The sequence below is a fragment of the Callorhinus ursinus genome, unplaced genomic scaffold (genome assembly GCF_003265705.2).
Source record: "Callorhinus ursinus isolate GAN/ISIS: 27379988/994484 unplaced genomic scaffold, GSC_fseal_2.0 scaffold13, whole genome shotgun sequence".
Taxonomy (NCBI): Eukaryota; Metazoa; Chordata; class Mammalia; order Carnivora; family Otariidae; genus Callorhinus; species Callorhinus ursinus.
The window spans coordinates 35,907,377-36,051,555 of NW_027397075.1; the positions used below are offsets into that span (position 1 = coordinate 35,907,377).

General features: G+C 41.8%; 2 protein-coding genes across 8 annotated transcripts in view; one reads left to right on the forward strand and one right to left on the reverse strand.

Moving 5' to 3' along the window:
- Positions 1 to 2,100: 2,100 nt before the first annotated feature.
- On the reverse strand, positions 2,101 to 40,643 carry LOC112828458 (quinone oxidoreductase-like protein 2). 4 transcript variants are annotated; one of them, XM_025877501.2, is made up of 11 exons: positions 40,440 to 40,640; positions 40,249 to 40,357; positions 37,426 to 37,522; positions 35,871 to 35,929; positions 35,272 to 35,337; positions 34,405 to 34,514; positions 32,837 to 32,918; positions 28,789 to 28,970; positions 26,361 to 26,589; positions 13,687 to 13,734; positions 2,101 to 5,974 (listed from the first exon to the last, which is right to left on the reverse strand). In XM_025877501.2, exons 1-11 carry the CDS (start codon positions 40,487 to 40,489, stop codon positions 5,894 to 5,896), a joined length of 1,113 nt encoding a protein of 370 aa, XP_025733286.1. In that variant the 5' UTR covers positions 40,490 to 40,640; the 3' UTR covers positions 2,101 to 5,893. The 4 variants fall into 4 exon arrangements, with proteins under 4 accessions (XP_025733286.1, XP_025733287.1, XP_025733290.1 ...); XM_025877502.2 differs by lacking the exon at positions 13,687 to 13,734; XM_025877505.2 differs by lacking the exons at positions 2,101 to 5,974; positions 13,687 to 13,734 and adding an exon at positions 23,958 to 24,324 and having other exon boundaries at positions 40,440 to 40,569.
- A 44,118-nt stretch (positions 40,644 to 84,761) lies between these two features.
- The window catches only part of RASAL2 (RAS protein activator like 2), a 356,954-nt gene continuing 297,536 nt past the window's right edge, over positions 84,762 to 144,179 (forward strand). For 2 of the 4 annotated variants that reach the window (XM_025877489.2, XM_025877491.2), the window contains exon 1: positions 84,764 to 85,633. In XM_025877489.2, the coding sequence (XP_025733274.1) occupies positions 85,432 to 85,633 (202 nt within the window). In that variant the 5' untranslated portion in view covers positions 84,764 to 85,431. Of the gene's footprint in view, positions 85,634 to 144,179 lie in introns of all 4 variants that reach the window. The other 2 variants (XM_073900062.1, XM_073900061.1) reach the window with 2 other exon arrangements.

The window sequence follows — 144,179 nt, forward strand, 5'->3', positions numbered from 1 at the left end:
GGGAACTGCCTTTATAAAGCTTGTATGCTTGTGAGGGAGACAGATAAGCAAACAAAAATAAACCCATCATGGGCGCCTGGGTGGCTCAGTTGGTTGAGCGACTGCCTTCGGCTCAGGTCATGATCCTGGAGTCCCGGGATCGAGTCCCGCATCGGGCTCCCTGCTTGGCGGGGAGTCTGCTTCTCCCTCTGATCTCCCCCCTCTCATGCTCTCTCTCTATCTCATTCTATCTCTCAAATAAATAAAATCATTAAAATAAATAAATAAAATCTTTAAAATAAATAAATAAATAAACCCATCATATCCTATCAGACGATGGTAAGTGCTATAAAGAAAATGAGAACAAGTCAGAGGATGGAGTGTCAGGATCGAGGTGGGAGGCTTATTTTAGGTAGAAGAATCAGGGAATACTTCCCTGAGAAGGTGAGATAAAACCAATGAGGGGTGTTCTATGGCAAGATCCGGGGAAAAATGTGGAAGGTAGAGTGAACTCGAAGTGCAAATATCTTGAGACAGGAACAAGGTTGGCCTAGCGGAGGAGTGAGAAGTTTGGATTCTGGAGGGAGCTGGTTTGGAGAGAGAAGGTGTAAAAGAGCCTCTTGAATAATAGGGAAGCAAATTAATGGGGGAAATAAGACAGTGTTGCCAGGCACCGCTGAGAATCCACTCGAGCTCTGAGTTCATAAAATTAAGACCAGCAAGCCTGCTTCGTATTTTTAATCCAGCCACATTTGGAGATTTGGTGCTTGGATGCAGACCTGAGTAGGTGAGTAGAGTGTTACCAGATCTGGGGGTTTGGCAGGTAAAGGCAGTAGAGGGGAGAGAGGCAAGGGCATTGAGCCTGTTCCATGGACTCAGGTGAGTGTCTGAGGGCAAGGCCTGAGGGCCATGATGGACGGTGACAAGGTCTAGGGATGATGGCCTGGTGGACGGAGTGAGACCCAACAATGGCTGGAGTGGGGTTCCAGAGGGAGCAAGCTGGAAGTGAGAAGGTAGTAGCTGGAGAGGGGTGCCAGAAATCCACAAGTACTAGTACTAGTACAAGTCCTACTAATGAGCAACACAGAGCGTTACTGTAAGACTATTTGGCTGAGAAGTCATTGTTGATCACCCATACCAGGGGTCGCAAACCTGGCCACATACTAGAATGACCTGGGGAGCTCCTAAAATATACACGGGCCTCCGATTCTCTAATTCCAGCTCAATTGGTTCAGAGGAGGGGGTGGCAGTGCCCGAGGTTTTTTAAAAGTTTCCCAAATAATTCTGAAGTGCAGCCAGGGCTGGAGTTGATTGGTCTAAGCAGGCCAACCAGCGGGCCTGAGGAGAGGAGTGGTAAAGAGTATGGACGTGAGGGCGCCTGGGTGGCTCAGTCGTTGAGCGTCTGCCTTCGGCTCAGGTCATGATCCCAGGGTCCTGGGATCGAGCCCCGCATCGGGCTCCTTGCTCGGCGGAAAGCCTGCTTCTCCCTCTCCCACTCCCCCTGCTTGTGTTCCCTTTCTCGCTGTCTCTCTCTCTCTCTGTCAAATAAATAAAAATCTTTAAAAAAAAAAAAAAAAAAAAGTATGGACGTGAGCCAGCAGGGCTCCAGGTTGCACTGGAGGAGTGACCTCGAGTTGGTGACTGGCCCAGCATGGGAGGTTTATGGAGATTGGACGGCCTGTCCTTCAGAGCCAGTGGGGAAGGGGCAGCGAGGAGCAGTGGTCCAGGAGTGACCATGAGGAGCAAAGCAGACACCGGCCGCTCCATCAGGCCCTGGGACTCTTGAGGGGTAGCTCCATGTCCTCAGGAGTGAGTTGGGTATCAGTCAGAGCAGAACAGTGAGAGGGACATTCAGAGAAGAGGCTGAGGACCTAGTGGGAGGGGGTGGGAGATAAAGTCAAATAAGGATATGTACTGAGCTGTGTGGGGAAGGAGACCCAGGAGCGCTGGATTGAGGGAATCACAAAGGTAATCACAAGGCATGATGGGATTAGTAGCAAGGCCTTTTAGCGGAAGATGGGTAACTGACTTCAATTAAAACCTCCCTTTTGTATTATATTTAGACTCTTGGGCGGTATATTAGTTTCCTAAGGCTGCTGTAACAAATTATCACAAACTTGGTGGCTTAAAATAGTAGGAATTTATTTCCTCATAGGTCTGAAGGCTAAAGTCTAAAATCAGGGTATCAGCAGGGCCATGCTCCCTCTGAAGACTTTAGGGGAGAATACTTCCTTCCCTTTTCATAGGTTCTGGTGGCTCCCATCAATCCCTGGCATCCTTTGGCTCATGGCTGCATCACTCCATTTTCTGTGCCTGTTTTCACATGGCCATCTTCCTGTGTCCAAATCTCTCTCTACCTATAAGGGTAACTGTCATGGGGTTAAGGGCCATCCGAATTCAGTGTGACCTCCTCTTGATTACAATTACAAAGACCCTATCTCCAAATAAAGTCACAGTCATGGGGTACTGAGGGCTAGGATTTCAACATACCTTTTTTGGGGGGGGAACACAACTGAACCCACAACCATTCATGGGGCAATTCATGGAGGGGATGTGACAGCCAGGGCACTGTTCTTACCCAAAGAATACAGGCTCCTGGGGCTGCTCTTAAATCCACGGAGAGGGCACCGGGGTGGCTCAGTTGGTTAAGCAGCCGATTCTTGATTTTGGCTCAGGTAGTGATCTCAGGGTCCTGGGATGGAGCCAAGGCAGGCTCTGTGCTCAGCAGGGAGTCTGCTTCAGGATTCTCTCTCCCTCTGTCCCTACCTCCACTTGCTCATGCTCTCTCTCTCTCTCTCAAATAAATAAATAAATCTCTAATTCCCCTGAGAGCCTGTCACCACAGAAGAGGGCAACTATAGGCCTGCTTTAGAGACCTCAGTTCCAGGGCAGCGAAAGCTGGAGGTCTCACCAGGACCTCAACCCTGCCTGAGTGAGAAAACAAAGCTGATTCAGTGGAAAACCCATCCTTATAGTGGGTAAGCAATTCAAACAAACTTTGTGTTCATGGCAGGTCAGCAGTATCCTGAACAAATGAATAGCACATATTTGTTGAGAAGCTAAAATTGACAAGATAATGAAAGCCTAAAAGATTTCTTATGATCTCAGGCACCTGCGTGGCTCAGTCATTAAGCGTCTGCCTTCGGCTCGGGTCATGATCCCAGGGTCCTGGGATCGTGTCCCGCATTGGGCTCCCTGCTCCTTGGGAGCCTGCTTCTCCCTCTGCTTCTCTCTCTCTCTCTCTCTCTCTCTCTCTCCCTCTGTCTCTCATGAATAAATAAATAAAATCTTTAAAAAAAAAAAAAAAGATTTCCTACGATCCCACCACTAGGATCAGGCGGTGAAATTAGAGATAAAGACAATGAAAATAACCTCTCTTGTGCTACAGAACCCAAATTTAGTAAGATGGGTGATGTACTTAATCAATTATCAAGGATTAAGTGCCTATTACTGCAACACTGACACGAGAAAAATAAAACACATGGCACCATCCTGCAAAGGAACCTATCCAGCAGTTGAGGATGTGAAAACACTAGAGCCACAGATGAAAGACAAGATCTAGTTAACTGTTGGGTGCCTGGGTGGCTCAGATGGTTAAGCAATTGCCTTCGGCTCAGGTCATGATCCTGGAGTCCCAGGATCGAGTCCCGCATCGGGCTCCCTGCTCGGCAGGGAGTCTGCTTCTCCCTCTGACCCTCCCCCCCATGTGCTTTCTCTCTCTCTCATTCTCTCCCTCTCAAATAAATAAATAAAATGTTAAAAAAAAAAAAAAGATCTAGTTAACTGTTAAATTCATGGTGTAGACAGACTCAGTAATACAGAAATCCCCAAATAGGAGAGATTAATGATCCCAGGATTACTCAAATCGGGCTTCCTGGAGTTTGATAAGTATTTCCTTAGAATCTGTTTTGGGGACCCCAGGCACTAGGCTGGACCCAAAGCCTTCAACCTTAACTCTGTGAGATAATTAGCATCCTGGTTTTCCAGGGGAAGAAACCAATGTCCACACACATAAAGTGACTTGCCCAAGGTCAGACAGCTTGCAGGTTTCCAAGTTAGGGACCAAGCCCAAGTTTTTTATCCTCAAGTCCATGGCTTTTTGTACAATGCATTGAAGGGTGAGTAGGGTTTGGATCGGCAAGGGAAAAACAAGGAGTGTTTTATGTGTGGGAAATAGGATTAATATTTTATTATCACATTTAGCTAATTGGCTCCCGAGAGCCAGCCTGTATCCCCAGATGTGGAGCTGCTGTCTTAAACTCTTAAAATATCTGGGTCAGTGAGAAGAGGATCACAAGGTCTCCTTATGGTTATTTTTAACTTTAAAATAACCTTTAAAGAAAAGGAGAGGATAAAAATGAAAATATATATATATGTATGTATATATATATATACATATATATATATCAGAAATTTTACAAGCTGAAGTGAAAAGGGAATTGTTCAATGGGAATAGCTAGGTGATTGACCTTGACTTGCAAGCTGCAGGGAGGGGTCCCCAGTGGGTCACAGTGGTTCCCGGCTTCATCAGAACCGAGAAAGGTGGCCTGGAATCCACATCAGAAAGTAAGCCTGAGACAGGAGCAGAAACCAAAGGCAGGAGACATGCAGGTGCTGGTACCACTTCCCCAGACCTGCCTTCAAAAAAGACATTGCCCTTGATTCTTTCCTCAGAAAGTAATGGAGAAAGAGAGTCAGGTGGGCCTCGTCCAGCTTCTACCACTGGTGTTTTGCATGTTTCAGAACAAAAGGAAAGGAAGAGGAATCTTTTAAGCAATTGCCCTGGGTAATGTGAGAATGACACCATTTGACATGGGAATGATGCTCTTATGAAAAAAAAGTATTGAGTATTGCTTTCTGTCTTTTGAGACAAATGAGCCATAATACAAACCCCCTGCACAGCTTTCCCATCAGGAAAGATACCAGGAATGAAGACGCAGTAAGTGCCAGAACATATGTCTCCCAGGACCTCAAAGGGAGAAGTTCCTGCAAAGCATCCCACTGTGTCACGTGTCCAAAGCAGCATGTAAGAACAGCAAGATGGGCACTTTGCTACACTGGGTCCCATGTAGGGGGAAATTGTCCTCAGATAAAGGTCCTGAGACGAAGGAACTTCTCCCTGGTTGCATCTGTAAGCCAAGGCCCTGATCATAGCAAATGTTCACTAAATGCTGAACGTCGTTGAAGGCTAAGACTAACATATACGATGCAAAAAGACAACTACGCAAATCCATGTCTCTCTAAGGGCTGAATTGAGTGCTACGGGAGTTCCTAAGCGAGCAAGATTAATATGAGCTGCTTTCCCGGAGGAAATGAGCCTTCAGCGGGGCCTTGAATGGATATAACTTGCACAGAAAAGGAATGAGAGGGGCTTGGTGCAGAGAAATTCATTTCTTTAGGCTCTGTGTATGTACACCACAGACACATAGTGAGCAAAGCACATCTTGGTCCCCGCACTCACGGAGCTCATTATCTAGCAGTCCATCTCCTTAGAATAGAGGGTACTGATGGGTCATGACAAAGGCTGACATTTATTTAGGGCCTATGATGTGCCAGGCACTATGCTAAGTGCTTCACAAATATAACCTCATCTGACCTCACTGCAACTCAAGGATAAGGGGGTTACTATTACCACCATTTTATGGACTCGAAGCTGAACTCACACAGCTAATGAGTGCTGAGGCCAACATTCAAATCGAGGGCTGTCTTGGCTTCTGGGCCATTTTCCTTCCATTCTACCCCATGGGAAATGAGGTCAGGGGAGATGGTACGGTGGGTGGAGTGCTTGGAAGCCAGGCAAAGCAGTTCATATTTGCTATGGTGGAAATAAGAAGTTATTTGTTATCAGTTCTCTCTTCCTGCTGTTCCTGGATCTCCTCTGCCAAAGTCGGATTCCTTAGGGTACACAGGAGATTCAGAGGACCCTCCAGGCAAGACACAGTCTCTCCCTCCAGATCTCCATCGGCTTTCCGGCATAGTGAACTGCAGTGGTCGTCTTGAAAGGAAATTTCAGAGTCATTATTTTTCTCTCTCCCTTAAATTCTAAACCTATAGATGCCATTAAGAAACCAGTCCCCATGGTTTTTCTCATCCAGCCCTGTACTCACCATTTTTAGTTTTCCTAAGATCTGTAAGAACCCTCAAAGTCGCCCCAAAACTGGAACACCCAAGGGTTTTTGTTTGGTTTTAATTTTGTTTAAGATTTCTTTTTTGGGGGGGCGGGCAATGCCTGGGTGGCTCAGTTGGTTAAGCATCTGCCTTCAGCTCGGGTCATGATATCAAGGTCCTGGGATTGAGCTCCACATTGGGCTCCCTGCTCAGCGGAGAGCCTGCTTCTCCTTCTCCCTCTGCTGCTCCCCCTGCTTGTGCTCTCTGTCTCTCTCTCTCCATCTCTCTTTCTGTCAAATAAATAGGTGAAATCTTTAAAAACATTTTTTTTCATTTTTTTAAGCAATCTCTACACCCAACATGGGGCTCAAACTTATAATCCCAAGATCAAGAGTCGCATGCCCTACTGACTGAGCCAGCCAGGAGCACCCCAGTCTTTAGGTGGCATCTTACCACCCAAAACAGCCAAAGTGGAAAGAGAGATGCTTAAAGTTCTCCTTACATTTATTTCTCCACCTTCACAGGGAGGAAAAGAGGGTGTGAAAGAAGAAAGATCTGCATTCTCTCCACCTCCCTTGAGGACAAGGGATTGTCCCTGCCCTCAGTGCTCTCCTTCATTTCTGAGTTGGGAAACACTGCTTCCTAATGAGGCCAGGATCAGGAAGCACAGGGTGAAGGTCAACCCACCTGAAGGAAATAGATTTAGAAATGCAACAATAAAAGTGGAAATTCTCACACTCATACGGGTATGTTTATCAACTATAAAACACTTCCACAGACATCCCTTCAGTTGAATTTTTCACAAAATTAGGCAGGTTTTAATGTTGATATTACCTTTTTTTTTCTTTTTGAAGATTAGGAAACTGAGGTACAAAAAAAAAAGAAGTGACTCCCTAGGGTCAGAGAGGTAATACTTGCAGCCAGGCCCACTGAGCTCTAATTCTGTGCTCTGTCCTCTCCGGCATATCCACTCAGGAACCTTGAACTGGCCAAGGACACCAGTTGGGAAGAGGGAAGCTTCATGGCCACTCTCTATGGTGCCATCCTCCAAGATCAGGGAGATTTACCCAAATTGGTTTTTTTTTAAGATTTTATTTTTTTATTTGAGAAAGCACACAAGAGGGGGTTGGCGGAGGGGCAGAGGGAGAGGGAGAAGCAGACTCCCCGCTGAGCAGGGAGTCTTAGGCGGGGCTTGATCCCAGGACTCTGGGATCATGACCTGAGTTGAAGGCAGACGCTTAACCAACTGAGCTACCCTGGCGCCCCCCCAAATTGTTTTAATTTCATTTTATAATCTCCTATGAAACTATCCTCCAGAAACACACATATTTCTCTTATAATATTTGATTTTGGTCCTAGCAATCTTTGAGAGTAGTAAGTTCCATATGTGTGCTATTCCTATGTAAAAACCTGCTATTTTTACCTTGCCCTGAAACTATTTCTTTAAAATGATAAAGTTGTCCCTACCTCTGGGATTTAATAGATTCATATTTTTATTCTATGATTTTCATTATTTTATAAATTTCAATCATATTCTCCTCTCAGACTGTGTCTTTCCAGAATGAAGAGCCATAATTCTTTTATCATCCCTCACAAAAGAACCCTCTCTACCCTCTGGATCAATTTAGGCATCCTTCCCTAGACCTTGTCAGGTTCTGTATGTCTTTGAGGTACATCAGATCATCGGGTGCCCGTCACTTTGTCCATTACTCTGTATAAAAGAGTACAATGACTTCAGCTAAAATAAAGTGTAGAAATATTTGAGAGACACTTTTAAAAATCAAACCATTCCTTTGCTCCATGTCAGCCCAACATATGCTGAAAAAAGATACGTTCTGCTTCAACTCTGAATTGAATTTCAACACGCTGGTACTAGACAACCTCATAATCTATCATGAAAATGACAATTTACAAAGTGCTTTCACATACAGGATCTCAGTTGACCATCACATGAACCATGCAAGGTAGAAAAAAACGCATTATGATCTTCATTTTTTACATGAGAAAATTGGAAAGATGAGTCTAGCCCAAGGTCAAACAGCTAGAAGTACAGCCTGAGTTGCTGATCATCCACTGAGAGAATCGTGCTTTATCCACTGTGCAATACAATACAGCCTTCCTGATAACCTCTTGTGATTTCTGTTAAAGCACCAAACTAGCCCTCTCCAGGGCCCTTTCGGTGGTCCACAGCGCAGTCACAAAACACTCTCTAGCCCGCTTGAGAGGAAGGATGTTTACGGTTGGTCTAGACCCTTGTCCCTCCTCTCTCCGTGCTGTCTCTACAATCTTATCACAGGCACTGATGGTACCCTCCATGCACATGACACCCAAATTTGTTATCTCTAGGCCACACCTCTCTTCCGAGCACTGGACAAGTACACAAAACTACAGTTAACATCTGGATGTCTCAGTATGTACAAAGACTCATCCTCTGACCCCATCATATCCCCTGCCACTGCCAAGACCCAATTCTCTTCTGATGCTCCTCCTCTCAAATACCTCCCCGGGAAGCTAGGAATCATCTTGACATTTCGTTCCCTCTCCCCAACGCTGCTCGTATCCAATCTAACACCAAGTCCTTCCACTTTTGCCTCCTGCAGTGCTCTCTAGCCTGTCCATTTCTTTCCGCATCCTCAGCCTCATCAGCCTGCCTGCAGCCTCATCTCACGACACCTGTTTCCATTGCTCCCACTCCAGCCCCACTGCCCTTCTTTTAGCCTGTCTCCCTCACATGCTTTCATTTGCCAAAGGGCCCTAGAACATTCCTCCCTTTCTTCCCTGCCTCCTTAAATTCCTAGAATTAAATGTTCCAGAAGCCTCCATCTTCAGACAGAGTTTGAAGGGTCTTTCCTCAGGGAAACCTCTCTTGACCTCCCTGAGTTACGTTCCCCCATTATATTTTGCAGGGCACTAATTTGACATGGTTTTGTGATTTTAATTAATGTCCATCTCCCCTACTAGATTTGTAAGCTTCTGCTCACCGTCATATATTTCCTGTGTTGCTCTGAGCTTGGCACACAGAGGCACAGCCTTACATCAAGGTGAATAAATGAATAAGCCCACTAACAAGGAAGTGGTTGCATATGATACACATCCTCATTATGGAACAGAAATAAGCAGCTGTTAAAAAATGAGACATCTATATTTACTAATATGGAATGGTGTTCATGACATATTATTGATTAAAAGCTGTACATTACACAATAGTATGCGTACTATGATCAGTTATTTTTAAAACCTATGTATGTCTTTAAAAAACAAAACAAAACAAAACTCTAGAGGTGCCTGAGTGGTGCAGTTGATTAAGCAACCGACTCTTGTTTTCGGCTCGGGTCATGCTCTCAGGGTCATGAGACTGAGCCCCATGTCAGGCTCCATGCTCAGCACAGAGACTGCTTGGGATTCTCTCTCCTTCTCCCTCTGCCCTGCCCCACCTAGTGCATGCACTCTCTCTCTCTCTCTCAAATATATAAACAAATCTGAAAACAAAAACCCTCTGTGTATGCATACATATGTGTGTGTTTAAAGGGCCTGCAAGACCAGCACCAAAATGCCTCCACGCTTTCCGCGGAGAATGGGAATAAGATAGGTTAGAGAAAAATAGGCTAACAATTTCTACTCACAAACTGCTTGCTGCTTTGACTTTTTTCAATGGCCACGTGGTATTGTTGTAATGATTTTAACAAAATCCATTTTTAAAAATAATGAGGCGATTCACTGAAGTTTAGGAAATGCTTTCTAAATACAGCAAAAAATAAAAACAACTATCACTTTGTATGGGGTTCCTCAACAATAGCAAGTTCCAGAAGCCAGCACACTTGCAGCTCAGAGCTTCAGTGGAGCATAGGCTGTGACAGAGAGGCCAAAGGAAGAGAATAATGAGGCAGGCCAGCATTTGTTTCCTTCATCTGGGTCTTCCCTTCACGTGACTTCTATAAACAATAAATATTTTGAAAAATCACTGCTCTTGGATTCACTTGAACAATCTGAGAAAGAAGGTAAGTGAAAGAACAGCGTACATTTTTCTGAGTTTTGTTGTTGTTGTTGTTGAATACAAGTAGTTATGCGAGGACACCTTTATTTCTCTTCGCCTGCTAAGTAACAAATCTTTTGTGGTCTTCACCAGAGCTCCAAGGGACAAGACAGCTTCCTGAAGCCACAGACTGTAGAAGGAGCGGGGCCAGATACGCTGGTGATGTGGAGACAGGATGACTCCACAGCTACCAGCACGAAACATCCCTCGGGCTGCTGAGAGAAGTGTGTGCAGGTGGACAGGCCCACGGTCAGGAAAAAGGAAGAGGTAGGTGTGTGGGGGTGATTTCTCCAGCAGCCAGCCTGCAAGGAAGAGCTGGGAAAAGTCTGTGAACGTGGAATAAATGGCTGTCACTTGGAGCTGCACTGATTCTTTTTTCAGACTAATGGCTCAGATGGTGGAACAACCAAACAGTGACTAAAATATGAGTCAAATGTTTCCAAATCATGCCAATGAAGCAGGGACATGGCAAGCAGAGAGCGGGTCATTAGGGGTTCTGATCAGTACTCGTTAAACCCGGAGAAATTCACTCTCCTTAATGACTGCCTCTTTCAATCTAAGTCATTTTGACATTAGTGAGCTGAGGACAATAAATCTTTATGGCTAGTACACCTACTGATCAGCTCTGAACAGAGGGAAAGGGGGCTCCCAGCTGGGCTTGTGCACCTTTCCCAATCTCTCCTGGGATCTGCCCAGCTTGTCTTCAGTTATCCCACAGGGTGTCAGGAAATTCTTAAAATAGCCTCAGAGTTGGTGTCTTGATATTTTTGAAAACCAACTTTCATTTAAATACACAATAGCTCATTTTAAGAAGTAATTTGGGGGGGGGGGGGGAGCAGGTAAGGAGAGGCAGACCATTAAATGGAACCTCAGGGCAGGCAGCTCCCAGAAGGCGTGGAAGAGGCGCAGCGTGGGCTCTGAGCCTCACGGAAGCACCACGTGGGCCCACAACAGTCACAAGGGTGGTTTCCCCTCCCCCTCCTTCTGCTACTTTCTCGGTTTCAAATTCTTTCCCCAAATGTTCACTTCCTATTTTACAATTCAATTTTTCCAAAAGCTTTTTTGGTGAGGAGATCCTGAGAAGATTGGTGTTTCCAAATGGCCTGAGGTACTTAGCAGAAAACAAAGCCTCTTACCACATTTATTGTTAGACGACTTCGTCAAGAATAAGGTACCGCCAATCCCTGTGGAGTCAGCTGTCTGTTTTCTTACCGCCCACCACTCTCCTTTCGGGGGATTATCACTCCTGGAGCAGGAGGAGTAGAGAACAGAGCTCAGCACTAAGAAATATAGAAGGCTTTGCCCCGCAGACCGGAGACTGTAGGCGGAGACTGGAGCTTATTTCAACCTGCACTGGGCACTCTGCTCACACTCTCTGTTCTCTTCTCCTAATGGATTCACTTAGATGTGAGGGTAATATGTTGTGCTTTTTTTTAACATTTTTTATTGTGGTAAAATATATGTAACATAAAAAATGACCACTTTAGGGGCACCTGGGTGGCTCAGTTGGTTAAGCATGTGCCTTCGGCTCAGACCATGATCCTGGGGTCCTGGGATCGAGCCCCGCATCGGGCTCCCTGCTCAGCAGAGAGCCTGCTTCATCCTCTCCCCCTGCCTCTCTCCCTAGCTTGTACTCTCTCTCTCTCTCTCTCTCAAATAAATAAAATCTTTTTTTATGACCATTTTAACCATTTTTAAATGGACAGTTCAGGGACATTAAGTACATTCGCATTGTCATGCAACCATCATCACCATCCACCTCAAAAACTTTTTCATTGGGGCGCCTGGTGGCTCAGTCATTAAGTGTCTGCCTTCGGCTCAGGTCACGATCCCAGGGTCCTGGGAGAGAGCCCCGCATCCGGCTCCCTGCTCCACGGGAAGCCTGCTTCTCCCTCTCCCACTCCCCCTGCTTGTATTCCCCTTCTCGCTGTCTCTCTGTCAAATAAATAAATAATCTTTAAAAAAAAAAAAAACTTTTTCATCTTCCCAAACTAAAACTCTGTTCTCACTAAACAATAACTCCCCACTGTGTCCTCCCCCAGTCCCTGGCAACCACCATTCTACTTTCTACCTCTATGAATTTGACCCCTCTCAGTAGCTCTTGTAAGTGGAATCATATCATCTTTGTCTTTTTGTGATTGGCTTATGTCACTTTGCATAGTGTCTTCAGGGTTCACCCATGTTGTTGCACGTGTCGGAACGTCCTTCCTTTTTAAGACCAGATAATATTCCATTGTTTGGATATACCACATTCTGTATACCTATTCATCTGTTGATGGACATCTGGGTGGTTACCAAGGTAACATATTCTTAACTTACTCCCACAATTTAGGCTTGCAGATAATTTAAAATCAATTCCATTTGTTGAGTATTTAATAAGGGTAACTCACTGTGCTAGGTATTGTGGGAGGTACAAAGGTGAATCAGACATGGCACCTGCTCTCGAGGAACTTACGCTATACTGGGAGAGGAGGAAAAAAAGTGACTAGCATTTGCTAATAGCTTACCATGCACCAGGTACTTTGCCCAATCACTGCACGTATTGCTCACGGCAACATTAGAGGAAGATATTGTAATATCCACCTTACAGGAGAAAAGGAAGTCTCAAGGACCTTCAGTAACCACCTCCAAAGTGAGGTGAGACTGGGATTCAAACCCACATCGTAGATGCAGAATCTTGTGTTCATTCTAGGGACCAGCTGCTCCCTTTGGTGCAAGGCAGAATGTGACAAATCCTGGGGGGAAAGCTATAGGAAGGTGGAAGGGAAGAAATGACCGCCCTCCTCAGGCCACAGGCTCACGGCAGAGGTCAGTCTTGGAGGTTAGGAGGGCTTATGTTTGACAGAGATAAGGGAGTAGAGGAAACTGTTTGCGCAGAGCAGAGGAGGGTTGGCCGAAAATGTAAGTGCATACAGAGGGGCTCCGGCATGTAACATAAGGTTGCAAAGCAGAGCGGGGCAAAATCAAGGACATAAAGAAATGCTAGCTCGAAGAGTCTGAACTCCACCAACTAGACAATGGGCAGCCATTGTGGGTTTTGAGTCAAACACAGTTACAGCTGTGCTTTGGGAAGGTCACCATGGGAACAGTGCATCACAAGGATGGAGGGGTGGGGGTAGTTTAAAGGTGGGAAAGCCAGTTAGGAAAGTATTGGAATTAGCAGATGAGACATAATTAGGCAGAACGGAAAAGAGGGTATGGAGGTCAGAGATATCTTAGAGGTGGGGATGACAGAACCTGGGCACTAATGCATTATGAACAGGATGACCATACACCCCGCTTTGCCTGGGACACCTGCCTTCCTGGTTCAACTACTAACAGCATCCGTTCACTCTCAAAGACATCCAAGTTAGGGCAATAAAGAATATGTCACACTAATTATGAGGAGTAAGAAAACAGAATCAAAGGTGACTTTTAAAAGACTTTGAACCTGGATTAATAAGGAAAGTGGTAACACCTTTAGAAACACAGGAGGAAAATGAGGTTTTTTGGAAAGACGATGAGTTTGGATTTGGACAAGCTGAGTTGGCTGCTGAGGTGAGGGTTTATTTAAGGGAGATAAGCACCTTGCCCGTGGATTTGCGCTGTATCACATGAAGGAAGGCATCATTGACCTAAAAAAATTCCAAAAAAAAAAAAAATGTGGTCACACTTGTGTATTTCAACAGTTGTTGGTAGTTGGAGTCTTAAAATAGCTAAAATATTAAGATGTGTCTCCAATGAACTATACGCAGCTAACTATGCCATACTAACTAAATAATTAATCACCACAAACTCAAAGGAAAAAAAATAATATTTAAGAATAATCCAACCTTGGAATTTTTCTGTCTAAGGTATAGTTTTCAATGTTGTCAGATAAATGACAGCAGGGAAGAAGTCCTCAGGCCTGTCCATACTCTATCATAATATTCCTCTGTGTTCTAGTTTTTGAAGGGATATAGCCACTGCCAGAAGAATCAATAGTTTAATAATTTACAATTTTTATCTTTTTATTAAAATTGTCCTGTTTCCAGCATAACCAAAATTGCAATCTATCTCAAATCCTACTTTTTTAGAAGTACAAGGTTATAAAACATAAATTAAGAAGCAGCCACAGTAATCAAGACAGTGTGACACCAGCAAAAGAATAGATAAACAGATCAATGGAACAGATTAGAGACCAAAAATAGACCCACACAAGTAGAGGCAGCTGATCCTTAACAAAGGAGCAAAGGGAATTCAATGGAGAAAGGACAGTCTTTTCAAGAAATGGTGCTAGAACTACTGGACATCCACATGCAAAAGAAATGAATCAACACATTGTCCCTGTATCTTTCACAAAAGTTAACTCAAAATCAATCTTATACCTATAAGTAAAAGGCAAAACTATAAAACTTTCAGAAGAAAACAGGAAAAAAAAATCCACATCACCTTGGATCTGGCAGTGAGCACCAAAGCATGATCCATAAAAGAAAAAACTGGTAAGTCGGACATCATAAAATTATAAACCTCTGCTCTGCAAAAAACACTCAGGAGAATGAAAAGACAAGCCACAGCCTGGGAAAAAAATCTTTGTAACGATGCATGTCTCATAAAGAACTTGTATCTAGGGGCATGTGGGTGGCTCAGTCGTTAAGCGTCTGCCTTCGGCTCAGGTCACAGTCTCAGGGTCCTGGGATCAAGTCCCTCATCGGGCTCCCTGCTCCGCAGGGAGCCTGCTTCTCCCTCTCCCTCTCCCCCTGCTCTCTCACTGTGTCTCTCTCTGTCAAATAAATAAATAAAATTTAAAACAAAAAAGAACTTGTATCTAAAATATATAAGGAATTCTTAAAATTCAACAATAAGGGGCACCTGGATGGCTCAGCCAGTTAAGCGTCCGCCTTCAGCTCAGGTCATGATCCCGGGGTCCTGGGATCGAGCCCCATGTCGGGCTCCACGCTCAGTGGAGAGCCTGCTTCTCCCTCTCCCTCTGCCTGTTGCTCTGGCTACTTGTGCTCTCTCTGTCAAATAAATAAAATCTTAAAAAACAAAACAAAACAAAAAAAAACTCAACAATAAGATCAGGTGCCTGACTAGCTCAGTCAGTGGAGTGTGCAACTCTTGATCTCGGGGTTGTAAGTTCAAGCCCCATGTTGGGTGTGGAGATGACTTAAAAATAAAATCTTTATTTAAAAAAAAAACTCAACAATAAGAAAACAAACAACCCAATTAAAAAAGCAGCAAAAAATCTGAACAGACACCTCATCCATAAAGACAGACAGATGGCAAAAAAGCACACGAAAAGATGTTCAACATCATACGTCATTAAAGCAATGCACACAAAAACAAGATACCACCACACACCTCTCAGAATAGCTAAAATTCAGAACATGGACAACAGTGGATGCTGGCAAGGATACAGAGCAACAGGAACTTTTTATTCATTGCTGGTGGGAATACAAAACGGTACAACCACTTCAGAGGACAATTTGGTAGTTTCCCACAAGGCTAAACATAATCTTACCATGTGATGCAGCAATTACATTCCTAGGTAATACACTGAAAACTTAGGTCCACACAAATGTTTATAGCGCCTTTATTCACAATTGTCAAGACTCGGAAGCAACAGAGATGTCCTTCAGTAGGTGAATGAGTAAACAAACTGTGGTACCTCCGGGCAATGGAATATTATTCCGTGATAAGAAGAAATGAGCTATCAAGCCACGAAAAGACATGGGACAATCTTAAGTGCAGACTGTTAAGTAAAAAAGCCAGTCAGAAAAGGGTCCATACTATATGATTCCAACTATATGACATTCTGGAAAAGTCACAACTATAGAGACAGTAAGAAGATCAGTGGCTGTCAGGGGTTGGGGTAGGGAGCAGGGGTGAATACATGGAGCCCAGGGAATACTTTAGAGCAATAAAGCTATTCTGTATGACACTATAATGATGGACACATGACATTATACATCTGTCTTGGCAAAACTTATAGAACTGTACAGCACAAAGAGTGAGCCCTAATGTAAACTATGGACTTCAGTTAATAATAATGTATCAATATTGGTTTATCAATTGTAGCATATGTACCACACCAAAGCAAGATGTTAACACCAGTGGAGGGACTCTTGGGTGGCTCAGTCAGTTAAGCATCTGCCTTCAGCTCAGGTCATGATCCCAGGGTCCCGGGATCAAGTCCCGCATCAGGCTCCCTGCTCCGCGACGAGCCTCTTCTCCCTCTCCCTCTCCCTCTGTACTCTCCTTCTCCCTTTCTCTCTCAAATAAATAAATAAAATCTTAAAAAAAAAAGATATTTAACTAGTGGAAACTGGAGGTGGGAGAAGGAATATAGGTAGGAGAATGCTCTATACTTTCTGTTGAATTTTTCTGTAAACCTAAAACTGCTGAAAAAGCAAAGTCTCCTGATATTTAATAAAATAAATAATAAATGCAAAAAATTAAAATTGAAAAAAGCAAAGAATGGAAGAAAACAGAAGTGTCATTATTTGCATATAATAATCTACATAGAAAAACTAACCAAAGCAACGGACAAGCAAATAAGAAAGGTCTGCAAGATTGTGAGGAACGAGATCAGCTAACAAAAATTACTGACATCTCTCTGTATCAAAATAATCCACCAGGAAATATAACAGAAATAAAATAGTGCTTTCAAAGGCAACAGAAACAGTAAAGTACTTATAATTAACATAACTAAGAATGATCCCCAAGACTTTATGGAGAAAAACTTTAAAATCTATTTAAAAACGTGAAAGAGCTGAATAAACGGCAATATAACCCTATTCACAAATAAGACAACTTAACATTGTAAAAATATCAATAGCAATACTTCCCCAAATTAATCTAAAAAGTCAATGCAATTCCATTCCAAATTTCAGCCAGATATTTTTTAGGGACTAAACAAATCTATTCCAAAATTTACTAAAAGTGCCTGGGTGGTTCTGTCGGTTAAGCATCTGCCTTCGGCCCAGGTCATGATCCCAGGGTCCTGGGATCGATCCCTGCATCCCACTCATGTTCTCTCTCTCGCTATCTCTCTCTCTCTCTCAAATAAATAAAATCTTAAAAAAAAAACCAAATAATTTACCTAAAAGGATAAAGATTCACAAAGAGCTAAGTCAAATTTTAAAAACTAAGGTGGGGGGGTGGGGGGATGGGTTAGCCTGGTGATGGGTATTAAAGAGGGCACGTTCTGCCTGGAGCACTGGGTGTTATGCACAAACAACGAATCATGGAACACTACATCAAAAACTAATGATGTAATGTATGGTGATTAACATAACAATAAAAAATAAACACACAAAAAAATAAAATAAAATAAAATAAAAAATAAAAACTAAGGTAGAAGAGTGACACTTCCAGATATTAAAACATACTTCAAAGCTATAAAGATAAAAACAGTATGATACTATTATAGGAACAGAAATCTGAACCAAAGGAATAGAAGAGAAAGCAGATTGTATCTGGGAACTTGAAATAAGATGAAGGTAGCACCACAAATCAATGGAGAAACAATGAACTATTTGGTCTCGGAAAACTAGCTCACTACAAGGGGAAAAATAAAAATTGGTTACCTGATTTATACCCAATACAGAGGTGACTTAAGATGGATTAAATCCTTAAGTGTGAAATAAAAGTATAAAGTTAGTAGAGAGGGGCACCTGGATGGCTCAGTCAGTTAAGCAGCCGACTCTGGACTTCAGTTCAAGTCATGATCCGGGTCCTGGAATCGAGCCCTGCATCAGGGTCCATGCTCAGTTGAGAGAGTCTGCTTGAGATTTTCTCTCTCCCTCTCCTTCTGCCCTCCCCCTGCTCACACACACTCTCTCTCTCAAATAAATAAATCTTTAAAAAAAAAAAGTTAGTAGAGAAAAAGAGAAAAGATCACTGTGGCCCAGACATGACAAAGGACTTTTTAAACATGTCCCAAATAGCACTAACCCATAAGGCAATTTGCTTGATTATATTAAATCGAGACAAAGGTGATAGAGAAATGACAAATTTGGAAGGACAGACCTTTGCAAAGTCTCAAACTAACATCTAGAACCTTGCTACTCACAGGGTGGTTCAAGGACCATAGGCTTCTGCATGATCTGGGAGCTTATTAGAAATGCACAATCTTGAGCCCCCTCCCACCTGTACTGAATCATAATCTGCATCTTAACAAGATCTCCAGGTGATTCATATGCACATTAAAACTTGTGAACTAGAGATTACACAAGGAACTTTTGCAAATTGGTAAGAAAGAGGCAGGGAGCCCTGTAGAAAACTGCATGAAGGGCTTAAATTGCTAAACCCAAATGTTTACCAGATCTATAAAGAGATGATTAGAAATCAGGGAAATGCAATTTAAAATAATAAGATGCCACTTTATGCCTCTCAGTTTGGCAAAAATCAGAAAGTAGGACAATGCTACATAGCAACAGGGTGGCGAATAAAGAATTCGCATGCACTGCTGGCAGGGGCATAAACTGGTCAAGCCATCCTGGACAGCAGTTTGCTGTCAAATTAAGTATGCATATATCCTGTGACCCAACAACCCTACTCCCGGGAAAATACTCCCAAAGCAACTTTGCACAAGTCCTGACTGTGAGACTGTGGATGACAGTGCTGATAACGGTGGCAGGGAATCAGGTCACCCCCAGAGTGCATCACTAGGAAGCTGATGTGTAAAATATGGCAGGTGCACACCACGGTGTCCTCTGCAGCAGTGGGAAGCGATGAACTGGAAACAGCACCAGCAACATAGATGGATCTTAAAAAGACTGCACTGAGTGAAAAATGAAGAAACAGAACAAGGTCTACAGCACAACCCTATGATGTTATTTGTGTGACTTGAAAATAAATTAGCACACAAAAAAATGTATGTTTTAAAAGGAAATATAAATCCAAGGACATGTACCAAACACACTACGGAGAGTGAGTCTGAGGAGAGGAAAAAGAGTGGAGGATAGTAGCGGGCAGTGAGGATAAAGGGAGTAAGTAAATACCGACATCCAGAAATACACAGACGTAAAAACAAAAGATGGTCCAACCGTGCAAATGTGCTTTGAAATGAGGCATATGAATAACCAACCCTTCCCACTTGAAATCCTTCCCCAAAAGCATAGAAAAAATTAATAAAGATAAGGAGAGAAACCAACCAATCAATCAAACGAATCAATTCTCTGCAGCACAAAATCCCCGGTTTCAAAAACATCTGTCTTGAGGGTCTTTGTGCCTCACGGAGACCTTTCCAATCCATGCAAATTTAGACGTACTCAAAAGAGGTGGAAGAGGTCTAAGACACGTGTTTTGAAACATGCACCCCTGCCCTGCCGATCACGATCACTTGGAGGCACAGCTCAGGTGACTCACAGCTGCATCTCTCCCTCTCAGTTAGAAGCCGCGTGTTCCCAGAGATCTGTCACAGCCCAACGAAAGAAAATACTCGGGAAAGCACGCACGATTCAAGATAGTGATACTTCTTTTACCTGGCATCCTGGAGAAATAAGGAATCTCCTAACAAGTAAACCTTAACTTAAAAAGAATATTGTTCCTTTAAATGCTAGAGCTTCTTTTTAATCATTTTGCATATAAATACTTATAAAAATGGAGTACACATTTACCTCACTTCTCTGAAAGATAATCTTGGTGGGAAGCATACACTTTTTGTTCCATGATTTGGGAACCTCATGACTTTGAAGATCCGTGATTTTCCCTTCTGTTTTTCAGATGTTCTGTTACTTCTATGTCCAGTTGCCACTTCCCTGTGATTGTAGATACTTCTAAAAATAACCCAACTCTGTCCCCTTTCTACCCTGTGGTTTCCATCTGGGCTGGGGAAACAGACAACCAGTGGCCTTAAGAACTGGATGCCTAATAAGTGTGATGTGAGGCTCTGAGTGAGAAACTAGGAAGGAAAGTGCAGGGCATTAGACCAGAGTCTATTGATAGCTAATTCAGATGCCTGGGGACATTTTCTTCCTTCTGCATTCTACCAGCTGTGGAAAGGGAAGGTGCTCCATACTGCTCCCCAGAGAGATCCACAGGCTGTCCCCAGAACCCTCCCTCACAGTGGGTGAAGCCATAATTCAATTTGTCTCTGGAGATATGTAGAAACCACCCCTTCCCCCAATAATAACCCTGTCCTGAGAGCTTCCCGACAAAACAAAGAAATTCCTTAAGTCTTAGTTTTTTATTGACTGGCATACAGAATACCCCATGAAAGTTGATGAATAAAATGAACTCATGAATGAATGAATATACCTGGGACTGAGTGGGATTGTTTTTAAATGGTAAAAAATGTTTAGTTAGTGATACACAGTCCCAGTTTAATTATATTTATTATCTCATTTTCTCTAATACAAGTTGATCTGAATCTTCTTTTAAAAGTCAGTCAACCCATTTTACCAAAAAAGAGATACAGATGACAAGTAAGCATATGAAAAGATACTCAAGATCATTTTTCAATAGAGAAATGCAAATTAAACCCACAACTAGATACCACCAGGTACCTACTAGAATGGCTAACGTGAAGGAAAATGACCCGACAGTATAGAGTTCTGGCAGGCGCCCAACAATTAGACTCTCATAAATTGTCGGTGGGAATGCAAAATAATACCACCACTCTGATAAGCAGTAAGTTAACCGTATAGTAGCAAATCAGTACAAACAAAATCCCGAAGTGTACAAACAGATAATGCATACTGGAACATCAGTGTCTCACCTAGAATATACCAAAAAATAGAAAACCCAACATGCTATGTATGGGCTTTGGTAGGAATGCAATAATAGTGGTCGTGGGGCGCCTGGGTGGCTCAGTTGGTTAAGCGACTGCCTTCGGCTCAGGTCATGATCCTGGAGTCCCGGGATCAAGTCCCGCATTGGGCTCCCTGCTCAGCAGGGAGTCTGCTTCTCCCTCTGACCCTCTTCCCTCTCGTGCTCTCTATCTCTCATTCTCTCTCTCAAATAAATAAATAAAATCTTAAAAAAAAAATAATAGTGGTCGTGTCTTCAAAACCTGGGCGGTAGAGACAGGAAGGCAAAGCGAAAGAGCAGTGGACACAGTCAAGCGTGTCTCTTCCTGAGGAGCATCGATAACTGGCATTTGTAGGATTCTGCATAGATTTCTTTTAAATGGACATTCTCATCTAATGATGTTAACTAGGCACCATTGGAGACTGGGGGGAATAAACCTGCTCTGTAAATAAAGCCAACTAAATGTCTGCACAAATTTATAAGAGTTAAACATATGCTTAGCACGTGACGCAGAAATCCCTGTCCTAAAATTAAAAACAAAAAAAGTCTACACAAAACTTGTATGTGAATGTTTATAGAAGGCTTATTCATAATCACCAAAAACTAAAAATAATCAAACAACTATTGATTGATAAATGAAAAAATAAGTTGTGGAACACCCGCACAAAGAAACACTCTTCAGCAGTAAAAAAAAAAAAGAAAAAAAAAGAACAAATTACTGACATATGCAAAACTATGGGTGGGACACCTGGGTGGCTCAGTAGGTGAGGTATCTGCCTTCAGCTCAGGTCATGATTCTGGGGTCCAGGGATCGAGTCCCATGTGGGGCTCCCTGCTCAGGGGATGTCTGTTTGTCCCTCTCCCTCTGCCTCTCCATCCCTCATGCTTGCTCTCTAATAAATAAAATCTTGAAAAAAAAAATCTATGGGTGAGCCTCAGAAGTATTACACAAGGTTTGTAAGAAGCCAGACTGAAAAGACTACCTCCTGGGTATGACTCCATTTATATGACATTCTGGAAAAGGCAAAACTATGAGGAGAGAAAACAGACCAGTGGTTGCCAGGGGCTGTGGGGAGGAGAAGGGGATTGATGACAAAGGGGCACAGGGGCACTTTTCAGAGTGACGAACCGTTCTATATCTTGGTGGCTGTGGGGTGGTTACATGACTATGTGTTTGTCAAAGCTCGGAGTGAGTTTTACTAACTGTAGATGACAGGTCAATAAACCTAACTTAAAAAAAAAAGTCAAGCCATGTATTATGAAACACAAATATAAATAAATCTTCAAAACTAAGTGTCAGCCTGGGTTCCTTAGAAAATAGAGCCTGGTCAAAACGTATGCCATAGGGGCACTTGTGTGGCTCAGTAGGTTAAGCATCTGACTCTTGATTTCAGCTCAAGTCATGATCTGAGTTATGGAATCGAGCCCCGGGTCAGGCTCCGCACTCAGCAGGGAGTCTCCTTGGGATTCTCTCTCTCCCTCTCTCTCTCTTTCTTTCTCAAATAAATAAATCTTTAGAAAAAAATCTATGCCCTAACACTTCACTGTAATCCCAGGGAGGCAAAGGTGAGGGAAAAGGTGAAGTGAATCAAGGAAGGAGGTGTGTGTTACTGATCCTGAACCAGTCATAGCTCCAGGGGGACCTCTCCAGAGAGGCCATATAGAGCCCACTGCTTGTTGACATACTCCATCAGGAGGAACAAAGGCAGCAATCTGTCTCATCTTTCATTTGTCAAATCTTGCCCCATGCAGTAAACTCCTCCCCAACTTCCCGGTTGCATTACCCAGACCCCCGCATCCAATTTCTGGGGAAGTCGGCGCTTCAACAGGTCCTTCAGATCAGCACCGTGCACCAGGGCTGCAGCAGCTCCCACCCTAAAGAGCATGGTGGAGGCCCTGCCTAGGATCGGCTCTCCTGCCAGGGAAAGCATGTGACCGCAAGTGTTAGGAGATGGGCTGTAGGGACAGGGTCTGGCTGTATGAAAGCAGGGATCAGTGGTGTGAGCCATCACTAGAGAAGGGTGACAAGGGGCCAGGGCCTGAACTGGGTCTGGAATAGTAGACTCAAACTAATGTATTCTCTAAACTTAGAGAGTAACTTAATTTTTAAGAATATTCCAAAGATATACTCAGGAAACTCCAAGTAAACAATTTCCATCTATCAAATCTATTCATGTGGCGACCTCCCTGACCTTTATATGACAAACAAATTCAGATCTCTGAGGTGTAAGTCCTATGTCTGGTTGAGACGTGTGTGAGCATCTCCCTATAGAAAGCAGACTTGGCACCTCTGAATAAGGCCATCCCCCGGACAGATCACAGGGCTCGTGCATGGCCCACCTGTCAGGGCAAGGATGCTACACTTCAGAAAATAATAAATTCTAGTTAAAATTCAAAATCTAAAGACTATCTCTCTAATCCTGCCCATGAAATGTCCACGCAAATGTGTTACAGTTCATGGAACCCAAAAGAGCTCAACTCTGTATTTTATAACGGGCTGGTATTTTGCTTTACACAATACAGTGAGTGTCTATGTGCTTTTACATGTGTTATCTTATTTAATCTTCACAACGACCTTAGTGCGTAGAGTATATTACTGCCCCCGTTACAGATGAGGATACTCAAGCATATAGACGTGAGCAATTTGCCCATAGCCAGTTAAATGGTAGGGCCAGGATCTGAACTCAGGTGGTCTGACCTGATAGCCTCCTACTCTCAGTCAGTCATTCGACAGATAGATGAGTACCTGCCAGGAGCTGGAGAGAAGGAGATGCATGGCCCCCTGCCCACATGGAGTTTACGGTCTATGGGAATGACAAGCATTGAACAATTACAAATAGACAAAGAAGACGCACGGAGTGCTATGAGAGCCCATACCTCGTGCCCCATACCGGCTAGGGTACAAAGTATGTAGTCATTAATATCAACTATCACGGTAAAATCTGTAAGCCCACATATTCAGGAGAAAAGCAAACTAGGAAGCACTGGTGTCTCTGGTTATTATATGTACATACTTGTATATATTCGTACAGTGGTCATTTTCCGAGCCCAGGCAGGTTCTGATAAATAATTTTTTCTAAAACATTAACAGATTTACACGAAAAATATTACCCACATTAAGTGAAGTTAACTATATACATTCATTTAATCATCTTCATTGAAAAAAAAACAAAATATATAAATTCTGGTAGCGCCTATACAGTGACTAATGGATGAACTACAGCCCTAATACGGGGGTGTGATTTAGTGTTTTGTTCAAGATTCCTGGTTGTTTTAACGGCAAGATAGCTCTTTCATATAGATAATTCTCCAATGGATGGACAAACTTCATACTCTGAAATAAGGCTTCTAGGAAGCAACTTCCTGGCTTGCTTGAGGAGAGAGTCCAACATAGCCGTGAGGAGCCCAATTCTGGCATCGGACCAACCTGGACTGGATTCCAGGTCTGTCACTTACTACATACTACCGAGCAGTCTTGATTTCTTCATCTGTAAAATGTGATAAAAATGGTTCATAGCTCAAGGGAGCATTATGAAGACGAAATGAGAAAATGCACGTCAAAGTGCTCAGCACAGTTCTTGACCCACAGTATGCACCTAATACATGGGAGCTGCCAATTCTATTACTAGCCCTCTAAGTAGTTGACAGATGGGAAAAAAGACAGAGAGAAGAAATCATAAATGGAGGGTGTGTTAATGAGATGAAATGGTTAGGGAGAATGGCCTCATCAGAGGGCCCCGGGATAGCAGGAAGGTCAGCAGAGTGGGAAGAACCAGGTTAACCCTGCATGCAGAGCCCTCATTGGAAAGGAGCTGGGCAAATGGAAGCCAACAGGAGGTTAGTAATTAGATAGTTAATTCGTGTTTAAGAGAAGAGAACTTTAATGTGAGTGATTAAAACAATAATTCTGGGACGCCTGGGTGGCTCAGTCAGTTACGCGGCTGCCTTCAGCTCAGGTCATGATCCCAGGGTCCTGGGATCGAGCGCCGCATCGGGCTCCCTGCTCCGCAGGAAGCCTGCTTCTCCCTCTGCTTGTGCTTTCTCTCTCTCTCTGACAAATAAATAAATAAAATCTTTAAAAAAATAAATAAATAATTTAAAAAAATAAATAAAACAACAATCCCAATCTGGCTTTGTCTCCTGCCTGAGCAGCACCTGGAACATAGGTCAGTGGGGAGAAGAGGTGATTCAAACTAGCCAGCGTTTGCGGGCCCGTCCTAATTGCCCTCATCAACAGGTATACGTGAGCCTCGGGTGAAGCAAACCTCGGCTCACAAGACATATGATAAAAGCCACAAGATGGAAGGGGACTCAGAAATTCTTCAAACTGGTGGTCTTCAAGTTTTTAAGCTGCAAAACCTTTTCACAAAAGAAAAAGGTGAATGCAAAGGTAAAGATGCGCAGCTACTCAAGAGCCCTGCAGCGGAGGGGTCCCCAGAACCCAGGCTGCTCAGGTCTCCTTCCACCTGCCCACATCCTGGCTGTGGCCCCTGAAGCATCACCCCCTGTCAAGGCGTGGAGACCGCAGGTCAGAAAGGAGAGGAGACTTCCACAGGGTTGCCACCGGAGAAGGCAAAGCCAGGAGTAGAATCCGACCAGTCTTCCGACGGCCAGTCCGGTTCTCTTTTTCCCACCCAACGCGACCCTCTGGACTAACATACGAAAAGGAAGAGGAAGAAAGTAAACCACTTTCTTGGGAAAAACATCCAAATGGAAGGCTGGCGGGCGACAAAGTCTGGCACTGACAGCTGGGCCTCGCTAATCTGCATATGAACAAAATGGCGCGGCCAACGATGGCTGGCTGGAGTCACCAAAACAGTCTTTTGAACGTTAAAGCAAATTAAACCAAAAAAAAAGAAAAAAAGGACTTCACAGCGAATGTCTAACAGATTCACATTTACAATTATACTGCCTATGCATGCCCACAATTACACTCTGGAGCAAGTTTAAGCCACATTAATGGGACTGAGGGGGAATGAAAAAAGGGAATGAAGACCCAACAAAGTTCAGTACGGTGACTAATGGATGAATTACAGCCCGATGACGCAGGGAGTGATTTAGTGTTTTGTTCAGAGAACCTCAGCTTAGATCATCTGGTTGTACTTTAAAGCGGCTGTTTTCTAAAATCAAAGGTCAAGTTAAATGCTTCCTTCTCAGACCGGTATGTTATGGAGTTCAGGGTTCATATAAACACGGGTAAATGATTTTCTAAAGTACCATCACTTCCCTCTGCTTAAGAAACCAGTGACGTAGGGAGAGCCCTCGAAATCCAGCTCCTTTGTGGCCCGCACAAATTCAGCCTCCCCGGTGGCTCACTGGGCCTGGGGCGACCACCACACAAGCCTGAAGGCTCGGAGAAATCCCGTCACCCGGCAGCCTGTGAGACCCCATTATTCTGCACTGCGTTTGTACCTTTTCATTCCATAAAAGGAGGATTTATGGAACCCAGAGAGAAACCACCCAGTCGTTTGACACCGATTAGGTCCTGGCGTTCAGCCACATCACCCCCTCCAGAGCATCTCACCTCCTCCAGCTTAAAAACCGCTCCGATGTGTGGCTGGATGCGCCCTTGCTGGCAGTACTGAAGAGCCGAGGACAGGGTTCTGGAGAAGACGGGAAAGTTCTGCTCTTTGTATCGGCCCCAGTACAGCCCCACGGCAGAGACATTCTTCAAGAGCAAAAGGTTGGCCGGCACAGAAGCAATGGTTCCTCCAGCAAAACCCACCACCACGATCCTGCCCTCCCATGCCAGGCTGGGAAGAAAGGACAAGGAAAAGAATTTATTTTAAAAAGCAACATATATATATTCACACTCACTGGAATAGCTACTATAAACAACAACCACCACAACAGGAAATAACAAGTGTTAGCAAGGATATAGGGAAACCCTCATGTACTATTGGTGGGACTATAAAATGGTGCAACTGGAAAACAGTATGCAGGTTCCTCAGAAAATTAAAAATAGAACTACCGTATGATCGAGCAATGCCACTCTGGGTCTTAATCCAAAATCACTGAAAACAGGGTCTTGGAGAGATAGTTGCACTCTTGAGCCCACAGCAGCACTATCTACCACAGCCAAGAGGGAGAAGCAACCCAAATGTCCATCAGCCAATAGATGGATAAACAAAATGTGTTATATACATACAAGAGGATATTGTTCAGCCTTAAGCAGGAAGGAAATGCTGTCACATGCTATGACATGGATGAACCTTGAGGACATCAGGCTAAATGAAATAAGCAAGTCACAAAAAGACAAATACTGTATGATTTACTTATATGAGATATCTAAAGTATTCAAATTCATAGAAACAGAAAGTAAAATGGCGGTGACCAGGGGCTGGGGGGAGGGAGAAATAGGAATTATTATTTGATGGGTAAAGAATTTTAGATTTGCAAGATGAGAAAGTGATGGACATCTGTCTCACAACAATGTAAATATGCTTTACACTACAGAACTATATACTTAAAAATGGTTAATGTAAAAAAATGGTTAATATAGCAAATTTGACGTTATGTATTTTTTTAATCACAAAAAGGGTAGAATGAAAAAAGCAATCTACATGAATTTACAGAGATAAAAAAATAGAAGCTATCAGGGAGGTGGGGGAGGAGAGGAACAGTTACTATTTAACAGGTGTAGAGTCTTTGCTGGGGACAGGGACACAACATTGTGAGCATACTTAATGCCACTGAATTTTACATTAACAAATGTTTATAATGTTACGTGTATTTTACCACAACTTTAAAAAAAAAAAGCAATATGCATTAAACCCCCAGCTGGGAATTCCTCTTGACCTGACAAACTGGCAGAGGTGAACCATTCTATGGCACTTTGGATTCTTCAGTAGGAAAACATAAAAATAAGCCATAAGCAGGGCACCTGGGTGGCTCAGTTGGCTAAGCAACTGCCTTCAACTCCTGGGATCGAGTCCCTCATCAGGCTCCCCGCTCAGCAGGGAGTTTGCTTCTCCCTCTCCCTCTGCTGCTCCCCCTGATTGTGCTCTCTCCTTCTATCAAATAAATAAATAAAAATCTTCTTTAAAAATTTGTAAACATCTTTGATACACAATATGTGTATCTTTGTTTGGTTTTTGCTTTTTGCTTTTTTTTCTTTAGAGGGAAATGAGAAGTGCTTGTGCTAACACTGTTAGCCGTTACCCAGAAGGCAAGAGGGATGTGAGAACTAGCAGCTGTCTGTCCTGGCTCTCTGTGGAGTCAACACCTTCCTGTCTTTGCTTCTCTGAGCATAGCAGCACCCAGGACGGTGCACTGATGCTCAGGGGCCACAGAACCAACTGCGTCCCTTCCGTGGGTACGCTGTTCTGTCCGCTTCTGTTTCTTCAACTTTAAACTGACATAAACCACAAAACTGTGCTTGCCGGGATGACGGGAGAAATGAAACCAGTATTAACAGAACACTCCAGAGTCCCTGGTTAAAAACAGAATGAGAACTGGTGTGGATACAACAGTCCCACTAAAACTCACTGGCTGCTTCTGAAACCAGTGAGATCAAGAGTCTGTACTTTGGTGCATGGTGAGCTAGGGACCTGCCACCACCCCCGCCCCCCAGGGTCATGCTAACATCTGCATGATGATCCCAAGAATTACCCACACTACGTATATAAAGTAGTTAATGGGGCCCAGCATAGCTGAATTTAACACATGCATAATTTCTAAAGCATCCAATATTGCCAACAAGAGAGTCTGCAGTCACTTTTTGGATATTTTCCAGTTGGATATCTTGTTTTTCTATATTTAAGCATTTCCTGATTTCCCTCTGCTTCTATTCCTTTTCACCCTCCCACTCAGCTGTTCTCGTTGACACCAAAGCCTACAGGAAAAGTGAGCAGCAAAAAGGGAAGAGAAGGAAGGCCAGAAGGCAGGCAGGTCTGGAAAGGTTTCAGCAGACGCCCAGGTCCAGCCCCCTCTGGAAAGACCACCACACGCACCTGCGGAGCGCCTCCAGGAAGACATCTCCTCCCACAGTGTCAATGGCCACGTTCACCCCCCCACTGCCCACCAGCTTCCTCACTGCCTCCTTCAGGCCGCCCTGACCATAGTTCACAGTGGACTGTGCGCCCTTCTGCATCGCCAGCTTGCACTTCTCGTCACTTCCGGCTGCAGCTATCACCTGCACAGAGAACACAAAGCTTCTGATGACCCAGAATGTGTACCAAGAGGGGCTCACCCTACCCACCCAGCTTCCCACCAAAGGGTACTAACCGAGGAAACCAACGTGACCTTGCTGCCCTAGCATCAGCCTCAATCCCACACGTCAAGGCCAACACTCAGCACCATCACACTGGCCCCTCCACACCCACTGGCCATGGGATTGACATTGCCAGGAATCCTGGAACCCCAATGAGTCTAGCTAGGAGATGATTCAGGAGACACTCAGAAAGTCTTCTCCAAATATGGATGAAACCATCATTTCCTGAGCACCTACTATGAGTCAAGTAATAAAGATACCCAAGCCTAGAGTCAAGAGAGCAAGATACAGCAGTGTGAAGGTGGGGAAGAACAGAGGGCTGCAGAAGTGCAAACGAGAGGTAGTCAATCTAGACCGAGATCTCGAAAGGCTTCTCAGAGGGTAAAACATGATTCAGTAAAAAGATCTTCAAGTTGGAAAGACCTGAGTTCAAATCCTGGCTCTGCTACTAACTAGCAGTGTTACCTAAGACAAATGTAATACTTACATAATGCTCACTATGTGCCAGGTACTCTTGTAAATGCTTTACATAGATTCATAACTCACTTGGTCTTAATAACCCAATGATTCACACACTATGAGCATTCCCATATTAGAGATGAAGAAACTGAAGCAAAAGAAGTTAAGTAACTTGCTCAAGGTCACACAGCTAATGGGAGGCAGAACTGGGATCAAGCCCAGGTTGTCCATCTCCAGAGTTCATGCTTTTAACCTCTATGCTGCCCACCAGCTTCCCTAAGCTTCAGTTACCTCATCCGTAAAACAAGATTTATTTTAAAAATCAAATCGAATACTGTACATAAGACACTTGAAAAATAAAGTGCTAGATAAATGGAATTTATTGTTACACATACACAATCATGTATTCTATTTAAACCTCATAAGAACATTATGGGGGCAGTATAATTACGCCCATTCTATAGATGGTGCCACAGACATAGAGGTTAAGTAATTAACCCGGGCCCAGCACCCACCAGCCCAAGCGGTTGGGCCCCAAGGTGACATTCAGAACTTGCATTCAAACACACAAGATCATCAGTGCCCTCAGAAGATTTCAAACTCACCCAGAACTATTTGAACCAGAAAGCTACCCTAAGTACCTTCACACAACACCAGAGGGCAGACACTGGCCTAGGGTCAGGGAGTTGCAACAATCTCGATTCTCAAAAGGGTGCCAGTGAGACCTGCCACGAACCCGTCTCCCCTGGTGCCTTACTTTATCTGTGAAATAAGGATAATAAACACATTACCCATCTCCAGGGGTTTGTTAGGATCGGGGGTAAGATAATTGGTGTGGAGGCACTTTGAAAGCAATATGAAATGCTGTGAATGGAGGTTGTTCTCAAAATAACCTGTTCCAAGTAGGTGGCATGATGACATTTTTGAGTTATTTTTATTATTTTCTTGTTGTTCACTTTTGCTGAAAACCATTATGGTTACGAAAGAATATACAGCTTGGGTTAATTTTAATATCGGAGTTGAAGTGGATTTTTCTCTCTACTTAACCTACTATCACTAATCAAAACAAATGGTGCAATTTTATCATCCTAGAAATGGTAAACAGCCAGTGGTTCTAGACAAGGAGACTAATTTTGGTCTCCCCACTGAGAGGTGCTAAAAGTCCTTGCTTTGACATGAAATGTGTTAATATTCCATGGAGAGCCTCCTGGTAGCTAAGATTGCTTTCAGAACTCACATGTCCTTCCCAAAGAAAATTTAATGCGAGAAAGGAGAGACGCCACCTGAAGAAATTCCAGAGCAATCCAATTATCTCCAAACTTGGGTATCTCGGTGCCTTCTGGATATCCCAACTGCACACGCCACAAAAACCTCACACTTAATGCTTCCAAAACTGAGCTCACCATTCCCTCCTGTGTTCTCAACTGCAATAAACGGCAAATCCACAAGTTAACCTAGTTTGCTCCTTCCCACTCAATGTCTAATAATAACAGGTTCCCTTTTTAAGAGATTCTTACCAACATGCCATGCCCTCTAGCAGGCATACTGCACGTGTAATTTCAATATTCCCACAACGACTCCATATGAGGAAAGCTTTATTTTACCAATGAGGAAACTGAAGCAATTAAGCTAGAGGCAGCATTGGAATCTGAACCTAGGTCAGACTGATTTCAAAGCCCTTGTTCTTTCAACTGTATGAGGATCAAACTCTCTATTTTCTTCTACTTTAGTAACTCCCGATTCATTGCTTCCAGTGCCTTGGTTCAAGTATCATCACCACCGGCCTGGATTGCTCTCAGAGGCTCTCTACTTCCTCCAGACTACCCCTGACCTTGCCCCATCTCACATCCCCACCGCTACCAGAATGAACTTGGCAAAATGCAAATATGATCATGGCACTTCCCTATTGAAAGTCCTTAGTGGCTCCTGAGAGCTTCCAATAAGGGTTCAAATTCTTCAGCGTCTCATGATCATGTCTCTCTCTTCCTCCCTAGAGTCATCTCCCTCCATTCCCCTCCCCATCCCCCCTCCCCAGATCCTTTGCTCCACAGATGCTACTTGCTTGCAATTCCCTGAATGCATCCTGGGAGATCTCATGTCTCTGTCTTCTGACATGCCCTCCCACCACTAAAATGGCCTTCACCTCCCTTCTTCCTCTATTCAACTGCTACCAGTCCTTCAGAAGTCGCCTTAAATGCCTCCTGTCTCCAAGAAATCCTCTCCTTATCTGAACATCCACAGCCTCAAAGCAATGCCCCTGCAGAGAATTGGGTCTTTCTTTCCTTTGTTTATTCTTTCATTCAAGAAATAGTTATTGAGGAGCATCTGAGTGACTCAGTTGGTTAAGTGTCTGCCTTCGGCTCAGGTCATGGTCCCAGAGTCCTGGGATCGAGTCCTCCTGGGATCGAGTCCCGCATCGGGTTCCTCACTCGGCGGGGAGCCTGCTTCTCCCTCTGCCTCTGCCTGCCGCTCCCCCTGCTTGTGCTCTCTCTCTCTCTGTCAAATAAGTAAATAAAATCTTTAAAAAACAATAGTTACTGAGTGCCTACTATGGTCTAGGTACATGCCAACTGCTGGGATTACAGTAATGAGCCAAACAGACACTGTCCCTGCCTTCATGGGGATTCCAGTCAAGTAGGAGGGCAACAGTAATCCAGTCATGACCCAAGAAAAGGATTAACCACACACTGGGGTATGTACCATGAAAGAGAAGTATAGGATGTGAGGAGACCATCTACAAACAGCTGGGTGTGGAGGGGGCAGAGGAGAGATTAACATCTCCTGAGGGACAAAGTTTAAATTTGAAGTGCAGAGGGGCGCCTGGGTGGCTCCGTCGGTTAAGCGGTTAAACATCTGCCTTCGGCTCAGGTCATGATCCCAAGGTCCTGGGATCAAGTCCCGTATCAGGCTCCCTGCTCAGCGGGAGCCTGCTTCTCCCTCTGCCCCTCCCCCTGCTTGTGCTGTCTTTCTCTCTCTGTCAAATGAATAAATTAAAAATATATATATATTTTAAAATAAATAAATAAATAATAAATTTTAAGTGCAGAGGGAGACAGTTCAGAAGAGCATTACAGGTCGAGGGAACAGAATCTGCGGAGGCCACGAAGCAAGTCAGCTCTCGCCAGGTTCCAGTAACTGGAAGGAGGAGTAATCTCTTCCCATGTCCCCTCACCGGTCTGCAGGCAAATAGATGGCAAGATCCTACCCTGGGTTACTTTATATCCCCAGGGCCCTGCCCACGATATTTATGAACGAGTGAATGAATATACTCTATGTTCGAAAACCAGAGGTATGATTTTTTGTAAACAGAGACTCTAACATGCAAATACCTGAGCCTGAAGAACATTCGTTGCCACATCTACCACCGCCAGGCCTGTGGCCCCAGCTGCTGCCGTCACTAAAACAGTTTCTCTGCCAGAGAAAGATGAACGTTACCTCAGAAACCCTCAAAAATCAACCAATCATATGATTTCATGAACATTTTAAAGCAAGAAGAGGACTTAAAGCCCAGTTCATTCAGCCCTTCATGGACACCCATTCTCCGGGCTTTGGGGCTGGCTTATATATGTGACTGCCTGATCGGTGCAAATTTGGTCCACTTGAAGACTTCCCAGGAAAAATATCCCTTAATCTCTCTAGGGAGCCTCTTCCTCACGACAAGGGCAACTCTTCCTTTGGCCTACCACTCCAATTTCTGCTTCAGAAATTCTGTCCTAAGATCACACTCATACTAAACATTGCTGAAGTTTAGAAGGTGGGATCAAGGAATGGCCACTATTCAGTTAAAGTCACCTCTCTGGAGAAATTCTGATCTCTCTGAAAAGGGCAAGAGGCAAATATTGCAGGTAAAGTGGGAAACTTCTGCACCTTTGAATTTGAAATACCCTAGTTAGGCACACCCAACCACGCCTCACAGAAACAAATACCACAGGACTCCATTAAAACCAGACTAAAACAAGTTTACATAAACCAACTCTCTAAAATGTAAGGTTTGAGGCACCTGGGTGGCTCAGTTGGTTAAGCGTCTCCCTTTGGCTCAGGTCATGATCCTGGAGTCCCAGGATCAAGTCCCACATCAGGCTCTCTGCTCAGCGGGGAGTCTGCTTCTCCCTCTGACCCTACCCCCCCCTTGCTTTCCCTCTTTCACTCTCTCTCTCTCTCAAATGAATAGACAAAATCTTTTTTAAAAATGTAAGGTTTTCAGGGTACCTGGGTGGCTCAGTTGATTAAGCACCTGCCTTAAGGGTCCTGGGACTGAGCCCCATGTCGGGCTCCCTGCTGAGCAGGGAGCCTGCTTCTCCCTCTCCCTCTGCTTGTCTCTCCCGCTGTTTGTGTGCTCTCTCTCTCTGTGTCAAATAAATAAATAAAATCTTTTAAAAAATAATTAAAAGAAATGAAGTAGAAGAAAATGTAAGGTTTGGGGCGCCTGGGTGGCTCAGTCCTTAAGCGTCTGCCTTCGGCTCAGGTCATGGTCCCAGGGTCCTGGGATCAAGCCCCGCATCAGGCTCCCTGCTCCACGGGAAGCCTGCTTCTCCCTCTCCCACTCCCCCTGCTTGTATTCCCTCTCACTGTGTCTCTCTCTGTCAAATAAATAAATAAAATCTTTAAAAAAAAAAAAAGAAAGAAAGAAAATGTAAGGTTTTCTAGGAGGTGATCTCTAGAGTGGCCAGGTTCAAAAGAGCTATTTCCCCAAATTCATATTGGACAAGTTCACAGTCTATCATTCCATCTCAGACACCGACCCCTATCTCAGGTCACTACCTTCCTTTGGCCTTTCCTGACACCAACTGAACAAGAGCTAAAGGTTAGGGAGGGGAGGGGAAGGGGCAAGGTCTTGCTGGGCACTTCTGATCTCAGAAGGAGATATTAGCCCTGGGTTGTCTACAGAGCGTCTTACCCAGGCCGAGTGCATGCCCTATGCTCCAAGGCCAAAATAGCAGTGCCATAAGATACAGGCAGGGTAGCAGCTTCTCGGAGGGGGACCCTTTCTGGAATCTGCCACAGTGTCTGTAAAAAGAGATAACAGTAACTTAGGGATTAAGCACATGTACCTGTTCATAAAGGCTGCTCAGTAAACATTATGATCCGATTGAGTGACTGATTTGTAAAAGGAACCAAGCCTGTCAGGAACCAAAACCCACCAGAAGTCAAAACCAAGCAAGCTGTGACAGAGTTCAAAACCTGGGTATATGGGTCTTCACAAATCCCAAGGCTGGCATCTAGCTCGGGATGGAACCACGTTTCAGAGAATGGAACTGTACTGTAATAGATGAATCGGATGGTTGTTAGGTCCTTTTTACCTCAATAAAGCTGTGGGAAAAAAATGTGTACTCTTCACCACTAGGGGCCGCCATTCACATCCTATACATGCCTACCCCACCACCCTGGCTGGCGCCATTCCCAAGACTAGCTCTTTCACAAACGTGATGTGGGGGAGAAACCTATTATATCCAGCTCAATGCCCCAAACCAGTTTTTCTACCAAAACTACCTATGGTCCAATTGGACAGCCAGCCAGTTGCCCCAGGACTCGCAAAACAAAATGTCCTTCTTCATCTCACCACTCCACACAAACAAAGCTCTGTGCAGGGTTGTCACTCCAACATAGAAAAGGCTTTAGCATTTGAAAGAAAGAAGTGCTTGGCTGGAAAACAAATACAAAGAAGGAAGAGAAAAGAGTAACAAGGAATGAGAGCTAGGTGGAGATTAAAGAAAAGAAAGGAGAAAAAAAATCTCCAAGCAGACAGACTGAGAGCTAGGGATACCTTTGGGTCAATGATGCATTCTTCAGCCATACCATTAAAGCCACTCACGCCAATAACTCGGTCTCCCTGAAGAGAAAACATTAAGGGCTTCTTCAAATGCATGGCCTTGCTGTTTACCTCTTACAAATTAACCAAAAAAAGAAAGAAAATCTTTCTTCCTGACCCATAAGACACAGGTTTGCCAAAATCATCTATTCAGAGTTAACGTTTAGTAAATAATTCAACCATCTTCTCAATACCCCCACCAGGATGCCAAGACGATATGAGCACATTTTGGACAGGACAGAGTAAGGAAAAAGTTGAAATAAATTAGAATCCCAGAATCTTTTTCACAAGAGACTGAAACTTGAGAATGTTCTATCCTCCCAGTAACTGAAGACTGAGGTGCTGGCTTCTTTAGTAATACAAGGTTTTACGAAGCCAGGAACTTCCACCGGCTTCCTTCCTCCAATTCAGAATTAGTTTCTTCCCCCTTCATCTCGGTTTCCCTCTGGTGTCTGTTGGCAAAGGCCAAGAGAAGCAAGACGCTTTGGCTGCAAATGAGGTTAGCACATTTCTCAGGGCTACACACACAATTCCCTAGATTTCAACTCATTTACCTCTTTCACTGTGCTGACATCTGTGCCTGTCTCCAGGACAGTCCCAGAAAACTCCATTCCTAAAACAAATTGTTTAAACACTAAGTTATCTATAAAGCCCAGCACCATGGAGACGAGAAAAGCCTGATCAACAGGCCATTCCATCCACTCTTTAGAGCTGAGAGGGCTTAAGTGTCCCCCCCACGACCCCCCAGGAGAAGAGCATTGTACCCAAAGCACAGGAAAGTGAACTTAAGATTTCATGATCACAACCTGAAAGGTGATAGCAGTCCTATTCTTACCAATTTACAAATGAAAATTTCAAGAATGGGCAAAAACACAGAATCACAGATACACCAGTACTTTTGATCCTGCTCACGGGGGCCTTGGGGGGCTCTTTACAGTACCCCAATTACAATGTTCATCATAGTGTATTTATCTGTTTCTGTATCTCCTCTTGTAGACTGTGAGGCCCTCAAGGACATGAACTGTATTTATTCATACAGTACGTGGCTCAATTTGGATGAACTGATGTCGTCTGCTCTTTCCTCTTCCACCTCCAAAATTTCTGAATTTAATGATCATACATTTCCCACTTAGGCTGCCAAAGGAATAACTCAATTGACTATGACATTTTCCCCCCCACCCAGCACGTCAGCAAATACGAACAGAGGGAAATGGTTCCAAATGTTGAAACACAACAAAACACAGCAACTATTTTACAATCACTGTATCCTTCATAGTGTATGTCTGTATACAATATGCATGTACTATCCTATCTCTTTAAATTTCAACAACAAAAAGCAGTCATTTGTCCACATATTCACTATCTAAATGTAATCAGATTGGGCATAATTAAAATCAGACAGTGGACTGCTAGAAATGTATAAACTTTTTCTTCTTTCTGATCCTCTGATATTAGGTTTCTTTGGGAATATGTGTTTGTGAGAACTGACAGTTTTAGCTGCAAACATGTTTATGATCCTTCAGTGAAAAAACAATACTGGGCGCCTGGGTGGCTCAGTTGGTTGGGCGACTGCCTTCGGCTCGGGTCATGGTCCTGGAGTCCCGGGATCGAGTCCCACATCGGGCTCCCTGCTCAGCAGGGAGTCTGCTTCTCCCTCTGACCCTCTTCCCTCTCGTGCTCTCTATCTCTCATTCTCTCTCTCTCAAATAAATAAATAAAATCTTTAAAAAAAAAAAAGAAAAAGAAAAAACAATACTGAGGCACTCACAAGGAATGAGAGTGACGAGGACCAATGAGGATTCCGATCAGAATTCTGCCGGACATGATACGTAAAAATTCATTTGTTCATTTATGTGTTGTTAACGTCTTTATTGAGCATCTACTATGAGCCAGGCACAATACTAAGATGGGGGATGAAACTAGGGGCCAGACAGTCATAGAACCTTCCCACAAGAGGCTCACTAGTGCTTCTAATCAGTGGTGAGGCTGACGTATCTGAAGCATCGCTGTGGGCAGGCAAGCAACACCAGCGTCGTGCCTGAGAAGCACACAGTTCTGAAAGCTCTGTAGCTTCTCTCCTGAGCTGTCACTTGGCCCCTTCATACTCACCAGGTGTGAAGGGAAGTTGGGGCTTTTCCTGATACTGACCACGGCAGACCAAAATATCAGCAAAATTAACTCCACAGAAATGGACATCAACTCTGACCTGCAAAGGAAACATAGCAGCAGGACTCTCCTGGGTGGCTCAGTTGGTTCATCGACGGCTGTTAATCAGCTCAGGTCCTGATCCCGGGGTCCTTGGATTGAGCTCCGTGTCGGGCTCCCTGCTCCACAGGAAGCCTGCTTCTCCCTCTCCCACTCCCCCTCTGCTCCTGCTCTCTCTCAATCGCGCTCACCCTCTCACTTTCTCCCAAATAAATAAAATCTTTAGGGAAGGGGTGCCTGGGTGGTTCAGTCGGTTAAGCGGCTGCCTTCGGCTCAGGTCATGGTCCCAACGTCCTGGGATCGAGCCCCACATCGGGCTCCCTGCTCAGTGGAAAGCCTGCTTCTCCCTCTCCCACTCCCCCTGCTTGTGTTCCTGCTCTCGCTATCTCTCTCTCTGTCAAATAAATAAATAAAATCTTAAAAAAAAAAAATCTTTAGGGAAAAAAAAAGCAGGGGGTGGAGCGGAAGAGCAGCAAAGCAGAGTGGTGCATGTCCATGGAGACAAAGTTCATTCAATTACACCAAAATAGTTCCTGAATATCTACTATATGTCGAGTACTGAACTAAGTGCCTGTGTGCAATCGTGAGGCAAAATGGACAGGTTCTTGCCTTCATGGAGCTAAGAGTATGGCAGATATCTGATATCTGTCTACAGCCATCCCACCTGAATGCGCCCCATCTAGTCTGATCTCGAAAGCTAAGCACGGCGGACCTGGTTAGTACTTGGATGGGAGAAGACAGACATCAGCCAAGTAATTGTGATGATTTATGTTTTAAATTACAACTCCTACACAGAATGTTAAGGAGAAAAATATATGGTGCTAACACAAGCAAACCTGATGGCATGTGCAAAGGCCCTGTGATGGGAACAAAAGAAAAACGAGTGAGCTCAGAGCACAAAGAGGAGAAAGAGATGGGGCTACAGAGCAGGGCCCACACCATCCAAGGGTGTGTAGTCTTTACTGAGGCTCTGAGCCTTCACAGTACGAACAGTGGGAAGCCATTAAAGGATTTTAAGCAGAAGGGTAACATGACCAGCTGTTCTGGGGATCAGCAATCATCTTGGAGGCCAGTTCTAGATCCCCAGTTTCTGTGCTTCATGCCCAGGCTAGAGCAGAGGCAGGCCTGCAGCATTGTAGCCAGCACTTTTTCCAGACCCTGTAGGCCAGTGGTTCTCCAAGTCTGGTTCCCAGACCACCAGCTTCAGTGTCACCTGGGACCTTACTTAGACTTTCAAATTCTCAGGCCTCACCCCGACATAAGGAATCAGACACTCTGAGGACAAAGTCCAGCAATCTGTTTTACCAAGCCCCAGGTGATTCTGACACAGGTTGAGAACAGAGCCAAGAAACAGGAGAAAATGAAGGCTGAGAGAATCGCTGACATTCATTTCCTTGTTTGCTTACATTTCCCATTTAGGACAGAGGAAGCCATGTTGGTGAGGAGACATTTCTATGGACAAAATGCATCCAGTCAAGAATGTTTTGAGTGTCTCCCGTGTGCCAGGCACCATTCCAGAGTATGAGGATTTGATGGTGAGTAAACTCACAGAGACCCAACTCCCATGAGCTAATTCCTTACGAGGCAGTGTCTGGGCAAAGAACGGAACCAAGGAGCCCAGGCTTCAGGCTGCGCACACTGTGTGCATGATGCACCAGCTGTTGACATGTATGGCGCTCATAGGTCCTCAAGCCACTCCACTTTGCCTCAAGGATGATTCAAGAATAAACGTCTTGGGCGCCTGGGTGGCTCAGTCCTTAAGCGTCTGTCTGCCTTTGGCTCAGGTTGTGATCCCAGGGTCCTGGGATCGAGCCCTGCATCGGGCTCCCTGCTCGGCAGGAAGCCTGCTTCTCCCTCTCCCACTCCCCCTGCTTATGTTCCCTCTCTCACTGTGTCTCTCTCTCTGTCAAATAAATAAATAAAATCTTTAAAAAAAAAAAAATAAACATCTTTCAGCACATGAATCCCAGGAAGCAGACCAGCTGCCATCATATGCTCACTCAAACAATCCATTTCACAACAGGGTCCCTGCTAGGGAAGTGACACTTTAGGGCTGCAGCTGCCTTGCTCCCTCTCACCAGGGGTCCCTGACGCTGAGGCTCCCTGCTTTGCTTCACCTGTCAGAGGTTCTCATTCTCCATTCGAGATGACATCGTGTCACCAGAGAGGTCACCCGGCAGAGCCAAAGTGACTTCCACATTTCACTGGAAATGCCCACAATCCTAAACCAATCCCACCCCACATCAGGGCACTCCCCAGAGGAGGGCACAAGATACACACTAAGAATTATAGGACAGACGTTACCGGACTGGTCTGGGGGAGGAGGGAGGACAGAACACTAAATGCTGACACTGAAGAGGAAGCCAAAGATGGGGTCCATTTCTGTGTATTAAACCAATAACCTGCAAGGGGCTATGCAAAGTCGTGTGCAAATCAGAATTGTCTGTTTCTAAGGCAACAGCTCTGGGGCCTTCATCAAGAGGTCTACATTTGAGTTTGGGGGCGCAATCTTCCTTCAGCCCTTGTGGCCTTTTTGTGAACCCCGAAAGGGCCCTTCCGGCCCAGGACGGAGCTGCGCTCCAGGCTCCCGGTCGCCCCCTAGGTGAGCACTTGGGAACTCCACTTAGGACCGAAGGCCGCGGGGGGGAGGGGGGGAAGGGGTGGTGGCGGAGGGGAGAGTGAAAGGGAGCGTCGGGGGTCCCGGGGATAGGCCAGTCACCACCCTACCTCGTGAGGCCGGACTGGGCGGGAGGCGACCTCCTTGATGGCCAGGGGCTGCTTCAGCTCTGTGCAGAGCGCGGCGCGGTAGTGGCGGCCGCTACCCGGCCCCGCCCTCCTGCAACACAGAGCAAGCGGCGGATTACAGGGCCCCCCCCGCCGGCTACCTCTCGGGGCCCAGGGGAGAGTCGGGGCCCCACCTGCAGAGCCACGCCCGAGGGAGGCCCCGGCCCCGAGCCACCGCCGCCATGGCCCGGGGCAGAGCGGCGCGCGAGGGGTGGCCCAAGGTGGCAGGAAGCGCGGGACACAGCGCCGGCCCCGCCCCGGCCCCGGGGACCGCGGAAGAGCGTCCGGCGAGGGGCCCACGGGCCGCAACCCGACCCGGGCGGGCGGTGGCGGCCGGTACCGCGCCCGGGTCACCCCACCCGCAGGGCGCCCTGCTTCCCCGGGGGTCTGAACCCTTTGGGCCCCCGGCCTCCCCGGTCTCCCCGGTCTCCCCGGTCTCCCCGGTCTCCCCGGTGGTGGAGCTCGCTGGAGAGGAAAGAAAACAAATAAAAGGAATAGATCGGCGGGGATTAAGCTCTGTTGACATTTTACTAGCAAATTTGGGAGACTTTTAAAGCCACACCTGATGATATGTAAATAGCGGTTCTTGGGTCCCTCTGCACTGCGAAATCCTAAATGCACAGGTAAAGGCCTTAATGTCTGCATCAAAACCTTGCTGGAGTTCAATTCTTGTTACTAATTTTCTCACATTTGCGGGACTATTTACACTAAAATTATACAGTTACTAGTAATCCACCGTTGAATGATCTTACGCAGATCCAAAGAATACTTTTTTTTTTTAAGATTTATTTATTTACTGGGGCGCCTGGGTGGCTCAGATGGTTAAGCATCTGCCTTCGGCTCAGGTCATGATCCCAGGGTCCTGGGATCGAGTCCCACATCGGGCTCCCTGCTCCTTGGGAGCCTGCTTCTCCCTCTGCCTCTCTCTCTCTCTCTCTCTCTCTCTCTCTCGCGTCTTTCATGAATAAATAAATTAAAAAAATCTTTAAAAGATTTATTTATTTACTTTGAGAGAGTGAGAGCAGATGAGAGGGGGTAGGGGCTAGAGGGAGAAGCAGGCTCCTCGCTGAGCAGGGAGCCTGATGCGGGACTCGATTCCAGGACCCTGAGATCACGACCTGAGCCGAAGGCAGTCGCTTAACCAAATGAGCCACCCAGGCGCCCCAAAGAATACTTTCAATTAAAGGCAGGCCCAAAGCTGGTGGTTTTTATATTCCTGATGCCTCTATTATGCCTGGCACATACCAGACGGTCAATAATTGACTCAATGACTACTTAGTTCCTTGGTGAACAGGTATACTCTGGAAAAACATAACAATATAATCTGTGAAATATTATGAAACTGGGTAGATTTCTGTTGCACCAGTAACCAAATATTTATGTATATTAGCAAGATAAGAGAAGCACATAATCCTGGGAAGAATATTTCATTTGACAGATGGCTTTTAATCACACCCTGGTGTCTTCAAAAGACATCCGGTCAAAGAACATAGCCTCTCAGGTTCAAGCCCAGCTCTACCACCTATCTGTGTGGCTTTGGCATTACAACTGATGTCTGTGGGCCCCAGTTTCCTCCTCTATAAAGTGAAAGTATCAGACAGGATCATTCCCGAATTGCTAAATTCTTTCATTTTTTTGGTGGAAAATAGTCCAAGATAGCAAATGACCTAGAAGGAATGATCAGGGGTGGAACAAAGGGAAAACAGAGAGCAAAAATGAAGGAGCAATGAACTTCTGAGATTATGGCCTAGAAGCTTGGGTAGGAGAGGAATCCAAGAACCAGGCCCCCACCACAGGTGCTAAGTAGAGGTCACTGCCAGAGAATCTAAAAAGTCATTTTAGCCCTTGACTCCATCAGGAGGGAACTCAGGCTTAAAAGGAACAAGGACTAGAAAGTGAGAAGATGAAAAAAGTTTATTTCCAGTGAACTGCTCTGTGAACTCTTAGTCATTGGGCACATAAAATCAAGCCAGGAATCAAAATGAACCTTCTGGTTGCCAAATAACAACAGTGAGCAACAAGAAATCTCACGTTTATGAAGTGTGAAACAAGGATTGATTGTCCTGAGGATGAAATGAGTTGTTACATATGGAAAATGTTTTGTAAAATATTAGGTATTTATACAAGATATAATTTTCAATGGAACTCCTTGAAAGTAACAACCATTTCTTAATCTCCTTTATGTTTGAAGTACTTTGCACATGCAACACTTTTAGGCATTTAATACATGTTTATCTAACAAATTGTTAAATGAGCACTCAATTATCTAGCATCAATTTTCCAGATAATTGGAAATATCTTTAAGCATCAAGTCTTCTATTTTTGATTAAGTATTTTTATGGAAATTTTTTCTATTGTGGTTTTTATAATAGCCTTGTCATTCTCAGAGAATATGAAAATCAGTGAGTTTTGGGGAAATCTATCAATGCGGCATTCTACATGTCTAACAGTATCTGAAGAAAATAGTAAAAGTCCCTTTAAGAAGAATCTTGGAGGGAGATGAAAGTATCTTAACTAAATGAGGTGATTTTAAGCATTTATATGCAAAATAACTTTCACATTTCCGAAGAGCTTCAAAGGTAAGTGACAAGGCATTCAATGGTAGTTGCTATAGTAGCAAAAGAAATATTTAGCCTATCCATAGAGGAGCTGCCACCACACCATACTGTCTAGTTTTTGTTATCATTTCTGATTACTTTGATTTAACTGAGGGTAAGATGGGAAGAGTGGACAGGAAGAATACAACTGGAGCCCTGGGGAGGGCTGAGACCAAGCAGCGATATCTGAACGGGTCAGTCCTCTGAGAAGAAAAAGAAAGAACCCAGAGCTGCTCTGCAAACCAGTCTGAGGGGCTCCCTAGGAAGTAGAAGAGTAACAGATGACTCTTCCTTCTGGTACAACTCACATGAAGAGATAATACTGAACATCCAGCGGCTGCTAGAGGGCTGAAGGTGGAGAAGCAAGTCAGAGCTGAATACACAAGCAGCTATATTTCCACAGAATAATGGACAAATAATATACAAACAATATTACCACTGTACAGGACTATGCTGAAAAGGTAAAAGTATCCTCCACAGTTAGAATGCTTTATCCAACAGTTTGTCAGCTCCCCGAGAATAGACACTGGGTCTCAGTGGCCCAGAGCTTACCACCATATCTGTGGCTAGCCTGTAGCAGGTGCTTGGTACATTACGAACCTGGGAAGCAAGGAGCCCTACAAGCTGAGTGGAGGAGGTCCCAGCACATTACTATCCCAAGGCACAAAACCAAAACATTTTAAGAGTTTGGACTCATTTCCCTGCCTAAATATGCAGCTGCTGGGTATGATCTGACCTTTCTTCTGACTGGTTTGTATTGCCATTGTAGATATAAATTATTACCTTCCGTCACAGGGATGTCCTCCAAGATTCCTGAGGTGTGGCGGAGTAGTTTGCCTTTTCACTGAATTCCCCCAAATGGCTCTTTCTGATTGTTGCAGTTGGGGTTAACCTTTCAGCCTCAGAGATGAACTTTGGCTCTCTACACACATAGTACATATGGACCTTCCACTCTATTCCAAGAACACTGTAAGCTATGCTGTGTCACTTATTTTGCGCCAACATTCATGGAATCCTAGAATTTCAGAGCTGGGATTGCTCTTCAAGATAATCTAATCAAAGTGCTTCATTTACAAGCCAGAAAGCTGAGGCTCAGGGAGAGACTGGCCCGAGGTCACAGAGCGGAGTTAGTGGCAAGAATAGCATTAGAATCTGCCTTTCCTGGGGCGCCTGGGTGGCTCAGTCGGTTAAGCACCAGCCTTCAACTCGGGTCATGATCCCAGGGTCCTTGAATTAGGTTCCCCGCTCAGCAGGGATTCTGCTTCTCCTTCTCCTCTGCCCCTCCCCCCACCACCACCGCTCATGCGCAGCTCTTTCTCTCTCTCAAATAAATAAATAAGATCTTTAAAAAAAGAAAAAAAGGATCTGGCTTTCCTGATTTCCTGTTTGCTTCTCTTTCTACCGAGCTCTTTGGCATTCGCTCAACACTAGACACCATAATAATAATATTTTGCATTTTCATAGCACTTGGTAAGTTGCAAATCACTGTCACCCAAGTTGGTTCATCCTGCCATCGGTAAGAATAATAATAATTATCATTACAACTAGCACTTATTGGTAACGTTACAAACCAGTCACTAGGTGCTTTTGCATTATTTCATTAGTCCTCACGATTGTCCTGCTCCTGGTATACTATTATTTTCACTCGTTTATGGATTAGGAATGTAGGCTTAAGGTGAAGTAAGTAACTTGCCCAAGGCCACACGGTTAGGAAATGGAGCTATTGAGAAGCCTCCAGAAGCCTGAGTGGCGACATCAGTATCCGGGCACCCAGCCGCCCACTGTACCCCCCCTCACACCCCCCTCCAGAGCAGACAGAGAAGCTTTTGTACGATACATTTTAAAGCCATGCTTTGCTTGTGCGCTTAAGCTTAATTTTATAGGAATTTTACAGTAGTTCTAGCCTAGAAAAGAGGAATTCCCTGAAGGAGGGAATACAGAGACAGCAGCCTCCAGGGGATGCCTGCGGTTGAGACAGAAGAGGAGGAGAACACAGCAGTAGGAGTTACTACCCTAATCCATGTAGCCGGAAGCTTGAAAATGTATCAATTTCATTTAAAGTATCATATGTGAGATTAAAAGTGTGATTACAGGGGCGCCTGGGTGGCTCAGTCGGTTAAGCGTCTGCCTTCGGCTCAGGGCATGATCCCGGGGTCCTGGGATGGAGCCCCGTGTCAGGCTCTCAGCCCCACAGGAGCTCACATACACACACAGATTTTAATGAAACAATGTGCTGACCGGGTTGCCTGGTGACCAGCCATTACTTCCAGCAGGTACCAGCAGGCATTTGGTCAAAATTCCTGGCACCCCGACGGGCCAATTTGGAACCAGTGGTGGCCCAGGAGCAGGCTGTCGTGGACCCCAAAACTAATCACCAGTCTTTGAAGCCGGGATATATTTTCCACCTTAAACCATAATTATGGAACCAGTTGACAAGTTCCCAAGCATTCTGGCAACTTTATGAAGCTTTTCCAACCCCTCCTCCCCCAGAGAGAACAAATTCTTCCCTTCCATATGTTTTCCCCAGAGAACTTTGTTATAACCTGTATTCGCTCACTAATCTCATTGCTCAGGTAGTATTTATCTTTCTATCCCAGCAGCTGAGCTGTGAGCATCGTGGATGGTTCTGATGCTAGCATAGCAAAGTGAAAAGAATTGGGGCCTTGAAATCACCTGCACCTGTGTGTGATTCTGGACTTAGCTCCTTACTTATTGGGACCATGGGAAACTATTTAACCTCTCTGGGCTGCCATATCCTCATATGGAAGGCAAGCATAGTAATCCCCACCTGGGGTGGTGGTTGAGAATTTAGCAAGTAAGAGGGTACATGGCAGCACTCAATAAACGGCAGCTCCTATTATGAAGACATTCCCTGCCCTTGAACCCCTCGCCGTCTAATGGAGGGAGGCACACTTAATTAGGCATCAAAGGTGCCTGTGATAAGTCCTATGACAGAGGGCCGCAAAGGGGGCTGGGATAGTGCAAGGGAAGGTCAAGCTACCCCAGCTGGAGAGCCTCATTTCAAGAGAGCCTCCCAGAGGAAAGAGGAGGAAGAATTCGGCAGACAGAAGGCACAGCTAAGTGAGTCCCAGGCAAAGGAGTGCAGGAGAGAGAATGTGGCATGTTCAAGAAATTTTAAGTGGTCAGCTATGACTAAAATGATGGCTTTGAGCTGGAGAATGGGTTGAGAGACGAGGCTGGAGAAGCAGGTAGTGTGTAGAAAGGGCATAGGTTTGGGAGTGAGGCAGTCAGGAATCCCAACTTCATCACTTCCCTGCCATATACCCTCATCCAAGGGTCTTCTTTCCGAGTCTCAGTGTCCCCATTTGAAAAGGGATTGTGATTACATGAACTATTATATGTAAAGCGCCTGGCATGGAATATACATTTTTTTAAATGGTAGCAAGTGTTACTTTGTCTGTTCCTCTAGGATGGGCTTGGTGGGTTGGCCCACAGGACATACTCATTTGACTGAGTCAATGAAAGGATGGATGAATGGGTGAATTCATTCGCTTTACACATACTCATTAGATACCACCCATGTGCCAGGCACTGTTCTAGTCACTGGGGATACAGCAGCGAGCATAACAGACAAAAATCTCTGCCCTAGTAGGACTTGCAGCTCATCAATGAAGAAGAAAAAGGAGGCCACTGGTGTCCGTGAGGGGACAGTCTACTTCAGAGCCCAGATAACCCATGTAGCTCCAGGGTTATCTGATGAAAAGCTGATCGACTGACAAAGCAAGTTTCCAAGAGGTCTGGACAGGAGCCCCACCTCCTAGCAATAAGAAGGCTCGTGCCCTTCCCTTAATGCTTCTCACTTATCAGCCCCCAGCTTCCTGTTGTGATCCAGGGGAACTGGCAAGTTGTGTTGTTGGCAGGAAGAAATGTCAAGGAGGGCTCAATTCATTCTTGGGCTCTGGGTCTAAAGTGGTGGCAAGAGGAAATAGGAAAGCAGCATGCACACAAAAAGGCTATGGAGAGAGAGATTGGCCTATCAGAGCCACCAAGTGATAAGGGAGATAAGGGAGATTTGCCCAACTTAGCAGCCTTGTGCTGCGTGGAGGTTTTATTTCAATAGCAGGATAATCATATTTCACATGTGTATATCTCTTTACGGAAAGGGCTGGCCTAGGGGGATCTCATTTAATCCTCAGGACTACAAGGTAGGAATTAACCCTATTTAATCCCATCTCTCTCCACTGCCTCCTGCCCTGGGGTAGAGAACCATACCCGAGTTTCAATTACAGACCAAAACAACCAAGACCTTCATTCATTCCTCAGCCCTCTCCAGCCAACACCCTATTCATCTCCTCCCCCCACCCCCAGCAGGGCCAAGAAGGCAGCTCCGTTGCTCTCCTTCCATGCATTCTCCTCGGGATCTTCCCCTAAGTGCCCTGAAGTTGTTCTTGTTACGGTCACCACCGATGTCCCATCTGCCGAGTCCAATCAGTCCAATGGAGGCCAGTCAGTCTGTCTGCATCATCATGAGCCTCCAACAGCATTTGGAGCCAGTCTCTCCCGTTCCCTCCCACTTAGCCCACTCCTCAGTCGCCCTTCCTACCAAGGGTTCTTTCTACCACCCTTCTCTCTCTACGTGAACTCTCTTTTCATCTTCAAAATCCTGCTCCAGCTCCTGATCTGTGGGGCCTCCCTCACCGCAGTGTCCCCACCTCTCACCTTCTTGCTCTTCTCCCCCACCTCAGGAACATGTACAGTCCCCTCTTCTTGCCTTCTTGGCCACTCTTCCGTAGCTTCAGCAAAGCACAGATCACATTGTGCTGAGACTGTGCGTCCATGTTCCCCAGGAGATTACGAACAAGTTCAGGATGGAGTCATTGACTTCTCCGTGTTTGCATTCTCAGTGCCTGGCACAGGGCCCGGCACATGATAGACGCTTCAGTTTAAAGGTGTTTTAAAAATTCTCACGAGTCAAACTTCTAGGGGGCACCTGGCTGGCTCAGTCGATAGAGCTTGCCACTCTCGATCTCAGGGTCGTGAGTTCAATCCCCACACTGCGAGTGGAGCCTACTTAAAAAAAATAAAAGAGAATAAAAAATTAGAAAGAGCCAAACAGCGAGTATGGGATGGACCCTCATCTTCTGACTTTAAAGGAGTCAGTCTCTCCACCTCGGCACAGAAAAGAGCCACGTTGCAAGTATTTCATTGTCAACTCTTCAACCCCAGCAAATTCTAGAACTCAGCGGACAAGGTGCCAGGAAGGATTTCCTTTTCCCCACAAACAGTGCGTTGCTACCAGGTGTGGAAGAATTGTTTGGTGTTTGTCACCTTCCTTTTGCAAACTCCAGGATAAGAGAAGAAGAAGAAAAAAAAAAAAACAAAAACAAGCCACCTCCCATTTCTTCCTCCCAGCGGACAGTCACTGCCCTCACTTCCTTTCAAGCCAGGAGGCAGGAAGTCTATCCTCATTCGAGAAACTCCTGATCTGAGAAGGGTAGGGAGGGACTTAATGAGACCCTTTGCAGCTGGGCCAGCCCTGAATGTGACCACTACCACCCCGAAATAATCCTCCTGAGGAAACCTGCATAGATACACCTGGAGGGAAGGAAACATCCCCCTTCAGCAGGAATAAACAAGCTTTCTAGGGAGAGGCTCGGAAATCAGGCAATGTGTGCATCGCCAATTACAAGCTCAAGTTCCACCCAAATACACACTATCAAAAGCTTTACCAAGGCCATCGTTACATGCACGGGGCCCTCCTGCTGTTTGGGCAACATTTTAGTGCTGCAATGAAGCAACAAGGTAAAGACCGACCCATTCGGCAGCGCTTTGTTCTGACCTGATGACTCACTTCGCCTTGTCATTTCTAACCCCAGGAAGGAGGGAGAAGGAAATGAGGAGGAAAGAGGGGACTGTGTTGTGCATGTAATTTGTTTCCCCATTTCAGACAGCTTTCTAATGAGCTTTCTCATTAAGGGCTCGGTGAGCCTCTGCTTAAAGTTTTCCAGACAAGCAAATGAGCAGGACTGAAATCAGATGGCGTCAGGCCGCGAGCACCTCATGTTTTGTTTTAAAGATTATAATAATGGGGCTAGGGGTGTGAAAGAAAACACGGCTATTTGTGAGAAGAAAGATTTGATAACTCTTTTGTCCAAGATAATTTTGAAAATGAATGTCATGGTTTTACCCAATCCCTCATGAAAAATACTAATGTTCATTAATTATTAAAATATTAGAGTGGATCTGTGATAGCATTTCTTTCTATCAACTGGTTCCCATGGAGAGACGTAATTGTCCGGTGCTATCCCAGCCCTGGGTTCGTATTTCCAGTAGGGTACTCATTACACCGCATCAGAGGTAGTATCCCCTCTAAGCTCTGAGCCCGGTGGGGTCGGCACTCGGCCTTACCTCCTTTATATTTCCACAGCCCAACACGGTGTCCAGACACATAGTAGACACTCAATAAATGTGGTTTTACCATTTAACTGAATTCATTAGGTGCTATTAGTACATGAAAACTCACATAACATAATTAGACTTGAGTATTAGGCTGCAAATCAGGGTAATTTATCACCTTTCAAGGTTCAACAAACATTTTGATCCTTATGGCATAAGGAATGCCTCACTTGGGATGATTCCAGGGAGTTCTACAGACAATATGCGGTAACATTCTAACATAGTGTTGGCCGTGGAAAGTGTGCTCAATAGAAACCAGGTGCCCATTGCCAGGAAGCGCACAAAAAGAGAAGAGGGCTTTCACTCCATTCGATTGGAGAATAGGCATCAAGAGAAGGTAACACAGGGGCACCTGGGTAGCTCAGTTGGTTAGGTGACTGCCTTCAGCTCAGGTCATGATCCCAGGATTCCAAGATCGAGCCCCACATTGGGCTCCCTGCCCAGCGGGGAGCCTGCTTCTTCCTCTCCCTCTGCTGCTCCCCCTGCTTGTGCTTTCTCTCTCTCTCTCTCTCTCTCTCTCTCTCTCTCTGTCAAATAAATAAAATATTAAAAGAGAGAGAGAGAGAAGGTAACACAATCCTTTCTAAAATATTTGCTCAATGGTCCAGCTAAAAATGCTGCTTCCTGCTCGTGTGTCCCAGACTGTACTTTATACTAGAGACCTAGGCGCTTCTGTGTCTCTCTGTTTCTCACTGAGGTCCACACTTAAGCTGTGAGCAAGGAGTCGGTGATCCATCCCTATAAGCAGAGGGATGACCTCGGGTATCCTCAGACTATATATCTGGAACATTTTCTCTGATGGGCATCATCTAGTTTCACTGTGTGACCTGAAGACCGTGCATCCAATCCCTGAAGATGCTGATTAGAAGGACTGGTCTCCCCGCTGGCTTGGCATCCTGGCGTCTCTAGTTTTATCAGATCCCACCATGATTCTGCTTCCTGCTAACGTTCAAGAGCCTCTGGCCCTGGCTTTCTGACCTAGTGGTGCCTTGGATCACTAGAGGGCACCCTGGAACAACATTTCTCCCAGGCTGTGGGCTCTCTTGCTCCTGCCAACCGACCAGGGCTACACATAGTTCTGGGCTGCAATTTCCAAGCCCAACCTGGAAACACAGTTTCCTTTAAGAAACTTCGTCCAATTGCCACATCGCCAAATACATCTAGCATGCACTTCCACCGTGGGGCTGTAATAAACCCAACTTGTAAGGAAAAATGAAACTTCCAAGTCATCCTATGATTACTCATTAAATATTTACAGCTACCTCAACATGAGGTATTAAAGAAAGGATTGATAAAAGAAGACATTCTTCCTACTCTCGAGAAAAACGGGGGGAAGATAAGGCATAAATATGAACTCGCTGAAAAATATTTCTAATTAATATTAAATTAATTTTCCAATTAAGAAAAAATAGAACTAATCAGTAACTGAGGCCGGTGCCAGTATAGACACAAACCAGGAGCTCCATGAGGGGCCCTAAGCTGGCTGGGAGAACTTGGAAAGACCAAGGATCCTTGGGAAGGCATCATGGAGAAGGTGGGACAGGAGGGGGAAGGAAGAGGGGAGGTCAGGGCCGCCCAACTGCAGCATGCCTTTCTAATTTGGGGCCCTTCCTTGTGTCTCAGCAGGGACTTAAATAAACATGGCAAATGCAAACATGGGAAGGACCACTGGGCCTTCTGTTGTCAGACTGGCACAATGCCCACATAGTCAACAAACACTCGCGGGCCACCAGCGTGTGCCGGGGGGGACAGGGAGTGCAGGTGGGGTGGGGCACAGGGCAAGCAGGGGCCAGCTCACGCAAAGGAGCCTCGTCACTCCTCTTGAAGACATCCAGGGTTACCCTAAGGGCACTGGGGAGCCATGGAAGGGTTCTGAGCTGGGTTAGTGCTGTGACCAGATCTGCCTTTTAGGGGGCTCTGTCTGTGCCAGCCAGGGTCAGGGCTACCTCAGCATATTAATAAGCCAGTGAAGCCAGAGGCATCGGTCTCTTTCTTTAATTGGAACTTTTCTCATTTCCTTCCTCCATCCTTAATCACCAGCTTCCCAGGAAAACCCTTTAAACATGGAGGTCACTTTTTTTTAAAAGATTTTATTTATTTTTACTTGACAGAGAGAGACACAGCGAGAGAGGGAACACAAGCAGGGGGAGTGGGAGAGGAAGAAGCAGACTTCCCACCGAGTAGGGAGCCTGATGAGGGGCTCGATCCCAGGACCCTGGGACCGTGACCCGAGCCGAAGGCAGACGCCCAACGACTGAGCCACCCAGGTGCCAGATAACAGAGGAGGCAGAAATAGCCCAAGAGATGTGACTGTCACACATTGGACGGTCCTTCTGGACTGTCACACATTATAGGGTCCTCACAAAAGGCCATCTCTGGCGAAGTGGCGGGGGCGGGCAGGGCCTCCCTGGGCTGAGAGGAGTGGGCTGAACCCCGTTTCCTAGGTTGGACGCCCTAAGCACCACCACCGAACTGGTTCAAGGTAATCCAGAGGGAAAACAACAACCCTGCGAATCGATGCACAAAACTGATGTGAACTGAACAAAGAGAGGCCATATCTACCTTCATAACTGCTGTTTTATTGCTCTTATTACTGACTTAGTACTTTCACTTGGCCCACACATCAAACCGTAGACCTCTTAATCGGGCCTCCCATCCTTATCTACCTGGTAGCCCAGAGACAGGTGAAGGCAGTAAACCCACAGGACACCCACAAGAAGCGGAATACTAATGCAGCTGACTGAACTTTCCAATTAAAGTCTAGCTCCATGGTTGTTTGCCTAGAGAATCACCAGAGAGGCACTTTTTGCTTTCCTACCAATTCCGCCCTCATGCCTGTCCCAGGCATCCTGCGCCCTCTCCTCATTTCCTAAAATGGAGGCCTTGTGGAGAACAGGCCTTCGAGTAACACAGTTCCTCAGTTCCGGCCTCCGTGGAGACAGCAGGCCTCACGCCCAGTTTCCTTTCCTTCAGAGTAAGGAAGGGTCTGTGTGCAGGGCCGGGAGCCTTGGGCACAAAAATAGAATATTTGAGCATTTGGATTTTCCTTTCCTGACAGTGGACTTACTCAGGAAGAGGCACTTCAACGAGGTTTTTTTTTTTTTTTTTTTCTGTGTTTTTCAAAAAGCACATTGAATGGGGAGAGCAAAGCTGTGGAGAGACTTCTCAGCCCTATGTTTTTCTTCCCCAGACAGGCTCAGGTGAGGCACACCTTCCCCCTTAACTGCCTTCTCTGCGGGCACCTAGTTCCTCTCCCACCCCCAGCTTCTAGACTCTTTGCATGCCCCCCAAGTCCCACAAGCACCCCCTCTCTTCAATTGTCGGGCTCATAACCGAGACTTCCCACACAGTGATATGAAGAGACATATGATTCAAGCATCCCCATTCCAGAAATATTATTATAGTCTCAGGAAAAAATAGGGGCCTGCTCAATGTCTGTCACCTGAAATAAACTCCCTGTTCCTTCCCTACTGCTCCTGCAGATGCTCAGTTCTAAAGATTATTCCCATTTATTTTGCCACCGCAGAGGTTCCTAACCCCAGCTAGTGGCTGAGGGAGAGGGAGGAGGGAAGGGGCCCTCTGAAGTTGGCCACCTCGGGGTATGTGAAGCACATGCTTGTCACGTGGAAATAAAATGTGCCCCTAACCTCTGCGACTCCCTAGAGAATCCACAGTTTGTGTCTCTTTGCAGAGCTCAGAACAGCCTGTATGTTCTCCTCTCCCTATTGTGGGCCTGGCGCTTCCCCAATGAGATATCTCCTGGAAAAGCTTTTCCGGTGAGGGGTGGGGACCTTTTGTTCTCTGGGAAATGTGGTGCGGCTAATTAAGAGCATTGTCCTGGGATGGGGGAGGTTCTAGAGACTGTGCTTCCACCGTGCTAGGGAGGCTGCCTCTGACCACTTTTGGAATGTTCTTGATCTCTCTGCCCCTCAGGGCTAACTGTTTTGGGGGAGATTGTGATACAGCCCAATAAAATAAAAATAGATATGTGAAGTGAGATCTCTCTCTTTTTTCTTAACATTTTCTCTGCGATACATTGAGTTTTTATTACTAACTCATTTCAGAGAAGCACCCACCAACAGTTTGGCTTTTGACCCCTACCCACCTGGTAGGAGCTGGAGGTCACAGGACTAATGCCATATTCTGTTTCACCCCATTTCTCACATAATAACATGCAGGCCTGAAGCTAAAGTGAAATTTCTAGCAGCTTTTAATTTTTTTTTAATTGAAGTATAGTTAACTCTAGCAACTATTTTGATTTAGCTCTTGATTGTCAACATAGAAGTAGTTCAACAACTCTGGGTTGTTGGTATCCTATCCTGCACTGCAAAGTTCTTAAAATATCATATAAGCTCTGCTTGTCCCCACAGTGGCAAATACAGTTAGGAACCAACTTTGTTGAGGCAGTATTCTGCAAGGTTGATCACATTCCTGGTTTGCTCTCTCGGGATTTGAGAATCTTCATGCATTAAATGTTACAAATATTTATTAAGCATTTATTATGTGCTAGGTAGTGTCCTGGGTGCTTGGGCTATATCAGGGAACAAACACAGATTCCTGCCCTTGCGGGGCTTATTTCTATTCTAGCTAGGGAATAATATACAAATAATAAACAAAATACAATAAATAGTTTATGTAATATATTAACAGGCAATAAGTGCTTTGGGAAAAGAGAAAAAGTAGAGCAAAGAGCATTCAAGAGAGTAGGGGTGGAGGAAGTGGGCTGTGATCGGGTGGTCAAGGTAGTCAGGAGGTGGTCATTGAGAAGTTGACCGTTGGACAACTCAAGGGAGGTGATGGAGTTAGCCATGTAGATGTCTATGGAAGACAGTGTTTCTGGAAGAGAGGAGAACCAGTGCAAAAGACCTGAGGTGAGACCATGCCTAGAACAGCAAGGAGGCCAAAGTGGCTGAAGTAGGAGAGTATGGGAGGAGAGGGCAGACAGGTGGCAGGTTCTAGGTCCAAAGAGCCCCGAATGCCATGCTAAGGATTTTGCCTTTTATTCTGAGTGAAAGAAGGCTTGAACCACAGGAGGTTTTTGAGCCTAGGAATGAAATGGTTATGATGAGGGAGCAGAAGTTTGGCTGAAGACAAAGCTTAAGCTGACACCCTGCAACCTCCCCCAGCAGACTCCTGGGTGGGACATGTGTGCCATTTTCCCTGGAATCTCCCAACTATCTTAATGTTAATGCCTTGCTAGATGGGGGGGAAATGACCTTAACCTGACAACAGCAAGGCCTCTGGTATCTTGTAGGTTCTCCTTAGCATATGAAAGTTCTTTTGAAACCTCCCTTTTTCCTTACCTCCCCCAACCCCACAGAATATAATCCGCTACCCCTCAGAACCCCAGTGCAGCAGCTCTTTCTGCCCACAGGTCTCTGTCCCTGTGCTTTAATAAAATCACCTTTTTGCACCAAAGATGTCTCAAGAATTCTTTCTTGGCCGTTGGCTTCGAACCCTAATAACGTCTTTCCTACATCAATTATACTTAAATTTTAACGGAATCACCCTGGCTGCTAGGTAGGAATAAAAGACTATTAGAGTATCAGCAAAAGTCATGAACCCTAAATATATAAACATTTATTTTTTTTCTCTCTGGATATATTTTGAAAGTAGAGAGAACCAACTAGTTTTGCTGATAGATCGGATGTGGGGTGTGAGAATAAACGTTAAGTCAAGGACGATGGGGAGGCCTTTGGCCTGAGGACCTGGCAGAGGAAATAAGCATTACCTGACACAGGGAAGACTGCACCAGGCTCAGCTGGGGCCCATTTCATCTAAGTCATGTTTTCTGTGGTTCTCATCCACGTGCGCTCATTGTGGTCATGCGGTGGCAACTTGGCCAATTACACTTGCCCAAGAACGCCAGAGGTTCTGCTTTAGTGGATTCGGAGTGGGGGCCCAAAGTATGTATTCAATGTCCACTTTGAGAATCACAGAACTGTAAAATACTATTTGGTACCCTTGTGTGTTTAAAATTCGGAACTCGGTAAAAAAACAAGTGAAAAGGTTTATAGACAACCCTCTCACTGGGATGAACTAGGTACCCCAGGTCCTCCTTTTAGAATGTATTCAGAATGAACTACACAGAGCTTATGAAACAGTTAAAGCTTCAGCACAGAAATGAGAAGTGATAGGGGATAAAGCTACAAGGTTCAGTTCCAATCTCTCTTGCTAGAAAATTGGTTTGGGGACAGTTGTGTCCTGAGTAGGTTCCTTTGATGCTCACCTCGTGGGGGCTATATAAACATGAAGCCAAGCACCATCCCTCTTGCGGTGACCACGAGAGAGGAGAGATGGAAAGGTAAGCCTTCGGTGTAAAACAAGCCAGAAGACGGGACACCTGCATGGCTCAGTCGGTTAAGCATCTGTCTTGGGCTCAGGTCATGATCTCAGGGTCCTGGGATCAGGTCTCGCATTGGGCTCCCTGCTCAGTAGAGAGCCTGCTTCTCCCTCTGCCTGCTGCTCCCCCTGCTTGTGCTCTCTCTCTTTGGCAAATAAATAAATGAATAATCTTAAAATAAAGTAAAATAAACCGGAAGACAAAAGTATCTCCAGGGAGGTTTGGGGCATGATTAAAAAGGGGCACATTGATACTGTCACCTCAGGCACTATTTATAAATGTTAATGGTAAAGGGTACGGATCCCAGTCTCTAGATTGAAAAACTGAGACTCAGGCAGGCCAAGTTCACATGCTTGTACTCAAATAACAATTTGGTGATAAAACTGGGCCTCAAAGTGACAAATCAAAGGCCAGTTTGCTGGTTCCCAGAGCGGTCAGCAGTTCCTCGTCATAATCAGTTCCACCAAGATTTGGAATCCCTCAATGAAAGGAAAAGTGGCATAATGAAGCAGCATTCAACGGGGACCTTCTATTCAGCCTGACTCCCAGCCATCCTGGATCATTTTCTTAAACCATTTGTTTCCGTGTGGTGGGGGTGGGAACATGGAGGACAAAATGGCACCTACTTACTCCATTTTGCTGCTCCCTGTGTGTCTGACTCACACCTGCTGACAGGAATGAGCCCCGGCGTCGTCATTCCCTGTGGAGCTGGAGGTGGATTTTAACTTGCCCTTGCCCTCCCCGCCGTCAGAAAGACTGTCAGCTTAGTTCTGATTTAAAAACAAAAAAGAAAAGAAAAAAGAAAGAAAGAAAGAAAGAAAGGAACAAAGCAACTCCACAAACCTTTATTACTCAGCAGGTCACTAGAGGCGGAAGGAGAGCAGCTCAATTCTTCCTCTCACGTGGAGGGACCAGGGCTGGCAATTGAAAGGCCACCTTTTGACTTGTAAAACAGCAGCTAAATTGGCCATAGAGGCGCTTTCTTATGCAACAAGGAGTAAGGGGCTCCCCTTTCTGTGTTCAACCTTCACGCTGTAAATATTCTTTTCACTGGGGAGAATGTCCGTTTGATGACATTTATTGTGGGGACATGTAGAGTACTGCTCATGGTTGGTTGACATGGAGCATTCATTTGACCTGAAAAATAATGTTCACGTCCAATGGGAGTATAAAACAAATGAATGTAATGTGCTGTTCTTACTGCCAATAGGCTCCGATTGGGAATTGCTACTTTGTTTTCCCATTAATGCCAATAGGCTGGTACTTATGCTTAGCCAGTCTCCCGGCCCCAGACATTCTGGAGGACAGCCATTTCTAAGCGTTGTGCCAGTCACTCTTGCAGAGAGCAAAGGTGACTCGTTATGTGTGGCTTAAACTCCTAACCTTGTTTTCCTTCGTACCTTGCTCTAGGAAGCTAAGACCATTTGGCAAAGGGGCACTGCCTGTGGGATCTATTCAGATTTAGTCGATCCTGGGAAAAACTTTCTCGGGAGACAGGATTCAAGTAATTTCCCCACTGTGTTGGAATATTTGACCTTTACTTGCACACTCATTAAGTGGCTAGTGATTGTGCTTTTTTGCCTCTCTCCTAGAGTTGCTTTGGGATATTGAGAAAGGGGGCACAATTCAAGAGCAAATTGCTCTGATTAATAGTATATTTATAGTTCAGTCTATCAAGGTCATTTCCCTAGATGCTAGCCTTTCTTTAGGAAGACAGAAATACTGTGTCAGTGTCTTTCCCTAGAAGAGGTGGGAGGCCAATGAGGAAGGCAAGCAGTTAATGGGTGGGATGCATATTTATTTATGTATGTGTGTATATTTGGCAGCTTGGTACCACACATATAACTGGTCCAGCTTTTTCTTACCCTGAAACTTCTCTTAGGTCACCTCAGTTCCCACTTAGACTATTTTTTGGGGAAACAAATCCATCCCATTAAAGAATTTTATTCTGTTTCTGTCTCACCACTGACCAAGCTAAGCATTTGGTGGGACTACTTTTTAAAAATGGACTTTTAGGGGCGCCTGAGTGGCTCAGTCGTTGGGTGTCTGCCTTCGGCTCAGGTCGTGATCCCAGGGTCCTGGGAAGGAGTCCTGCATCGGGCTCCCTGCTCGGTGGAGAGTCTGCTTCTCCCTCTCCCTCTGCCCCCACCCCGCCCTGGCTAGTGCTCTCTCTCTCTCTCAAATAAATAAATCAAATCTTTAAAAAATAAATAAAAATAAAAATTGACTTCTAAATCACACAAATTTGTGAAGCTTGAGAACTAAAGCCTACTTCTATGACTCAATGGAAAGGCGCCCGCACAACACAGCCCTCTCCTTGAGCAGGATGAGGGAGATTACAGGTGTCTGTGACAATGGGAGAACAGAGTGCCTAGGAGTCTTAAGTTACTGGAAAACAAGTTAAAACAGTTACCTTCATGTTTCCTTGCTGTTAACAGTCACATTTATGTAAAGAAGACATTATCTCAGAGTCAGTCATGCTGCCTTCAGGAACCTTGAGGTGTCCTGTTCGATTCCAACATTCCTTCTCAAGGGAGTATAATTCCCTGAATGCTTGGCTAGAAATAGAATGACCTCATTTCCAAAAAGCTCCAAGAGACCAGCAACCATATTGGTGTAATTTTTATGCATAACGCTTAGAGTAATGTATTTAATATTCACTTTTGGGTTTACCTTAAGAATTTTGGTGACAAATTTAGATACAATCATTTCCTTCATGTATTCATTTCATACATGTTTAGTAGCTCTATAGAGATAAATGATACAGTGCCTGCCTTCAAAAGTAATAGCAGTTTTTGAATGATTACTATGTGCCAGACACCATTTGAAATATTTTAGTAGCTTTTCTCATTCAGTCTTTACAACAGTTCCATAAGATAGATACTGTTATGACCTCTACTTTGCAGATGGCAAAACTGAGGCACAGGTGAGCAGTTGTCTAATGTCATAGAACTAGGATGTTGCAGAGTCTAAATTGGAATCCAGGTAATCTTGCTCCAGAGCCTGAATTCTTAACCATTGTACTTGATTGGCATGGTCTCAAGTGCCTTGGGTCTAAAGAGAGAAAACAAACAAATGTACTAGGATTGAAAGAATGTAAGAAATCAGAGAGTATTTTTTTTTAAGATTTTATTTATGTATTCATTTGAGAGAGTGAGAATGAGAAAGAGAGAGGGCACATGAGAGGGGGGAGGGTCAGAGGGAGAAGCAGACTCTACTGAGCAGGGAGTCCGATGTGGGACTCGATCCCGGGACTCCAGGATCATGACCTGAGCTGAAGGCAGTCGCTTAACCAACTGAGCCACCCAGGCGCCCCAATCAGAGAGTATTTATCTGTTGATCCATGCTACTTGGGACCATGACATACATTTTTAACCAAATTCTCAGCTTTGTATGAGACTAAAAACCATGCCTGGAAAGTACTTCAGCCTAATCCACATTAGGTAGAAACATGCAGACATAAAGGTTGTTGAAGGAGAGATGTTCCAGAGGAGGAGTTAGATTGAGACCAGGGACAGAGTTCTAACAGAGGATCCAGTATCAGTTCATCAAGGCCAGATACAAGACGGTGTGGGAGACGTGGAAGCAAGGGGAATTGGTGACAGGTGGCCAGGTCACAAGAGGCCATGCATGCCATGCCAAGAAGTTAGGGTTTTATCTTGAAGGATTTGCACTTTAGAGGGATCACTCTTGGCTGCACGATGGAGAGTAGTTTAGAGAAAGACAAAATGGAGGCAGACAGACTGATCAGGAGACACTTGCAGTCATCCTGGTCAGAGGAGGCAGGGGCTTGGAAATGGAAATAAGTGAATGGATTTCAGAGATATTTGAAGGTGTAATTGTCAGACTTGATTGGAAATGGGGTACAAATAAGGGAGAAGTTGAGAATGACGCCCACATTTCTGCTTTTGGCAACTGGTTGAATGGTTGGACCATTTGCTGGCACAGGGAACCTGGCAGGAAGGACAAGTTGGGAGGGAAAAGCAGGTGAGTTTGGAGCAGTTGAGTTTGAAGAGCATGAAGTGCCTATAGATCGTCTAAATGGAAATGTTTGGAAGACAGATTGATATGGATTTAAGTATGAAGCTCAGAAGGGAGCTCGAGGCCAGAATTATAGATCTGGGAGTCACAGGCAAATAGATGGTAAGTAAAGCCAAGGGAGAGGATGGGGCCACCCAGGACAAGTGCGTAGATTGAGAAAGGTAGAGGACCCAGTACGGAACCCCAAGAGAAAGGGACAGCCAGTGGAAGAGGAGCTTAAAAAGAAAAAGGTACAGCCAGAGAGGTAAAAAGAAAATCCAGCTAAGTAAAGAGAACAACTCAAGAGATAGTGACCAATAGTGTCAAATACTGAGAGGTGAAGAAATGAATGGAGTGAGCAGTGTCCCTGGGATTTTACAATTCGGAGGTCTTTGGTATCCTTGGTGTCAGCACTGAAAGAAGTGTTGGTGGTATAAACTGAGATGTGGTGGGGTGAAGAATGGGAGGTAACAAAGTCATGACACCAAGTGTAGACAATTCCTTAAGACTTCTGGCTGAGAAGGGGAAGAGGAAGAATGGGCAGGGGCCATGGGAGAGTGTTTTTCGTTTTTTTTTTTAAGATTTTATTTATTTATTTGACAGAGACATAGAGAGTGAGCACAGATAGGCAGAGAGGCAGGCAGAGGGAGATGGAGAAGCAGGCTCTCCACTGAGCAGGGAGCCTGATACGGGCTCGATCCCAGGACCCCGGGATCATGACCTGAGCTGAAGGCAGACGCTTAACCGACTGAGCCACCCATGCACCCCGGTTTTTTTGTTTTTATTCATTAAGCAGAGACTGGAGCATTTCAATATTGATGAATGTATTTAGTAGGTGAGGGGAAAGCAGACAATGAAGAGGGAGGAGCAATCAATAGTGCAAGATTCCTGAGAAAGTGGGAGGGTTTGGAATCCGAACCCTGGGTTCTACCCAGGAGGATGGGATATGCCTGGTGGGGGCCAGGGTTTAGAAATGGTGGTGGGGGGGCATCTGGGTGGCTCAGTTGGTTAAGCGTCTGCCTTCGGCTCAGGTCATGATCCCAGGGTCCTGGGATTGAGCCCCACATCGGGCTCCCTGCTCAGCGGGAAGCCTGCTTCTCCCTCTCCCACTCCCCCTGCTTGTGTTCCCTTTCTCACTATCTCTCTGTCAAATAAATAAATTAATTAATTAATAAGAAATGGTGGTGGGAAGTTGAGTTGGTTATCATTGGGTGGCTTATACTTTCCCTATCAGCAAATGTTGAGTCATTTGCTAGGAGTGAAGGGGAAGTGACACATGTGGGTGGGAGGGATGGTGGCAGAGGACATGTGAGAAAGCTGATTTGGAGAATGGAAAAGAACATGTTACAAGGGTCCCAACTGGGTCTAGAGTAAAGTCGGAGAGCCTCCCCGACTGAGATGTACACTTTCAGCCAAATTCCCTGCTTTGAATGAGACTCAGGAGCTTGCCCGGGAAAGTACCTTATCCTGCTCCATAAATACGTTTGAAACATGCATAGACATGTCAGGAACTTGACCGGTCTTGGAACAAATAAATATTTCTTAGAGTTAATATTTATTAATGATTCATTAATGATTCATTCTAAGTGTTGTGTTTATAGTGGATATGCAGATTCCACAAATCTCATCTTTTCATTAGATTTTAATATCATGACATTGGAATAACTGATATAAGGAGGTGATACTGCCTGATAGTTAAGAGCACAGACTTGGGAGACAATCAAACTTGGGATTCAATCCTGATTAGGCTACCAATCAGCCATGTGCCCTAAAGCAAGACAATCTCTTGTCTGTAAAATGAGGATGATAAGAAAACTTAGCTCATAAGGTTGTTAACGGAGACAATGTATTTGGTGGGATAATATACTGATATGTTAACTTTTAAGTTATTAACAAATTTCCTTCCTGGAACTGTTCCTTGTGATCTATTCCATGAAGTAGAGATGGGGCCGGAGGGTAAGGAGGACCAGAGAGAAAAAAAAGGAGAAAAGGGATGTTTTCCTAATTTGGAAATCCCTTAAACCATTAATAGGATTATTCGAGGCAGGCATGCCTGGGTGGTTCAGTCAGTTAGGCATCTGCCTTCGGCTCAGGTCGTGATCCCAGGGTCCTGGGATTGAGCCCCGCATCGGGCTCCCTGCTCAGCGGGGAGCCTGCTTCTCCCTCTGCCTGCCTCTCTCCCTGCTTGTGCTCTGTCTCTCTCTCTGACAAAAAATAAATAAAATCTTTTAAGGAAAAAAAAAAGATTATTCCAGGCAATATTTCTGAAGCCAGTAGCAAGAGAAAGATTATCTCTGAGGCAAATGATTTTTTTCTGAGGAGTAGAAAAAATTGCCTCTTTCATGGACAAAAGGAGAAGAATGTAGGGGAAGAGGGAAGGTTGTCACTGGACAGACGTCCAGACTTATCAGAACCAAGCCTACAGGAATGGGGGCTAACTCAGCTGAGAGGACACTCTACTAATGATCTATGCTCTGTAGCAATTTACCCCCAAAATTTGCAGTTGAAGGAAGCAAACAGTTATTTCATAGTTTCTGAGTGCCAGGAACTTAGAGTGGCTTAGCTGAGTGATTTTAGCTAAGGTCTCTCATGAAATTGCAGTGAAGCTGTTGGCTTGGCTGCCATCATCTGAAGACTTGAACGGAGCTGGAGAATCTACTCCCGAGCTCACTTAACGTGGCTGTTAGCACGAAGCCTGGTTCTCAGCATGTGCATCTCTCCATGTAGGTACTCAAGAAATGGCAGCTGGCTTCCCCCAGAGTAAGGAATCTGAAACAGAGAAGAGGAGAGAAACCAAGACAGAAGTCACAGGGTCTTTTATTACTTAATCTTGTTGTGTCATATCATCACTTCTGCCCGATTCTTCTGCTGTATTATGTCCCTGGTACAACGTGGGCAGAGACTGTACAAGAACATGACTACCAGATGAGGATCAGTGAGGGTTATTTTGGAGCCTGGCTATCAGAGACACAGTGAGGGGTTTGCTGGAGCAGCCAGACATGAGTGGGAGCAAACCACCCTGACTTTCCTGGAATTTTGTTCCACATCTATGGCTCTGCCAGTTCAACTTCCCCTTGGCATCATTTGAGGACTTCTCTTTTTTTTTTTTAAAGATTTTATTTATTTATTTGACAGAGAGAGAGAGAGCACAAGCGGGGGGAGCGGCAGGCAGAGGGAGAAGGAGAAGCAGACTCCCCGCCGAGTAGGGAGCCCAATGTGGGGCTCGATCCCAGGACCCTGGGATCATGACGATCATGACCGAGCCGAAGGTAGGCGCTTAACGACTGAGCCACCCAGGTGCCCTGTGGACTTCTCTTTAACAGCAGACTTCCCCTCATCACACAGGGCTTTCCAGCAGAAGTGACGGCCACAAAGCTCTGTGACTTCACTTGTTCTTGCTTAACCTTGTGTACATGACCCCCATCTTGCAATGAGCCCCAAGAAGGAAGCCTGGATTTATCCACAGGCAGGTGTACTCAGGAAACTCCCTTCCTCTCTGGGATTATACTTAAACTTACTCTAACTTGGGGGCGCCTGGGTGGTGCAGTCGGTTGAGCATCCAACTCTTGGTTTCGGCTCAGGTTGTGGTCTCAGGGTCTCAGGGTCGGCTCAGGTTGTGGTCTCAGGATCGATCCCCATGTGGGGTTCCGTGTTCAGCACAGAGTCTGCTTGGGATTCTCCCTCCCTCTTCCTCTGTCCCTCCTGCTCATGCTCTCTCTCTTTCTCTATCTCAAATAAATAAATTAAAAAAACCCCAGCATACTCCAATTTCATAATAATAGCTAATTTTAACAGGTGTGTATTTATCAGAAACTATGAAGTAGACTTGCCTTTCAGATGAGGAGATTAAGGTCCAGAGAAGTTAAGTGACTTGGTGAAGGTAATAAATAATAGATGGTGAAACCAAGATTTGAAACCTATCAGCCTGGTTCTAAATTCATGATCTCAGCTTCTATTCTATATATTCAGCGCAGAGCCCCGCACTAGTAAGTATTCAGTAAATGTTGGTCATTATTATCAATTTTCTCAGTGGAAGAAAAGGTACCTTCTAGATTCAAGAAGCTGAAGAATTGGTGTATTCTATATTCTAAAAGGTAAAGGTTATGTTTTTCTTACTTTTTTTGTCACTCTCATTGACAACCCAACAAAGCCTATAAAAAGTTGTATTTACCAAATAGCCATTTTGATCCATGTGCTCACTGACTTGCTCAGTGGTGGATCTAAATTGGCTATGATTGCCATTTGTTTTACCTTCTGTTTATATGGCTTTAATAACCCGAAGTCATTCTTTCAAGCGTTAGTGTCAAGAGCTGCCAATTCTCTTGCCTCAACTGTAACCCACCCTGCTGCCTTCCTTGAGGGCTCTGAAATGAGTAGGGAGTCTGCCAGGTTTGAAGTTGGCCTCCACACCAAATCGGAGCTGTGTGACCTTGGGCAAGGTACTTCAGGTTGCTGACCGCTGTTTTCTCTTTGGAAAATGGGACTTTTGGGAGAATTCAATGAGATAAGACATGTAAAACATTTAGCACAGTGCTTATCACAGAGGAGAGGATTTTAGTTAAAGGCCATTCTCTCTTTCTTTCTCCCAGTAGGGTTTAATTGCTCCACTCATTGTGGTCCCAAATTATTTTTATTATGCCAGCTTATGGCATCCCAAATTTATCAGATGATATTTAAAAGCATAAGCGTGCCTAGTGATAACGCTATTTGTTTTGTATTTTGTTTATAGTCAAGCCTAATCTCCCCCAATATATTCCTTGGGAGCAGAGGCTATTTCTTATTCATACATATATTTTTGTTCCCTGTAGTACTGAGCAAAATGACTGGCACATGGTAGTATTTAATACATATCTGCTGACCTAAATTGAAATCAGAGGGTTTCGAAGGGATTGGAACTAAAACAAAATAGGAAATGCTTGAAATAGAAGGTGGGTTTTGGGAGAGGGGAAATTTGTATTTCCAGGAAACATTTCATGTGCTCTGTATAGATTTTCACATTATATATCATGCAGTATCCTCCATGTACATCTTCAAATCAATTAAATAACATTTTAAGTCTTTAAAGGAATATTGGTGGCAGAAATAGAAATTCATCTTTTGAAAATATTTAACATTTTATTTCACAAGCTGAAATGATATGAACACCTAGTACCAGAGAAATTATACCATTAATCATATTAATGATTTAACTGGTTTCCCAGAGTAAGTATTTCAGTTTTATTATTGCTTCAAGAGAATACTTAGAGAGAAAAAGAATTTGCCTAGAGGAAGTCAATTTATAGTCTCCATTCAACTAATAGGACACTTGATAATGGATCCCTGATTATATGAATGGGACAAGGAGCCCAAGGCATTTTGCTTTCTCTTCTCTATAGTCTAGTTACACCTGAGTAACAAAATATCATCCCCGGATCAACCCAACCATCTGATTCTTCTAGGCCCACATCTGTTGCTTGGCAGCCTGGGGTTGCTGCCTCCTATTTGGGTGTTCAGGGTCGTGGTTCTTTTTGATCTCCCCACTCAATGGTACTACCCTTCATTCAATATGTGTCCCGTCCAAGAAATGCCCGATTAAAATTATTTCATTTTCCTAGGTATCTCCCATGTATATAGGACATATACATGTTATTAAATCTTTTGGTTTTCTCTTGTTTAAAACAAAAAAGAAAGAAAGAAATGCCTGGTCATGGCATAGCTCTTGCAACCTCTTGGGAGGGGATTGGGGTGCTCTCTACCCTCTTCAATGCCATAGAGATGCACTGACTTTTTTAAAAGGCTGAGTCAGGATGGGTTCACAAACAAAATTATGTTTCTCTTTCTTAGGTTGTATTATTGAGTTGGATCCACTGTTCCAACCTTCTCCCTCCCTCATGGTGATTTTTTTCCACTCAAGGTTTCCACCGTCCACCTCTGCAGTCTGGCTTCTCCTGTTGAGGGGGTAAGAAGGAGCTCAGGGAAATGGTGGAGGAGATCCGTCAATGCACATTACTACATTACTTGGTAGTCATGTTTTCTGAGTGAAAAGTTTATTGGTTTGTTTTTAGGCAGAGTCAAAATGTTCCCATATCAAAACAGCCACTTCAAGGCGGCCACATCAAGATGTTCCTGGCATCAAAATGACTGTGTCAAAGCTGTGTGTCAGCAAATTGACTATAAAGAAACAGCCTGTATCAAAATGGCTGTAGCCTACATTGGCACAGGACTTGCCATCAAAAGAATGCTTTCTAGAATGTCAGTGCTGTTTATAATAAGATAAGATGAAAAGTTGTTTCTTTCCATTGATGCTCCCCCTTTCAGTTGGGAGCCGGACTTCACCACATGGGACTGGAAGACAAAGAGGTACCGCTTTTTATTCCTAGTGATCTAGTGCCTTCTGTGAGAAAGAACTAGGCACAAATGAACAAAGATGATCCTGCTTTTACCATGGAAATTGTGAAACTCCCATACTAATTTTATAATCATGCTTTTTACACTTTGTTCTCATCACAAAAATCTTTGGGAATTATCTGCTAAGAATCAGCCAAAAAATTTATGCCAACATGAAATTAAGGCAGACTGGAGTCACTTGCCCACTGCATACCGTTCCTGTGATCAATCACAAGCCCGAAGACCCATACCATAGGCAAATGCCCTTAACCGCTGCCTCTTCAGACCCCCTGTTAGGTTATAAAACCTTTCCGGGAAGGTTTGTTGTTGTTTTAAGATTTATTTTTGAAGTAATCTCTATACCCAACGTGGGGCTTGAACTCACAACCCCAAGATCAATCACATGTTCTACCCACTGCGCCAGTTCCCCGCCCAACCCGGAAGGTTTGCTATTAGAAAGCTTTTTTTTTTTTTTAAGATTTTTTTTTTTTATTTATTTGACAGAGACACAGCGAGAGAGGGAACACAAGCAGCAGGAATGGGAGAGGGAGAAGCAGGGTTCCCGCTGAGCAGGGAGCCCGATGCGGGGCTCCATCCCAGGACCCTGGGATCATGCCTGAGCCGAAGGCAGACGCTTAACGACTCAGCCACCCAGGCGCCCCTAGAAAGCCTTTTTGACCCGTCTCTTCAGGCTCAGAAAGCTTATAGATCAGGCAGAATGTTGCACTGGGTTTGTTATATAGAATGAGCATGGCTCTGTCCCTAACTTAACTGTCTCACCTTTTCCTTGACTTTTGACGTATCACACTCTCTTGACTTTATCTTGCCTCGCCGGCTGCTCCTTCTCAGTCATTTTCTGTCTTCCATTTCTCTATCTGACCTCTAAATGTTGGAGTGCCTCAGTGCTCAGTCCTGGGCTCTCTTCTCTAAGAATAACTCTCTCCCTAGGAGAGCTCATTCAGTTCTGTGACTTTAAATAGCATCTGTGTGCTGATTGCTCCAAATATATATTTCCAGCCCTAACCTTTCCCAGGATTCCAGATTCACATATCCAATATCCTTACGTGAATATCTAAGAGGCATCTCAAATTTATAGGTCCAAAATATTTCCCTACCCAAGTCTGTTCTTCTTTTAGTCTTCTCCATCTTGGTGTCAAATGAACTATGTAGCTGCCCAAGCCACAAACACAGAAGTTATCCCTGATTCTTTTTCTCACCCCATATATATATATATATATTTATACATTTATAAAGGTTTTGAGAGGCCCAAAAAAAACAGAATGCCAGTGTTACTCCAGTGGCATGAAAAGGCATTAGCAGTAGGAGGACTAGGCTCCATTATAAGAGTTCTTACAGCGAGAAAGACTGTTTAAAAAAAAGGACTCACGTTACCTTGAGAAGAATTTTGGATGCACAGGCTGATGAAGAGGGATTGACAATGGACCATCTTCCTGGGAACTCCCAACTAAACTATTCCAGGACATGCATCTGCTGAAGTGTATTTTATTTTCAAGGTGGAGGGAGAACTTGTCTATTTCCTAAATCCTTTGCAGGATCTGATAGTCTATGCCTTTGTCCACGAGTAACACAGAACTGACCTCGTAACTGTCTGCCGGAGTGGCTGGTCAGCGTTGGCCGGGTGTAGCTGTGCGCTCTATTTCACGTGGGGGAGGGACGATCTGGGCAGGTGCAGATCCAAGGGCTGTGGTCAAAGGGAGAGCTTGTTTTTTTGAAGTAGTAAAGCTTCTAGGGTTTGTACAGACATCCCGTCTTCCGAGAGAAGACGGGCTCTCTTGGATTCATTGTAAAGTGCCTGCTGCATCAATAAAGCTCTTGGCTTATTAGTAAAAAAAAAAAAAAAAAAAAAAGAGGCATCTCAATTTTATAGGCATCTCAATTTTATATATATATATATATATGTATATATATATATATATATAACCCATCAGCAAATACTACTAAACAGACAATTCCCAACTTATGATGGTTCGACTTAGGATTTTTCAACTTTACAACGGTGCAACAGTGGCACGCATTCAGTAGGAACCATACTTTGAATTTTGAATTTTGATCTTCTCCTAGGCTAGTGATAGTGGTAGTGGTACTAAACTCTCTCATGATGCTGGACAGGGGCAGCGAGAAACAGCTCCCACTCAGCCATGCGATCATGAGGGTCAACAACAATTACACTTACAACCATCCTGTACCCATACATCTATTCTGTTTTTCACTTTCAGTACAGTGTTCAATAAATGACATAAAATGTCATTTTTTGGTCAATGTCACTCAACGCTTTATTATAAGACACATTTTGTGTTAAATGATTTGTCCAACTATAGGTTAATGTAAGTGTTCTGAGCACATTTACAATAGGCTAGGCTAAGCTATGATGTTTGGTCGCTTAGGTGTATTAAATATATTTTCTACTTATATTTTCAACTTACAATAGGTTCACTGGAACATAACCCCATTGTAAGTCGAGGTAGGTCTGTAGTTCTACCTTTAAAACATATCTGGACTATATTGCCTTCCTTTGTCCTCCACTGCCACAGTCCTAGTCTAAGCCACCATCATCTCTTTCTAGGACTATTGCATGGCCTCTTAGCAATTCTCCCCCTTTCTTTTCTGGCTCCTCATCACTTAGGTCTCAGATGACAGGTCAAGGCTCAGAGAGGACTTCCCAAACAACCCTACTGAGAGTACCTTTCTTTCCCCTGTTCTCCAACAACTCACCGTGATGACTATCTTCATAGAGCTTACAACAATGTATAATTATCTATTTCCTTCCTGCTGACCATGGCCCCTGCTAGAATATAAGCTCCATGGGAGCAGGGAGTTGAACTCTTTTCTTCTCCACTCAGTTTTCAGGGTTTATCACAGTGCCTGTCCCACAGTAGGCTCTTGACAAATATTTGGTGGAAAGAATGAATTCAAGTCTTTACAAAACAGAAATTCTCATCGGGATTCCAGAAATTTAGGAACCGTCAATATTTTCTGTTGCTCAGAAACACCCCATTCAGATTGGCTATATATACATATATCAAATATGAGGAATGTTTTTTTTTAAAAAGATTTTATTTATTTATTTGACAGAGAGAGACACAGTGAAAGAGGGAACGTGAGCAGGGGGAGTAGGAGAGGGAGAAGCAGGCTTCCTGCTGAGTAGGAAGCCCAATGTGGGACCCTGGGACCATGACTTAGCCAAAGGCAGACGCTTAAGGACTGAGCCACCCAGGTGCCCCGAGGAATGTTTATTTAAAGGTATTAAATTAAGACTATTTTAAGGTCCAGTACTACATAATTCTGTAAAGACTACAGCTTAGTTTGTCCCAACCAGAACACCAGGATGGTGACTATTTGTGTTTATTGGTACCACCTAGTTCAGTCACCAATCATTAACAATAACTAAAGGTGGGTGACTGTTTCTCTTTCTCTCGCTCTCTAATAAATAAATAAATAAAATCTTTCAAAAAAATAACAATAACTAAAGGTATTCTCTTACATCAGTGTTTGTTTGTTTTTTAAGATTTTATTTATTTATTTGAGAGAGAGCAAGAGAGCACAAGCAGGGGGACCTGCAGAGGGAGAAGCAGGCTCCCCGCTGAGCAGGAAGCCCAACGTGGGGCTCCATCCCAAGACCCCAGGATCATGACCTGAGCCGAAGGCGGCTGCCCAACCAACTGAGCCACCCAGGCGCCCCCTATGTAAAGCTTTATAAAAGATTTAGTTGGGAAGGGGCGTCTGGGTGGCTCAGTCGTTAAGCGTCTGCCTTCAGTTCAGGTCATGATCCTGGGGTCCTGGGACTGAGCCTCATGTCGGGTTCTCTGGTCGTGGGGAGCCTGCCTCTCTCTCTCCTCCCTGCTTGTGCTCTCTCTCACTCACTCTCTCTCTCTCAAATAAATAAAATCTTTAAAAATATTGGGAAATACAGGAAGAAAAGAGAAAAGTAAATGAGGAGGAAGAATGAGGAGAGAAGACTGAGCAAAGTGTCAGGAGGCTTAACTTTGGGTTAGTGGAAATAGAGCAAGGAAATCAAGTTTCAGTTTTAAATTGGCTACTGAAGAGTGTTGCGTATTTGCCAAGTAGCTCCCCTATCAGGCACGCATTATCTTCGAATCTCCAGGAAGAGTCTACTACACACAGCTGCCTCTCATGAATTTAAGGTGGGAAATTTAGGAAGAGAGGCTGCCACCCACCCTTGGGTCAGTGCCAATTGAACATAAAGGAACAGCTGCAAGATGCAGAGTGAAGAATGGGAATTCTACAGAAGCCAGAAATCAAACCCTGAGGTTACCAAGAGAATGGAGAGCTCAGAAAAGCTGCAGGGAGTTGGGGGAGAGCATTGGTTTTCCCCTCAGACATGGGATGGGGTTTCCAGATAAGCTTATGTAAATCTCAAGGTGATATCACTTAGCAAGCAATCCAGGAGGAGCCCCTGACTAGGTGAATCAGCTCATAAATATTAATCACTCCTTACCATAGTATTAGTCCTCATTAGGGATGATAGGTTCTGCCTGTTCCAGTTTGGATACTCTCCTTTCTTCATTCTATCTTGCTTTATTTATTTCTATTTTCCCCTATGGTTCCATACTCCAACCTAGACCATGTTAGCCACACTGATAGGTCACTGTTTTTTAATTATTCCTAGAATTGGTTAGCCAGAGCAAAAAATTAAATCTATGAACTCTATGTGGTGGGAGAAGTCTAGTGAAAACTAAATTTTAAGCAATAATACATAGAAAACCAAAAAGTTTCTATAAAGAGCATATTCAATTCAACTACATCATTTGTTAATTGAACTCAACAAATATTTATGTGCCAGATACTCTACTAGGTTCTTGAACTTTAAACAAAAAAAACCCAAATACTTCTCTTGATGAGTTCACAGTCCCATGGGGTTATATAAACAAATAATTACAATGCAGTAGGGTAAGCACAAGATATGGTGATAATCACAGCATTTATGAGATCATTGAAGAGAGACACCTAGTTAAGACTGCCAGAGTTAGGGATGGTTTTTTTTTTTTTTTTTTAAAGATTTTCATTTATTTATCAGAAAGAGAGAGAGAGAGAGACAGAGGCAGGCAGAGGGAGAAGCAGGCTTCCCGCAGAGCGGGGAGCCCAACGCGGGGCTCGATCCCAGGACCCCGGAACCATGACCCGAGCCGAAGGCAGACGCGTTAACGACTGAGCCACCCAGGCGCCCCGGGATGGTGTTTTGAATGAGCTGACAACTGAGCTGGATCTCAAAGGATGTGAAGAGTTAGTCAGGTAGAGATGGGGAGGGAAATTAGTTTTGGGGTTGGAGTAGGAGAGGTGAATGGAAGTGGAGATGTGCCTTCTAGAAAGGACACCATTGACAAAGGCATGAAGGAAAAAAAATGCATAGGCTACATAGGAAACTCCAAGGAGTTTTGGGTTGCTGAAGGCAAGAGTAAGTTGTAAATGAAGCTAGAGAAAAAGGTAAGGGCTAGACAATGGTGGGCTCTGAATGCTATGTTAAAAAGAGTAGACCAGGGGCGCAGTGGGTTAAGCGTCTGCCTTGGGCTCAGGTCATGATCCCAGCGTTCTGGGATAGAGCCCCACGTCAGGCTCCCTGCTCAGTGGGAAGCCTACATTTCTATCTCCCTCTGCCTGCGGCTCCCCCTGCTTGTGTTCTCTCTCTCTGTCAAAGAAATAAATAAAATCTTAAAAAAAAAAAATGAGTAGACGGGGGCGCCTGGGTAGCTCAGTCCATTAAGTGTCTGCCTTCAGCTCAGGTTGTGATCCCAGGGTTTGAGCCCCCAGTGGGCTCCCTGCTCAGCAGGAAGTCTGCTTCTCCCTCTGCCCCTCACCCAGCTTGTGCTCACTCGCTCTCTCCCAAATAAATAAGTAAAATCTTTTCTTTAAAAAAGATTTTTTATTTATTTGACAGAGAGATAGAGAAGAGAGCACAAGTAGGCAGAGAAGCAGGCAGAGGGAGAGGGAGAAGCAGGCTCCTCGCCGAGCTGGGAGCCCAATGCGGGGCTCGATCCAGGACCCCGGGATCATGACCTGAGCCGAAGGCAGCCGCTTAACCGACTGAGCCACCCAGGTGCCCCCAAATAAATAATATCTTAAAAAAAAAAAAAAGAGTAGATCATCCTGTCTGCAATGGACAAACACTAGAGGGTTCTAAGGCATAGGAGTGGCATGACAAGATTTTCAAGTAAATTACTTCAGTGACTGTAGAAAAGGGGTGTGGCATCTGTGGCTGTACCAAGTTTGAGGCAGACAAAACAAAGGAGACTTGTTAGCAAACTACTGTTCTAGTCTAGGGAAAAGATGAAGAGTGGGGCACCTGGGTGGCTCAGTTGGTTAGGCATCTGCCTTCAGCTCATGGCCTTGATAACTGGGTCCTTGGATCCAGCCCCGCATCGCAAGGGCTCCGTGCTCAGCGGGGAATCTGCTTTTCCCTCTCCCTCTGCCACTCCCCCTACTTGTGCCCTCTCTCTCTCCCTTTCTCTGTGTCAAATAAATAAATAAAAATCTCTAAAAAAAAAAAAAAAGATGAAGAGAGCCCTGAGGCATGGATAGATGGATAGTAAAGATAGAGAGGCAGGAATAGATCAAGCAATGTTTAGGAAGTTAAATAGTAATGGCATGGTAATTGATTGGATTTGAGAAATTAAAGAGAGAGACTATCAAAGAATTCTCTCTTGGATGGCAAATATAGATAACAAGGTCAGGAGCTAAGATGGTGTCTACAGGAGGAGAAACTAGTTTAATGGAGAAGATGAAGAGCTCTATTGTAAACATGCCAAGTCCCAGCTGCCTGGGGACAGCCAGAATGAGCCAGAATAAACAAGAACTGAGGGGAGAGACCTGAGATGGAGGCACCACATTGGAATTCGTCTCTACACAGGTGGAAGTTGAAACACTAAGGATGCATCAGATCACTTATGGACCACCATGTAAAAAGATGATAAAACTTTGTTGATGGATATAAAATAGGAGAGACATACCATATTCTTGAAAATTCAATATTATACAGAGGCAATTCTCTTTAATGTAGGAGAGTTTTGTTAAATTTACAGTTAAATTACCACCAGGGTGCTTCATGAAATTTGACCAGTTGATTCTAAAATGCATGTGGAAGGGGTGCCTGACTGGCTCAGTCCATAGAGCATGCAACTCTTGATCTTGGGGTTGTAGGTTCAAGTCCCATGTTGGGTGTAGAGATTCCTTAGAAATAAAATCTTTAAAAGAAATAAATAAAATAAAATGCATGTGGAAGACTTTATGCTAAGGATAGACAAGGCAACTCTGAAAAAGAAAAAGAAGAGGTGGAAATTAACATAGAAATTAACACAGTATGGTACTAAAGCATAAAGAGATAAATGGACCAATTAGACCAATTAAATAAGACAGAGAGCTACACATATGAGAGATCTTGGTATATGATAGAAGTGAAAGTACAAAGCAAAAAGGACAAGCTGGACTATTCAATAAATGGTCCTGGTCCACTGGATATCCATATAAGGAAAAATTAGATCCTTCTCACTGTACACATAAATAAATATCAAGTGAAGTAAAGACTTCAATGTGAAAGGCAGAATAGTCAAGCTTTCAGAAGATAATAGAGGAAAATACATTCATTACTTCCAAGAAGGGAAGGCTTTCTTTTTTTTTTTTTAGATTTTTTAATTTATTTTTTAACAGAGAGAGAGACAGCGAGAGAGGGAACACAAGCAGGGGGAGTGGGAGAGGGAGAAGCAGGCTTCCTGCCGAGCAGGGAGCCCGATATGGGACTTGAGCCCAGGACCCTGGGATCATGACCTGAGCCGAAGGCAGACGCTTAACGACTGAGCCACCCAGGCACCCGGCGAAGGCTTTCTTAAGACATGAAAAACTTATACCATAAACAAAAAAGATGATAAATTAAAATTAAAATTTCTATTTCAGAAAGAATACCATAAACAATGTTAAAAGAGAAGGCTAGAAAATATTTGCAATTCAAATAACTGGACAAAAATTAGGACACAGCAAATATGGAGAGAGAACTTTAAAAAATCAATAAGAAAAAGACAAAAATGCAATAGAAAAAAATCATCAAGACATGTGAACAGGCAATTCATAGAAGTGAAACACAAATTGCCAAGAGCATATGCAAAGATGCCTAAACTCTCTAGAGGAAAATGCAAAATGTAAAATCGGATTGCTTTTCATACGTATGAGAATGGTAAAATTTAAAAATCTGATAATGTGTAATATTGGTAAGGATGTGAAGAAACTCATATTCTACTGATGGAACGGTAGATTGGCACAACAATCATGGACAGCAATTTGCCAATATTTTGTAGCATGGAATAAGTGTGTACCTTACTATATAGTAATTCAATTTCTGGACTTATATCTAGAGAAACACTTACACATATGCCCAGGAAAATTGCTTTAAGGATGGTCACTGCTTTATTGTTTGCAATCATAAAATTGGAAACAACCATCCATAGTGGAATGTGTAAATTAATAGTGGACTATTTATATGATGCAAAACTATATAGCAGTTAAAATGGGTGGACTAGATCTGTGAAGCCGTAACAGACCCAGTAACAGATAAATCTTAAAAGCACAATACTGAATGCAAAAAGAAATTCTAGGATATGTATATGACAATTTCATGAAGACAAATCAAACATTAATAGAAAAACTCATCAAAGGATTTGCCTACACTCATGTGCATGCATGAGAAAGATACATACCAACAGAACAGTCGTGACATATTATTAGTACCCAGGAGAGAAAGGGATTGGGTGGGGTATAAAGAGGACTTTGCTATATTTACAACATTCTATCTCTTTTTTAAAGATCTGTATTAAAAATAATAACTGGGAGGTGAAGAGGTAGTGAAGACAGTGAGTATAATCTATTTTTCAAAAAGTTCAGATGGAAAAAGGAAGATTTGATGGTGACTTAAGGAGGATGCTGAGTTGGGAGCCCCCCTCAACTATTTTTTTAAGACAAAGTTTTAAACACAGATAAGTTGGAAGAATTGTACAGTGAACATCTATGTATTCACCACCTATATTCTACAAAGAGGATTTTGCTATATTTGGTTTATCATGGATCTATCCATCTATCCATCCATCAGTCCATCTTATTTTTTGGATGCATTTCAAAAAAAGTTGCAGAGTTTGGTACACTTCATTGGTGGGGAGCTTTTTGACTAGATGGGAGAGATTAACACGTTAAGTTGAAGAAAGGAGCCAATGTTGAAAAAGTGTGGTTGAAAGAAAAAAAGAGGGAAAATAATTGCTTCAGCCCTGAAGTTGGTGAGAGGGTTTGGCTTTTGAAAAAGATGAGGGACCACTGATCCTTAAAGCTGAAGGAAAAAGTGGTGGAGGAGTGGGGATTTTGAAGGTGGTCTTGCTCAGTGGACCCCATAGGCAGAAACATTTGCTGGGAATGAGAACTGGGAGTTGACTAGGTCTTGCGGAGAGAAACAAAGATTAGGTGGATTTACTGAACAGAACAGGAGAGGGAACTGACCAAAGAAGACAAGCTAAGGGAATGACAGAGTCTCTGAGGGGCCAGTTGAGCTTGAATCTGTAGCAGCATAAGAGCCTTGAGTATGAGATTTTCTCAGCTGTTTGAGAAGGAGAAGCAGAAGAAGAGATAGTGGGAATGATCCAGAGCTGATGCAGCAGGACAGGATGCAACGGAATGGAAGAGACTAGTGTGAATATTTCGGATGGGCAATCATTAGTCCCAGGCAGGGCTTGGAACTAAGAGTCGAGGAATAAGGCAAAGAGATCGATAGATTTGAATTCTCGTGAAATGGAGAAATGGCCCATTTACTGAGTCACAAACCTGGAAAGAAATTTTGTTCTAACTAGGCTTGTTGCTACCATTTCAAACACAGACATACAGTGCAGAAGACATGGCTTATGAACCGCCCTGTTGCAGCCCTTATCATATCTCTATTTTTTTTAAATTTTATTTATTTATTTCAGAGAGAGAGAGAATGAGAGATAGAAAGCACGAGAGGAAAGAGGGTCAGAGGGAGAAGCAGACTCCCCGCCAAGCGGGGAGCCCGATGTGGGACTCGATCCCGGGACTCCAGGATCATGACCTGAGCTGAAGGCAGTCGCTTAACCAACTGAGCCACCCAGGCGCCCTCTATTTTTTTTTTTTTTAACATTTTATTTTTAAGGGATGCCTGGGTGGCTCAGTCTGTTAAGCGTCTGCCTTCAGCTTAGGTCATGATCCTGGGGTCCTGTGATAAGAGTCCCACATTGGGCTCCTTGCTCGGCTGGGAGCTTGCTTCTCCCTCTGCTTGTCTTTCTCTCTTTCTCTCAAATAAATAAATCAAACCTTTAAAAAAAAAGATTTTATTTTTAAGTACTCTCCACACCCAATGTGGGGCTTGAACCCATAACCCTGAGATCAAGATTTGCATGCTTTACCTACTGAGCCAGCCAGGTGCCCCACATCTCTCTATTTTGACAGAAACTTTATCCAGGTCGGGCACCAAAAAACACGCACCAAAGTATAATATTTGAAACCCATCTCTCTCATCCCCATAATTCTTAGTCACCAGTTGGAAAGGAAATGCTTCTAGTCCTCTATCCTCTCTTTTACCCTTCTTCCCTTAATGATTTAGTACTTTCTCACTTCTTCAGCTTATCACTATGAATCCCCTCTTTCTCATCTCTTGTGTCTGTCATTGTTAATCATCCTTTCCACTGACCCATCTGGAACCATCATTCCATTGCAAATAAAATACTGTACATTCTTAATATTTCTTCTTGGAAGTGTTACTCTCCTTGCCTTGAATTAAGGGGCCTACTTCAAGGCTAGGATTTGCCCTGCAAATTCCTCTAGTTGGGGCTGTTTATTCTCTTTCTTCTGCTGTGCTGTAGAGGAAGTCAGGAAGCAGGGAGTGTCATTTGGCGGACCCCCCGATGCTACTTCCAGACCATCACTCTTTCACTCTCTCATAAAGGCTCATCCTTCTCTTAAGGATGAGCTCCACCACTCTCCTCTTTCCTGCCACTAACAAACCTCCTGGTTGCTTTCTTTCATTCTCCAAAGCCCTTGAGACTAAAATCACAGTTGCCCTCTTCATCCCACCTCCTACCATCATCCTGGAGTTCGATAACTTAGCTTCCAATTTTTGTAACTCCTTAACCCTAGTGATTTTGTCCTCCGTTCTACTTTAGTTATCTATTTCCCAGGACCACCTTCCATATCATGTCATCACTCAGACACTGCACCTCTGCAATCTTAAATTCCAATGGCCCACTTTCTGACTACAAGCTTCTAAACTTCTAGCTCCTCCCTGGTTGTCTTACTAAGGATGTCCAATGGGGAAATGACCAATAAAACTTTCCAGATTTCTTATTCTTTTTTTTTTATATTTTATTTATTTATGGGGGACCTGGGTGGCTCAGCCGGTTAAGCGTCTGCCTTCAGCTCAGGTCATGATCCCAGGGTCCTGGGATCGAGCCCCGCATTTGGCTCCCTGCTCAGCGGGGAGTCTGCTTCTCCCTCTCCCTCTGCCTGCCGCTCCCCCTACTTGTGCTTTCTCTCCCTCTCTCTCCTGCTCTCTGTCAAAAAAAAATAATAAAAATCTTAAAAAATATATATTTTATTTATTTATTTGAAAGAGAGAGCACACGCATGGGGGAGGGGGCTAGGGGAAGAGGGAGAAGCAGGCTCCCCACTGCGCTGGGAGCCTGATGCAACTCAGGGCTTGATCCCAGGACCCTGAAATCATGACCTGAGCCGAAGGCTGACACTTAACCGAGACACCCAGGAGCCCCGATTTTTTATTCTTAATACTAGCAATCAACCCCGATCAATAATGGTGAGACTTTCAGGTGCTATGATGGTCATCTTCATCCATGTTTAGATGGTGGGCAACTGGGGATATATTTTGTGTATTTTTTGTCTTTGCTCACAAGAGTCTTAAATAGGCTTTGGCTGTTATAATTGGTGTCTCAACACCTTGATTATACCAGAGGCAAAATGAAAATGGGCCAGTATAGCCTTCACAAGTTGACCAATTATTATATTGCTCTCAGGGTAGTATGAGGACAGTGGAATCACTCTAAAAATCTCTCCTTTAGAATCATTTGCCTTTTTTTTTTTAAGATTTTATTTATTTATTTGACATTGACAGAGCTGGAGCAGGAACACAAGAAGGGGGAGTGGGAGAGGGAGAAGCAGGCTTCCCGCTGAGCAGGGAGCCCGATGTGGGACTCGATCCCAGGACCCTGAGACCATGACCTGAGCCGAAGGCAGACGCCCAATGACTGAGCCACCCAGGCACCCTTTTTTTTTTTTTTCTTATCGCATCTTTTGAGGACTCTAGAACCACAAAGCTAAGGAAGTGATCATTTTCTTTGGCTAGGGTGAAGTAAGTTGGCCTTTCTATAGTTACTAGAGAAACACAGAAATTAATTTGCTAAAGATTATCCTCTTCATAGATTTTGTTAGTTAATAGATGGTTGGTACTGTGTATTCCAGACAGAGCTGGATTACTCAAAAGATGTGTTTAGAACACTGGCAGAAGTAGGAACAGACAGAAGCACGTACAACATTTTTAAGAGTTTGAAGTTTGCCATTTCTAAAACAAGTTCTGTAGTGGTCATCACTGAAAAAAAAATCAGAACTTTGTTGCTCTTTCTGACACTTGGCAAAAAAATTTTTTTTAATTACATGGGGTGAGGTGGGCACCTTATTATTTTCAGTGTTTAGGACTACTAAAGGTTTTAATTAGGCACTGATGTCAGGCGCTCTTGTTCCATCTGAGTGTTTTTATTCTTTTTGCATTCCTGTAGTTGAATGCTGAGGTGAGGTCATTATTTTGGAGGAGTGTTTGCCAAGAAGAAATGACTGATGGGGGTATGTTTGTCTCTGGTCTGTTCCACTGCTTTCCCAAATGATACTGTTATTGGTTGGTACAAATAGTGACCTTCTCTTAGGGGACATGGGTCCGGTATTCAAAAAAAAAAAAAAAAAAAAAACCCAGGAAGATTCCTAAGCTTTTCTTGTACTGATGAATGCCTACGATCAAACATTTTCTAATTTATACCACTCTCAAATGTTGCTGGAGGAGAGTTAGTGCTCCTTATGTTCTCTACCTCAACCTCAGTTTCCCCATTTAGAATACGCTCTTTCTGCCTGACCTGCTTCCAAACTTGACTCATGCCCTAGCTTGGTTTTTTATCCAACTTCTTTGTACCCAGAATACAGTGAAACAAATGGCAGTCACCCAACCACTTGAGGCTTGCTGTCCTATGCTCTTGAACAAAGAGACTGAGAAAGAAACAGTTCCTTTGAAATTCAGACCTCTGCTAGAGAATAGGGAATATATTCTCCTTTATCACATTAGATTTTGTTTAAGACTCAGGATGCAGGATGCTCTCTTGATGAGGGACAGACAAGGTTGAAAAGGGGAACATACTGAGCAATGAGGAACAGCTGAGAGCTACAAAGATAGGGCTGTGCTCATGTATAAATAGAAATGTTGCTGCTACCCTGATGAATCAGACCAGATGTTTCTCTGATGTCTCTGTTTGGTCCTTTGGTTTAAAAAAAAAAAAAAAAGTATAATTTTGCTAAAATTATATGTGGGGCCAGGAATGTGGCACAAATGCTTTAAGCTTAAATAATATGTAAAATAATGAAATTACTTTACTGAGGAAACCTTTATCAACAAGAAAATTATCCAGTTAGAGGACAGAAAGGAGCAGGAAGCAAACAATCTGTTGATGGGGTTGATGCATTGGGATTCAGGAGCTCTGAATTCTGATACTTCTTTTGTCACTCGTTGGGTGACCTTGGGCAAGTCATGTCATTTTCCTGGGTCTAGGTAATGTTTCTTTTTTCTTTTTCTTTTTTTTAATGGGGGGCAGGGGAGAATGGGGGTTGCATGTCTGGGATCACTGAATTGATTTTTTTTTTTAAGTGTTTTTTGCAGCCCCAAACATTTATGAACCCAGCCAGGTTTTCTTTTTCAGTTTAATTTCTTGCTTCCTGGCTTCTGGTTTCATTGAGGGGTTGATATGTGAAAGACACCGTGGGGGATGAACATGAATAATGCAAGCCCTCTGCCCTCTAGATGCTTATGACCTAATAGCAGATATTAGAGTTACACGGAGGATTGTACCATAATATATACATGAGTGATTCCAGCAGACAGACAAGAGCAAATGCCATGAGAACTCAGAGGGGGCAGAGATCATTGCCAGCTTGGAGGATAGGAAATGAGTTGCAGGAGGAGGACACTGGCATTAACCTGGGGAGGAGAGGAGGGGAGCTTGAAGGTTGGCAAGTTTTTAGCAGGCAGAGATGGAGGAAAGGCCATTCCTGATATCAGAAAAAAGGAGAGGTAAAGAGCAAGGAAAGTGCTGGAGGTATTTGGAGAATAGTGGGCTGTTTGTGTTGGCTGGACACAGGCAAGAGGTCAGGTAGTGATGGGGGCTTGGGACCCTATTTGGTAGGCCCTTTTAATTTTGGTAGAATATACGTTTTACTTAATAGGTAGCAGGGAGCTGTTTTTTGAGCTTGGATGTGACCTGGTCTGAACTGAGCTTTAGGATAATTCACTTACTGCAGAGGGTAGGAGAAACTGGAGGTGGAAAGGCCTCAAGGGAAGGAGGACAGCTACAAAGCTAATGCTTTTAGCATGGTGAAAGCTAACCAGGCCTGCGTTAGAATGGTGTCACTAGGAACAGAAAGCAGGGGTTGATTTATGTTAGGGTGGAGAAGAAGACTGAAAGGTAACTCCATGTTCACGCAAGTCTGAGGTAGAACCTACCAGTTCCACTGAACATAAAAAGGAAATCCACAAAGGGAAGGGTGTTTGGGCCGAGGACAGGGGGAGGGAGTTCACTTTCCATGCACTGAGTCTGAAGTATGGGAAGCCTATCTTAGTGGAGGTGTTCAACATTTACAGACTCCTGACCCGACCCTCAGTCCTGTGGATGGGGCTGGGGATGGAGATCTTAAAGTCAACACTATCCAAGTGAGAGTTGAACCCGCAGAAGTGAATAGATGACCAGGGAATTGGAGACAGAGACAGGAGCAAGAAGAAGATGGACAACAGAATCTCAAGAAATGTCTAAATTCTTCCCTTACGATGAACGGGGCACGGTCAGTGTTATAGCGTATAATCAGAAGAGTGCTGCATCATTGTGTCCAAGGGGAAAGAGAATATTGAAAGGGAGCAGCTGGTGAACCACACTTTAAAGGTTGCATTACTGCTTGGGGGATTAGGGGCTTAGAAGTGGTGTCTAGAGAGCCTAAAAGGGACTGGCTACAAGAAAACAGTTAAGAGCATTTGCGATGAGGGAACCTCTTATGTGTGTGTGTTTGCTGACAGGTGAACAGAGGAGAAAATTGGATGCGTACCTGGTCCTCAGTTTGTGATAGCCAAGATTCCAAATCCTCGTCTCTCCTTAATACTGGCATCTTTCGAATGTATCAAAAATTCGCGTTATGCTACGTCGTTTTTATGAAAGACCTATATTAGTACCTGTTTTCATTGACCCAAGGAAATCTGAAGAGGATTTTCACTGTATGAAAAAAAGAGAAAAGCTAAAATAACTTTCTGCGTTTGCCGTGAGCCCTTATACAGGCAGTGTGCACTCTGACCAGTGAGAGTGGCGCCCCCAAGCTCCTTCCCCTGGAACTACACTCAGCATCTCAGCCTCCAGCCACCATAGCTTTGAACTGTCGGTGAGCATCTGTGCTTATCTTGATTTATTTTGTGCATCCGTTAACAAGATGGGTCCTAAGGTATCAGAAAAGCCTAAGAGAGGTTATTTTTTGGGTCTGGGAATGCTCAAAAAATTTTCCATATAAATCACTGGTAAGTGCTTCTTTGCTTTATGTCATTTCAGTTTATGAAAGCTTTCATAGGTATGCTCTACTTTAGGACAGGGACAGGAAACCTGTATTGGTAATATGTACTCTGAACCCAAGGCCTCTTTCTTTCTTTTGAAAATCTCAGCCTTTGTTTTTCAGTCTATTATTTGGGGAATTTATTAGCTTTTTCTCCTCCATAGTTCCCCAATTTTAGTTCCCACTTGTCTTGGGGCTTGGGTTTGATTCTTGGAATTGAGTTCCAACGACAATAAATATGTAGATCACATCCGAGAGCTTAGTGTCTGAAACTCTAGAGGGAGGAAAAGGAGGAGGGGGTAGGGCAGGCTGGGAAATGAGACTTTAGCTCTATTGTAGTTCACACACAAAGGCCTGTTTGCAAACTACAGTGTAAACCAAGACTTTATCAGCCAAGGATTTATGTTCACATTAAGATCTGGGATTACACCAGGGAGATACCCCTGGTATAAATCTAAGTAGGATTAACTGCTTCCCTGCAATGCAAATTGGCTTGTCACTGTGTTTGTTTTTTCTCCAATATTTTTCCTAAGTGACAATAATTTTTTTTTTAAGATTATTTATTTATTTGGGAGAGAGAGAGAGAGTGAGAGAGAGCACAAGCAGGGGGGAGGAGCAGAGGGAGAGGGAGAAGCAGACTCATCCCAGGACCCGGAGATCATGACCTTAGCCGAAGGCAGACACTTAACCCACTGAGCCACCCAGGCACCCCTTAAGTGATAATAATTTGCAAAAACCATGGAATATTTGCTTTTGGCTCCATAACAGTTAGTGTAACTCTACTCACCCAAGGGGGGAAAATAAAAACCTTAAGGAATCCAGATCCCTCAATGAATTAAAAACTTAGGAGACTCGGGTTTTAATCTGTCTACTAACCATCTATTTTACTTTAGGTAGGTTGCTTAATAGAATTCTATGCTTCAATTTTTTTCATTGGCTCAATGATGATTTAAAAGATACTGGTTCTGCTTATCTCAGAGAACTATTGTTCAAGTTGTGAACTATTTTCTCTTTAAGTTATAACCATTAGATAAATTCCAGACGTACTATTACTTAGGCAATTAGATAATCACCGCAGCTAGTCTGGGGACAGGATGGGAGGTGAAGCAGGGACTGGGGATTTGGAGAGTCTAGATGAAGAAAGTAGGATTACTGAGAGCTTTTTCTTCAGCTCAACAATGGATGACGCCACCAAGAAAATAAGCTTAAGAAAAAAACCTCTGTGAATGTTTCATACACCACTCCTAATGCTGCTTTCAGATAATTGCTTGGCTAAATAAATTCCTTACATATTGACTAATAAAGAGTGCTCAGATTTGTACACCTGATGCCCATTATCCATTTGCTCTCTGACTTCTGTTACCATGACTTCAGCAAATTTAGTATAAATAAAAACGCTCTAGCTCTGTTCAGAGCTGGGCCCTATAATCTCCCAGCTTTGATACCTTCCCGTGTCCACTCAAGCACTGAAGAATATGATGATTTAGACTTGGAAATCTGACTATGGAGTCAGATAGTAAGAAATCGGGGATTTAGATATCAGAAATGATCACTCCAATGCATCACCAAACCATGCATCAACAAGCTCAATTACAAAAGGTTCTTGAGGGAACAAAGTTGAAATAGGCATTATCATCGAGACATTTCAGACATATCTGTACTGGTGGTTGATTTGCCAGGTAACCTGGCTGTTCCTCAGTTTCCTCAACCATTAAACAAAAGGCAGAATGAGATTATCTTGAAGGTCACTTCCTGCTTTGAAATACTATTTCTCTAAAGAGTTCGGAGAAAATTACAAAAAGCATTCTTATAGCTCTTGATAAGCCCAAACCACATACCAGGATGCCACAAGACCAGAAAATAAAAATATCCCCTTGTAGACCAGTCTCTGTGCAAAGTAGGAAGAAATGGGGGGGGGGGGAATGCCCCCCATGTGCTAAACAAAAAAGCACCATACACTTGTGGAACTCCTCTATTTTAAGCAGCATGTTCAAGAAACATTGTTGGAGACCTACGATGTGCAAGGCACTGTTTAAGTTGTTACTTTTCGGTTTAAAAATTATTATCACTTTGCCAGGTATCTCTTTAACCTGAACTAGTGAATACTGCCTTGGGTGGGTATAAAATTAAAGCCAAGGTCAAGGGAGACAGTCTCCAAACAGACCAAAAATAAAACGCTTGTGACATCATTAGAGGAAAAAAAGCCAAAATAATTGCACAAAGATCAAAGGCAAAAAAAAGAGAAACATGTTTGGTTAATACTGGGCTTTTGAGCATTTCTTGTGCTCCCAAGGCCCGTCTATCCATCCACACCACACTTCGTAACCGTGCTATTCTAAACCGATGACAAGTCCAGCTTCGTCGCGGACAGGGCACAAAGCGCAGATCCCACAATCCAGACCCCGCTGCCAACTCTCTCCTCTGGGAAGGAAGGAGGCGTTTCCCTTAGGGCAACTGTAAAATAAAGCAGCCTCTCTAATCTCTTCCTCCAGTACGAAAGAAATGTCGGTCCAAATAAATGAATACATAAATAGCTACATGAAGGATAAGAGGTGGAAAGAGGGGAAGGGAAGCTCTTTTTCTTTCTTTTTAAATTTCCCGCACCCCTTTTCCACCCCGCCTCCCCACGCCGTCCCCACTTTCAGCCGCAGCTCTGGAGACCCTGACCGCGCGCTACTGGGCGGTCGGGTAGAGGGTCTTTAGAAAGTAGGCGGGACTGGCCAGATGAATAATTCGGTGTCCGATTTTTCCTGCCTTCGGTGGCAGTTCCTCCTCCGCTTCGTTACTCGATTGCACACGCGGCCAGGCCCTCGGCCCTCGATTGCTCCGGCCTATCACCCTGGGATGCCGCCTGCCGCCGCCGCGGCTGCCGGGCTTGTGGGATCGGTGGCGGCGTAGCCGGAGCCGCGGCGGGAGCCGTGGCCTGAGAGTTAGGGGGGCGGGCCGGCTCATTCCTGGGGTGGGGGCCGAGGACTGGCGGGCGAGAACCCGGGGCCACCGCCCCCCTTCCCTGAGGGAGCGGACACTCCGACCCTCTGAGGCGGCGGCGGCGGGAGCCGGTCAGAGGGGGCGGCCCCTGGCGGCGACGCCCCCAGCCCTGCCCTGCCCTGCCCGGCCCCACTCCATCCCCAGCCCCAGCCCGATCTGGCCGCGAGAGACGCCGGCTGGGGTTTGAGGAAGGCGGATCCGCGGGGGCAGGCGGGCGAGCCGCCCCTCCCGGGTCTTTCCACGTCCCCTCCCGGGAGGGACCCACACCTGAGCCCGGACCCACCCCCGGCCGGGGCCACGCTGGATCCGCCTCCCGGCCTGGGTCCCGCCCGCCGGCTGCAGGTGGGCTGCAGCGCCGGAGCCGCGGGCAGTGGGCTGCGGGGAAGGAGGTGAGCCGCGTCCGTGCCGGCTGCCGCTCCGGTCCTTGCCCCCGCCGCTGCGCTCTCCTCCTCCCTTTCCCGCAGGCAGGGCGCGGAGTCGCGCGCCCTCCCCGCCGCCGCCGCCGCCTTGTCCCTCCGGGGCACCATGGAGCTCTCCCCGTCGTCCGGAGGAGCCGCGGAGGCGCTGTCCTGGCCGGAGATGTTCCCAGGACTGGAGTCCGACTCGCCGCTACCCCCGGAGGAGCTAGAAGCGGTTGTCCCAGTCGGTGGGGCCGTGGCTGGTGGCATGTTGGATCGGATCCTTCTGGAGTCCGTGTGCCAGCAACAGAGCTGGGTCCGGGTGTACGGTAAGGACCACAGGCCATCCTAGAGGCTGGTGTTTTTGCTGTGGCTGAAATTCATCCCTAGCCTCAAGTCCTATTCTCAGTCCCCATCCATTCTGGGTCAGTTTCCCACATCCCTTTTTGTTCCGGCGTGCGTTTCTGACAAGTTTCTCCAGGCTAGCGCTTGAGTAGAGAGATGTCATTCAGTATGGTCTTTGGACCTTTCCAGACACCTGCAGGAAGTTTAAGGTGGAGTTGAGCTACGCAGACTGATATATTAGGTGATAACTTCAAAGGGAACTGTCAACCGATTTCAGGGAGGTCTGATGGAACACACCATGAAATCAAGCGAACAGTTTCATTTCTTTCTCTTGAGTGAGGCAAGGCTGGAAACTAAGATACTATGAAATAGCTTAGCAGTGGATAAGATAATAAAATAAAATAGAATAACCAAAAATATTTATTTGGTGGGAACAGACTAATCTATAACCTCTTTCTGAACCTCATTCTCCTAAAGGCAACCACTTAGTCCAAGGGGTGTGGATTGTGTCAGATTGCACTATTGTTTCTGGTTCTTTGTAAAGTGACTGGGTTGCTACTCAGCAAGTTAAAAGTGATGAACACACTAAAACTTTCCCTTTCTGCATTCCTAGCAACCACCTCTTTAATTAAAACTGAATGATGATATTCTGTTAGGGTGAGCCTTGTGGCAGCATTAAAACCATGCCAGTTTTGAAAACTCCTAGCCCAAGGATTTATAGCCTGGAATTCAGGACTGAGCTGTGGCTTCCCAAAATATTAAAACGTCAAGATGTTTATCACTTAACTCACGTGAACACAAGACATTAGTGATGTGGCTGAATATAAGAGGGCAAATTTGAAGCACCTGGGATCAAAGACAATGTTAAGATGTTATCCTCCAGTCATGTGCATCTAAGCCTCTAGTGATCAAGTACATTATGCTTTTTTCCTTCAATCTTCTGAAGCGGGTATATATTTACTATTCAGGAGTGACCAAGACTTAGAAGTTATCTCTCTGGATAGTTCAGTTGATTTCAAGACTTCAAGTCCATCACTATCAGAAAGATCACAGAACAAGGAGTTCAGAGATTTGAGTTTTTGTCTTGGTTCTGCCAATAAGTGGCTCTGTGATTTGGGGTAGATCAGGTAACTTTTTTTTTTTTTTAAGCCTCTGATTCTTCATCTGTAAAATTAATGAATTGGATTAATAATCTCTTAATGGCCCTTTCAGTTTTAAAAATCCTGTAGTTCTTACAACCAGTTCTTAAGGATTTATATTTGTACCATTTTATATTTTGCTTGATGTTTATACATGGTTTTTGATGTTATTCTAAGCACCTGAAAGAATTAAAGCAAAGAAGTAGGAGATGATGCAAGGTCACCCAGTTCATTCTCAGGAGATTAAAAACTTTAGTGCCTGATTTTCCATCCACCTGCCGATCCCACTTACCCGATAGCTTATGACAAAGGTTGATGAGAACCTGAAAATGAGCTTGAATTAGAATATATTATTACGTTTTCCCATCCTATCCTCCTTTTTATCCTTCTACATTTCTTTGGCATATTGTTTTTTACATAAAGTTAGAGATAGGCCATGTTACTGTAAGAATATATGATATTTCAGTGTCCAAAACTATTCTGTTTGGGTATTCCAGACCTAGCGTAAATTACTGTTCTTTGCGTGTAACCCATAAAAATATGTGCATATTGGGCGCCTGGGTGGCTCAGTCGTTAAGCGTCTGCCTTCAGCTCAGGTCATGATCCCAGGGTCCCGGGATCCAGCCCCGCATCGGGCTACCTGCCCCGCAGGAGGCCTGCTTCTCCCTCTCCCACTCCCCCTGCTTGTGTTCCCTCTCTCGCTATGTCTCTCTCTGTCAAATAGGTAAATAAAATCTTAAAAAAAAAAAATATGTGCATGTTTTTGTTCATTTTTAGGGGTAGATTTGTGAGGGGTGTGTATACATATATACACACATGGATTTGTGGATATTCTTAAGTATATATGGATAAATATATGTACATATATTCTCTTCTCACACACATATGTACTGTGCATTTCAGTGTCAAGTTGCAGACTTTCCACTGCATTGTAATTTTTTTGTCTTCCCTATCAATTAACCAGATGTTGTTTTTATTTACTGTTTAGTACTACTACTTTCCTTCCTCTAAGGCCACTCATCCTGGATACTCCTTTGTTGTCTTAGTTTGATGTAAATATTCCAAAACTATCTGAACGATTCTGGGCTTTTCTGTGTCCTTAGCTAGTTTTTAAGTTGCCTATTGCATAACTCTTTGAACAGCTTTGAAGTAAAAATAATAGAATGTAGAAAATCAGTTTGGAAAACACTAGTTCATTTTTGGGTTTTTTTTGTTGTTTACTTGTTTGTTTTGTGTGTTCACAATTCTGATTGTTTTGGAACATTTAGGTTCTTTCACGCAATTTAAGGAGACCTTTGATGAGTGTGGTCTAATGTTTTTAAAAGAAATTCAGAAACTGGGAACCTAGTCTAGAGTATACGACTGGGGATTGAGAACCGGGTTTTTTTTTTCTCTCTTTGCCACAAATTGGTTGTCTAACTTTGGGTAAGTAATTTTAACTCTGGCTCTAGGTTTCTATATAAAATGTAGAATCTGGACTAATTGGTATCTGTGGTCCATTTTAGCTATAGAGTTGTCTGATTCTGTGGCCTGCCCTATTATTTTACCTACAACTTAGCCTACCAATTCCTGTCTGACTCTTGGGGACAGGCTTCAAGAAAGCCCTTAATGAGTTTAAATCATGATTGTCAGGGGCTTCTGGGGAGCACTTTTATCAAAAGGTCAGTGAACTTAGTTGTGAAAGCAGGAATGTTGAGGGCAGATGTATATTTGTTTGGAATGTTTTGACAAGATAGGAAGGTGGGGGAAAAGGGGATCTTGCTCAGGTGAAGCTTATTCAGTTTTGAGCACTAACCTGAAATAGCCATGTGGATTTTAAAAAGGTACAAAGGAAGGAGCTGTATTAAGTGCTCCTGGCTTCTGGCTATGATTCACATCCTCTACCATATACATATGTTTTTTTGTTTGTTTGTTTGTTTTCAGGTCAAGAGCTTTTATTTTCTTTTTTAAATATTTTATTTATTTATTTGACAGAGAGAGACAGCGAGAGAAGGAACACAAGCAGGGGGAGTGGGAGAGGGAGAAGCAGACTTCCCGCAGAGCAGGGAGCCTGATCCCAGGACCCTGGGATCATGGCCTGAGCCAAAGGCAGACACTCAACCGACTGAGCCTCCCAGGCGCCCCTACCATACACTTATGTTTGAAATCAACAAGCAAACAAGTAAATAAATGCCAGTAACAGCCCCCCCCAACCTGAATACCTTAACAGAAACTTTTGGAAATAATATTTTATTAGTTTGCCTCATGAAATTTGAAGACTAGGCACTGTTTTGAGCTTGCTGTCGACTATTTTATTGATAAAACATATTTAGAGTTTTGTGTATTGCCAGGATTGGAAAGCTTTTTCTGGAATCTGTCCCAGCTTTATAATAGGTAGATGTATACTTAGAACACAAATGCTTATCATTGAGACATAGCTAAGAGAAAATACGCTGCCCTGGCCTTCATTTTCTTTTAGTTGTAAAATGTTCTATTTGTTTTATTTCCATTTGTTTTATTACAGTTTTATTATAAGTTGTGCCCATGCCCTGTCAAGACTATAAATATTTGATACCAGGAAGTCTGTCTTGTTTGTCTTTGTATTCCTATCTTGCCACCCCTTCATCGTCACCGTGTCTAGCAGATTGGTACCTTGCTCATAGTCAGTGTCTGTTGAATGTTGATCCATGCGTCCTTTGACCGTCCAGATCTCAACCTGACTGATTGTATGGGTGGCAGAGTAGCTTAAACAAAGGCATGCCACAAACAGCTAAATATGGATGCAGAATCCAAGAGCATCAAATGCAGAACATTTTTCAGATATTTATAGCCTCAAAGCAAAGTCAATTGGCTGAAAAAGCGCAGCAGCCTAGCAAAAGGAAACGGGAGAGGCAAAGCCAGCCTCACTGTCTGTGCTTTCTGGTAAACAATGAGAACATTAAAATTAACTACTTTACCACGAATGGACAGCGAGTGTAGGACACTGGGAGAAACTGAAGATACCAGTCTCTAGTAGTGCCTGCGTTGGAGCTTCGCAGCCATCAGCACAACAGGTCTGCAAGTGTGTGCACAGATGTGCCCTCGGATAGCTAGAGGGGAAATATAGTTATCACACTAAAGTGCTCACCAAGCAATCATATGGTTTTGATTTTAGTAGTATAAACAGGACTTATCTAAAATATTCACTTAATAAAATAAATAACATCAACATTAGTGCTTAACATTAAGCTAGCATATAGCTCATTGTTTATTGATGACTGATAGGGATCTGCTGGAAATTTTCTAAAGGCTGGTACTATTTCAGCAAGCAGAAGAGAAAAAGAATCATACTGCATCATATACCATATAATTCTGGAAATGTGACAATGAGAATTTGGTAAGAATTTCTCATGAACTCCATATGAGTTGATGGTGGACAGTTTTCCCTGTTTGTAGTAAATAGTTTTGCTTATGTTTCATGAATTAAGATAAAGGATGAGATATGTTTCATTGCATTTTTAGAGAATATGCCTCTATATTTACTTAAAACACTGTAACCAGTAACAAGTCCAGGAAGTTGTTTCATTTTGGTGTAGTATGAAGATGTCATTAATTCACTGGCCTTACAAGGAATGTTCTTAACATAATTAACTTTCAATATTCTCAGTGAATTATTCATTCTTACATGTCTTAAATATGTACCCCATGCTTGACTTCTGTTTTGTATTAATGTGTGGATGAATGAAATTGTTGAAGTTTTGTGTGCTCTAGCTAATTGATTGCTTGAAGAAAATCAGTGAATGTGTACTCAGTACATCCCAAAACATGTTCATGTTACTTAAGTGTTTTAATTTCCTCAAATACTATAAATTGAACTTTTATAATGATTATTAATATTTTAACAATTCTTGGGATTGTAAGCTTGAGTTCAATACTTAGGATGTGGCATTAGCTTTGAAGGTTGATACATTAATTTCCCAATACATTTTATGTACATTAGGAGTAGACAGTTCACTGAAACAAGAGAGAACTATCAAGAATGCCTAGGAATATACTGTTTATTTTAAATTATATTGATTTCAAATAGCCCCTCCTTTTTTTTCTTTGAGAGAAAATTAGTATATCTTATTTAAATTGTATGTCCCGTTAATGTTAGAGACATGTACGATTTCCTTTATCATATCTTAGTATTTTCCTACCCTCTATCATGTTGGTTTATTGCTATTTCATTTTCAAAGAATGAAAGTATTTTTGAAGAATAGAACTATACATTCATAATCTCTTTTCCATAACCATTAGGACTAGAGTGCTTCAGAATTCAAAATTTTTTTGATTTTAGAAAATGTATATATATACACAGTGACATAACCCCCTAATGGGGTCTGGAGCAACATCCAGGAATCAATCATATTAATATTCCTGTAGTTAAGTAAAAATCCACACTAAGTATGGTTTAAGACTATAAATAGTGTTATGTCAGTGAGGGTCAGATTTTACTGCTAAACAAGTTATGAAGACAGTGTTTTCAGAGCTTTTTGGGTTTAGGAATTAGAGGTATGAAATTGAGGATATGTACAAATTTTCTGACATAAATAATGCAAAGTTCTAGAGTGCACCTGTTTGAGAATAGTTCACTTATAAAGAGTGTCTTTATCTTTTCTACATCATAAAATTCAGTGCATGTACTTTAAAAAATGAGGTACAGTTGTGTCTCATGTTGAATGAAATAAATTTCTCTGACTTGCTAAGGAAAAAAAGGAATTCACATGACAAAGCACATAGGTTTTACTGAGATTACTAAGGAAGTGGTGGCAGGGCAGTGGTTTCTAATGCTTTCTTTCATTAGAAAGAAGGATGAGGTAAGTTGAAGCAGAGGGTTTATGTAATTGTTCTTTGCAGTTGCTCTCTTCAGTGGCACAGAGTGATTTGATCACCTTTTCAAGTAGGTGGACCACAAAAAAGCATTCAACTAATGCCTGAGTTAATCCAGAAAAAATTCAGTTGTCTGCTACCTTGTCCCTCCCTATTGGAATAACTTTTAAGTAACAAGAGAGGTGTTTGGTCTTGTTAACCAGGAGGAGGAGTTTGAAGTGTGCTGAGGGCACTACTGAAATTGCTTCACCCTGTCTTGGCAGAGGGATAATTGCTCTCTGATGTTTGTAAAAACCCCTTTCTTCCCAAAGGCTATCAAGTGCTTCGCAAGACTTGTAGGTAGAGAACCCCTTGCAAATTTAATGTAGCTTATTTTCTAATGAGAAGGCAGCCATCAAGAAGTACCTGATATGCAAGTGGTAGAAAAGAAGATGTGCTGAGGTCCAGGTAGTGTTAGTGGGTCTGCTGTAAACAAAATTAAAATTGAACCCTTGAAGGCATGACAAAACTTCATTTGCTAGGCTATGATACAGAATTTATCATCTTATCTCTATAGTAGGTTTGGATGTTAGGAGTCAGAGTTTTGCCTTCCCACCAAGTGTTGGTTACATTAATTCATTGCCCGAGTCTCCTTTGCTCATAAGAGTCCGATTTAGATCCTGATTGCATTCTTTTTTTTTTTAATTTTATTTATTTATTTGAGAGAATGAGAGAGAGAGAGAGAGAGAGCATGAGAGGGGGTTGGGTCAGAGGGAGAAGCAGACTCCCTGCCGAGCAGGGAGCCCGATGCGGGACTCGATCCCGGGACTCCAGTATCATGACCTGAGCTGAAGGCAGTGGCTTAACCAACTGAGCCACCCAGGCGCCCCCTGATTACATTCTTATGCCACCATAAATTGTCTTCAACATTGCTCAAGTTCTGTTCACATTGTGTCATTTTCAGTAGACTTTCTAAAACTACCCCTTACCGGACTCCTGGGTGGAAAAGACTGGTAACACTTGCAGATACTGTTTGGGAGAGCAAAAATTTACAAAGGAAAATATTTGACATAAGGCAAGAAAACAAAATTCAAAAGAATAGTGTGGAAAGCTAAAGAAAACTTTAAAGTTGATAGTCCTAAATATTTTCAAAACAATCCTTTAAGTTACCTCATTGAGGAAACTGGATCAGGAAGTTTAGCTTATTACCAAAATTGGAGACAAATTCCACAGTTTGTCAGGATTAGAACTCTAACCTCAGATTCCTCAGCCTCCTGTTTTAGCTTCTAGATCTTACTGCTTTCCCTTAGGGAGATGGCCTTTCAAAACTGAAGGTCAGGAAAACTGGACAGTGAGAAATACCAGATTGTTAGTTTCACAGTCTTTAAGGGAAATGCTGGAAGTACCATTACCTAGGTAACAGAAAACAAAAATGGACAAAACATCCAGAAAGTAGGAGGATGAGAATAATCTCATAATGTGATTGTTAAGAGGTAGAGCAGAGGACAGATTAAATAATTTTTCATCTCTAAATTTTTTATCCATAAATTCTTTATTCTGTAATTGGATGTTTTAAGGAAATTTGAATGTTTCATTTATGATGCTTAGAAACCTGGATAATACCTAATAAGTTTCTGCCTTTTTAAATTTCTGACCTCTCTGATTCATAGCATTAAAAAATTAATAGCTTTTTTCTTATTATGAGTATAATAGTGCTTAATGTAAAGAATTTGAATTATAGGAAAAGCCAAGGAAAATTAAAGTCACCTGTAATTATACCTCAGATATAACTCTTCTTTTAATATTTTGTTGTATTTTATCCTTGTCTTTTATGTGCAAAAATGTACTTTTTTGTATGTATTTGGTATCATTGCATATTATTTTAAATCCTCCCTTGTTTCTAACTGTATTTTCTTAGGTTTTTAAAAATGTTTAAAACTTTTTCAAATATATTTTTATTTTTAAATTTAATTAAAAACATAGGTAAACATTTCCATCTTTCCAATATTCAAAAATTATAAAAAGATATTCCGTGAGATCTCTGTCACCCCTCCTCCATACCCCTCACTTACCATCTGGCAGGCAATCGTTCACTCCACACAATCAATAAATGTTTGAAATTCTTGTGTATGCTCGCATACCTATTCCCTGCCCAGAGAAACATATAAATAGATAGATATGTGAAAACTCCACCAAGAGTGGGGTCCAAGAAATTTCGTTCACAAAAATGTAAGGTCATGTTTTTTTTGAGGTTAATGAATGGACTGGAGCAGGTCCGCAAAGGAAGTTGGCTGGGAGTTCTGGGGGTCTGGAGCCAGTTGTTAATTGCTTTATATCTGAATTGATATTATCATAGTTTTTACTGTGTGTATTGCTTTTTTCTCCTTTTTTATACAAATGATAACCCGTTAAAGGAATTTATCAGCACCTTGTGTTATTCCTGCCTCACATCCCCTCTCTCTACACACTTATTAATATATTTTTGACATAGTTTCCTGTTAGTTTGTAAAGCAGTTCCTCATTCTTTTTGTGGCTGCATAATGCCTGAATGAATCATAATTTATTTAACCAGTCCCCAAGTTTTGCTGGTACAAGTGATAATACAGTGAATAATCTTGAATATAAGGCATTTTGCTTGTGTATGAATATTTTTTTAAGAAAAGTTCATATAGAATCGCTAGGTCAAAGATATGTGTACTTGTAATTTTGAAAGATATTTCCAAATTGCTCTTGTTATAGGTTGTAACTATTTATATTTTGCCAGCAGTGTATGAGAATGCCTATCTCTCTACACATAGGGAATTATCAAGAATTTTTGAATATGACAATCTAATTGATGAAAATAGTTTTAAATTTAATTTTTCATATCTTTTACATTAATTGTCTTACAGAGCCATTTAAATACATCCTTTTCTGTGAATTGTACATATCTTTTGCCCATTTTTATTGGGTTGTTGGATCTTTTTCCTAGTGATTTGTAGGAACTCCTTATTAAATAAAGAGGCTTTTATCTGTAATGAGTTACCAGTATTTTCATTTGTCTTTTCTTTCCCTCTCTATAAGAAAATTATTTTCATGCAGTTGAATGTATCCGCTCTTTTATGGCTCTTTGTTTTTATGTTATAGTTAGCATGGCCTTTCCTATTCTGAGGTTATAAAATAATTCTTCCATGGTTTGTCAAGTACTTCTTTGTTTTCATTTTTTATACTTAAATCTTTGATCCATTTGGAATTCATCCTGCTATAAGGTATGAGATATAGATACAATTTTATTTTTAGAAAGATGGCTTTCCAGTTGTCCTAACACCATTTGTTGAATAACTCATCTTTTCTCCACTGGTTTAAGATGACTTCTCTATCCTTTGGTAGACTACCATTTATATGTTTTGTTTCTTTCAAGATTTTCTACTCTATTCTATTGGTCTGTCTATATTGATATGTCAGTATCACACTGTTTTATTACTAAGCCTTTATAATATGAAAATATAATTTGTTGATGAGTATAATTTAATGTAACTTATTTAACCATTATCCTATTTTAGACATTAACATTTTCCCAAAAATATATATATTTATAGTCTACTGATTGTCTTTGTGCACAAGTCTTTGAATTGAACTTCTCACTGTTCCCTTAGGCTGAATTACTAGAAGAGTATGTCTTTTTTTTTTTTTTTAAGATTTTATTTACTTATTTGACAGAGAGAGACACAGCGAGAGAGGGAACACAAGCAGGGGGAGTGGGAGAGGGAGAAGCAGCTTACCACCGAGCAGGAAGCCCAGTGTGGGGCTCGATCCCAGGACCCTGGGATCATGACCTGAGCTGAAGGCAAACGCTTAACGACTGAGCCACCCAGGTGCCCTGAAGAGTGTGTCTTTAAAGGCCTGAGACTTGGTGCCAAATTGGTGTGACCTTCCTGGAAAGCAATTCCTACCACAAATATATGAAATTATGGCCCATAATTTAAATCCTACTTCTGTATTGCTACTTTCAACATATTGAAGTATTTTTGTGTAGATTTCATATAGTGCCTTAAGCATTATTTAGCACGTATTAGAAGTCCTCAGAGTTCTAATGCTAATAACACTGCCCTTCAAAAAATGGAGTTGTTTTCCAATGGTATTCCTTTTCATTAATGGCATATTTCCAAATGAAAGAGGGAAGGGCATGAGTATAGAGTCAAAGCAGTTGGTCTGCTAAGGGTCAAATCCATGACCGTGGCTTTATTTATATTATGTTAGAGTCCAACTGAAATAACCTGACATAGACACATAATGGTTCAAATACTCTAAGAACATAGTTGGTGGCTTTCCTCTCAGCTGTTGATGTCCTCCTTCTACTCTTGGTTTCTCAGAGTATTAAGAAGGAAGTGACATTCATGAAAATTCTTTTTTTTTTTTTAAGATTTATTTATTTATTTGACGGAGAGAGCACAAGCAGGGCAAGCAGCAGAGGGAGAGGGAGAAGCAGACTCCCCGCTGAGCAGGGAGCCGGATGCGGAGCTTGATCCCAGGACCCTGAGATCATGACCCGAGCCAAAGGCAGATGCTTCACCAACTGAGCCACCCAGATGCCCCCAAAATTCTTTTGAACATGGTTTGAATATAAGTTCATTTAGTTTTAGCTGGATGAACGACTAAGGTATGTCTTATATAGTACTTTATAGTACGAGGTTTTAGCATGGGTTTAATTTAGGTATATTCTAGGGAGGTTTATTATGTCACACAAAGCCTAATTCAAGGAATGGCAACAAGAATGAACATTAATGACAAAATTAACTGAAAATCTTTTCTTCAGAAAAAAAGGGTAGGAAAATGAATTAGACTCTGGAAAATAGTTTATATAGACAATTAACCAATTAACCAAATTTTCTTTTTTTTTAAGTACTTTTTTTTTTAGAACAGATTTAGATTCACAGCAAAATTGAGAGGAAGGTATGGAGATTTACCATATATTCCTTGTCCCGACATCTGCATAACCTCCCCGAATATCAACATCTGTGACCAGAGTGACACATTTGTTACAGTTGATGAACCTACATTAACACATCATTATCAGGCAAAGTCTGTAGTTCATACTAGGGTTCACTCTTGGTGTATAAATTTTGTGGGTTTGGACAAATGAGTGACATGTATCTACTATTTTAGTATCATACAGAATCAATCAATCTTTCTTTTTCTCCTTTCCTTTCTTTTCCTTCCTTCCTTTCTTCCATCCTCCTTCCTTCCCTCCCACCCTCCCTTCCTTCCTTTTGATTTTATTTATTTATTTATTTATTTTTTGGTGGTTTCATACAATTTCTTTTTCTTTTCTTTTCTTTTTTCTCTTGATTTTATTTTATTTATTTATTTTTTTTAAAGATTTTTTATTTATTTATTCGACAGAGAGAGAGAGACAGCACAAGCAGGCAGAGTGGCAGGCAGAGGGAGAGGGAGAAGAAGCAGGCTTTCCGCCGAGCAGGGAGCCGGACGTGGGGCTCGATCCCAGGACCCTGGGATCATGACCTGAGCCGAAGGCAGCTGCTTAACCAACTGAGCCACCCAGGCGCCCCTTGATTTTATTTTTTAAGTAATCTCCATACCAACATGGGGCTCCAGCTCAGAACCCTGAGATCAAGAGTGGCATGCTCCATTCACTGAGCCGCCAGGTGACCCTCCTACAGAATATTTTCACTGCCTTTATCCTCTGTGCTCTTGTTTACTCATCTCTTCATATCCCCTACCCCCTACCCCATGGCAACCACTGATATTTTTACTGTCACCATAGTTTGCCTTTTCCAGAATTCTATATAGTTGGAATCATACCCACATTTTCTTTTATCATTTAGCTGTTTTATTTAGTATAATAATTTTATGATTATTATATAATCATAAGCTTGCCTTACTAAGTCAGAAAGGAGCAAACTTAGAAAGGAACAAAGTAGTTTAACTTTTGACAATGATATAGAGCAGTTTGAAAGTGAAACTAGGAATCCTGTATCTAGTTAATATTTGTGGTGGCTTGTAGGAAATTTTGTTTAAATTAAATTTGGGCAGGATATAAAATATAAATATCTTGCTCCCATGATTCCCTTGGGCTTCACTACATACAATTCTTTGTATTTGTAAATTTTTTTTTTAAGATTTATTTGAGAGCAAGCGAGAGAGTCAGTGAGAGAGAAAGAGAGAACATGAGCAGGGGGGAGGGCAGAGGGAGAGGGAGAAGCAGGCTTCCTGCTGAGCAGGGACTCAATCCCAGGATTCTGGGATCATGACCTGATCCAAAGGCAGACGCTTAACGGACTGAGCCACCCAGGGGCCTTGTATTTGTAAACTTCAAGAATGCCTCTGAATGAGGAAACCCAAGGCCTTTATAACACATGTCCCAATTTTGAAATGGATTTTCCCAGGTGGTTGGTGATAAGTTTGTAGCAACAAACAGACCTTGAAAAAGATGGCCAGGACAGTACTAACAAAAGACATGTTTTGATATCTAAGAAAAGACTCTCTTTAGTATTTTCTGGTTTCATAAAAACTTCATAGTTGTCCTTTTTATAGAAGTGAAGATTTATATGACTGTTTTTTAATCTAGCTTGATAACATGGTTAAGAAAGAACAGCATCATCTGTGGTGATTCCTATTAAAATAGAAAGGTAATCCAGAAGATTTGATAGGGCCATATTTTTTGCTGTTTTGTTTAAGTCAGAAAGTCTTAAGAGGAAATTTTTAGTTACTCGCACTTTAGGTTATGTTTTTGATATAAATCTTGATTGTCAGGCCAGAGCGTCACCTTGAAGAGGTGATACTGTGTTATAGCTATTGGCCAGTAATCTTTCTTTTTCTGAAACTTAACTAACAATGATGTTTCTCTTATATAATCAGTAATGTTATTGCATTTACTTGTAGGCATATTATATAAAATTACATGTTTTTACAAAATTGCTTTTTTCCCTGCAATCTGAAATATCCTGCTTTTTTTTCTTTCAACAAATTTGTGAAACATGGTAAGTCTTTATTTTGGGGGGAAGTAGTCATGAAATAGTTAATGCTTTAAAGATTCTTGGTGAAGTAAGATTAGAATCTGGGTAAGGTTGGAATCAGTTCCAATCCAGTACCTTTTTTGTTTTTTGGAAAGATTACCCTATCTTTATTATCTAAGTTCATAATTACTGTTTCCAATTTAATATATTTGTGTTAAAATGTATCACAAGCTGTTTATTTAAAAAATATTTTTTTTAAGATTTTTTATTTATTTATTTGACAGAGAGACACAGCGAGAGAGGGAACACAAGCAGGGGGAGTGGGAGAGGGAGAAGCAGGCTCCTGGCTGAGCAGGGAGCCTGATGTGGGGCTCGATCCCAGGACCCTGTGATCATGACCCGAGCTGAAGGCAGACGCCTAACGACTGAGTCACCCAGGTGCCCCTCACAAGCTGTTTAAAGTAGCATTTTAATTCTTTTCTGAGTTGTTTTAGAGTTTAGCAGTGGGTCTTATTAATCCTCTCTGCCTCTTTCAGGGTTATGTAGTTAAGAATGGATATCGAGTTCTTCATTGGTGAACTGCAGCAATAAAAGTTGAAAATGCTTGATAGAATAACCAGTAGATTCTTTGTGTGTGTGTGTGTGTGTGTGTGTGTGTGTGTGTGTGTGTGTGTGTGTGGTAAAACACACATACTGAATTTTATTTCAACCATTTGTAAGTGTACAATTCAAATACAGTCCTGGGGCACCTGGCTGGTTCAGGCTGTGGACCATGGGACTCTTGATCTTGGGGTTGTAAGTTTGAACCCCACGTTGGGTATAGAGATTACATAAAAATAAAATCTTAAAAAAGTTATTTTTAAAAATACAGTCACAATGTTGTGTAATCCTCAGCACTATCTATACTCAGATTATTTTCATTATCCCCAACAAACACTCTGTACCTGGTAAACAATAACTGTCCTTTTTCCCCTTCTGGTAACCTCTATTCTACTTCCTGTCTCTATGAATTTGTCTATTCTAGGTACTTCACACAAGTAGAATCATACAATATTTGTCCTGTGGCTTATTTCACTAAACATAATGTTTTCAAGGTGGCATGTATCATCTTTGTAGCTTATATCAAAATTTCATTCTTTTAATGGCCAAATAATTTTCCATTGTAAGTATATATAACATATTTGTTTATTCATCTGTTGGTGGATCCTGGGTTGTTTCCACCTCTTGGTTATTGTGAATAATGCTTCTGTGAACACTGGTGTGCAAATATCTCATTGAGAAGTTGCTTTCAGTTTTTTTGGATATGTACCTAGGAGTAGAATTGCTGGATCTTATGGTAGTTCTGTTTAACCTTTCAAGAAACAGCCAAACTTTTCCACAGTATCTGTACCCTTTTATATTCCTACCAGTAATACACAAGGGTTCCAGTGTCTCCACATTTTTTTTAAAGGTTTTATTTATTTATTAGAGAGAGAGAGAAAGAGAGAGAGCACAAGAGGGAAGAGGGTCAGAGGGAGAAGCAGACTCCATGCTGAGCAGGGAGCCCGATGTGGGACTCGATCCCGGGACTCCAGGATCATGACCTGAGCTGAAGGCAGTCGCTTAACCAACTGAACCACCCAGGCGCCCCCAGTGTCTCCACATTCTTGCTCACACTTATTTATTGTTATTTTCCATTCTTTTTGATTATAGCCATCTTAGTAGGTGTGAAGTGGTATCTCATTGTGGTTTTGATTTTCATTTCCCTAATGATTAGTGGTGTTGAGTATCTTTTCATGTGTTTATTGGCCATTTTTAGATTTTATTTGGAAAACTCTTTTCAAATCCTTGTTTTATATTAGTTCTTAGTCGATATATTCGGATTTTTTAAATTGTCAGTGATAGTGTTAATTACCCCATATACTAATCTTAACTCTAGTAACGGGGCCAATCATGAGCATAATTATAGCAGCAAAAATAATGACAAAGTAAAACTTCTTGGGTGCTTATTATAAGCCAGGCACAGTTCTGGGTGCTTTATACCTATGAATTTATTTAATCTTCATGAATACCCTATGAAGTAAATACTTTTATTACCCTCATTTTGTAGATGAGGAATCAGAGTCATAGAGTTGTAAAGGAACTTGCTCATGGTGTATAGGAAGTAAGTGGATGATGTGGGATTTGAATCCAGGCAGTTCGCTCTTGAGTTACGTTCTTAACTACTATATAATTTGGCTTCTCACCTATAAAAAATTCAAACTGTTACTATAAAAGCATAACGTGTGATGTTTGTTAATTTGAACCTTGAACCTGTAGTTTACCTATGTGTTTTATGTATCACCATAACTGTAAACTGATGACATTTGATCTGCTGGATATGCTTTGGATGTTATGAATGTTTCTGAATACCTTTGTAGAATTGTCCAAGTTTTATTAACTGTATACAACATGAGAAAGCTGTATGTGGATGAATAGTATGATGTTTCTTTTTAGAGAGAGAAAGAGAGCACATGGCTGGGGCGGGGAGGGGCAGAGGGCGAGAGAGAATTGTAAGCAAGCTCCATGCTCAGTGTGGAGCCCAAAGGGGGGATTGATCTCACGACCCTGAGATCATGACCTGAGCTGAAATCAAGAGTTGAATGCTTAACCGACTGAATCATCCAGACACCCCGTGATACTGCTATATTTAAAAAAAGTTAAGCCTGTTAGCTAACTAAAATTTATGTATTTTTAGCAGTAATACAAAATAGGAAAATTGTTTTTTAAATAAAAGCATGCCTTTCTAGGCCTGTTGTTTGTTTGTTCAAGACACTGAGAATACTGAAATTTAAGAGACCACACCGTCTTAAGAACCATGAGTTGTATTCATTTGGGATGTAGCTTTATTTATTCCAGGATTTACATTTCAGGTGGCTCTCCACTTTTATATCATTAATTCTAAAAAGAGGATCTGCTTTCATAGAGCCAAGTAAAGCCAAATATTGATCAGAGTTTGGCCAGATAGCAGATATTTTAGGATATTTATAGAATTCACATGTTCTTCTCTAAAAGCCTGGGAACAGTGGCCTTTTGATGGATCTTGCCTGCTTTCCTTTTAGTTCCTCTTGAACTCGGCTATCTTTGTGGTACATATGCTTTATAATTTTAACCTGTCCTGAAGTTTGTATTTCAAGGACTCCGAAACTTAAAGGATGATTTATATGTAGTAAAGTGTGTGAATTGGTTCTGAAATTTAACTTCTTTCCTACTAATAGATTGTAATTTCTCAAAATCTGTGATTTTTTTTTTTTTTTGGAGCTATGGACAATGTAGCAAGGGGAAGTGAGGTATAGTCTTAAGTTCTTATCAGTTCATCTTTTTTTTTTTTAATTTTTATTAGAGCATGAGTGGGGATAGGGTGGTTAGAGGGAGAAGGAAAGGGAGAAAGAGAAGCAGACTCCCCGTTGAGCAGGGAGCCCTGTTGCAGGGCTTGATCCCAAGACCCTGGGATCATGACCTGAGCTGAAGGCAGATTCTTAACTGACTGAGCCACCCAGGTGCCCCGAGTTCATACATCTTTAAAAAAATGAGTTCATATGATGTTTTTGATATGCAACAAACCATACATATTTAAAGTATAATTTGATAGGTTTTGAAATATGTTAGTAACTGTGCAACCATCGCCACAATCAAGAAAATGAGCATCTAGGGGTGCCTGGGTGGCTCAGTTGTTAAGTGTCTGACTTTAGCTCGGGTCATGATCTCAGGGTCCTGGGATCGAGCCCCGCATCAGGCTCCCTGCTCAGCGGGAGGCCTGCTTCTCCCTCTCCCATTCCCCCTGCTTGTGTTCCTTCTCTCCCTTTGTCTCTCTCTGTCAAATAAATAAATACAATCTTTAAAAAAAAGAAAATGAGCATCTAGTTCCTCTGAAAAGTTTCCTTGCCTCCCTTTGTAATCTGACTGCCCCATCCCTCCTACCACATCACCAGGAATATGCTTTCTGTCTTTATGGATTAGTTTAGGTTTTCAAGAATTTTGAATAAATGGAAACATACAATATATACTTATTTCTAGTCTGGCTTTTTTTGTTCAGAACATTTTGAGATTCATCCATGTTGTTTCACATATCAGTAGTTAATTCTTTGTATTGCTGAGTAGTATTGAATTCCATTGGCTATTCCACAATGATTTATCAGTTCACCTTATTTATTATTTTAGAGGGAGAGAGCATGTGCATGTGGGGGTGAGAGGGAAGGGAGAGAGAGAATCTCAAGCACACTCTGCTGAGCACGGAACGTGATGCAGGCTGAGAGGAAATCAAGAATCAGACACTTAATTGACTGAGCCACCCAGGCACGCCTATCAGTTCACCTTTTGATGAACATTTGGGTTGCATTTTTTTGACTATGACAAATAAAGCTTCTGTGAACATTTGTATACAAGTCTTTTTTTTTTTTAAGATTATATTTGAGAGAGAAAGAATGAGACAGAGCATGAGAGGGGGGAGGGTCAGAGGGAGCAGCAGACTCCCTGCCGAGTGGGGAGCCCGATGCGGGACTTAATCCCATGACTTCAGGATCATGACCTGAGCTGGAGACTGTCGCCTAACCAACTGAGCCACCCAGGCGCTGTGTATACAAGTCTTTATATAGATGTATGCTTTTATTTTTCTTGGGCAAATACCTAAGAGTGGAATGACTGGCTCATATGGTAGATATATGTTTAACATTTTAAGGAACTACTAAACTGTTTTCCTAAACGCTTGTACCATTTTACTAGGTACAGTGGTGTGGGGTGTGACAGTTCCAGTGTCACTGCTTCACCGACACTTGGTATGGTCGGTCTTTTCAATTTAGCCATTCTGAGAAGTATGTAGTGATACCAATTGTGGTTTTAATTTGCATTTTTTCTGATGACTAATGATTTTTCTGATGACTGTCTTTTCATGTGCTTATCAGACATTCTTCTATCTTATTTTAGTGAAATGTCCAACCAAATATTTTCTCCGTTTTAAAATTGGCTTTGTCTTATTGAGTTATATGCATTCTTTATATATTCTGGATATAAATCATTAGTCAGGTGTGTGATTTATAGTTGTTTTTCCCCAGTCTGTGACTTACCTTATCAAAACTCTTAACAGTGTCTTCAAAGAATAGAAGTTCTTAATTTTGATGATGTTGATTTTTTTTTCCTTCTATGGTTGTGCTTTGGTTTTTATTTCAGAAATCTTTATCTTAGGGGCATGAGTTTGAGCCCCACATTGGGTGTAGACTTACTAAAAATAAATAAACTTTAATAAAAAGAAAAAAAATCTTCGTGTAGCCCTAGATTACAAAGATTTTCTCCTATGTTCTCTTATAAAAGTTTTATAATTTGAGGTCTATGATTTATTTTTATTTTTTTGTGGGTATGATGCAAAATATTGAAATTCATGAAAAAATATATCTAATTGTTCTAGCACCATTTTTTGAAAAGACTTTCTGCAGTCAAATGCCTTTGCATCTTTGTTGAAAATCAAATATATGTATGGGTTTATATCTGGACTCTGTTAGACTCTATTTGGTTATTTATATTGATTCACAAGCATACTGTTTTGATTACTGTAATTTTTTAAGATTTTATTTTTATGAGAGAGAGAGAGAGCACTAGTCAGGGGTGGGGAGGGAGGGGCAGAGGGAGAAGCAGACTCCCCACTGAGCAGGGAGCCTGATGCAGGACTCGATCCCAGGACTCTGGGATCATGACCTGAGCCACAGGCAGATGCTTAACCAACTGAGCCACCCAGGCACCCAATTACTATAATTTTATAACAAGTTTTGAGGTCAGGGATGAGGTCAGGGTCTTGGGATCGAGTCCCACATCGGGCTCCTTGCTCAGCAGGGAGCCTGCTTTTCCCTCTCTCTCCCTCTGCTTGTGCTCTCTCTGTCAAATAAATAAAATCTTTAAAAAGAAAAAAGTTTTGAGGTCAGGTATAAATCCTCTAACTTTGTTTTTCTTTTTAAAAGCTATTTTGGCCAGGACGCCTGGATGGCTCCGTCAGTTAAGTGTCTGTCAGTTCTGGCTCATATTGTGATCTCAGGGTTGTGATTATCTCTACACCCCTCTACACCCCCCTCCTCCACCCTCCTCACCCCCCCACTCATATGCATGCACTCTCTCCCTCTCTCAAATAAGTATATAAAATTTTTATTTTTTTATTTTTTTTTAAAGATTTTATTTATTTATTTGACAGAGAGATAGAGAGCACTAGCAGGCAGAGAGGCAGGCAGAGGGAGAGGGAGAAGCAGGCTCCCCGCAGAGCAGGGAGCCCGATGCAGGGCTTGATCCCAGGACCCCGGGATCATGACCTGAGCCGAAGGCAGCCGCTCAACTGACTGAGCCACCCAGGTGCCCCAAGTATATAAAATTAAAAAAAAAATTATTTTGGCTAGTCTAGGTCATTTGCCATGCCCATATAAATTTTAGACTCAGTCTGCTAGGGGATTAATACCATAACAATATCAAGTCTTTCAATTCAGTACATCTCTCTATTTTGTTTTTAATTTTTCTCTACAAAGTTTTCAGTATATGGTCTTGCCCATTTTTGGTTAGATTTGCCCCTGAGTATTTAATAATTTTGATAATATTACAGATTGTATGATTTAAAAAATTTTAATTCAGTTATTTGTAGTTAGTATACAGAACTATAATAGATTTTTGCATTTCATCTTGTATTCTACAGACTTGCTAATAAACTCATTTGCTATTTCTAGTGATTTTTTTGTAGATTAAATTGGCTTTTCTGTATAGAGAATCACATATATTCTCTGCATATAAAGACAGTTTTGCTTCTTTTCCAATCAGGATGCCTTTTATTATTTTTTCTTGCCTGATTACATTGGCTAGAGCTTCCAGGATGATGCTTCATAGAAATGATGGGAGCAGACATCCTTTCTTCTTTTAGGAGAAAAATGTTTAGGGACTCCTGGCTGGCTCAGTCAGTAGAGCATGTGACTCTTGATCTCCGGGTCATGAGTTCAAGCTCCACATTGGATGTAGAACTTACTTTAAAAAAAAAAAAAAAAAGAAAGACAAAATTTTCAGTCTTTTACCATTTAAGTGTGATGTTAGCTTTGGTTTTTTTTTTGTTTTGTTTTTCTGTAAGATACCCTTTATCAATTTGAAGACATTTTCTTCTATTCCTAGTTTCTTGAGAGGGTTGTTTTTTGTTTTTTAAATCAGGAATGGATGTTGAATTTTTTTGTGAAATGCATTTTCTTTAATGAGATGATCATATATTTTTTCTCTGTCTTTTAATATTAATTACATTGATTTTTTTAAAAAAAGATTTTATTTTTATTTGAGACAGAGAGTATGACCTGGTGGGGGGGTGGAGGGCAGAGGGAGAGGAAGAAGCCCCCAGCACGGGGCTTGATCCCAGGACCCCAGTTCCATACCTGAGCCAAAGGCAGCTGCCTAACCAACTGAGCCACCCAGGCACCCCTAATTACACTGACTTTTGAAACCAACTTGCCATTCTGGCATAAACCTTACTTGGTCATGTGTTATTAACCTTTTTATGTGTTGCTTAATTTGTTTGATTTGTTTTGCTAAAATTATGTTAAATAATTTTGCATCTATATTCATGGAAAAATACTGGTTTGTGGTTTTCTTTTGATATCTCTGGCTTTGGTTTCAGAATGTGCTGAAATCATAGTATGCATTGTAAGGTATTACTTGTTTAATTTTCTGCAAGAGTTGTACATTTGTTAAAATTCATCAGAGAAGCCATCTGGACTTTGACTTCTCTTTGTGGAATGATTTTTCACTTCAAATCCAGTTTCTTTAATAGATATAAGGTCATTTATTGTTTGTGTCTTTGTAGGATTATGTCAGTTTTGTCTCAGTTGTCAAATGTATCAGCATAAAATGTTCATAGTATTTCCTTATTTAATATCTGTAGAATCTCTAACAATGTTACTTCTTTCATTCCTTATATTGTAAATTTGTCTTACCTATTTTATCCCCCATCAGTCTGGTTTAGGTTTATCAATTTTACTGATCTGAGAATCAGCTTTTGGTTTCATTGCCGTTTTTAATTTCATTGATTGCTCTTCTGATCTTTTTTTTCTTCTGTGTACTTTGGGTTTCATTTATTATTCGTTTGCTAGTTAGTTTGTTAGTGTAGAATCTGAGGCCAGTGATTTGAGACCTTTCTTCTTTTCTAGTAAAGGCATTTTCTTTTTCTTTCTTTCTTTCTTTCTTTCTTTCTTTCTTTCTTTCTTTCTTTCTTTCTTTCTTTCTTTCTTTCTTTCTTTCTTTCTTTCTTTTTTTTTAAAGATTTTTTATTTATTTGACAGAGAGAGATCACAAGCAGGCAGAGTAGCAGGCAGAGGGAGGCACCCCTCTCATTTCTCTTTCAATATTGTTTTTGGGGCACCTGGGTGGCTCGGTCGTTAAGTGTCTGCCTTCTGCTCAGGTCATGATCCCAGGGTCCTGGGATTGAGCCCCGCCTCGGGCTCCCTGCTCTGCGGGAAGCCTGCTTTTCCCTCTCCCACTTCCCCTGCTTGTGTTCTCCCTTTCGCTGTGTCTCTGTCAAATAAATAAATGAAATCTTTAGAAAAAAAATATATTGTTTTTGACCCATGAACTATGTAGAAGTATGTTATATAATTTTCAGGTATTTGAGGGTTTTTCAGATATCTTTTTATTACTGATTTCTGATTTGTGGTCAACAATATACTTTGATTTGAATCCCTTTAAATTTACTGAGACTTGTTTTATGGCCCAGAATGTAGTATACACTCTATATGTATTTTTTGCTGTGGAGTGTTTTATTAACATCTATTATGTCTAGTTGGTTGATAGTATTGTGCAAATCTATATTCTTCCTGATTTTCTATTAGTCATTGAGAGAGATTTATTGAAGTCTTTGGCTGTGTGGATTTGTCAATTTTTTCCTGCAGTTCTACCAGGTCTTACTCCATATATTGAAGCTTTATTAGGAGCATTGGCATTTAGGTGTATTGTATCCTCCTGATGAAGACATAATGTTATATACTTTAAAAATGTCCCTTTATCTCTGGGGATATCTTTGTTCTGGAATCTGTTTTATCTGAATAATATAGCCAGTCCCACTTTCTTGAGATTTGTGTTAATATGGAATATCTTTTTCCATCCTTTTACTTTTAACCCACTTCATTGTTTATATTTAAAGTCTCCTGGGGCGCCTAGGTGGCTCTGTTGTTGAGCATCTGCCTTCGGCTCAGGGCATGATCCCAAGGTCCTGGGATCGAGCCCTGCATCGGGCTCCTTGCTCTGCGGGAGGCCTGCTTCTCCCGCTCCCACTCCCCCTGCTTGTGTTCCCTCTCTCGCTGTGTCTGTCAAATTAATAAAGAAAATATTAAAAAAAAAAGTCTGTAGGCAGCATAAAATTGGGTCTTGATCTTTTATCTAGTCTTGCAACTGGGGTATTTAGACGATACTTAATATGATTAATTATTTATATTTAATGTGATTGGTTGGGTTTGAATTGAATGGTTGGGTTTAAATCTATCCTACTATTTATGTTTTATTTGTGCTATCTGTTCTTTTCTCTCTTTTTACTCTTTTAATGCTTTTTGTATTAATTGTGTATTTTTTTGTAATTCTTTCTAGCTTTTTTATATTACTTTAGTGATTACTTTATAGTTTATAGTATACTTATTATAGCTTATAACAGTTTACCTTCAAGTGATATTATACTGTTTTGTGTATATATAAGAACCTTATAACGTTATACTCCCATTTCTTACTTTCTGGCCTTTGTGCTATTGTCATACATTTTAAAATACTTATAAAGCCCATAATAAGATGTTTTTGCTTTATCTTTCAGAGATTTAAATAATATAAGAAAATAATAATTTTAGTTGCTTCAGGCTGAAGGGCAAATCTAGTCCTTACTAATCCATTTTGGCCAATAGCAGATATCCTTCTATATCTGGTTTGGGCCTGAATAACAGTGTGTCCAAGGGCAAATCAGTAGTATTCTTTTCTTTTTGCAATTTCAAATCTGGTGTTTGCACACTCTCAGGTATGTATGATCTTGAGCTCTGACAAGTTGGGTTTCTTTAGTGCCTTTTACTTACTCAAAGTCAGTGCTCCAAGGAGGTCACCACATCTCTTTCCTGTCATTCACATAGCTATCTAACTGAATACAACAAAAAATCTTCATATGCTACTTTAAATTCCTCAAATATACCACAAACTATTAATGGCACAACCCTGATTCCAAATTTCACAGCACATCTCTTCCCGTAAACAGTGGAGTGGAAGTTGGGAATGCTTATTTGACCTGAATAAATCACTGAAATATTTTCTTCCCCTCTTTGGAGGTGCTGATTTTTGGCAAACAAAGTAAATTTTTCTAGGTTTAGACTAAACTTCCTAAGCTTCTTATTAGCAAGTAATTAGCTACTATACCATGCTAACTATTAGGTTTAAAAACAGTAATTTTTGCTAAATATATAATGGTAAGCAAAGGTGTGGGGAGCTGGTGAAGGGGCTATGCTTGGCTCACAGACTACATGGTGTAGTGCAGGCAGGGCAATGCTGTCTATACTTGTTGGTTCACCATAGATATTTTGACTGAAAAAAAAATTGACTTAGGAACAAATATGTATGTTGGCAGGTCTAACAGGCAGCAAAATTATTATTTTTTAAGGATTTATTTATTTATTTTAGAGAAGGGGGAAGAGAGAGAGAGAGCAAGCAAGCAAATAAGCAGGCACAGGGGGAGGGGCAGATGGAGAAGAGAATCTTAAGCAGACTCCCTGCTAAGCGCAGAGCCTGGCCCTGGACTTGATCTCACCATCCTGAGATCACAACCTGAGCCAAAACCAAGAGTCAGAAGCTTAACCAACTGTGCCACCCAGGCACCTCTTAAGGCAAAATTATTTATGGGCCCTGTCCTAATAGTAATTATAGTTTGGTCAGGGAAGTAATTATTAAACACAGAATAAATATATAATTATCTTACAAATACTGTATATGAAAGTACATGGTGTCTGTCCTGAGTGTGTATAACTAAATGATCTAATTCAGTTTGGGAGAATAGAGAGGACTTTTCTTGAGGAAGTAACTGAGATCTAAAGTGTGAATGGGAGTTAACTAGGTGAAAGGTATTAGGAATGGGTGAAGTTCCAGGTGGAGAGGATTGCACGTGCAATCCTAGGTCCTGGTGTTAGTGAGCCTGGCAAGTTTGAGAAACTGAATAAAGACCAGACTGGCTGGATCTCAGTGAGCGAGAGGGCACATGGTATTAGGTGAGGCTAGAGGAGTAGCCATGTGTCAAGGATTTGGGTCTAGAAGATAATGCCTGGTCTGTTAGCTTTAGGAAAAGTCATCCTGGCTGCAGTGTAGAAAATAGATTGGTGTGCAGCAGAGAGGCCAGTCAGAAGGTTATTGCATTTTAGGCAAGAGATGATGGTAATTTGGGCCAGGGAGATGATGGGCTAGTGGAGAAGAGAGAAGTGGACAGACTTGGGAGATATTTAGGAGGTTAAAATGGATAAGATTTGGTGAAGGATTAGATATGGGACACTCGGTATGGGGAGATGTGTCAAGGGTAACTTCTAGTTTAATGGTGAAGAAAGACTGGAGGGATGTTGGTACTATTTACTAAGATACAGGTTTTTTTCCCTAGTGAACTGGAAGCATTTTTTTCTTTCAGAGAAATACGTATTTTATTTGGGGATTTTTCCAAATCCTAGGCATCCTTTAGGACCCAGCACAAATATGACTTCTTTCTTGAAGTTTTTCCTGACATTTCTTTATCTCCCTTCCCTTATAGCTAGAAATAACTTTTGTGGGGCACTTGGGTGGGAGGGTCATTAAAGTGTCTGCCTTTGGCTCAGGTCATGATCCTAGGGTCCTGGGATCAAGCCCTGCATCAGGCTCCCTGCTCAGTGGGAAGCCTGCTTCTCCCTCTTCCACTCCCCCTGCTTGTGTTCCTGCTCTGGCTATCTCTCTCTCTGTCAAATAAATAAAATCTTTAAAAAATATAAATAACTTTTGCCTTCTTTGAACTTCTGTTAAACTTTGTTTATATTTCTCTCATGGAACTTTTCATTATCTAGCTTGGGTTCTACTTATTTGTGTATGTTTCCTTATTGTTTTGAAAACTGCTTATTGAAAGGGAGTGTTGTTCATTTTGATAGTTTTATAACTAACAGTAATTGTTTCTTAAATGAACATATACTATGGCCTTATGAAGGTGTGGGTTCCGTGAGGGAGTATACTATTTCAGTAAATTAAAAGTCTTGTGTACATTAGGGTATCAACATACAAGAAGAATTCATTAGAGTAGTATAATGGTAGAAAGGTCTTTTTTTTTTTTAAAGATTTTATTTATTTGACAGAGAGAGAGCTAGTGAGAGCAGGAACACAAGCAGGGGGAGTGGGAGAGGGAGAACAGGCTTCCCGACGAGCAGGGAGCCTTATGGGACTCGATCCCAGGACTCTGGGATCATGACCTGAGCCAAAGGCAGACGCTTAATGACTGAGCCACCCAGGTGCCCCCCCCCTTTTTTTATATTTATTTATTTGGCAGAAACACAGCAAGAGAGGGAACACAAGCAGGGGGAGAGGGAGAAGCAGGCCTCCCGCAGAGCAGGGAGCCCGATGCAGGACTTGATCCCAGGACCCTGGGATCATGACCTGAGCCAAAGGCAGACGCTTAATGACTGAGCCACCCTGGCGCCCCAAGTAGAAAGGTCTTCTATGAGTCCATTATTTAGATCATTAACCATTATTAAACTTCATAACTATTTAAATAAATACTTCAGTTAAATAAGAATACTTTTTTCAAAAATATGAATACTTTTGTTGAAAGTTTCTTAACAAAACAGGTTGTTAATTTTTATCATTATTGGTTTAATTCATCAGTCTGCAGTTGATGAGCTAAGCATAGGCTAATGTAATGCCTAACGTTTGTATAGGACTTAATAACCATTCAAAACATATTCACACGTAAATGTCTCAATCTGATCTCATAACAGTCCTGTTAGAGGTAAAGTATTATTGCTCTCATTTTGCAGAGCCATGCCGTATATTGAAGGATACTTTTGAAGACCTTGGAATGAGACTATTTTGTGTTCTCTCTCTCTCTCTCTTTTTTTTAAAGATTTTATTTATTTGTCAGAGAGAGCACAAGCAGGGGAAGTGGCAGGCAGAGGGAGAAGCAGGGTCCCCACCAAGCAAGGAGCCCGATGTGGTACTCAATTCCAGGACTCTGGGATCATGACCTGAGCTGAAGGCAGATACTTAACCAACTGAGCACCCAGTCATCCCTATTTTGTGTTTTTAAAGGTTAAAATAATCTTTTTTACTTTCTTTAGTAGAGTTAACTGTAAGTCTTTGAGAAATAAAGTAACTGATACTGTTTATTTTATATATATATTTTTAAAGATTTATTTATTTATTTGAGAGAGTGAGAATGAGAGAGAGTACATGAGAGGGGGGAGGGTTAGAGGGAGAAGCAGGCTCCTTGCTGAGCAGGGAGCCCGAGGCGGGACTCGATTCCAGGACTCCAGGATCATGACCTGAGCCGAAGGCAGTCATCCAACCAACTGAGCCACCCAGGCGCCCCAGATAAGTTAAGTGTCTGCATTGGCCGGGAACTGATACTGTTTAAATCATAATCTTTTTGATGGTTTGACCAGAGTAGCTTTATGGGCTAATATCTCAATCAGTTTCAGTTTCTGAGATGAACTCAACTCTAACCCATTCTGATTAAGTATTGTATGATGTTTTCTTTTTCTTTTTCTTTTTTAAGATTTTATTTATTTGACAGAGAGACACAACAGCTAGAGAGGGAACACAAGCGGGGGTGGTGGGGTGGGAGAGGGAGAAGCAGGCTTCCCGCTGAGCAGGGAGCCCAATGTGGGGCTCGATCCTAGAACCCTGGGATCATGACCTGAGCCAGAGGCAGACACTTAACGACTGAGCCACTCAGGCACCCCTGTATGATGTTTTCATATGTTAGTTAAAGAGTCCTTAAATGAGTATTCTAAGTAACTTGTAAACCTGCATTTTAAAATATTTACTTATGTTTAAAAATAAAATACACCTCAGTGAAGGAAATAGCAAAATCTTATAAATAAAACCCAATTAAAATTTGGAGTATGACAATATGATTCTTTCAAGTTCTTTTAAAGTGTTAACAGATAATCAAAGCAGGATCCCAGCAACCTCCTTTTCCCCAAGTTTTCACAAATCACGTGTTTCATAATACATTTTCAAGTTTTTCCAGGTGAGTGTCATCAGACTTACTGGTCTCTAGTTCCTAAGACTTATCCCTAACTGCTTTTTGAAAATCAGTACGATATTTTCTTTATATAAGATCACCTTCTGACATTTTGTGAATACATTTTTTAATCTTTTTCCAATTTCCTCTTTTTTTTTTTTTAGGATTTTATTTATTTATTTATTTGCCAGAGAGAGAGACAGTGAGAGAGGGAACACAAGCAGGGGGAGTGGGAGAGGGAGAAGCAGGCTTCCCGTGGAGCAGGCAGCTGGATGTGGGGCTCTCTCCCAGACCCTGGGATCATGACCTGAGCTGAAGGCAGACGCTTAACAACCGAGCCGCCCAGGCACCCTCCAATTTCCTCTTTTTTTTTTTTTTTAAAGATTTTATTTATTTATTTGAGAGAGAGAATGAGAGAGAGAGAGCACATGAGAGGGGGGAGGGTCAGAGGGAGAAGCAGACTCCCTGCTGAGCAGGGAGCCTGCTGTGGGACTCGATCCTGGGACTCCAGGATCATGACCTGAGCCGAAGGCAGTCACTTAACCAACTGAGCCACCCAGGTGCCCTCCAATTTCCTCTTAATGTTCCTTTATAAAAAAAATGTATTTTGTTCACTAAAGGATTAAAAATTTGTATTTGTGTAGCTCTTGGACATGTGTGATAGACGTTTCCCTTCATGTTTCTCATAATAATTTTGTGAAATAAATAGAGTTATAGGTAAGAAAACTGGGTCTAAAACAGGTTGTGACTTTGCTCATAGTTAGAGACCCCAATCCAGTGTTGGATCTACTTTCTGCTAATAGAAATCAAGTAGTTTTGCTTTCTCTTTGTCATTTGTTGTCATACTCTTTCCCCCCAAACCCTAAATCTTTCTCTGCTTTGTTCATGTTTCTATGTGCATAGCTTAAAACAAACAAAAACAAAAACCTCAGCTCTGCTCTTTTATCATTAGCATTTTTCATTAACCGTATCCCATTTTTGGTTTTAGTCTTCCTGATACTGTTTTTCATTTCTGGGTTTCTTTGGAAGCTTTTGGAGATAGATGCTTTTTAAAAGCTAAGCCTTGCTCTAGGATTGCCTCATTTAAAAAAAATGTTTTTTTTAAAGATTTTATTTATTTATTAGAGAGAGACACAGCAAGAGAGGGAACACAAGCAGAGGGAGTGGGAGAGGGGGAAGCAGGCTTCCCGCTGAGCAGGGAGCCCAATGCGGGGCTTGATCCCAGGACCCTGAGATCAGGACCTGAGCCGAAGGCAGATGCTTAATGACTGAGCCACCCAGGCGCCCCTGCCTCATTTTTTTAATGGTATTCTGTCTTGAAAACAAAGACAAAATACCTGTGTCTTCCTAAAGGAGCATGGAATCTATGGAGCTGATTCCTGTTGCTACTCCTAAAAAAAAAATCAATGACTAAATGTGCCATCAGTCTGAGACTCGTGAAATGTTGAACTGAATGGGTTTGGAATGTTAGGTGAAGTGTGAAAATGTTAGTGTGCTTTATCAGCAATCCTATTTTTGTCTGGTATAAGAAAAAATAGATAAGTATGGGACCGCTCATCAGTTTTCTAAAACTGACATCAGAGTTGAAAAAATAGAGTATTTTGGAAGGCACATTAAGTCAAAAAGAAAATGATGCTGTCTGCTTTAACTGTGCTTAAGTCAAAAATGGAGAATATGAAATTGACATGGCCATTTGCTTAAATAATATTTTCACATCCTCAGGAATGAAGACTATAGTCGGAATGCAGTAACAATGATCGGATGTCAAATATGACCTGAGAAGTCATTTTTCTGTTTACATCCTAGCATGTCATCTTAATGTGTATGCAGGAACAAAATGAATCAGAGTGACTGATTCATGAACTGACTGTACTATTTGCTAGAGGCAGGTATATTTGTGGTGCATGAAAAACCATTATTGGAGAGCTAGGATTTTTATAACCAGTAAAGTTTTATTTATTTTTTTTGCATATCTTATGTAAGATTATAGCTGGGATAAGTGTAGTTTTTACATGAAGAAAGAATTAATGATACAGATTTGTCAGATTTTATAGTCTAGCTATTGATCATAAAAAATCTGTAATATTTATTTTCTATTTCTTTGCTCACACATTACTCTGGAGCATTTAATTGCATAGTATTCAAATTTTATTTTTATTTTTAGATCTTAGTTGAGTTGACCAGAGGCTACTGGTAATAAATACCAAATATGGTGTAGTCTGATAGAGAATGCTAGAATTTTATAACATATAACATTGGTGCCAAATTCAACATGTCGACTAGTGTTGTTAAAAATGAGTTTTTTAGACCATCTCTATAAGAATCACTGGGAATGCTTTTTAAAATGCAGATCACTGGATCTTTCCTACTCCCATCTCCCACTAATCAAAATCTGCAGGAGCTATGGCTAAGGTGTATATTTTAACAAGCACCTATGTAATTTGGTTGCATGTTAAAATTTGAAACCTTCTTTTACAGAAGATTCAATATGTTATACATAATGCTTTCCTGTTTAAAATGGTTGAATTAGGAGATCTTTGAAGGCAGGGAAGAACAGGAATATCTATTTTCATTTTAAGAACCAAATATGTTGTACACCTTATATAGTGATATATGTCAATTATTTCTCAGTAAAACTGGAAAAAAATTTTATCACTTGGGGGAGAAAAAGAAATAGTTTTTTAGAGGTTTAAAACAAAGCTAACATGTAATTTCAGCATTAATTTAATTTTTCGGTACCTCCTGAGGATGCAACTTGGACTTCAACTTTTATAATTCAGGGCTTTGAACATCTGATGTTTGTTTAAGCAGGGTAGAAAGTACTGTAAGTCTTCTAAAGACTTCATTTCAGTTCCTGTTGGGCTGAAGAAATACAAATAAGCTGCACATTCAACTTGCCTTCTGGTCCCCCCTTCGCTATATACCCTCTCATTTCCAGTGTTCTTCCACCTGTCTGTTTTTCCAAAATTGGCTTTGATTTAAAATATAAAAAGAGAAAGGAGGGGGAAAATATGAAGTTTTTTATTTAATGGTATATGAAATTTTACATTATGATATGTTTATGTCAGGATTTTCAAATTCCCCCACCCCTTCAAGGAAAATACCCAGAACCCCAGAAAAAATGAAAGTGGACTTGCTCAGGTTATATCCATGGGTGCTCCTGAGGCACTTCTGGGTACTCAAGGGCTTTGGGTATAAAATTTGAAAAATCATTGGAAGGAAAGTAGTTAATATTTATTAAATTATGAGTAGAGAGAAAGGAAGGTCTGAAGTGCTGTCAAGATTGTTTAATCCTTAGAGAATGGTTCTTAAGCTGGGTTAATTTTGCCCCCCTGGGGACATTTGGTCATGTCTAGAGATGTTTTTGGGTGTCATGTCTGGGGTGGAGGGAGGGGAGCCACGAGTTTCTAGTAGAGGAGGTCAGACTCTTGCTACACATTCTACATTGCCCAGGACAGGCCCTATGGCAGGGGATTGTCCTGCTGCAAATATCAGTAGTGCCTAGGTTGAGAAACCATGCCTTAATGAAACAAGTTTTTAAAAATATGATTTGGTTTATAGACCATATTCCCTGCATCTAAGAGTTCGGTGGACAAGGGATCACGACCCGAGCCGAAGGCAGACGCTTAACCATCTGAGCCACCCAGGCGCCCAAGAGGCAAATGTTTTTGTAAATGAGTAGCTGGGTAGATTGTCATGATATTATTGTTAGGTTACTCTTTCATTAGGGTGTTTATTTAGCAGATATTTTGATTAAACATAAGTTTTCTTTCAACAGTTTCAGAAAAATCTTTAATAAGAAAATGGGTTATTTCTATTTTATGTGTGATAGCCTATTAGATGTGTGCTGTATAAGACAATAACCTCTTTTTTCAAAAGAATTTATTTGAGAGAGAGAGAGCAAGCACAAGTCAGGGGAGGGGCAGAGGGAGAGGGAGAGAAGCAGACTCCCTGCTGAGGGAACATGACTTGAGGTTTGGTCCCATGGCCCTGAGATCACGACCAGAGCTGAAATCAAGAGTCAGATGCTTAACCGACTGCGCCACCCAGGTGCCCCAGCCTCTCTTTTAGAATTGCCCTCTCAGGCTACCTGGGTGGCATAAACATATTTCTATTCATGTACCATCATTTTAATTCAGTATTAGGGAATTGCTATGGGAGACAAGAAAAAACTGGAGTTTGGAATGTTATGTTTTAGGTTTGAGAAGTTATTGCCTACTTTTTTAGCCAGTCATAGAAATATCCTGGGGGAACTGATGCCCAAATGTTAATTAGAAAAAGTATATTAAGGAAGTTCTGGTCACCCCAAATGCTTCCTTCAACCAAATTTCCTCTTTAGTGGATATGTAACATTTTAGCCAAGTCTTGTGGCATTATATATTTATGTGTACCACATTTCAGATCATTTTTGCTTTATATCAGGGGAAATTTAAACATCTGATCAGTGAGGATTGTTGGACCTATTTTCTTACTACCTTACCTAAAAGTTTTCCCTAGGTTTTTTTCATAAGGCTTTGGGATGATATCTCTTCATAAGCAATGTAGCATATATACTTATTAACCGTGTCAGGAATCTAATAAGTAGGCATGGAGTTTTTTCATAAATCTTGTAGAAAATTCAGCACCTCAACGCTTTCTATGGATGTAGAAAACAGCAGTTAGCGATTATAATTTCACCCAGTTTTATGGTCAGTCACACTGGTTAACACAGATTTTACTTAATTTTTTTTTCAGTATTAAAGTGGTGGAGAGTGATTTTATTAAGTAGAAATAAAAGATATATATTTGAAAAACAATAATTTTACATGCAATAGAATGCATTATCATCATGTTGATGTTACATTTGCTAGCTCAGTATATATAGGAGATTACTTTTGAGTTCACACCATGTGGAAACTGCCACCTCTGTCTGGTTACTGTGATTTGTAAGGTAAGTTCCCAAAGAACTATTTATATTATGATAGACCATTTTTCAATTTTTTGCTCTCTCTTTGGTTATTCCTAGGGTATTGCCATGATGAACTTAATCCTTTGTCTTTAGAAATAAAATGTGGGGAGGGGGGCGGCACCTGGATGGCTCCGTTGGTTAAGCGTCTTAATTTCAGCTCAGGTCATGATCTCAGGGTCCTGGAATCGAGTTTCCGCGTCAGGCTTCATGCTCAGCAGGGGGTCTGCTTGAGGAATCTCTCTTTCTCCCTCTGCCCCTCCCCCTGGTCGTGCACACACACACACTCTCTCTCTGTAATATAAATAAGTAAATATTTGAAAAAAAGGTAAAACGTGGGGCCCTTGGGTGGTTCAGTTAAACGTCCAACTCTTGATCTCAGCTCAGGTCTTGATCTCAGTGTTGTGAGTTCAAGTCCTCCATTAGGGTCCACACTGGGCGTGGAGCCTACTTAAAAAGAAAAAAAAAGAAAATTTGGAGGATAAAACTAGAAACTTTTTTTTTAAACTCTAATTAGATGGTCAGTTGTCTTACATATTGAATACTTATTAAGAATCTTATAAATCAAAAATGTTTAAGTTGGTCATAGTAAAATAAAATAAATTATAGTAAAACATAACAATTTATCATTTTAACCATTTTTAGGTGTACAGTTCAGTGGCATTAAGTACATTCACACAATTGTGCAACCATCACCAGCATACTTCCACAGAACGTTTTCATCTTTTTTTTTACTCTATTTGAGAGAGGGAGAGAATGAGCAGCGGGGAGGGGCGGGGGGGTGAGAGAGAGAGAGAAGCAGGCTCCCCGCCGAGCAGGGAGCTGGACGCAGGGCTTGGTCCCAGGACCTGGAGGTCATGACCTGAGCCAAAGGCAAGCACTTAACCAACTGAGCCACCCAGTGCCTCTGCTTTTTCATCTTTTTAAACTGAAACCCTGTACTCATTAAACGGTAATTCCCTATTCTTCCTCTTGCCAGCCTTGGCAACCACATTCTACTTTCTATGCTTATGAATTTGACTATTCTAGGTACCTCTTATAAATGGAACCATACAATATTTGTCCTTTTGTGGACTGCCTTATTTCACTTAGCATAATGTCTTCAAGGTTCATCCTTATTGTAGGTAGCATGTGTCAAAATGTCCTTCCTTTTTAAAATGGAATAATATTCCAGTGTATGTAGGGACGACTTTGTTCCTCCATTTATCTGTCAGTGGATACTTCGGTTGCTTCTACCTTTTGACTATTGTGAGTAATGCTTGTGTGTGACTATTGTGAGTAATGCTTGTGTGAACATTGGTGTACACATATCTGTTTGAGTCCTTGCATTTAGTTCGTTTGGGTATCTACCCAGAAGTGGAATTGCTGAATCATACATTAATTTTGTGTTTAAGTTTTTGAAGAATCTCCATAGTGTTTTCCACCATTTTACATTCTCACCAGCAATGCACAGGGGTTCCGGTTTCTCCACAACCTTGCCAATGCTTGTTCTTTCTGTTCTTATGATAATAGCCTTCTATTGGGTATGAAGTGGTATCTCATTGTGGTTTTAATACCACAAGTTTTTTTTTTATATAAAATGGAAAATGTCTCTGCAAGTATCTCATTTTGTTTTGCTTTTGAGATTAAGAACTTAAACTATTTTTCACAAGAATATATATGAACTTTCTCATTCTGATAATGTATGTGATATTTTAACTAGCTTAAAATTGGATTGTCCTAGGATTCCTGCTCTCTCCTACTTAGTAGCTGGGACTGTTGAACAGATGCAGAACAAACAACTGAAGAATCTGTTCTGTGCTTTAGTGGTTATTTTCCAATTCCTCCTCCTCAAACTCTCCCAGCTTACATATATCTGCATCCTCTTCACTGGGGGTATATCTTACTCACTGGTTTTCAAAAGCTGTGATTCTAGTTCTATTACTAAACAAATGATTTTTCTCACATCTCTCCCACCCCTAGTGCAAAGTTTTGCTGTGACTAGTCATTCTTTCCAACATCCCATGAGTTTAAGTTCTTAGGAACTTTATGGTCTTGTGAGTTGGATCCACAAAGATATTGCGTTGGGTCAAGTGTAGTCTCCCTGCTACAGCAAAAACATAACAACGTATTTAACATTTTCTATCATAGTAGTTTGCTATTAAAAGCTATGTAGGAAAAGTACTCTAGCACTAGATTGGAAAGTAGGGATGCTACATTTTAGATTAATTGAGAAAAACATTTTGAAGAATTAAAGAAGGTATTTTTTTTTAAAGATTTTATTTATTTATTTGACAGAGAGAGACACAGCGAGAGAGGGAACACAAGCAGGGGGAGTGGGAGAGGGAGAAGCAGGCTTCCTGCTGAGCAGGGAGCCCAATGTGGGGCTCAATCCCAGGACCCTGAGATCATGACCTGAGCCGAAGGCAGACGCTTAAACGACTGAGCCACCCAGGCACCCCTTAAGATTTTATTTATTTATTTATTTTTTAAGATTTTATTTATTTGCGAGAGAGAGAATGAGAGACAGCATGAGAGGGAGGAGTGTCAGAGGGAGAAGCAGACTCCTTGCTGAGCAGGGAGCCCGATGTGGGACTCGATCCCAGGACTCCAGGATCATGATCCGAGCTGAAGGCAGTTAGTTGCCTAACCAACTGAGCCACCCAGGCGCCCCCCTTAAGATTTTATTTTAAGGAATCTCTACATCTAACATGGGACTCAAACCCACAATCCCGAGATCAAGAGTTACACACTCCCACCAACTGAGCCTGCCACGTAGCCCAAGAAGGTGTTGAACAGTAGAGACTTCATTGTTCATAAATTATATGGTGGTGATGAGAGAAATTGTACTGCTGATGCGGCTGTACATTTTGTAGCCAATTGGCACATACTTGAACACCTACTAAAGGAGCAGGGCTTGATGCTAGGTATTGTTGGGGACACAGGTAATTATAATAACTAATATTTTGTAATGTATACTGTGTGCAAGACACTGTTTTAGACATTCAGAATTTATCACTCATGTGATTTTTACAACCACCATATGCTGTTATCCTCATTTTGCAGATGAGAAAGCTGAGGCATAGAGATGGTAATAACTTTGTCAAGGTCACAAAGCAAATGGTGGAGGTTGAAAATGAGTCCAGGTAGTATGGCTCCAGAGCCTGTGCTCTTAACCTGTTGTACTAGAAAGTAGAAGACATGGTTTCTGCCCTCAAATAACCTATTGTCTAGTCAAGATGACAAGTCTCAACCTCCATTTTTCCCCCCAAGGCTGTAAACTATAAATAAATGTTGTAAGTAGGAAGTTGGGTGCAATTTAGTTGACTAGATGAGCACAGCAATACAGAGTCAGAATCTTAGACCCCGCAGTGTTGCATCATAGCGTCAAGCAGCTGGGTTGGGTGCTGCACTGTGCATATGCACTCTGAATGAGTAGGATTGAAAGAAACACCATTCTTTTAGGCAGTATTTTTTATTTTTATTTTATTTATTTTATTTTATTTTAACTAGGCTCCACAGGGGGCTTGAACTCACAACCCTGAGTTCAAGACCTGAGCTGAGATCAAGAGCCAGATGCTTAACTGACTGAGCCACCTAGGCATCCCAGTATTTTTTGTTCATTTTAAAAGAATTTAGCCATGTGTATGCAGTTACGTTGAATAGTTTATCAAAATTCTCTCATTTTTAGTTTATTTTTAAAAAGATATTATTTATTCATTTGTGAGAGAGAGAATGAGCACAAACAGGAGGAGGAGCGGAGGGAGAGGGAGAGAGACAAGCTGACTCCCTGCTGAGTACAGAGCCTGACTTGGGGCTCAATCCCAGGACCCTGAGATCATGACTGGAGCCAAAGGCAGACGCTTAACCGAGTGAGCCACCCAGGCGGCCATGTTTTCAGTTTATTTAAATAAAAGTGTAGGAAAGCTTTAAGAGTATGTGTATTTTATAACTTAGCTGCCTTTTTCAGGGATTTCGACTTTCATTACCCCTTGAAAGTTGTTTCTTTAACCCATGGGAGATAGTGGAGAGATGGAAGAGACAGGCACAGTTGCAGTTGTTCAATCTTATAAATGACTTTTGTGAACATTGTTTTAATGCTTCAGGTCCGTGCTCGGAAATGGTATGTCATGCATTACACAGCATGCCGTCATGTGCAGTCTGCCTCCTCATGACTGTCTGAGTAAAACTGATTCAGTGGTTTGATAGAGGCCTGGCCTGCAGTACAAGGGAAGCAAACGTCCACTTGGAGCAGCTAGAAGATTAAGACTGTTTTTCATTCTTTGGTCTTCATTGTATAGCTTCTTTTTCCCTCAGTCATATTGTGACCCACAGATTATAGATTGAGTCCACTCTTCTTTGATTAATTTTATTATTTCCAGAATGTGTCACAGATAGGAAGATATAGTGGTTTGAAGATAGAAACTTACCAGGATTATTCATGTTTTAAAAGCAATTTCATTCTATCACTGTTATCCAGTACTTAATGATAATATATTTAAGTATGTTTAAGTTTAGTGTTTTCTCTTGGTTTGAATTATTCTTAAATTTTAGTGAGTTATACAGCCTCATAAAAATTAGGCAGCATGAAAAAAATGCTTTCTGTTCTGAAATGGAAGCATTTACGAGTACAAGGAAGTGGTAGTCCCCCTTTTCTGTGGAAGAGCAAGAAAAGCATTAACTTTTTCCATCCCCTAAATAGTAAGTAAAAATGATATAGCATTCCTTTTTGTCATTGATAGTGCTTCTCTGATTTTTAAAATTTCAAGGATAGATTATTTGGGAAGAACACCTCTTTTTGGAACTTAAATTGAGATACATACCTGCTAGAAATGAAACTGAAGACTTACAGATGAAATGGAATGAACATTATATTTTGTAACTTTGTGACTTTTAGGTTGGAGATATATTCCTACAGTGGTGATTTTTGTAAGGCGGTTAGTATGTTTGTTTTGTTTGTTTTCCCTTAATACTTAACGTAGAATCTAGATTTTTCATGCCAGTGCTTCCCTAGCCCATAGATGCATTTCTCTTTCAGTCTCTGATCAGTATAGTTACACATAACTTAAATTGAATCATGTTATTGTTACTTTGTTTCTAAAGAAGAGAAGTTTGCAGCTGCTCCTGGCTGCCTCAGTCAGTAGGGCATGCGACTCTTGATCTTGGGGTCATGAGTTTGAGCCTCATGTTGGTAGAGTTTCCTTAAAAAAAAAAAAAAAAAGACTAGAAGTCTGCAATGAAGGACTAGTGGAAAAGAGGGTCCAATAGAGAGCAGGGCCTCTGCCCCACTCAGTACAGCTTATAAAAAATTAGGAGGGAGCAAATGGTTGCTGTAGTGGCTACATTACTAAGTGGTGCAAATGCCTCTATTTTCTTTGGAAGACACTTCATTTTGTGGAAAGAAATTGAAAGGGACTTTAGAGATAGTCTAGTTCAGTTCCTTCATTTTACATAGCATTTACCATTCAGGCCTTCTGACCCTGACCAAATGTATTTTCTATAACACTACCTAGGTATTTATCCTTTCTTCAGTGATCTAAAGAATTTCTTTCCCTTCGAAAACCTCAGAATTAAAAACATTGGTCCATATAGGGAATGCTTATTGCATTATAAAAAAATGAAGGACCTATCAATTTTGGTTATTTGAAGTCAGATAAAACTAGAGTTCCAATCCTGGTTCTGCAGTTTATTAACTGAATAGCAAGTTACTTAATCTCCCTGTCTCAGTTTCCTGGTCTGTGATATGGAGATAATAATAGAAATCTACCTGGTAGATGGTTGTGAGGATTGAGTTACTCAGTATCTCAAAACTGGTAGCATTATAATACAAAGAAGAGAATCATTTTATGTGATTTGGAACATAATGCTTTACTTCACAGAAACACAGCGAGAGAGGGAACACAAGCAGGGAGAGTGGGAGAAGCAGGCCTCCCGCAGAGCAGGGAGCCCGATGCGGGACTCGATCCCAGGACCCTGGGACCATGACCTGAGCTGAAGGCAGAAGCCTAAAGACTGAGCCACCCAGGCGCTCCTCCTCCCTTTTTTTTTTTTTTTTAAGATTTTTAATTTTAATTTTTATTTATTTGACAGAGAGAGACACAGCGAGAGCAGGAACACAAGCAGGGGGAGTGGGAGAGGGAGAAGCAGGCTTCCCATGGAGCAGGGAGCCCGATGTGGGGCTTGATCCCAGGACCCTGAGATCATGACCTGAGCTGAAGGCAGATGCTTAACGACTGAGCCACCCAGGCGCCCCAAGAGAATCCATTCTTAATTTTCGTATATTTTGTATAAGTCAAATGTTGAATGCTATCTTGACTACAGTGTTATCAACCTGAATAGTTTATCATATGGGAAACATCAAAAAGCTATATGTCACCTCTACTATATCTGATTTGGTTCCAGTCTTGCGATGTTACCTTTGGAGGAAAAACCCCAAGGCTAAAGATTTCTTTCTCTACCTTATTGGGCAGATATAATCAAATATTAATCTTGGTCTTCTGACTTTGCTTTTCTTGTCATATAAGTGTTCATTCCTTTTTGTTTTCTTCCCTTTCTTCTTCCTTACACTTAATAATATTTGTAATTGGATTTTGTTAGGTTATTAGATGAATTTGTATAATTAAATCTGCAGATAATAAGAGTATAACCTATTAAGTGTCAAGCTTTTTGGATGGGAATATTCAAATTCATTTTCTTGCCCTCTTAGAAAACATATACAGTATTTAATTTAACATTCTCTTTATAACTGTTGGTAGGGTGTGGTGGTGGTGGTGGTGGTTTTTCCAGAAATGTGGCATTAAGTTGAACATTTGATATCAATTATCTTATTTCCTCATAAGCTCACAAATTAGATATTTTTGTCTTTAGACTAAGGATTAGGCAAGTTATCTCCAGGGAAGTAAAATAATTTTAATCTGCCCAATGCCACATGAATTGTGAGTGGCAGAATGCTACTGTGAATTCTGGGCATTCTGACCATATGGCTTGAACTCTTAATCGCTATGCTTCGTTACCTCGACATCTTTATAAAAATCAACAATTGCATGCTACTACAGTGTCCTTGGTGGGTTTTGACATGGTAAGACTGTTCATCCCTATTTTTAAAATCTTGATTTGGCTATTTTTTTTTTTGAGTCTTTATATCTGCTCTTCCAATTATTCTTTCCTCATTTCGAGGCTTTAAAAACCCCCACAAGGGCGCCTGGGTGGCTCAGATGGTTAGGCGTCTGCCTTCGGCTTGGGTCATGATCCCAGGGTCCTGGGATCGAGTCCCGCATCAGGCTCCCTGCTCCTTGGGAGCCTGCTTCTCCCTCTGCTTCTCTCTCTCTGTCTGTTATGAATAAATAAATAAATAATCTTAAAAATAAATAAATAAATAAAAACCCCCACAAAACTCACTACTGTGGCTGGACCAAGTACTCAGAAACAACACCGTGGAGCTGCCACACCAGCCCTGGACCATTTACACAGGACTGTTAGGAATGAGAGACACATACTTCTATCTCGACTAAGCCATCCTGAGTCTTCTATGTCAATAGCCAAATTTATATTCTCCCTAACATACTGAATAATCCACTGGGTCATTTTAAACAATTGGATGCCACCTATGAATGTTTGCATCTAAAATCTGAATGTCTGTCAAAGTGATTTAATAAAAATCTACACAGTGGGGGAAAAACCCCCAAAACTTACTGTCAAGTAGCATATCTGTTTTCATCCCTCTTCTTATTTCTTTATAATCTTCTGTAGGCTTGAAGTCAGATGTGTAAGCTTGTTAGTGTTTCTAACCTGAAAGTGATTAGGTCATGAATGGTAACATAAATTACTATATAATTTACCTTCAGATATGCAGATTGTTACTGCAGTAAGATGTCATGTAGGACCCATAAGATTTTTTTTTTCCAGAAAGATCAAATACTTCAAATACGTTATTGTATTTAAACATGTATCATATATTTTTTTGTTCTGTTTATCTTGTTGGTGCTATGACATGATTTTTGTAGATTTATTCAAGTTACATGAAATGTATGTAAACAAGCAAAGTTTGTTTATTGGAATTGTTAATTCTAAAAATAAGTGAACAGCAGGTACTTTGTAAGTCACAGTTAAATCCACAAATATTTATTTTCTGCTATATGCAATGTGCTGGGTGGGATACAAATATATATAAAGCATGGTTCCTTCCTTCAGAAGGAAATAGAATACAAGCATTTGAAAAGTAAATGATTTCTAATTGAATGGACACACAAGAAACTGTTGATAACCTTTAGCTCTGGCAAATAGAACTAAGGTCTGGACATGGGAGAATATAACTTTTTGTACTCTGAAATTTTTTGTAGTGAGCTTGTTTTATTTTCACAATATAAATAAATGCTTAAAAAAGAAATGCCAATAACTTTAAGTAACAGTTCAATACTTTAATAGAAGCAGTTTCCCAGTGATGAACTGATGCACGATACTTGTTTCAAGTGGGAGAGAAATGTGTCTGGGTATTTAACTTGGAGATAGAATTTGAACAGCAGGATGGATTTTACTTGAGGTTTGGAAGTTGAGTGGTATAACTTTGTGATTTGTACATCTTTAATGTTGCTTTCATTCACCTCTTGCAATTTGGAAATTTAAATGATACCTTTACAAGAATGATTGGGGCAGGGAAATGAAATCTGTGAGATAAGTAGGAGTACGATTTGGTGTGTGTTAGAGTCAGTGACTGTCTCCTGTCATCCTTCCTTTACTGCATCCCTTTCTTGCTCTCCTTACTTCCAGCTCCTTAGGAAATTTGCCCGAGGAATGTGTCCAGGTGATCCTAAATGGCTTGACTCTACATACCTGTCATCTGCTTTTCCATGATTATTAGCCATGAATAAACCTGGCAACTTATGAACAGCAGGACAGACTTGAATGTGCCATGTGTGAGATTATTTGCTTCTCTTAATCTTAAAAAAGTGGCACCATGGGGCGCCTGGGTGGCTCAGTTGGTTAAGCAACTGCCTTCGGCTCAGGTCATGATCCTGGAGTCCCAGGATTGAGTCCCGCATCAGGCTCCCTGCTCAGCAGGGAGTCTGCTTCTCCCTCTGACCCTCCGCCCCTCATGTGTTCTCTCTCTCTCTCTCTCTCTCCCCGCCTCATTCTCTCTCTCTCAAATAAATAAACAAATAAAATCTTAAAAAAAAAAATGGCACCAGAAAATGCTTCCTATTTTTTTTTTTTTTTTTTTTACAGGGGTGGGCGTTGGTGAGAGGGGTAGTAATTTAAGTTGTTCTGTACTATCTGACACAACTTAGAAAATTTGTCTTGTGTGGAATTAGGCACTTTAGTCTATTAGAGTTTCCATAAAAATTCTGGGTGGGGCTTTTGCCCTGCTATGAAAGCTTGTTCATAGGACTCACGGGAAAGAGCAAGTAGGAGGAATCCCCCTGAGGGTTAGGTAAGTCATCCCAGTTAGGAAGTCCAAGTAGAGCCTGGGTTCTAAGTCTGGTAAAAACTATTATTTTACTTACTTTACTCAACATCTAATGGATACTTTAATTTTCAGATAATTATGTTCTTTATCAGTGATTGTCAAATCAGAGAGAGGTATGACAGGATCGTGTGGCAGGGCCTTTTCTAAATAAATAACTACCTTGATCCCCAAGATTCTGATGAGTGTCGGGAAGGGAAAAAGTTTGAGGCAGATGTTCATGAGAAACAATGTGAGGAATTTCATAATTGAGATTTCTTAATTTGTTATCTACTGCTGTATAACAAATCACCCCCCCTCCCCCAAACTTAGCAGTTTAAAACAACAGTGACCATTTATTATCTCATACAGGTTTGTGGGCCAGAAATTCAGAAGCCAGTGAGCAGGGTCGTTCTGGCTCAAGAGTGTCAATATAACGTTGTAGTCAAGATGTCGGCCAGGCTGTAGTCATATGAAGGCTTGTTTGGGGCAGGAAGATGGCTCACTCAAAAGACTGTTGTTAGGAGGCTTTATGTCCTCGCTGGCTATTGGCAGGAGGTCTTAGTCCTGAGCCATGTGGACCTCTCTGTAAGCTGTTCGTGTGTTCTCAGGATGTAGCTGCTAGTTTACCCTACAGTAAGTAATCTGAAAGAGGGAGCCACGAGTGCCTTTTTTATGACCTATTCTTGGAAATCATATACAGTCACTTCTGCCAGTTTTTTCCTTAAAAGAAAGTCACTAGTCAGCCCACCCTTAAGGGGAGGGGAATTAGCATCATGTTTTAATGGGAGGAACACTAAAGAGTTTGTGGACATATTTAAAAACTAACACAGAGGATATAAAAGAAAATTGATTTTTTTTTCAAATAATTGGCGTTTTAAAAATATTTTGAGGGGGTGCTGGGTGGCTCAGTTGGTTAAGTGTCCAACTTTTGGTTTCAGCTCAGGTCATGATCCTCAGGGTCATGGGATCAAGCCCCACATTGGGTTCCATGCTCAGCAGGGAGTTTGCTTGGGGGTTCTCTCCCTCTGCCCCTCACCTTCATCCCACTCGTATGCGTGCTCTATGTCTCTCTCGCAGATGAATAAATAAATCTTAAAAAAATATTTTGAGTCAATCCATCACAAGGTGTTATGGATATGTATAGGTTAAAGACCTTGGCTTCTGGAATTTTATAGCCCTGGTTGAGAAAGTTAGGCATGTATGTAAACAGCAAGAAACCAAGATAAAATACGATATATTTCCAGAGTAATTGGGCAAATTAACTTTGCCTCAGTATTGTTCTAATTTATTAACCTTAATTGAGAATGTTAAAAATCTTGCCTCTTCATTAAAAAAAAAAACACAAAAAATTGCCATTTTTGAGTATGTATTATCTGATCTCCTTGGAGTAAACTCAGAAATTCTGTAATTTCCTACTTATTTATCTATTATACTAAATATATAAAGTATAGAAGAGAAATAGCTGCATTTTAAATATATCTTATGAAATTTTTGAGTCTTAAGAGAAGTAGCTGTTGTTCCTTTAATGATCCTAGTTAGGTAATTGGTAATATAAAAGAAATACAGATACCAAATGAGGGTTCCAAATACAGAGTTAATTATCCAGACTGTCAGTTTATAGATTTTTATATATAAACTACAGTTCTTTTTGTAGCTTTGTATTTAATTAAGCATTTCCTCCTAGTAAAATGGTTTCTGTTTAAACAGAGGCAATATAGTGCTGCAGAAAGATTGTGGGTTTGGGATTTGACAAATTTGGGCTCGAATCTTTGCTTTGTTATGTATTACCTATGTGACCTTGGATCAGCTATTCAATCTCTGCATCTGTTTTCCTCATATATAAGAATAGTATCTATCTCTGAGGTTTATTGTGAAGATTAAATGGAAATCATGTGAAAGCTTGCCCAGTGTTTCTTAGATACTCAGTAAATCTTAGTTACCTTAATTTTACTCCTGTCCCTTAACGAATGAAACGATAAGGTAGTTAGGAAAGGTTTCCTTGAGGAGATATATTTAAACTAAGACCTAAAGATTCAGCCCTTCCCAGGCAGTGGAAATAACGTGCAAAGTTATAGTTGAAGACAAGCTTGACAGTTTTAATAACTAATCAAAACTTTGTGCCTGCACATAGTGGGAATGAGATTGCAGAGGTGGATTGGAGCCAGATCTTAAGGCCCTTTGAGGTTGTGGTAAGCATGTTTTTGTATTTAATTGTGAGTTTAGTGGAAACCATTGGAGAGTCTAAATCTACTAGGGCCCTAACACTGGTTTTCCAAATTTTGAGACAGCAGGCTGCAGTTAATCCCAGAGAAGGGGATTAATTTTTTTATTATTCAGAACCTGAGAATCTAATGTTTATTACTTGGTTTCAAGATATTTTTTTCTTCTTTCAAAATCCAGTGAATAAACTTTTGTAGAGGAGATCCGTGTGGCTCTATGATCCTTTAAAATAACTTCAAAGAACTTTAAAATAACTACAGAGATGGAGATAGAACCTCCCCTCCTCTCCATTCTGTTTCTGCTTTGAGAATTAAAGTTCTTTTCTCCCTCTGTCCTTTCTTCCAATTATTGCATTTTTAAGGAAGTTAGGAACTGAACGTTTGAAGTGAGTTCTGATGTCTCCCTCTGTTGTTTTTCTGAGAAGTTTTTGCTGTTGGCTAAGCAGATTTTCTGGAATACTTTTAAGGCACCTATACTCCAATCCCCTTTTTTCTCTTCATGCTAACAGCATCCTGTTGCTGTGCATCTGTCATCTTGGATAAAAGTAGGGAATCATATTGGGGGTTAATTTATTGACCTCTGTTAACTTTTAAATGACTTTAAAAGTATGGGCATTTTATTATCCATGATAATAAATCTTGTACTGACAAGGAAGAGCTTTTCAAAGAGAGTCAACCCTAGATGCTGACTGACACTTTGAAATAAAGCAGAGTTAAGGATTTTGTGAAATGATTTCTGGCCAAAAGATCATGACTGTGACTTGGATGATTTGATTAAACCAATAGCAAATACTTTTTAAACTAATATAAAAATATATAGTATGTCTCGAGTAAGTACCATTTTTATTCACCATTTCTGCTCCTGTGGATTGCCAAAGACACTGTGGAAACAGATGCTTTCACTTGTCTCCCACTCTGCACTTTCCAGAAGCATTTAGGAGAGAAGCCCGGGTATGTTTTCCTACTTACTGTTAGCTATGGAGAAAGAGGATGAAGATGACTGTTCTTTAATGAATTCTTAGTGTTTTAGATCGTGTATATTAGGTACGTCATTATCTCATTATCTCCCTTATAGACATTTTTATAACACAGGTAATATTCTCCAGAAACTGAGGTTTAAAGGGATTAAGTAACTTGACCACTGTCACTCATCTCTTAAATGGTACCATCAAGAATTGAACCTAGGTCTAATTCTGAAGCTATATCTCTTCTTCCTTATTTTCCCTTCCTTCCCTTCTTCTTTTTCCTTCCCCCTCCTCTCCTCCTCTGTCCTTATTCTTTATTTTTTAAAAAGATTTATTTATTTTAGTGAGAGAAAGAGAAAGCATGGGCATGAGTGGGGGTAGGGGCAGAGGGAGAGGGAGGATGTCAAGCAGACTCTCCACCAAGCGCAGAGCCGAAGGATGGGTTTGCATCCCAGGACGCTGGCATCTTGACCTGAGCCACAGTCAAGTCAGTCACGTAACCAGCTGAGCCACCCAGGTGCCCTTGTCCTTTTCTTCTCTTCCCCCTTCCCTTCTCTTCTGTTTCTTTTCCTTCTGTTCCCTTTCTTAAAAGGTATTATTAGAGAAGCAGTCTAGGTACATTGTTGAAAATTATAAAATACGTAAATTATATTTTATTGAAATTTTTAGTCAAGCAAAAGTTAATTCCCACCATTTAGAGCTTGCCATTGTATGAACACTTAATGTTTTTTTTTAATCTTTATAACTTTTTTTTTAAAGATTTTATTTATTCGAGAGAGAATGAGAGACAGAGAGCACGAGAGGGAAGAGGGTCAGAGGGAGAAGCAGACTCCCCGCTGAGCAGGGAGCCCGATGTGGGACTCGATCCCGGGACTCCAGGATCATGACCTGAGCTGAAGGCAGTTGCCTAACCAACTGAGCGACCCAGGTGCCCTGAACACTTAATGTTAACTTGATTTTTTCCCCAGCTTGACTCCCTCTACAGTTCAGTAAATTTTCATCTTATCTTATGAGGCAGTTAGCCCCAAAGTTTTCTTTGCAGCTGATTTGTCCAAACCAATATCAGATTAGTATCAATGCATTTTATTCACTCATTATGTCCTTTAAGTAAGTTCCCAAATGAAGGGGTGCCTGGGTGGCTCAGTCAGTTAGGTGACCAACTCTTGATTTCTGCTGAGGTCATGATCTCAGGGTCGTGAGATCAAGCCCCGTGTCTGACTTCATGCTCCGAGGGGAGTCTGCTTGGGATTCTTTCTCTCCCTCTGACCTCCCCCTGCCCTCACGGCCTCATGTGCTCTCTCTCTCAAAAATAAATAAGTAAATTAAAAAAAAAAAAAAAGTTCCCAAATGAAGTCCTGGAAAATAAAGTCATTGACAAGATTCAATTGAGAGAAAATTTACTTAATGGCTCTTATAGCTGGTTAGTCTAAATTTCCTGTCACCCTTCTATTTTTCACAAATTTTCCACATACATGACAGAGTTAAAATTAAGTTTAAATATTTTTAGATATGTCAGTTAAGTATTCTGATTATTGTAGGAATAGAAAAATGGTGATTGATGTCTTCATTTGACTTCACAGGGAGAAATCTGTTTGGAATCTAAAGATCTTTTAGCCACCTTTATAAAAAGGGGAGAATAATAATTGATAATCATTCTAAAGTCATGAGTTAATTCCCCTTAAGTTCCCTGATATTGTCAGATGAGAGGTATCATATACTCTTGGACATTTCTATCAGAATGGTGGTTCTTTTATGCCTCGTGGGTATTTCTCAAATGTAGAAGATTTTTACAAAATACTTTTTTAGAATAGCATCATGAATTAGAACTGATTTTATTATGCATGTTCTCTTTGTAATGCATCATAGACATCATTTTGTTGGTCTTTTTTTAGAGTGGATAGTGATTGTAAGATTATGCCTAAGAGCCATAAAACCTTGAGCAAGTAGCATAACCTTTTTATTTCTCAGCTCCTTCATCTTTAAAATGGGGTGGAAATGATCTCTTTCCTTTCTGAACTGTAGGCATTTTTCCCCACATTCTAGGTGCTCTGAAATTAGGGTGTATTTTTATGATTGTTGTGTCTGTCAGCTAGATTATAATGGAAATGAAGTTATAAGAAAATCTTTTCTTGATACTTCTGGTATCATAGCATTTAGCTACCCTCATAGGTTTGATGATAGGAGTTACCTCAAAAGAGAGTTCTTTCATGGATCAAATTAGTTAATATGTATAAAGTACTTAGAACCTGACACCTAGTAAATGCTGTATAAGTGTTAGCTGCTTTTAATATCTATTAGAAATATAACAACAGTGATTGGCTGATTTATTTATAACTTTAAGATTAATTTTGTCTGTGGAACACAAGCATTTTCCATTGGACATTTTGGAAAAAAGAAAACAAAATTCCTTAGTGTTGTAGATAAATAACAGATACAAAGGAGAGAAGATTATTGGGTAGAAAAGGTAAATGAAAGTGATAGAAGTAATAATAAGCCAAAGATTTTATGATTCATACTTCATACAAGAAATGTAAGTTTCTGTTATTTGTTTTCTGCTATTGATGTTAGGGAGTAGATTTTAAGAAGATATCTAATGGAGTCTGACTTTTTGGGAGTTTGTCAGTCTTTAGTGGTAACACATTTTCTATTTAAATTTCTTTTGTTTTCTGATGGGAATAAGAGAACCTTTTTCCTTAGAGGACCATGTTTGTGAAAAATTTAATATTAAAATTTTGTTCAAATTGTGATTTTTAGATGATCCAGACTAAGTCTAATTATTATTAGTCATTATCCGATTATCTTCGTAAACTTTTTTACTGGCCTCTTTCCTGATACATGTACTGCTTCTGACGTAAAAATAGAAATCCAGAGTGATAATAAGAGCTTTTGAATTTTTAAAAGTAACTTTACTATTGTTCCATTCTTCATTCTAATTATCAATTTGGCACAGAGCTATGAACAAAATTTTCTTTAGTTTTACCAAGTAGAAAAGTTGCCTGTGATGGGAAAAAATGTGGAGAAGTTGTTTTTTTTTGGTATGGTACTGTACCAGTCACTAAATCATATGAGCTATAAGTCATATTGTAATTGTCATATAAAGTTATCAACTTTCATAAGTTTTTAAAATTTTCTTTAAATTTTAAATTTTTATTTTTTTAAGTTTTTTTTATTTTTATTTATTTTTTTTAATAATCACTACACCCACTGTGGGGCTGAAACTCACAACCCTGAGATCAAGAGTTGCATGCTCTTCTGGTTGAACCAGCCAGGTGCCCCAGGTGTTTTTGTTTTTTTTAAAGATTTTATTTTATTTATTTGAGAGAGAGACAGAGTGAGCACAAGAGGGGGTATGGTCAGAGGGAGAAGCAGACTCCCCGCCAAGCAGGGAGCCCGATGCAGTACTCAGTCCCAGGACTCTGGGATCATGACCCGAGCCAAAAGCAGTCGCCCAACCAACTGAGCAACCCAGGCGTCCCCAGTTTTTTTTTTTTTTTTATGTGGATTTTTTTCAGGGTGGTTTTCTTTGTGGTAAATTAAAGTAGTGGTAAAATAGTCTAGATGCTTTACTACCTTTTATGGGAATGAAATATATAGATTTTGGTGTTTATTTATGTATTTATTTATTTATTAAAGATTTTATTTATTTATTTGACCGAGAGAGACACAGGGAGAGAGAGAACACAAGCATGGGGAGCAGGAGAGGGAGAAGCAGGCTTCCCACTGAGCAGGGAGCCCGATGCGGAGCTTGATCCCAGGACCCTGGGATCATGACCTGAGCCGAAGGCAGACGCTTAACGACTGAGCCACCCAGGCGCCCCGATTTTGGTGTTTATGATCAAAAAGTAGAAGAATACCTTTTACTGAGCTTCTCTGGGTCAAAGCCTGAGCACTTTATATGTGCACTTATATTTACTTCACCGTACATAACATCTTTAAAAATATACCCTATGTAAAGTTGGTATTTTTACCTCCATTGTACAATACTGAAAGAAGATAAAGAGCTTGTCACCTTATTAGTAAATTCCAGGATTTGAACCCAGTTCTGCATTATCCTAAAACTTCTGAAAGCTGATTAAAGTTTAAAACTTAAATAGCTGGAAAAAAAAAACTTAAATAGCTGGAGCCTTTCTTCAGACTAGATCAGAACTGCTTAGCCTTTTCTTCATTAACTTCCCCTCTTCCTGCCACACCTACCCGCTAGCCCCTGCCCTTTTTTTAGAGCAGTTTTAGGTTTATAGAAAAATTGTGCAGAAAGTATAGAGGGTTCTCATTTACCCTCCACCCCCGAAAACATGTGCAATTTCTCCTATCATTAGTGTGGTACATTTGTTACAATTGATGAGCCAATATTGATACGTTATTTTTAACTGAAGTTTAAGTTAGGTTTCACTGGTGTTTTATAGTTTTATGGGTTTTGATGATGCATAATATCTTGTGTGCACCATTATACTATTATACAAAATAGCTTCACCACCCTAAAAATGCCCAGTGTTCAACCTCTTTATCCCTCCTCCTATCTCCTCTCCCCCGATTGATGACAGTTATTAATCTTTTTACTGTCTCTATAGTTTTGTCTTTTTTCAGAATATTATGTGATTGGAATCATACACTATGTAGCTTTTTCAGACTGGCTTCTTTCACTTAGCAATATGCATTTAGGGTTCCTCCGTGACATTTAGTGGCTTGATAGCTCGTTTCTTTTTATTGCTGAATAACGCTCTGCTGTCTGGTTGTAGCACAGTTTGTTCATACATTTACCTATCGAAGGACATCTTTTTTTTTTTAAGATTTAATTTATTTATTTGACAAAGAGAGACACAGCAAGAGAGGGAACACAAGCAGGGGGAGTGGGAGAGGGAGAAGCAGGCTTCCTGCGGAGCAGGGAGCCCGATGCGGGGCTCAATCCCGGGACCCTGTGATCATGACCTGAGCTGAAGGTAGACGCTTAACGACTGAGCCACCCAGGCACCCCGAAGGACATCTTATTTGCATTTAATTTTTGGCAGTTATGAATTTCTGAGCTTCTCATATGTTGGACTGGAAAAGAAAAATCTCAGGAAGCCTTTCAGATCCCATTGTGAAATTTTGTGTCATAGATATAATGTGCATTTGTTCATGTGCTGTGACCCTATGGAGGGCCAGCAACTATTTTAATAGCTAAAATTTTTTTGTTTTCTAAGAAACATCCTTCAGGTGACCTTATGGGACCACTGTGACTGCAGGAGTTTAGTCATTGTGTCAGTACAGATAGCAGCAAAGAGGAAGGGGGAAGGGCCAAAAGACCCATCTTTGAGTTGAGTCAGTTACAAAAAAGCTACCTTGTCAGAAAGTCCCACACACCATTTCCACTTGGTCTCATTAGCCAGAACTTAGATACATGGCCACATCTCGCTATAATGGAAACTGGGAAACTAAACTAGGTGCATGATGCCCCAAATAAAATTGGGGTTCCATCATTTGAAAAAAAATTTTGAGTACAGTTGACACAATGTTACCTTGGTTTCAGGTGTACAACATAGTGATTCGACAAGCTTATGGGATCCCCATTATTAAGGAAGGAAGAGAGAGTGCATGTTGGGTAGGAAAGTTGCATTCTCTATTGAAGTGAGGAAAAGAATAGTTTTTGTTTCTGCTGAGATACAGTAGGTAACTCTGAAAATTTAGTTGATTATTTCCAATATGCAGTTAATTTTAGTCATCTCTTAGCAAGACCTTTCTGATGAATTCCTTATTGGAAAGAATGTGGACAGTTGCCATGGACTTGTACTGAGAGGGCTTTCAAAAGATACTTCTGGGAAATAAGACAGATTATACTTTGATTTTTTGCTATAGAGAAGACTAATTTTGCTCCTCATACTTAAGACCTGGAGTCCTCACGGGGTTCTGAAATATCCTTTGCAAATTGAGGTAGGTGTAGACCTGCCAGCTTTATTCAGCTTTTTAATGCTTACCAATTCTAGTCAGATTGCATTCTTTGTTTTTTGATGTTCAAAAAGAAAATGAGAGAAAACTTGGGATATATACATTATTTCATGAGACACTAAAAAAATATTAGTTGGGCCCGTTTTTGCCTATAATCATGTTGTTTTCAAAGCTGTTGCAAGTTTTATAGCTGAGATACTTGGGAAATGTTTCTGTCTCATTCTATTATTCTTAGATGATTGAGCTGGAAATGTTTATGCAGTTTTTATAACGGTGACTTATTGGCTGAGTATGTGTGCCTGCTGCTGTCTCTGGCATTTGAATAATGAATTAACTTGTAGGTGGCCATGGGAAGGGAATGTTATGAATGGTTTTTGCCTACGCTTTTTTGGTAGCAAATTATATTTGCTACAAGGTTGCTGTGCCATACCTTTATTTCTTCAACTATTACAAAGCTGTTAATTTTCACAGTGATGGATGGCAGTAACCTTTCCCACACCAACCTAGTCTCAGCATGGTGTCTGTCAGGCTAATCTGTGGGTGGAGATGTCTATATAAAGGCTGGCATGAATGCCAGGGTTATTTAATAGCATAAAATGCTTCCTTCCAGCAGTAGCCTTTGGCTATTTCCACTGTTTAAAGATTGGCCCATTGATTTCATACAACTTGGATTATTTATAAAGTTGCAAATTACAGCTGTAATTAAATCTTCCTTTCAATTGGCTATGCAAAAGAGGGTATTTATGTTAATAACCCAAATTATTTTACTTTGAACTTTATATTAGGATTGGGTATTTTAATTGTCTTCATCTTTACCTTCCATTCGACTCTCCTTACATTAGTTTATATGAGCAGTGAAATGGGCAAGTACATATGACAAACCATAAAAATATATATGAACACACAGATTCTTTTTGGCAAATAAATGAGATTATACAAGGCAAGATGTTCTTTCCCTGGTGGTCTTTGTGCAGTAATAGAAAGAACTAGGTTGTATGTATATGTACATCCAGAGAGCTCACCTTATTGAGTGACTTTATTCCTGAAGTGATGTGGATTTCATTGTTCAGCCTTACCACAAAATGATGAGTTTTTTGTTTATCATAAGCATCTACACTGAAGTCACTGAAGTGTTCAGTTTTATTTTTAATTCATTTTTTAAAAACATCTATTTCATTGTTTACTGTTAACTAGCTTAGAGTTTAGAAATTTGGGGAGTTGTTCATGGCCACCTAACATGGCTGTTAACTCTACACTTACATGAATATCAATGTGTAAATACGTGGGTTTATTTAGGTAATTTTGGAGATTGCCTTTGTAATTTTGCAAATTGCATTTTCTTTTACTGTAATTTTCCACTTACTTTCTCTTTCTCTGATCTGGGGAAAAAAACAACCCTCAACTAATGTGATAGGTTCTTGCTCTCTTTCTCTCTAACCCCCCTCCTTTTTTTTTTTTTTAATCCTTCCCTTCTTTTATTTATTTATTTTATTTGTTTATTTATTTTTAAGATTTTATTTATTTATTTGACAGAGACACAGCGAGAGAGGGAACACAAGCAGGGTGAGTGGGAGAGAGAGAAGCAGGCCTCCCGCGGAGCAGGGAGCCCGATGCGGGGCTCAATCCCAGGACCCTGGGATCATGACCTGAGCCGAAGGCAGACGCATAAGCGACTGAGCCACCCAGGCGCCCCACTGCTCTTTATCTCTTAATTTTCTGTTCTTTGCTCATAGTATTTGTGGCCTTTGCTTTTTCCCATACTTTAGTCATTAATTTACCTTTTTGCCAAACTTTTTGTGTATGCACTAGGAGAGAGATTCCATGTTCTCTCTGTGAGCCACATTGGAACAGCATAGTCACTTTATTTATTTTTAAAGACTTTATTTATTTGAGAGAGAGAGAATACAAGTAGGGGGAGCAGCAGAGGGAGGAGAAGCAGACTCCCCACTGAACAGGGAGCCAGATATGGGGCTCAATCCCAGGACCCTGAGATCATGACCTGAGCCCAAATCAGACAGTTAACCCACTGAGCCACCCAGGCGTCCCAACATAGTCACTTTAAAAAGGATGCTTTTCAGGGCGCCTGTGTGGCTCAGTCGTTAAGCGTCTGCCTTCGGCTCAGGTCATGATCCCAGGGTCCTGGGATCGAGCCCTGCATCAGGCTCCCTGCTCGGCGGGGAGCCTGCTTCTCCCTCTCCCACTCGCCCTGCCTGTGTTCCCTCTCTCGCTGTGTCTCTCCCTGTCAAATAAATAAATAAAATCTTTTTTTTTTTTTTAAAGATGCTTTTCTTTCTTTGGAATCAAAACTGTCCTGTATTATAGTTAAATGTTTTTTCCATTATCTTTCCGTCCACCAACTTCCTAAATGGAAGGCAGATTTGATCAAATAATGCAGTCTGAATGATTTTCTGTTGCACTTAGGATAGATTACATTTAACATGCAAATAAGATGACTCTGATACTTAATTATCTCTTGTGTGACCATTGGTTATCCTCCCTCATTAGCTAATGGAAACAATTTGACTAGGCATGGCTCTTATGGACTGCATTTGGAAACTACCACAACCCCAAATGGGTAAGCATTGTAAATTCATCTTTGTGTTGGTTTCTGCTTTTTTTATATTTCAAAGAAGGAAATTCAGGTCCGGAAAAGATAAATACTTTGACCAAAGCTCGTATAAGAAAAGCCAGTGCAGTAATCCCTGTCTCCAGTGCTCTTGCTATAGCAGTGTGGTGAGCACTGTTTTGAATCAGCTCAACATTTATAAAGACCTGTAGCTTTCTGATTTTTTTTTAAACATGGGTTTTGTATCCAGCTTTCAAAATATGTGAAGTTTATGTGTAAAGCTGTAAAGCTGTAAAGCTGTGCCTAGATTGTGATGGTGCTTTTTTTTTTTTAAGAGAGGGAGAGGGAGAAAGAGCCCAGTGTGGGGCTTGATCTCAAGACCCTGAGATCATGACCTGAGCTGAAATCCAGAGTCAGAGGCTTAACCCACTGAGCTACCCATGCACCCCATTGTGATGATGCTTTTTGAGGTTGTATTTTAGTGTTTTTTCTTTGCCTGCTTTTTATATATTTATTTATTTAAAAAGATTTTATTTATTTGACACAGAGAGAGACAGCTAGAGAGGGAACACAAGCAGAGGGAGTGGAGAGGGAGAAACAGGCCTCCTGCCGAGCGGGGTGCCTGATGTGGGGCTCAATCTCAGGACCCTGGGATCATGACCTGAGCCGAAGGCAGACGTTTAACGACTGAGCCACCCAGGCGCCCCTCTTCACCTGCTTTTTAGAGTTGTGAGGGCTGAATAAAAGGGCATTTGTGTATAAAACTGTTTTATAGGTAAAGTGGTGTCCCCATTTCCTGGCACAGAGCTGACTATGACCCTTGGAGTTTCCTGAATGTTAGCAGTATCTTTTGTTATTTATGAGGAGCCCCTTTTAATCTCACCAGAGGTCTTACAGAAGTGATTTAGGATGGGGCCCCTGATTGGGCTTACGAGGGGGCTGGTCACCAGAAAGACCATGTGATTAGAACTTGGGAAGTTTTAGCTTCACCCACTTTAGGAGTTCTTGAACAGTGAAATTGGGTGAACTTCCAAATTGGTAAACACGTGGAGGTGCTAGGAGGGTGGTGTACCTGGAAAGGGCATAGAAGCCCCTCCCCCACCCTCCCCTTTAAAATGTTCAATGAAGAAACAGTTGATTTTTCTTTACAGTTTACCATAGTCTGGTTTTGCTTGTTGTGTCTCTCTTGTGTTATTAACATGTCATCTTATCTTGCTCCTGCTCTTCCTTTATGTTTGTAGGTAGAACCACCATAGGCTTAATTTTATTTAGATATTTTTTGCAACTTTTTTTTTAATAACTGTTGAGCATAATGTACATACTATAGAGTACACTGATTTTAATAGAACAATTCAATGAATGTATATTTACAGTTATGCAACTAGTACAACAATCTGATTTAGAACATTTCCATCACCCTAAACAGAAACCTTGTACCCATTTATAATCACTCCTTATTTCTGCCAGATTTTACAGAGAGAGAGAGAATTAGGGAGAGCAGAAACACAAGCAGGGAGAGTAGGAGAGGGAGAAGCAGACTCCCCGCTGAGCAGGAGCCCAATGCGGGTCTTGATCCCAGGACCCTGGGATCATGACCTGAGCCTAAGGCAGACGCTTAACGACTGAGCCACCCAGGCGCCCCACCACTGATCTACTTCTGTCTCTCTAGATTGCCTTTTTTTTTTTTTTAACATTTCATATAAATAGAATTATAAAATGTGTTCATTTGTATCTTTCACTGAGCATGTTTTTGAGGTTTGTCCATTTGTAGCATGTATCAGTAATTCTTTATTTATTGCTGAATAGTGTTCCCTTATATAGATATACGACATTTTGTTTGACCATTCTGCCAAGGATTGATATACTTTTTTGACTGTTCAGAATAATTCTGCTTAGTGGCGCCTGGGTGGCTGAGATGGTTAAGTGTCTGCCTTTGGCTCAGGTCATGATCCCAGGGTCCTGGGATCGAGCCCCACATTGGGCTCCTGGCTCAGCGGGGAGCCTGCTTCTCCCTCACCCTCTGCCTCTCCCCCTGCTCCTGCTCTTTCTCTCTCTGTATCTCTGTGTCTCCAATGAATAAATAAAAATCTTAAAAAAAAAAAGAATAATTCTGCTTAGCAGAGTCAGTGTTGGTTCCTGGTTTGCATAATCCTATTTCCCTCCAGTGTGCCTTCAAGTTAATTCAATTTTCAGTAAAGTTAGGGATAACATATCAATGAGTGAGTATATTCCTCCCCTCCACCCCCAAATTGGTGAGTTACGATAAAAGGAAGGAGATGGGTATAGTTACAAGCTTTTGAGTCCATCTCAGTTTGGCTTAGGGATGAATTTGGGTACAGTTCTCTTTTATAATTAGGAAATGGTCAATAAACTGAAAATAATTTAAAAATCTGAAAAAAAAAACAAGAATAATGCTGCTTAATATAACTCAATAGCAAAAAACAAAAAACAAACTGATTTAAAAAATGGGCAGAGGAACCAAATAGACATTTTCCAAAGAAGACACCCGAATGGCCAATACGTACTTGAAAAGGTGCTTAACATTACTAATCATCAGGGAAATGCAAATCAAAACTACAATGAGATATCATGTCACACTTGTTAAATGGCTGTTATCAAAAAGACAAGAGATAAAGGGCACTGGCAAGGATGTGGAGAAAAGAGAATCCTTGTGCACTGTTGGTGGGCATGTAAATTGGTGCAGCCAATATGGAAAACAGTATGGAGGAGGTTCCTCAAAACATAAAAAGTGGAACTACCACATGATCCAGCAATCCCACTTCTGGGTATATATCCAAAAGAAATGAAATCATTATCTTGAAAAAATATCTATATCCCGATGTTCATTGCAGCATTATTTACAGTAACCAAGGCATGGAAACAACCTAATGTGATATGTGTGTATATATAGTATACATACTGTGGAATTATTATTCAGCAATAAAAAAGGAAATCCTGATATTTGTGACAACATGAATGAATGGACCTTGAGGGCATTATGCTAAGTGAAATAAAATCAGCAGAGAAAGACACATATTGTATGATCTCACTTTTATATGGAATAAAAAATAAATTGAAGATAAGAGAACAGACGGGTGGTTGCCAGAGGCAGGGTAGGAGGTGGATTGGGGTGGGAGTGGGGGAAAGTGGTCCTAAGGTAAAACTTTTACTTGTAATATAAATAAGTTCTGGGATATCATGTGCAGCATGGTGACTATAGGTAACAATTTTGTATATTTGGAAGTTGCTAAGAGAGTAAATCTTAAAAAATTCTCATTACAAGAAAAGAATATTGTAAGTATATGAGGTTACTGATGTTAACTTATGGTAATCATTTAGCAATATATACATATATCAAATCGTTATATTGTACACCTGTGCCAGTTTTATTTCAGTAAGACTGGGGAAAAAAAACCCAAAAGAATAATGCTGCTGTGATCTTTTGTATATAAGTTTTTGTGCAGACATATGTTTTCAGTTCTTTTTTTTTTTTTTGAGATTTTATTTATTCGAGAGAGAGAGAAAGAGAGATAGCACAAGAGGGAAGAGGGTCAGAGGGAGAAGCAGACTCCCTGCTGAGCAGGGAGCCCGATGTGGGACTCGATCCCGGGACTCCAGGATCATGACCCCCGAAGGCAGTCGCTTAACCAACTGAGCCACCCAGGCGCCCTGTTTTCAGTTCTTTTGTATAGCTACCTAGGAGTGGAATTGCTGGTAATGTTACTACTCTATAATTAACTTTTTAAAAGTCTGCCAAACTTTTTTTTCCAGAATGGCTGTACCATTTTACATTCTCATCAGTAACGTAAGAAGGTTCCAACTTCTCCATGTCCTCAGCAATACTTGTTAATGTGTGACTTTTTGATTATAGCTATTCTACTGGCATTAAAACAATATATATATATATTTTTAAAGATTTTATTTATTTGACAGAGAGAGACACAGTGAGAGAGGGAACACAAGCAGAGGGAGTGTGAGAGTGAGAAGAGGCTTCCTGCGGAGAGGGGAGCCCAATGCGGGGCTTGATCCCAGGACCCTGGGATCATGACCTGAGCCGAAGGCAGACGCTTAAACGACTGAGCCACCCAGGCGCCCCAACACAATATTGTTTTAATTTGCATTTCCCTAATGACTAATGATATTGAGCATCTTTACATGTGCTCAGTGACCATTTGTATATCTTCTTTGGAGAAATGTTGTAAGACCACTTCTTAAGTTATTGTATGGTTTGTATGGTTCTAACAGGAGGAACATAGTGTATGATGGGCTCTCTGTTGGGGATGTTATCAGCTATTTCTAGATCCATCATCATTCATTCATTTTGATTCTGTCATATCTTCATTTATTATCTGGAATACTTTGCTTGTCCTTACGGCACACCAGTCCTTTTAGTTGTCAAATCCTCATTCTGTACATGTACCATTAAAAACTGACCACATAGCTATTTAAATTAATAAAAATAAGATAAAAATTTAGTTCCTTAGTATACTAGCCACATTTCAGGTGCTTAATAGTCACATGTGGCTGGTAGTTACAATATTGGACAGCATAGAAAGAGAACATTTCCATCATTGTAGAAATTTTTACTCGACATTGCCATTTTATAGTATGTTTTCAGAAAGGATTCAGGGAAACAGTATTCCCTGGGTTCTTGCATATTTATGAAAGTATGTGCCAATATACTTTAAGGTCAGTTTGTGTTGACAGAATCTTTGATTATACATGTCTTATAGCTGTTGGTGTCATTTCCTTGTTTGCTTCTATTTTGAGGTTGACAGGAATACTTTGTTATCTAGTTTTGTTATAGATATTGTTCATAAATTATGACTTAGGTATCTTAGTTGTTCTGTTTTAATGGGGGAATTTAGAGAAATTCAAAAGTATGCAGCCTTCATCACCATCTTTCCGGAATCCCTTCGCATTTCTTTTAATGGTCCCTGTTACTGAGGATTTTAAAAAGTTAGAGCTAGAAGGAATTGGGAGGTCATTTACTATATAAAGTTCATTTTATTTTATTTTATTTTTTTAAAGATTTTATTTATTTATTTGACAGAGACACAGCGAGAGCAGGAACACAAGCAGGGGGAGTGGTAGAGGGAGAAGCAGGCCTCCCACGGAGCGGGGAGCCCGATGCGGGGCTCGATCCCAGGACCCCAGGACCATGACCCGAGCCGAAGGCAGACGCTCAACCGACTGAGCCACCCAGGCGCCCCCATTTTATTTTTTATTTTTAAAAATATTTATTTATTTGAGACAGAGAGGGAGTGAGCACGAGAGGGGGGCAGGGAGCAGCAGAGGGAGAGGGAGAAGCAGATTCCCTGCTGAGTAGGGAGCCCAACTCCATTCGAGGCTCAGTCCCAGGAC

Excerpts from the sequence above, each read along its gene's own strand:
- LOC112828458 (XM_025877501.2), bottom strand. The coding sequence starts at position 40,489 with ATGGCGGCGGTGGCTCGGGGCCGGGGCCTCCCTCGGGCGTGGCTCTGC. Across the intron at positions 35,930-37,425 it reads CCAACTTCCCTTCACACCTG|GAATGGAGTTTTCTGGGACT; the intron begins GTGAGTATGAAG and ends AATTTGTTTTAG. Across the intron at positions 32,919-34,404 it reads AGGGCATGCACTCGGCCTGG|AGAAACTGTTTTAGTGACGG; the intron begins GTAAGACGCTCT and ends TTTCTCTGGCAG.